The 144,179-nt window shown below is 40.8% G+C and overlaps 1 protein-coding gene across 3 annotated transcripts; it reads right to left on the bottom strand.

Moving 5' to 3' along the window:
- Nucleotides 1-1,061: 1,061 nt before the first annotated feature.
- Nucleotides 1,062-78,583, bottom strand: ACVR2A (activin A receptor type 2A). Of its 3 annotated transcripts, none has more exons than XM_089520065.1 (12): nt 76,962-78,583; nt 44,254-44,461; nt 43,316-43,425; nt 33,898-34,052; nt 21,258-21,281; nt 17,827-17,970; nt 16,821-16,964; nt 16,023-16,168; nt 14,271-14,385; nt 7,564-7,702; nt 6,315-6,445; nt 1,062-5,088 (listed from the first exon to the last, which is right to left on the bottom strand). In XM_089520065.1, the coding sequence occupies exons 1-12, from the start codon at nt 77,014-77,016 to the stop codon at nt 4,894-4,896; spliced, it is 1,566 nt and encodes a 521-aa protein (XP_089376191.1). In that variant the 5' UTR covers nt 77,017-78,583; the 3' UTR covers nt 1,062-4,893. The 3 variants fall into 3 exon arrangements, with proteins under 3 accessions (XP_089376191.1, XP_089376193.1, XP_089376192.1); XM_089520067.1 differs by lacking the exon at nt 76,962-78,583 and adding an exon at nt 75,735-75,754; XM_089520066.1 differs by lacking the exon at nt 21,258-21,281.
- Nucleotides 78,584-144,179: the final 65,596 nt, after the last annotated feature.

A 144,179-nucleotide genomic window follows, 5' to 3' on the forward strand; every position in this document is an offset into this window, starting at 1 on the left:
GCAAGTTTCTTCAGAGGGGGGTTTGCCATTGCTATTCTCTGAGGCTAAGAATGTGACTTGCCCAAGGTGACCCAGTGGCTTTACATGGCTGAGCCAGGATTTGAACCGTGGTCTCCAGAGTCCAACACTCAAACCATTACATCACATAACTAGAGCAACTACACATTTGTAACTGCTGAATAAAATTCTGGCCAATATTTTGTACACTTTCTCAGACTTTAAACCATAGACGACTTGCTATAAATTTAGTCTGCTTTTAAAGGATGATGCCCTCCATACCATCCACATTAGACAAAACATTTATCAATTTAGTCGACTGCAATGCTGCTGAACTAGTTTTGAATTAGATCTGAAAGACAAAATAAGAGAGGAATACAGTTGCCCCTTATCCTTGGGACAGTACCCTTGAGCCATGGCTACCATCACCAGTGCTCCTTCATCACCTTTTCCTTGGGCGAGGGAAGCAGTGCTTCCTTCTTGGTAGGGCTTGACAAGCTCCCCACGCACCCTTCTTCTTCTTTGCCAGCCCTGGGCATTCACATTTGCAGGAGGTGCAGGGGGCACAAGGCCTCATTGTGGCAGTGCTCACACAAGGCACTCTGGGCTGCCCCACCAACTGCCTCTGCCCCCCTTCTCTGCAGTTTTGGGCTGTCTCAGCAGAGAAGCACAACCTGAAAAGATAGAGGCGTTCACAGGGAGCTCATCAAGCGCTGCCAGGAAGGAGGGAAGGGCAGTGGCGGCTTCCCTCCATCACTCGAGGAAAAGGTGAGGAAGGATCATGGCTGCCAGACAGCCATAGCCCTGGCTGTTCACTGTGTGGCTCTTCAGTCTCCAGCTGGCTCAGGCGGTTGAGGGGAACAAGTGGTGCCCCAACGTGTGAGTCTTCCCTTTCATTCTTCTTCTTTCCGCAGAGCAGCAGGTGAACAGACATTTTGACTCCAAGGAGAAGAATATAGGGATCACATATCCATGCAAAGTCCTGGAAAGTATCCCTCATGGATACAGGGAGTTGTACTGTTTCATTCAGCACCAACAGGAAAATAAAGAATATGCAAGTCATATAGTAGTCACTTAATTTTTTATTCATCTTTCTGTGGGAATAGGGAAAGAGAAAGCATACATTTATACAATATTTCACAATCACTTTTATCCAGGATGGGGTTATTTTATTTTAAATACTTGCCAAAAAAAATAGCAAGAGCAATTTGACAGTAGTACAACAACCTGTGCCCAGAACACTGACATGTACAGAGTAAAGCTAAAATAATTGCTCACCAATCTCTTGAGAGGTAACATCTTATATGGACTGAGTGTGCATTAAAAAAAAAGTACTGCTGGTTGAGTATCTTGAGGTAAATGGTGTTCCAACAAGGATACTATTTTATCATTTGCTTATAATCCTGTACATAGCTTTCTGCATCTTATACCAAATATTTCTAATAAAAATGCATTAAAAAGGTTAAAAAGAGAACTGGAAAAAGGTCAACCAATCAGTCACCTCACTTTGTTAAACTACAATCAGCAATTTATTTTGTAGAACTGTAGTGTGAACAATATTTATTACTACTACATCTGAGATTACACCTTAGTTATGGCAAGAGCTACTCCACATGGATTTTGCTATCAAAGAAGGTATAAACTTGTGTATTTTAATCCAGACTCATTTTCAGAATACCACCATGAATGAGAACGCTAGGTCAAGGAACTCCAACAATTACGAGGCACAACCTGTTCTGAAATGCTAAGTTATATTTAGCAACTGTACAAAGAGTAGTCATGCATTATGTGATATAAAGTTCTTAGCATCTAACACAAACTGAAAAGGTATTGCAGGGTTTATACTTTTAAATTGATCACAAAACTGGCTAATTTCTTAATTCTTGTGGTAATTATATGGCAGCCAACTAAGTAGACATAGGCAAACCCAAGACAAATGAAAGCTTGAGCCAGGGCCCTAGCATTTCTTCACAAGTCAAAGATACAAGGTAAACCACCAGAGCCAGCCAGATCCACACAAGCTGTATGATACAAATACAAAAAGCTACAATGGTCACAATATCTGTCCGAAAGCAGAAATCTTCTCTAGCTCAGACCATTTTTTTTTAAAGTTGCCTTTCATTTATGGGTCTTGGCTTAAGCACTCTTTTAAAACCTGTCCACTTTCTTTATAAACTGGAAACAAAGAGTTTGAAATTCCCTGCAAGATGTCATCTTAGAAATGGACAAAACCAGTTTGAATTTTAGCAATTCCACAATCCTACCAAAAATGAGCTTTGTAAAAGTATTTTCTGACATGCGGTATTATTCTTTGTACAAACATTAAACAAGTTAGTTGTGGGATTTCAAGAGAGATTTTTTTAAAAAATATACATATGAAGCGGCATTACACTGATTGTCAGTTTTGATGATTTTCCCTATATGACCTGAAATGAGAAATGTATTAGCAAAAATACATGAGAAAAATGTTCCCACCTGGTTTGGGTCATACTGGTGTAAATTTGTGTTTAACAGAAAGCTGCTCTATGAAAATTTGGGGGTAGACTTCCCAAAGCAAACATTTCATCGAAGTCTGCAACAGAAATGTTTGTTGTATTTACATGTTTTTGGATGACCACCGATAAAAGTTTCTGTGTATTTCTAGTATAAATATTTCCACTTTTAGGTGGAACCAAACATTTTGAGGAGGAACCAAAAATACCATTCAGGTATTTTTAGGCACAGCTCCTCGAGTTGGAATTGATTTATCAATGCCTAAAATTAGAAACAAGCAAATAATTCCTCTTTATTCAAAAACACAACTGATGAAACAGTCCTCCTATGTTTGTCAACCAACTGAACTAACAACTTGTGCCAAAGAGTAACTGTAGCCCAAGTATGTCATAGTGTTCTTATGGCTACCACAAAATCACGACACAAAATAGTAATCTCTGGCTCGTATGAAAGTTAAAGACAAACTCCTCTGCTGTTACCATTCCCTGTTATAGAATTTGGAGACAGAAATCTTGCTTATAAATAAATTCCTCTTTGTTCCCAGAGATCAATATGTAAGAAAACACTATGGTTAATAAATAACTGTTTAGAAGAAAACATTCACAGTGAACTCCTGATTGTGACAAAAAGAACCCTTTCTAATATAATCCATGATTACTATTCTTTTACAAAAACGACCTGACCAGAATCTGGTAATACTTAGTGGCTACTGTTGGTTCAGTACTTTAGTTTTAGAGTTAACTTGCTTTGGCCTGCAAATAACTGTAGTGTATTACCTCTCAAAAGTACTTTGGCACCTGGCTACTTCCTGCCCATTTTTCTAGTTTTCATGGTAAGGCTCTTAAACGCCTGTGACTCTTAAATACAGTAGCTTTAAATTTAAAATGTTAGGGTGTTGTTGTTTTTGCTAGACTGTGCTACATTGTCATCTCTACAGAAATAATTGCATATCTGATGGTAAGAATGTTTTAAAAAAGTATTATGTAGCTATAATTTTAATTTTTTTGAGTGAACATAAGGAAAAATTATGAATCACAGACAATATAACTCTGACAAGTCAGGACCAAAACTCAAGCACTGTGAAGCTGCAAAAGGCAATGCACAAGGAATAAGGAGTACAGAGTTCTGGGTAATGAAGTTTCCTGAGGTGATCTTGAAACAGTAACATAGTGAAAAGAAGTTGAATTCAAATTCTGGCAAATGCAACAGTGCTGGCAAAAGTGACTTCCTCACTATGGTTGCCCTCCAAAAATGCTACACAGAGGGTGACCAAGTCTGTGTAGTGCTCCTGGGAAGTTGGAGAAGGTGAGGAAGTTGCTTCTGTCAGCCTCACTGCACACGCTTCAGTCTGCATCCAACCTACTGTATCCTGTTTAGTAAATCAGAAAATACACTAGGCAGAACATTAACATACATAAAAATGAAGGGGGAGAGGGAAGCTTCTTTCAAAAGAGTAAGTTTTCCAGTGCCATAGCTCACATATATTTTGTTTTAAAAAAAGAAGCATGCTTAAATTTTCAAATTACCATCAGACACAGCAAACCTAAATATTTTGTAAAATAAATGTATGCAATATTTTGGGAACTGGAGGTAAAAATAAAGCTTTAAACTAAAAATTGGAGAATTTTGCCATTTAACACACAATACATTTTTATACACAAGATAGAACAGGGAAAGGCTAACACACAATTTTAGGAATGGCCACTGACTGTTGGCATGAAGCATAGCTTACCATCTTTTAAAAAACAACAACATTGTGAATCTGTAATATAACATATATAAAATCTGGATCAATTTATTATCTTGGTTTTGTTAGTGTTGTCAATTCAACAATTAAGCATAGGTGGAACTGAGGTATACCTTGTTGAGGGAGGTTAAGTAATGCTTGGAAGCCTTTTTGCTAGATCCCACTTTGATTACACAGAACAGCAGCACACTAAACATTCACAAGCTGTGTCATATTGGCATTACAATAGTCATTTATATAAACACAACAGCAAATGCAATAAAAACAAGTTACCCTTTTTTCTTAAATCGGAAATGAAATGTTTGATTTAAAAAAAATAGCAGTAGTTCATTTTAAGGAATTAGTCTGACATGTTAAGAAATACAATGTCAGGTTTTAAAATGTTTGACTAGCCAGGATAGGTCCATGTTCTTCAAATACATTTGTTAACATTATTTTGCCCATTTTTTCAGTTCCATGTCCTTCAGTTGTATTCAAGGAATGCAGTAAGTCTCCCGGATCCATGTCTGGAGTAGGGCAGGGAGGCATCTTCCCGTCTCCAAAGCCAGACTTACCATTCCATGTCACACAGAAAACAGTTGACCAGAAAGAGGCCCATTAGCTTAGCAGCTCCAGTGCAGAGTCTTATCGGTCAAGATGTGTGACCAGTACAACTATCATAGACTGGATTCTTTGGGAGGAAAGTCCACATTTGTCACCATAGTGACCACAGTCACAATGTCTTCTGTTGTTATAATGTTTGTTAGTCTTTGCATCTGAATAATACGTTCCTCTACACAGCCTGCTGATAATCGAGCTTCTGCATCATGATCCCAGCACTCTTCTATTGTTTCACAGAGCATTGCCATTCCCTAAAGAGAAAAATATAAAATCTCAAATTACACTGAATACAAAAATAGCCCCAAACTAACTGGAATGACAGAATATTTGTCAGAAATTTCCCAGTATCTGACCTAAATTGGCCAAAAAAGATGTCACACTCTACATAGGACTGCCAATGGAATACAGTATAAATCTGCACCTTACCCTTTGGGTGAAGGCAGGTTGCCTTCATATTACACCTAATCTTGCTTCTGTTCACTGGCTACTCAACAACCAAAATGCCCAACTAGGTTGCCAGTTGTTACATTTAACAATGTAACGCTTCACTACGGTCAACAAGAAGATCCCTGTTCAGATTATTTTCTTTTCAGAAGCTACAATGCATGGAAATCAGAACGTAGTTTTTTCAGTGACTCAGCCTTATGCAATTTTTTTCCAGGAACTTTGCCACTAGCTACATTTTTGTATTCATTTCACAGCTCTATCAAAAATAATTATTTTAAGGCAGGGGTAGGCAACCTGCGGCCCGCGTGCCGGATGCGGCCCGGCAAGGCCTTAGGACCGGCCCCAGCCCAGTCCTGCCGCCGATTGCCGCCGGGGCCTTTGGGGGACAATTGTCTATAGAAGCCTCAGAAACATGCATTTATCTTAACATTTTTAAAAAAATCAGCAAATTTTTTCACGTCTCCTCCATTTTTTATTTAAAAAGGGCCCTCCATTTGAAAATTCTGTCCTACATTTGTCCCGGTTTATTTATTTATTTACTTTTTAAAAATTATTTAATTATTTTATTTTTGGCTTCGGCCCCCCAGTTGTCTGAGGGACAGCTACCCGGCCCCCGGCTCAAAAGGGTTGGCTACCCCTGTTTTAAGGGCTCTTCTTATGTCTGAGGCTCTTCAGCAGCTTTAATCATTTAATCATTTTAACTCTAGATGTATTCCACAAAATGCTTCACTCTAATTGGATAATTCGTTTTGTTTGTTCCCATTATTTTTTATGAACTCTCCCAAAACAGGATAGACACATTGGACAACTGAACTATAATCAAACACACAAAACTTTATTAAACTGCAATTGAAGTTAAACTTTATTAAATTCTCTACCATTAATGAAAGCTACAAGATGAAAGGATTCAACTATTATGAAATTTTAACTTCACCAATGGATTTTAAAATATTTCTATAGGTTAAAAAAAACAGGTAAAATGTAATTTAGATTTCAAATATTACTTTTAAAGTCTGGTCATACTACTTACAGCATGTTTCTGCCAACACTCTCTCAAGACAGGCCTCTTCTTTTTATGTACTACAACTTCCTGCATATCTTCCAGAGAAGGATGCTGGCCCACTTCTTCCTCAAAAGGCAACATATACTCATCCACTGGCCCTATATAATAAATAAATAAACAAATGACTAAATAAATAATTAAATAAAGACAATAGTAATGACCAGAATCCTGAGTAGCACTACACTGAATCCTGGCCAAACCTCCCCAATCCCTACATACAGCAAAGCAGATGCTGCAATCAACCAAGGCCCATTCCTGTCACTCAGCCAGCAGCTGACAGATATTTCCAGAAGCAGGATCCTTGTCACAATCCCCCCCCCCCCTGTACTGGAGACCACTCATGTGAGGGGATCAGCTAGGTGCTTCCAGATCAATAGGGGAACAGTTCCCTGTTGGCTCCTGGTACGTGGAGAATGAAGGACTTCCATGATCCCTACATAGCTCTAAAAGCAGAGGCTACATAAGGACTATCCAAGACAAAACCATCACAAGTGCCATAATTCTAGGTTAAGCATTCGTAACTGTCTCGCAGGATTCTGGCCACTAGTGGTAGTTATGTAGGTCACATTTACCTCTTACCCTTCCTCTATACTGCTGTGGAGCTCATTTGACATTCCCCCTAGGCTAATGAATTTCTGAATCTCTCCACTGAAATCTAGTAGAATAAGGATGGACAAATGGCTTGAAAAAGTGCTTCTAGTTTAAACAAGGCACATCTTGTTTGGAAGCCAACTGGAATTTGGTAAGGCTTTAAGTGCTATAAATACAAACTTGTTTTACATGTAGAAACACCATTTCTATGCAAAAAACCCACACATATTTCTAAGCAGATAAATACTTCCTAAAGTGCAAAGACCCTTGCAGTAGTCTTGTGAGTGCTTGTATTTTTCTCACTTCCTAATATTTGGGGAAACTCTCACAGATGAAAAGCAAATAACAAATCTTTGTCCTATCTTGGTAACCACTGTCCAGTGAAGTTTAGAACTTGAATAGATTTTATGTCTGCACTTGGGTATATATCAAAATTACTGCCTTTAAATTTTTAAAGTCATGGCTACTGATAAGATGATGTTTAAAAGACACAACCAGTATAAACATATTACAATTTCTTTGATTACATATTCTATAAGAAGTGCAGGTGTATTTTAATTAATCACGCAGAAAAGTCCAAGCATGAAATATTTCTACCGCATATTTCAAAAACATTTTTACTTACCATCTGATGCAGTACATCGTGATGCCAGTTCCCACAAGACTAATCCCATGGCATACATATCTATTCTCAAAAATGCATCCCTTTGGAAGTTGATAGCACCTTCTAACACTTCTGGAGCCATGTATCTTCGGGTGCCAACCTTTGGGGAGAAAATTAGCCAGTAGATGTTACGCTCATGAAGAGTAATTTATTTTAAAACTATACATGTACAGTATAGCTTTTAAAGAAATGTTAAGGAACTTCTTTTAGCACTCATTGTAATGAGTTATACTTTTCTCTGGGATAGTTTACCATCCAAACAAAAAATGCATTCAACTTGCTTACAAATGTAAGCTGTCTTTAGAATATTATGCATGAAAAAGACATGCAATGTCTTTTGAAGCTAACACTTAATGTGACAGTCATTATTCCTTTCAGCATACCATGGAAGAACAATGCAAGGGGCTGAGGTAAGCCACTCCCCACCCCCCAACATGGAGATGTACGGTTCGGGTCACAATTACATAAGGCAGAATTCAATAGCAAAGGTCCAATCCAAGTGACTAGAGATGGACAGGCTGCATAACTGCAACTGCAGTTCTTTTGAGTGGTGAACTGTGAACAAAACCAAAATGAGTTATCATGTGCCTGCCCAGTGTATCTTTCAGAAACTTCTAGAGCATTACACAAACATTTTGGCAGCAGCCCCACCCACCTCCAGCAACTCTATATGAAACTATCAGTTCCATGGATGCCAATGCAGCCATCGAAAGGAGAGGCAGGACTGGATGAGGGAAGGATGGGAGGGATTGCGTGAGTTCACAGATGACCACCTGAAGAACTACACTTACGGATATGCAACCTATCCTTGTTAATGGCCTCTGTGACTCACAGAAATGGGAGACTAGCACCTACAAAAACAGCAAGTAGGAGTGTCACTGCAAACTAATCAGGACTTTGTTGTTGTTAGCTGCCGCTGAGTCAACCTTGACTCTTAGAAATCATGTGGATGAGACATCTTCAAGACCACCTTGTCCCTCCACTGCTCTGCTTAGGTCTTGCAAATTCAGGCCCGTGACCTCCCTTATTGAATCTATCCATCATTTGAAACAAATCAGGAGTTTACTAAACACCTATCAATAAAATACATCAAACATGAGCATAACCCCCTAACCATATATGGTAATGTCATTCCGTAAGAAATTTCCAAATACAGAGTCAATATGAAATGTCAATACACAAACTGTCCTGAAACGTCAATAATGTAGTCAAGATATGGCAGTACAGATCTTCTGAAGGCATTATCAGTTTGAAACCATGAGTCCCTGTAATAAGTTATAAAAATCATTGGCTGCGACCAGGTAGCTGCCCAAGAAATATCCTCAAGGGATACATTGGCCAAGCAAAAGATGCAGCAACAGCCTGTATGGAATTGGTTTAAATTTGAGCTGGAGAGTCTTCTCAAGTCAATTTGCAAGCAAGAAGGATAGTCAGCACTACTCATTTCAAGAAGCACTGCAATGAAACAGGCAGACTTTTCTTCACCAAAAAGGAGCACACAAAGAGTCTTTGTGGAATCCAAAAAGTGGCAGTCCTGTCAACATAAAAGGCCAAAGCCCTCCACACATCTAGAAAGTGCAACTTCCTCTCAAATACAGAAGTGGAATTCTCAATGAAAGCTGGCAGAACAATGTCCTAGTTTGAATGAATGAATGAAAATTTATTTCTAGACCGCTATTCCTTGCAGATCACAGCGGTTTACAAAAACACCATCAAAACCAATACATAGCCCAACAATACAAAAACCCACCCATACCATTTAAAAACAATACAAGGGAGGGCTTGTCTTCTTCAGGCAGGCAGTTGGAGCCAGCCTGCCTCTCTCTCCCCAAGATGGTGGATGAAGGGAGGGCTTTTCTTCTTTAGGCAGGCAGTTGAGCCAGCCTGCCTCTCTCTCCCTCATGTATGTTTACATAGAAAACAAACACCACCTTAGCCATGAAGGTAATGTTGGGTCTCAAGACGGCTAGATTGTGGTGGAAGTTCAGGAACGGATGGTCCATACAGAGAGCACAGAGTTTGCCAGCCCATTTTGCTGATCACAATTGCAATCAGGAAGGCAGTCTTCCAAGAAAGCAACCAGAGACTACAGGTAGTGATTGGCTGAAAAGGCTTCCCAGAAAGATGGACCAAGATGAGCTCCAAGCACCATCATGGCATCAGACCCAACACTGGAGGATTAAGGTTCTTATAACCTTTCGAGAACTTCTTCACAAGAATATAGAGGAAGCAGGAAGACTTCCCGAGCAACTGAAAGTTTGCAGATTCTGCAGTGAGATAACACTAGACAGGTGATAGACACAAGCTCCTCGATGACATGAGCAGAAAATCCAGAACATGTCAGGTTGGACTGGATGGTCCTTGTGATCTCTTCCAAGTCTATGTTTCTAGGACTTCAGAAGAGGAATGTGAACAGGGGCCAAGAAGTCTTGAAACTTCCACCACTTCTAGGCATACAAATGTGTGGTGGAAGGTTGACTGACAGCAAATTATGTCTCTTGACAGCAAAGAGCAAGGAACCTAGTAGACAATCCTCCACCTTGAGGTTGAGGGTGTTGATATCTGCATGTCTGGCCTTACCTCATTCTGCATGGAAGTTAAACATAGACCCCTTGAGACAGGTGGATAATAAGGGTGAATCACTGTTGCCAGCATTACCACAATGTGATCAGGATACAAGTCACTCTGTCCTGGCAGAAAATAGCTATTACCCTCATGAGCAAAGGAAAGGGAAGAAAAACATATACTGTGATGCCTCTCCAATGGGAAAAAAAAGTGTCTATGTGACCTCCTTAAATGACCCCTTTGCACTGAGCATTTGTCTTGGAAGCAAAGATGTCCAGTACTGGTGTGCCTCAGTGCTGGAAGATCAGTACCAGAATGTTGAAATGAAGCATCTAATCATGACCCAAATCCTGTGTCCTGCTGAGTGTGTCCTCCAGGAAGCTGTCCTCTCAAGGAAAATGGGCCACTACTGTTGTGATATTTCCGGAGATGCACCAATCCCAGAGACATAGTAGGAGGCAAAGGAGAGTCTTTGCCTGTTGAAGTAGTATAGGACTGTGGTGTTGTCAGTCAGTACCTGCACTCCTTTGCCTTGAAGGAGAGTTGTGAAGGAGTGGAATACCTTCTGCACCACTAACAGCTCAACAGTGTTGACATGGAGGGGTTTTTCGTCTAGCAATTACAAATCTTGTATAAAGAAGCTGTCGAGGTGCACTTTTCATCCATCATTGAGGCATCCATTGTGACATGTGCTTGAGGCTGAGGAGAGGACAACTCTGGACATGAGCTATTTCCAACCAACACCAAAGAGACCATTCAACAATCTTCAGAATGGTAAGCCATTTCTTCTGGGGGGGAGTTTCGAAGCAGACTGAACTGAGATGAACCAGCCACATTCAAAGCCTGGCATGATGTGTAACTGATGTGGTGGACGCTGTGTAGCACAATGTTATTTGCACCTGCTCTGACCCTTCTGTAGTGAAGATAGTAGAGGACCAACCAATAAAGCCAATCATTTGAGAGGAAGGTGGCCTGGGCCTTCCAGATCAGGATAACCCCAATGAACTGTAACCTTTGAGTGGGAGCCAAACAATATTTCTCTCAAAAAAACAACTAGGGATAGCCATATTGGCCATATAGCAAATCCAATAACTTCCAAACAATACCTTTATTGGGCCAACCAAAATGCACAATTACATGCTGCAAGCTTCCTAAGTCACACTGGCTTCTTCATCAGGGTAAACAAGAGAAAAAATTAAAGGTGTTAGTCATAGGCCTACATTTTCTGTCTCTGGTTTTAGTTCAGATGGTAAGGAGGGCTATCTGCAGGCTGGCTCCTCCCCCTTTGGCCATGCAGTCACTGGTAGATTTTTGAAGTCAAGGAAGTTTAATGTCCATTTGCAATTCAAAGATGTTTCCTTGGAATCCAGCATGTCTCTTTCCTATGTGAAGCCACAGGCTCCTATGTAGGTAGAGAACACTGAATTTCTCAAGAAGTCTTCATGTTTTGCATCAGGAAAACTTTAGGTTGTGTAGAGGTAAAGCATGCCAATCACTCCCAATATTAGATAAAATTGCTTTATCTTTGTTGGAGGCAGAAGCCTCAGATGGCATGGTCGCAGTATACTGGTTCTCTATGGGAGTTCTTGACAAGTCAAGAAATGAAGATTTATTGTTTGCCTGTTTAAGAAGCCAGTGTGACTTCGAAAGATTGCAACATGTAACTTTGCATTTTGGTTGTCCCAATAAAGGTTTCAATATCAAGTAGTAGGATCATGTGGTCTTTGATGGGACAGAGACCAACCCTGCCAACAAACACTTGACCAGCAGATGAACAGAAGAACCAGAAGCTGAGATTGATGTCAAGGTGGTCGGTGAAGAAGCTGCCTCTGCTGATTCCATACTGACCAATTTTGAAGGCCAAAAAGACAGCAATTGAGGCCTAAAGGCCTGTTCATAAGAGTGCCTTCAAACACAACTCTCTATTCTGTCTGGCTTGAGGCATAACAGTGGTACAGTAGACACAAGAGGCAAATGCATGAGCTTTGCCAAGGCAAAGAAGATCCTTCAGGTGTCCACCCCTTTCTGAGAACTTGGCACCACAGAAGATACAGTTCTTGAATGGTGCCAGCAGAGGAACAGGCCAAAGGATGAACACAGCCTCAACTGCCCGCATCACAACAACCACCGAAGAACCAGGTACACTCCTGGGACTGAACACGCCAAAGGCCTATGAAAACTGATGAAACCAAAGTTGAATTTAAATAACAATGTTCTTATTGATATTGCTGCAGTGGCAGATGAAAAGAAATTTATATTATGCTCTAGTCTACAAGATTCTGACTGATGCACTGCACAGGCATCATTTGTGTGAGTCACAGAGACCACAAAGAAGAAACAGAGGTTTCAGTGGGAAGCCTTTTATATAGGGGAACTACAGGTGAGTGGGGCTACCACCAAAACATTTATGTAATGCTTTAGAAAGTTCCAAAAGATGCACTGTGCAGGGATAGGATAACCCATTTTTGTGAGGCCTAGAGACCAGGACGAAGAAAAGCATTTTTCCCTGGGTTTTTCGAAATATTGATCAATACAATACTAGTACCTTTTACAGAATGAAATTCACTTTGTTACTTTAAAAACATAAAATACTTTGTATATAACCTGGATTGTAATAAAATTAACATGTTTTTAAAAATATAGTTTATTCAGAATATAATTACAAACTTAAGTTTTTGTTTGTTTTTGTTATGAACTGAGCTATTAGGTGCTGAACTATAAGCAACACCTAAACTATGTGGAACCCCCAGTCTTTGGTCTTTCTCAGTAAAGACAAAAACACCTCAATAAAAAAAGGAAACCACCCACATCACTAAAGCAGCAAAAATTATTTTGTCTTAACTATAGTTCTCCATAGGAGACATAATATACTCATTTTCATAAAAAGAAATGAGAAAAAGAAATAAAGACCAGCAATTGTAATGATCTGATACCATATATATAGTCTTACATAAAAGTCTTCCTCCTACACACTTTTTAGAAATGCTTTCATAACAGTAAATACGTGAACATCTTGCCTTAAACATTTAATTCATCATTCTGAAAGAAACTACTCCATAAATTCTGGTTTCAACTATCTAGGGGGAATAAGACCTCAAATTAAAAAAAAAGAAGGGGGGGTATTTTTTCCTGCATTTTTTCCTAATTTTTTTTGGCCAGGTCTTCACATCTCTCCAAGTGACATAAAATCTCTTGTTTAATTTGTATACATTGCTTGGAAGAAAGGTACACTACCATTTGAAACTGGACAAGAAATAGAAAATGAGACTACTAAAATCAAACTGCTTTTCTAGAAAGGCACAGTGTGACAACAGCTCAAATAGTGAGTAAAATAAAGTTTACCACATATATATATAAAATAATATTGGAGGGATGGAAAAGGTGCAAAAAAGGGTAGCCAATATCATCAAGAGATTAAAGCAACTCTCTACTGAGGAAAAGTTTGAGGCTGTTAGCTTAGAAAAATTCAATTAACATCCCAAGTAAGGGGTGACATGATAAACATGTATAAAATTACACATAGTGTGTAGAAAGTTGATAGTGGAGAGCTTTTCTTATTTCATCATAACAACAGATCCTGTGTGGTGCAAAATTCAGGACAGGAAATACTTCTTCACACAGCACATACAGGCCTTTCCAGGCTAGAACATCCTTGCTGACCCGCCTCCCCCTTCCTTTTTCTCCCATTATCCCCCATCTTTATCTTTATTCTACCAAGACCCCGCTTGAAACTCTTATTTCATTTTAATCGTTATTGTATATTAATGTTTTAACTTCTTTTCTTGGTTTAATCTCCTTTTAGCATGTAATTATGTTTTTATCACTGGAAGAGGGATGGGAATCTTTGAATTTTTAATGTATTCTCTTTTAACTGTATTTTGCTTTACTGTTGTAATCCACTTGGATTCCTAGAGATTAAGTGGATGATGATGATGATGATGATGATTATTATTATTGAAGCAAGGCACTAATTGGTATTTGCAATAACAAGGAAAACTAATCCAAATTAGAGGTAACCAACCTTTATCAGTTCAAATTTTTTTCTAGTAGAAAAGGTACAATAGATGGTACTAATTGCAAATCAACTGGATGTTTAAACTTACCTGACCATGTGTATCACCCGCTGACTTCCCAGCCTCAAATTTTAAAGCAAGGCCAAAGTCAGCAATACAAGCCGTAAGATTATTTTTCAGCAACACATTCTTGCTTTTAATGTCCCTTGAAAAAAATTAAAAACAAAGATCAATAACTCTTACATACAAAGTTTAGGAAGTCTTACAGGGCACATAGCATATAGGCACTTCAATTTGGATTTGTCCATTAGTATTGTGAGGGTTAACCATTTCCAGCTTAGTGGTCACCTCTCATTCACTGAGTTCTGTAGTATGCACACAGAACTCGGGAAATAAAAGGATAGTTGGTAGCTTTTATACAGGTTTCATTTTTCCAGTTGCCTCCTGCAAAATCCCAATGGGGTTCCCTCCATGGAGATTGGGGTGGAGCTAGAAAGGAAAAGTGGCTTATATTTTGTGATTTGGATTTAAGCAGCACACTGCAGCAGAAAATAAAAAATAAAAAATGCCAACTTCTTATGGTTGGAAGCAGAAGCAGGGAAAGCACTGATAATTATTCTACGTACAATGGGGGAAAAGAGCAACTATATCACCTTCCCCACAAGTGCCAATTTTGTTTAAAGTAGCATTCATTGCTGGTAAATGAATGTACATAGCTCTACAGAACAACTTAAATCACTTGGGTGCAACCAATGATTGATAAATAAGCCATATGAGCTGGATGGGAATCCACTAGCAATTTCATGTGACACCCTCTACCTTTTCACAGGGAAATCCAGGTATAAGCACAAAATACCAATCAACCTTGATTTAATGTTCATGTGAACAGGAACATACAAAATAAATAAATAAAAAAAATCACTGCCACCAGTACCCAAGATCCCATTCAATGTAGGCAGAGCATAAAGCTCCATCAGGGTACTTCTATGTTTGAGGTCTAGAGGAGGTCCCTGTTCTCCAGCTGTTGAACAGCTGCTGTGCAGCACCAAGGTACAGTCAATCCATGGTTGGGGAGGAGTTATCACCCGCCTGGACCTGATGAAGGTACAAATTTTCTCCTTTGCCATTAGTTATGGGGTTGCACGGGTGGGAAAAGGGATACCTCCTTGTGTAATGCACCCCCCCCCCCAAATACCCATGCTGGCATAACTCTCAGTTACACTAGGGTAAGCCACCAAGAGGATTTTGGCCAGTATCTTCATGAGTAACATTCTGAATACCAAGCCACCAAAATAGTACTGTATAAGCTTCTAATAAACTTGCATTGTTCCTATAACAAAAACTGAAGAATTATATAATTGTAACCAACATGCTATCAATGAAATTGTAACTGGCATGCTGTCAGTAAAGTTCTCAACAATTACAAGTTTAAAAAAACAACAATTCTGAACACTGGGCTGGATCCAAAGTCATACTGGATCAGCTGAGGTGATTTTCATTGTTTGTCCCATTAGCTCCTTAAAAAGCTGTTTTGAAGGGTTAGAAACCTACATGGAAGGTGGCAATGGGTGATGAAGGGAAAATAAAGTATTAGTGACAATCCCCTTTTCACTCCATCCTCCTTTACAGAAGAGACTTTCCTTAGGCTCTGTCAACAGAAAGAATTCTTTTGTTTTTATAATAGGAGCAAGGTTAGATTCAGCTCATTATTTTTTTTTCTTCCAACTATGTTGATGTAGAAAACAATTAAATAGTATAATTCTAAAATCTTGTATAAGTCACATCCTCGCTATATTTAAGATGCAGTAACAGCTGCTTAGGTAATATATGGAAATAATATACCTATGAGATATAGCTGGTTTATGTCCATCTTTCAGACCAGGGATATCTTCATGAAGGTAAGCCAAACCTTTAGCCATAGTTTCAGCAATGTGACACAATTCATTCCATGAGACTACGTTAGCCTTCAGAAAGTCAGTAAGTGACCCCTAAAAATGGAAATTTCAAAATCTGTATTTTATTTCCCATTTAAAATGTTAGGCATACTTCTTCATTCCAAATAAAATTCTGTAAGATGTAACATAACGGTGTTCCAACAAAAACACATGAAACGTATATCTCTGCATTTAAATATTTTACATTGCACGGGCTCCTTTTCCTTACAAATTTGTGTCTATATTCTGAGTGAAGCTGTTCTGATAAATGTGTGATTTGTGGTGCCATTACTAGCTGTGGTGTGGTAAATTATCTTGAACTCTCAGAGGAATTCCATTAAGATGTACTTCATCAAGAACAAAGTTACACAAGAGTATGCTTATGTAGTCACTGATAACCTAGCCATGGCTTTAGAAATGAAAGTGCATAGAAACTTCCATGAAAGCACATGCATCAGTTGAATATCAATGTACTACTACAGTTCTAAAAGGAAAGATACCCAAGATATAGCAATGTTTCTGTGAACTTTCAGACCAGAGAATAGAAAATTCAAAAAAGGGACAGGCTTCCAAGATGCTTGTAAACTCAATAAAAATTAAAAGCCATAAGATTCTGATTCATTAAATCACATATTCTATCATGTGCATCGAAAGGGTTTAACAGAGGTATGAAAAAGAGCATTATAAGTGAAAAATAAACAAGTACCTTTTCATGAAATGCTGTTATTAGCCACAAATCAACATCAATGTTGGTTCCTCGTTTTTCAGCGCCAATAAACTGTAGTATATTTTCATGCTTCATTCCAGGCAAGCTATATATTTCATATTCATTTTGCCATGACTGTTTGTCCTAAAACAAAAACAAGCAAATTAATATATTGATAATATTCATAATACTCTGTTTACTATTAAAGCCCTGAACACCCAGCACTGTAATTATGTACCCAGAAAGATCTTCTGAACTTGAGCGACAGCAAGACACTGAACTGCAACTATTCTGCACCATTAGCTATGCACTTAGATACTCTCAAAATGTTATGGTACTAAGAAATGACCCAACATGATGCAGTATCTTGAATGTTGTACTAGGACTCCAAGTGACCAGAGTTCAAATCCCCACTTGACCACTGAAATCTACTGTATGACCTAGGGAAAGTAACACACTCTCATCCTCAGAGGAAAGATCCACCTCCTTTGAACAGGAATATCTTACTCCACAGTCACTTTTTGATATGTTGTTTTTAATTGCTAATTCTTTATGTATTTTGGTGTTGTGCCTGTATTTGTATTTTTATATTAGGTTGTAATCCCGCCTCGATTCACCCAGGAGAGGTGGGAAAATATAAAATTTTTATTTTATTTAATATTTTATTTAAAGACATAATAAATCCCTTCTGAACAAATCTTGCAAGGAAACCCCATTACAGGGTTGCCTTAGGGCCTCCAGAAGTCGGCAATGACTTGAAGGCAGACAACAGCAATAACTATTACTGCTACTACTACATTTATCCTATCAATATACATAGCATGTACACTAATATTTTCTCTCTGAACAGTGCTCAATAAACAGAAACATCTTCCAGTCCAATGCTGTTGTTCTTTTAAAAATGGCACTTTTAAAAATTTATATTTTGAAAAGGAGTTGAAATATAAATCTTCAGATGTATTTTAATTCATGCTTTAATTTTAAATCAGGACAGGTGGTTAAATACCTGGATTGGGAATATTTTCACAGCCACATACTCATTTAACAACTGAGCTTTCCAGACACAGCCAAATCTTCCCCTGGCTTTGATCTCTAGTAACTGTAGTGGTTTGAGACCAATCAGGGGTGATGGAGGTGGTGGTCCAGGATCCTAAAACAAGGCAAAGGAACTTATTAAAATTCAATTTTTCATCATATTCACCCAACATGTTGCAATGGGAAGAGGACATCCATGGAGACAACACTAATGGATTTTTTTTTTGGGGGGGGGGGCAAACTCACATTTTAATAGAGCAATTTCAAACCATAAAAATGTATTAATAATGTTCATAGGCTTGCCATCAAAAACCAAATATTAATGGCAATGATTATTTCAGTGAAACGTTCTGACAGACAACAATACTATTCAATAAAGGATGGGGAAAATGCAGCATATAAATTGCATGCAGATCTCAAGAGTTTAGTTCTTGCTCCATGTTCTCTCTTTCTCCTTAAAATTCTCAAAAACCACTGTAGAACAGAAATAAAACACCCACACATCCCAAACAGTTGAACAATGACAAACTATCTTTGCTGGAGTGGGTGTTAGCCTTCATACTCATTCCAACTCACTCAACCAGCCACACTCACAAGGATAGCTTTATCCAAAACTCCAAGCTGCCACTGAAAGGTAATTCCAGTTGTAATTTTAGTTTTAAATAAATCCACTACAGTGCCAAAAATTGGTCCCCAGACCAACAACTGTTGCCTGCTTCTATTCTAGATATATATGTGTATGTGCCTTCAAGTTGCCTGTTGTCTTATAGAGACCTCATGAATTTCGTTGGGTTTTCTTAGGGAAGGAATATTCAAGGGGTAGTTTTGCCAATTCTGTCTTCTGAGATATAGCCTGCAGTAGGCGGCATTTATTTATGGTCTCTCATGAAGTACTAACCACAGCTGACTCTGCTTAGCTTCCAAGATCAGATGGGATAGATACATTAGATATACAGGGGAGGAAATCAGTGTAGAGCTCTGGTTCAAATGCTAGATTAGGAATCCAAGAGTCCAGAGTTTGAATCCTTGGTCAGCCAAGGAAAAACTCTGGGGGTCTCTGGGCAAAGTGCATTCCCTCAGCTTTAGAAGAAAGCAATTACAAGCCTATTAATAAATCTTGCCAAGAAATTTTTATCATATGCTTGTTGTAAGGTGAAGTTGTCTTGAAGACTCAGAACAAAAGTATCTAACGATCACCAATATCAAGGCAACTTAAGTACAGTGAAATATGCCTGAATTGTTTGCCAAGGTCCTTAATATCCACTGATTGATGGCAGAAAAGATAGCTACTGCAGCACCCCAAGTATGTATCTGCTTGTAAAAAGACTTTGAAAAGGCACTGGATGAAGCAGCCATAAACCAGCCAGAAAGCATTTCCTGACCTAGATTATTACCCAGAGAGACCTACTTGATGAACTGAATGTGGTCATTTATTTTCTGTTCCTGTTGGGTGTATGTGCCAGCCAGTGTGAATACATGCCTAGTGCAGCTAGCATCATACTAGCAGTTTCACATTTCCCAAGATCATGCAGTAGTGACAAATGGAGCAGATGTCCATTTGTTTTAATTGTTGCCTGCTTTTTTAACTAATTCAATTTTATATTACTGCCTATTGTTTTTATATGTATTTTGTAGATTGTACGACATTGGCAGGTTTTATATTTTTATTGATTTGATTATTTGTATGTAAAGTGCTGTGTACATTTACAGCGCTATAGAAATAAATCATCATCATCATCATCATCATCATCATCATCATCTCCCTCTGAGCAGCCTCTTCTTGCTCCAGTGTTGTAATTTTTTTATGACAGTTGCACCCATGGCCTTTTTTCCTCCTGCCATCACTTTCTATGCTGGTGTACTTAAGCCAGCATCATACATTAACAGGACTGTAGCCTATCATTCCTGCCACTGGTAAATCACAGAGCAAGACGGTGGTGGTATTTCCCTACCCCAGTTTTAGGAAAGTAGAGTTCCACTTAACACTGAAAAAAGCTTTACATTTCCTCCTCATTTACACATTTTATAATTCAAGCATGGACAAAGTTGGCCTGTGGGCCACATGCAGCCCTTGAGACTCTTATGTGCAGCCCTTCCTACAGAAGCCTCCCAGACCCACAAAAATAATAATTAAAAAACCCCTAGGAGACCAACAAATGGTTTTTGCCCTCAATCTAGCCCAAACTGCCAAATAATGCAGTAGTTCACTTCTCCTAACCCTGAAAAGCCCCCAAACCATCCAAGCATCAAAAAAGAGGGAAAGAATGTGCCAATAGGTGGATAAAATGCCTGCCGGAAATTATGCTGTGTCCCTTTGGGCATGCTGAAACTCTCTGGTGTGGCCAAACCAGGCAGGAGCAGGGACAAAAAAATGGTCCACCCCTGTTCTACCTAGAGGCAGGCAGAGAATTATAAGAGGAAATTTTATATAACGATTATTTCTTGACAGTCAAAATATACATTACTTTACAACAGGTTTAGCTCCATGTAATGGGGAAGGGGGACCATCAAGGGCCTCACAGGACCCATAGAGGTGGGATGCATTGGCAATTTTTAAAATTATGGAATGGAGTTGGCTGATTTCCCCCCCCCCCCTTTTTTTTTTTAATAGCAATACTGAGGGCATATATCTTGTTTTAAAACAGAATTGTGGTTGTTGGGACACAGTAATACTTTAACATGAGGGGCCTTTTACTGCAGCTTGTGGTGCAACAACTATGGGGCTGTTGCCTCTCCGATTTTACACAGAGTCTTCAAATAGTCCAAGAGTCAGTATGATGCAGTGGTATGAGTGTAGGATTACATCCCCGCTCTGCCATGTAAACTCACTTGGTGATCTGGGGTGAGTCACACATTTTCAGCCCCCCAAAACCCCATGACAGATTCGCCTTAGGATCACCATAAGTTGGAAATGATTTAAGACACACAACAACCATTTCAACTCCTGAGGTTCTTCAGTTATTGCTACCACAGGCCCAGCCAAATGCTTAACTGACAATGAAATTATACATAGCCAGTAGAACTTCTAATAAGGAAGAAAATCTGTACTTTGGAACATCATATGAGGCATATTAAATATATTATCTAAGTATTAGCCCAATGAGGGCCAGTATGATGTAGTGGTTTGAGCACTGGACTAGGACACTGGGAGACCAGGGTTCAAATCCTGGCTCGGACATGGAAACCCACTGGGTGACATTGGGCAAGTCACACTCTCTCAGCCTCCGAGGGTGGCAAGGGTAAACACTCTATGAAGAAACTTTCCAAGAAAACCCTATGATAGGAGCGCCTTAGGGGCACCATAAGTCAGAAACAACTTAAAGGCACACAACAACAATTAGCCCAATATCACTTACATAGTGATATAACCCCACAAATATATGATTAATCAACGCATCTTACCTCTATCATTATATGAAAGGCGTGCTTGTAAAGAAAAACACACAGGCAAAAGGAAATTACTTCGTACAATGCAAATCAGATATAAGAATAGCAGCAAAGTCACAGGAGAGAACAGTGAGACGTTAGAAGGTAAAGTATGGATGTCTTTTAAAAATAATGAAACATTGTAGAGTCTTTACTTGAAAGTAAAAGGCATAATTGTTTTAGTCTGATACAAATATAGGTGACATCTTTATTTAAACAGTAAATACATTTGAAACTGTTTAAATTAGGATTTAGTTCTATAAACAACTGATGAGAGATTAATCCAAATATACTGTATCTGCTCAAATGTAAAAATACATGAATACTTCAAATGTAGTAATTCAACCTGAGTATTACATACACATAATGGAGTTTATAGTTCTATAAATTACACCAGAGGGCAGTATTGTATCATCTAAAGTCAATCTACAGAACTTTCACACCTGTGAAGCAAAATACTGTGGATGTGCACATTCAACACACCTCAGTAACTAACCACCTTGCTAAATAAAATGAGCTTCTATTTGATATTAATACATTCACTTGGACAGATCAGTCTGCACCAATATTATGAGTACTATTCTTTTATCTCGGTATTACAAGTATGTAGATTTGCTACAACTTCTTATTATTATATTTTCTTCTATCTCGCCTTTCTCCCAATACAGGGACTCAAGGCGGTGAACAAGTATAAAACAATACAATTTAAAAACAATACAAAATATTAAACTACATAAATATAAAAATTTAAAAAACAATTAAACATTTTAAGGATTAAAACAGTTATAAATTAAAATATAACATATTAAAATACAAACCATTAAAATTTGTATAGCCCAGCATTAAAAACCCAGTCCTTCTCAACTTAATAGGCCTGACTGCACCGGAACATCTTTACCTGGCGTTGCAAGGATAGTAAGGATTACACTATCCTGGCCTCTCTTGGTAGGGAGTTCCAAAGCTTGGGAGCAGCTGCTGAGAAGGCCTTCTCTCTCTTGTTCCCACCAAACGCGGTGGAACAGAGAGAAGAGCCTCTCCAGATGATCTCAGTACTTTGGTGGGCTCATACAGGGAGATACAGTCTTTCAAATAGCGTGGGCCCAAGCCGTATAGGGCTTTATAGGTCAAAACCAGCACCTTGAATTGTGCCCAGCAATGGAATGGTAGCCAATGGAGCTGTTGCAACAAGGGAGCTGCAGCTCTTTGGACCAGCTGAAGTTTCTGAGCACTTTTCAAAGGCAGCCCCACATAGAGAGCATCACAGTAATCCAGATAGGATGTAACCAAGGCATGTACCACTGTGGCAAATCTGACTTCTCCAGTAACGGGCACAGCTGGTGCACAAGTTTTAGCTGTGTGAAAACATTCCTGGTCACCACCGATACCTGGCATTCCAGGCTCAGTGCTGAATCCAAAAGTACCCCCAAACTATGAACCTGAGTTTTCAGTGGGAGTGTAACACCATCTAACACAGGCTGAATCCCTATTCCCAGATCTGTCTTTTGACTGACCAGGAACACCTCTGTCTTGTCTGGATTAAGGTTCAGTTTGTTTGCCCTCATCCAGTCCATTACAGCAGCCAGACACTGGTTTAGAACAACTCCTTTAGGAAAGACATTTCACCCCAATTTAAGTTTCATGTTGGCAAAGAGCCTTGACAAGCTTAAAATACTGTACAAGGATTCTGAATGAAGTCCAAAAGATTTTTCTGATACACACCAAGCACTGCATAACATTTAAAGTATGTTAGAACTCTTTACTGATTTTGAAAATTTGTATTTAGTTAACGTTTATTCTACTACTCTCCCATTTTTCCACCATTTTAAAAACAGCCAGCTTGCTTTTAAAAACAAGGTAAACAATTGAACTGTCTACAGTATGCAACCCTAATGTTAACCCCACAGTACAGCAAATTAGTTAAAACATTCTGACATTACAGGTTCTCCAAAGCCCAACAGTATTTCTGGAAAAGCAAAATTTTACAATTCTGCAAAGGTTTAGATCCAGACAGCCTTCTGAAAATATACAAGTGAAGGGAAAAGCAGCCTCTCCCCACTACCTATATATAAATGTATGGGTAGATGATGAGAAGTGTAAAAAAAATCCTAACACTAGCCAGCATCCAATGGAGTCATTTCAGTGACAGGATTGCTTCTACCAATAGCACTGGGAAGTGCAACCTCTAAACCTGCTCCAGGCGGCTGGGAAAGACTCTGCTTATGGTTATTGGGTGATTGTTTTATTGCTGGTTATCCACTTGCTATGAGGTGGTGTGGATAGCTGTGGGCAGGAGGGTGGGGAGGAGATCCCCATCAAATGGGTGGTCTTCTGCTACCATGATGTTAGTTGTAGGCTAAGGTATTCACTGGAAATAAAGTAGCTACAAACAGGATGGCCAAGACAAAGTCCACAGAAGGAGTAAGGAAATAAAAGGGAACACACAGCATAGGACATAAAAAACACAAACCCAGTAAGAATCACATCCAGAATTTAAAAACCTTGACAGTGTCCCAAAAGCAAATTTTTTACACATCAAGGAATAACATGCAAGACAATCCACTGTTCAACAACACTTCTGAAACAATGCAAATACACTCATCACCAGTGCTTTGACATCTAATTTAACAGGCAATTCTCGGAAGAGTTTGCACTGATTTGTACACAGCTGCAAATGATGAACACAAAAAATTAAATCCTATCTGTTCCAAATAGAAACAGGACATATTTTGCAATGATATGATTATGACACTGATGATTTGATACATAATGTTTTCAATGCATACTCTTTAGAGAATGGGTCAACATAAAATCACAATTCACTGGCATGCAGCACAGTTGCTATAAAGGATGATGGAGTCAGGGGCTTTTCCCCTTAAAAACTGAAAATATCTTAAGAAAATGTTGACTTTCTTGTGTTATTTAGTTAGACAACTGGACTGAGCTACACATCCCAAACTTTTTACATGCAATTAAACTATTGCAATAAATATTATTCATAAAATATAACATGAAATATGAAAGAACTTTTCACAATGCCAAAAAGTGCCTCGGATTTAAAAACAACAATGCATTAAAAAAGAAGCAAATATAGTAAGAGAAATAGAAGCTACTTATTCTCGATTTTGGGCCTTGTTTAACAGAAAAATCTGAATGCTACTTCCATTTTTCATTAAATATTTGTGCTACAGTAAAATAAAAGTAATTGTAACATATTAAATGCTTGGTTTATTTAATAAATTGTTTATTTATAAACCACTTTTCCCAGGATCAATGCGGTGTACAGTATTTCCGAATAAGGTATTCTTAACTTCATAAGTAGCAGTTAATTATCCATTTATGATTACAATATAAAACCACTGGCTTTTCAAAGTACTTTTTTAAGTAAGATTAAGAGACACACAGAATTTTGCATTATAAGAAAAAACACTATTATAAATGTTTGTGTAACATTACAAGTACATCTGTGTGAGATGGCTTCTGAATGTACCAATATTTCTCCCAGCTCCCCATTTTTTTGGAATTGTCATGATAAAGTCTGGGAATTCACGGTACTTAAAAAACAATGGCTTTGCACAGGGAAGGTAATGCAATCAGGAAAATTTGTGTTACTGGCTGAAGAATTTCTTCAAACAAGTCAAAGAAAGAGGTGATGGTAAAAGATAGACAAAGCATGTATAAAAGATTGCTTCAGCTGTTGATACATAATGGGGATGGGTGGTGGTAATAAAAAAAACAGGACATGTCCCTGCTGAAAGCATACATTCACTGCCATAAAACCAGCATGTAGGGAAGATCTTCCCAAATGACTGATTATGGCAACAAAAGGCAGCACACAGTAAGAACTAGTCTTAATAACACTTCAACCTTCTGTTAACAGTTAGTACCCCATGAAAAACAAATATGGTGATGGACAAAGGTTTCTTTACATTGTAGCTTATTTTGAAAAAATTCAACATTCCTATTTTTACCTATTTTAATTATTACTGTTTACATCAGTAGTAAGGGCAGGCTCGATTTACAAACAGATTAGGGAAATAACCAGTCACGTTTAGAAAACTGTTCAGAACTACCCAGAAAAATCTGCCTCTAGCCCAGACTTGGCAGTAGGTGGGGGCCAAAATTAAAATAGGCTAAATTTCTTCAGGCCACAGGTAGGTTTTAATGAATTAGTATTATTTATTTAATAACAATAATTTAATTTAATTATTTTATTTAACTATTAATATTAATTCTGTCCTCCTCTTCCTCTGCCCAGCCCTCTCCTCAGGAGAAAGCCAAGTGGTGGAGGAGCCTTGCCTGTCCTCTTCCTCTGCCTGGACTTCTCCCCAAAAGAAGGCTAAATGATGTAGAAGCCTTGAGGGCTTCTTTGCCCCTCTTCCTCTTCCACCTCTTGGCCTTCTCAGGAGAAAGCCAGGCAGAGGAAGAGCCTTGCTGAGCATTTGCCCCTTCTCCTCCTCTTCCTCCACCTGGCAATCTCCTCAGGAGAAAGCCAAGCAGAGGAGGAGCCTGGCAGGGCAAGTGTTTGCCTGTCCTCCTCTTCCACCGCCGGCACCTGGCCCTCTCCTCAGGAGAATGCCAGGCAGTGGAGAAGCCTTATGGGGTGACCATTCACCATTCCTCCCCTCTCAAGTGGCAGAAGTGCCGTGAAGTCATTCCACATCCTTGTGGGCCACCCAACATTCTTTGGTGGGCCTCATGTGGCCCCCAGGCTATATGTTGTTAAGGCCTGCTCTAAGGGGCTGACAGGTGAGGGCTTAAAAGCAGAATTTCTATGCTAGGCATAGTCAGGTGTTTCTATCTTCTAGCAGTTCACTTGGTTTCTTATGACTGCTTTAGAAAAATGACAACATATTCCATGCTTAAATGCAAAACTGAAATATACTCTGTCTTGATCAACTTGATTTGCCAAATTAATTTTGCATATAACCAGGTTTTATCTTCAAATAGCATCTTTAGAACCCTTCCACACACTTTTAGTTTACAGAAAATCACTTAACAAAATGTCTATCAGATCATGTACTAGAGAAAATAAAAAGCTTGCTTTGCCATTTTAATTATATATTGGAACTGGTAAAAAAAAAACCCAACACCACCTGATCAGCTAATTTTCAATCTGTGTATAACACAATTTTATAAATAAATGGTGGGAGGGGAAACAAGAACTGTGTCTGGACAGGTTTTGGTCAAGTAAAGAGCTTACTCAAACGTAGGGCTGCTCATTAAACATTTCAACATCCAGGATTCTCGTGTGCTGGTACATTGAAATAAGTATGCTCACTTATGTGCTCAGTGGAGTGGGTGTACCTGCAGAGCAACTGCACAGCTGAAGTGGCTTTCAAAGTTATGGTATCATTTTGGCACAGTAGATAGTTGCAATGATTTAGTCCTCATCAGATTATATATAAACTGTCCCTAATTGTGACATCTTCCAAGGCCATATTGAGTGTTCTACAAGAAAGAAATGAGTAATTGGTGAAGGTACTGAACAGGATGGTTCTGATGACAGGACATCTGTGGAACTCCCTTCCAAAGGGGTTTACTGTGGCCCTTTCTCTTTTGGCTGTAGTCAATCAGTTAAGACATTTTTTATTAAAGGAATATGATTTTCCATTTTACCTAGCTCTTTTAAAATCTGTTTGGTTTTTTACTTTGTATTCCCTTTTTAATTGTATTCATTTCTTTTGTTGTAAATCACCTCAGAGGCTCTTTTATTTTAAGGGCTTAAAGATAATACAGAAATGCTTTATCAATAAAATAAAATGATTCTGAATTGGTCAGCTGAGAGAAAACAAAGGTAGTGCTCTCTTAAAAAGGGAAATGGCTAAACCACAGCAGTTAATATACTAAAGGATCAGCCCACCGTGCAAAATTTCACGCAGTCAAAAATATGCCTACAAGCTGGTGCAAATTTGACAAGAACGTGCCTTGGCAAGACTTGCATGTGTCAAGAATTGCATGTATCCAGAACATGCCTTTATTCTCTATTTTTCATTCACAGGTTTACACTGAGCCATACTTCTACAATGCATGTAAAAGCCAGCATTATCAATACATAATTCTTGATGTAACACACAGTCCTATGAAATCAGTACTAATGGAAAGCCATTTCAAAATTAATTTTCTGATTTACTTACAGCCACAGGCATCTCTAGTGGAGTGCGGGGCATGCAATCCATGCCAAGTGACACCATAAGCAGGGGTGACACCACTGGTCCCCAAACACATGCCCTTTTGATAGAAACAGGCGGTGGCATTCATCTGTGTCCCTCTTTAAAACACTGAAGGGATAGTGTGAGCGGGGCATGGCTCAGTGGGAGGAAAGGAAGGAGACCAGGGTTTTTTAAATTAAAATTTAATAAAAAAAAATTAAAGATATTTTAAAACGTTTTTTAAAAAAATCACATCTTACCAACAGTTTACTTTAACTACATGAAACTATGTCCATGTAAATACATGTACTGTGAGTATGATGTTGTAATTTAAAGGTATAATTTTAATTGCTAGTTGTTTATGTCACAACTATTACCATTGCATTAAGTGAAATATGGGAATTATGAATTATGAGTACCATTAGAACAAAAACATTACTAGGAATTCTGTATGGTGTGATATGGAAGGAAGATAATGGGGGCAGGCGTGACACTATAAATTAGCAGACCAGGTGACCCCCAACCCTTGTGACACTACTGTTTATGTCACAGCTTTAAACTAATGAGTATTTGATGCAATTCAAGGAAACAAAAATAATCCTCATTTGTAATATGAAAAAACAGGTGTACATATCATATATCAGCATATCTACAGAACAAGAATTCTTTGAAGTCTTGAGCAAATGTAATACTTTATCTGTGTTAAGCATCTGCATAAAATAGGCATTTTAAAATGAATTTTGTGTTTAATTGTATCAGCATTCACCCAGTGCATCACTACTATGACATCACTTTTTAAATACTGATCTCATCAAGTTCCCATTTGCTGTTCTACAGGGCTCTGACTTTATTCAAAGGATCACAAAATTGCTAGTGCAAGGAAAACATAAACGTATATATGTTCTATCCATTTATCCAGAAATGCAAACGCCAAACACCTTTGGGAGTGGAAGGGCAATGGTGAGATGGTAAAAGTCATATAACTACACACCTGTTTACTGACTGTTGGCTGGATCACCACCCACAAGATGGTAATAGAGAAAGGTTAAGCAGTAAATATCAAATGTGATTGCGCCAAGATGTACACATGGTCTCTAATATTTGTCCTTTAACTGAAATATATTTTAGCCCTCTTGTAAAACAATCCATATGAAGTTTTTTGTATTACAATGGAATATATTCACACTTGACTATCCTGAATTTTGCCTCTATTCTTCCATTCACAGAGGGATCTGGGATCGAGTGAAAGCGATCCCTTGGCAAAAAAGGTACTTTGGTAATTTTCATGTATCATCCTCTGCCCTGAAAGCTCCCTAGTCCCTGTGCTATTTCAGAGAATCCTCAAATATCTAGCACAGGTTTTTAGGGGGCAGAGAAAGAAAGCATAGGGAAAAAATTCCATCCCAGCTCAAAAAATTCTGCTGAGCACAAATCTATGTTTATCCCGATGTATGGCTGACCATATGGTACACACACAAAACAACACTCACACAGGATTTAAGATCAGCGAAGAATTCTACTGTCAACATGTCAATTCACATTTACTATTTATCATTTTAAAGAGGGCTGCTTTAAAAATGGAATATAAGGAAGAAAGTTATGCAAATCTGTAAGAAAGAAACGTATGTTTCCCAATGCCAGAAGGCCCTGAGCCAAAATTGGAGAAATGTAGTGCATAGTTTCAAGTGAAAACATAGTTAAAAGAACGTAACATAAATCTAATAGAATGGAAAGAATCTGTGGGGTATGGTTGTCTCTGTTCATACAGAGAAGGGTATCCTTTATATTGAAAAGGACATGCCCTTTGATAAACCTGAAACCTTTAAATGGGCTGACTAGTTCAGAGAATCACCTCAGATAACAACAGGAGGCATAAAAAGTAACCTAGGCTGGAGACATGGTTAAGATAATTTTGAGATTTAAAACTAAGCATGGGAGGTATTCAAAACAGATAACGTTATAATAATGGGTAGTTTAAACTACCATCATACTGACTGTTCAAGATGCCTCAAAAGACTGCAACTGGGTGCCATCTCCACCTATTCATAATGAAGTAAAGGGGTGGAAAGAAAGTAAAAAAAAAAAAAGACATAGCAGGAAAGTGTTGTTGTTTTTAAAGGAAAAGAAAGCTTAAGGCAGTAAAGAGAACAAGATAGTAAACTTTTAAGAAGAAAGAGTAAAGCAATAAATAGACCATTAGAAGTAAAGGAGGGAGATACCTGAGCAAGCTGCAATAGGCAAGTTAGGAAAGAAAAACTGAGGAGGGAGAGAGAGCAGTCAGGCTGAAATAAAGACTGTGGCCTCTGAACTATTGGAATGAATACAACTCATGTGGTTGTGGATTCTGTAGCATCCCCTGTAGTACTTCTAGGGGATGAAAGTACGGTCGGCCCTTCTTATACATGGATTTTTATACACAGTTTGAAAATGTTCAAAAAAAGTATAAATTTCAAATATCAAACATTGATTTTCCATTTTTTATAAGGGACACCATTTTTCTATGTCATTATATTTAATGGGATTTGAGCATACACGGATTTTGGTATACACGGGGGATCTTGGAACCAAACCTCAGCGTATAACAAGGGTCCACTGTATAGTTTTACTAACTAGAAACAGTGATCACAATTGGGGTTTTTTGGTGGGTTTTTTGGGCTATGTGGCCATGTTCTAGAAGAGTTTGTTCCTGACTTTTCGCCAGCATCTCTAGCTGGCATCTTCAGTGAATGCTGGCATGGAAGTGAGTGGAATATATATATACTGTGTGACCCTGGGCTGGGAGGAGTGATTTCCATGTTAATCTGTGTACTGCTCTATTGCTGAATGGCTAGGCCTCAGGGTGGGACAACAATGTCTTTAAATGCAATTTATTTAGGGAAAATGGCAGGTAACTCACATTTAACTTTAATGAAGAACTGGTACAAGGGGGAAGCTCAAAGGGAAAATCAAGAGTAAAAAATGTTTCCAAAATGCTTGGGAATCATTCAAAAATCACAATACTAAATGGTCAAATGGTCAACCAGACTGTATATCATAGGTCAATAAAGACAGCAAAATGTCATGAAGTCCTCCCTCAACATGGTTAGTACACAGCTTGGAAGAAGAGATCAGAGAGAGATGGGGTGGTGGTGATAGGGTAGGTATGTATCCTTTAAAAACAGAATCTCTTGCTCAAATAAACTTGTATAGAGTAAACTAAAAAAGACAATTGTTGTTGTGTGCCTTCAAATTGTTTCTGACTTATGGAGACCCTAAGGGAAACCTACCATGGCGTTTTTTAAGTCTGAGAATGTGTGACTTGCCCAAGGTCACCCAGTGGGTTTCCACAGCTGAGTGGGGATTCGGACCCTGGTCTCCAGACTCATAGTCCAATCCTCAAACCACTACACCACATTGGCTCATTAAAGACAACTAGGGATACAAAAAAGGGATTATGAGAAACTTACAACTAACAGCACCAAGAACAACAATAAATAATTATTTGGATACTTCTAAAGCAAGACACCAGCTAAGAAAGAAGCTGGATTTCTTTTAATTATAAGGTGCACAGAAGATCTTTGCAGAGAAAGGATTCATTTCCTGTCTTTTGACTATTAAAGATATAGGACAGATGTCCATGTCTGATCTGAAGTTTCTAAAATTGAGAAATTGGGACAGATCAGGATTTAGAAAGAGGAAGTTGTAAACCATGTTGTCAAATTAAACACATGGAGACAAACAGAGACGCTCATAGAAGATCAAAGTCAACTAAAATAGCAAAATTACTGAAAATCAAACTCTTTCAGCCTCAGAGGATGGCAACAGTAAGTCCCTTCTGATGAAATTTGCCAAGAAAAACCCACAATAGATTGGTCTTAGGGTCACAGTAAGTTGGAAACAACTTGAAGGCAGACAATGGGCCCATTTCCACTAACCTGTAGATTCGATTCCTGAATCAAATCCTGAAAGTGGTTCATCAAACAAAGTGGTTTCTTCTATGTTTGTGCCAGTTTCAGGATTCCTTTCAGGAATAAAAATGCCTGTTTTGACAGGCTTCTTTTGACATGGCAGGAGAGGCTTCCCCAGCCTCTCCTGCCATGCCTCCCTCCATGCGTCTTCCAACGACGTCAAGGATGGAGGCACGTCCATGGAGCCCTGGGCACCGCCAATGCCACCTCCATCCTACATGCTGCCAGGGCTCCTTGGATGTGACTCCATCCTGGACATCGTTGAAGGATGGAAGCATGTCCAAGGAGCCCCGGCCGGCAGCCTTCTCCACCACCACTGCCACCGCCGAAAGGACAGATGCAAGCGGCGGAGAAGGAACCTGCCCCCGTCCTCCAAGCCTGCTACCTCTCTCCTTCCACCCTGGCCTCCTTCTTACTGGGGCTGAGAAGGAGAGGGAGGCCAGACAGCGAGGAGGAGGAGGAGGAGAGGGCCAATGGCAAGCCCTGACAGCCCCCGCTGCCACCACTGGGACCCCCAGGCAGAAGGTAAGGAGGGAAAGAGGGAAGGAGGAGAAGGAGGAGGGGAGGGAGGGAGGGAGGGAGGAAAGAGAGATGGAGAGGAAGGAGGGAAAGAAGGGAGAAAGGAGGGAGGGAAGGAAGGGAGGAAAGAGCGAGGCATTGCTGGGGTGGAGAGGGGCTGTCCTGAGTTTTCACTGGGCTGAATTAATTTATTGTCAAATAAACCTATTCAGCCCAAAAAGGAGCGGGAAAACCCAACTCCTTTTAGACTCAGGTTAAATGGGGGAAAACTATGCCCCCACCCTTAGGAATCGATTCCAAATTGATTCCCAAGTGGGAACCATAGTGGTTTAAACCAGATCGTGATTCCACACAATCCGATTTAAACAATAATGGGAATGGGCCCAACAGTAACAAATATTATTGTTTAATATAACCTTAACACACATTCAGCAATGTAAGTTTCAATGTTAGTATTTAGCACTGCATTATCATACTGTGTCTTCTTTTAATTACTATGGTGTTTCTTTTTTTTAAAAAAAAACAACATGAGATATGATTTAAATTAAAAATTGTTTTTAAAAAGTTACCACTCTGGTCTCTTCAAATCTAAGCATAGGTATGGTTTGAACACTGGACTACCCTTCTGGAGACCACTGTTTGAATCCCCACTCAGCCATGGAAACCCACTGGGTGACTTTGGGTAAGTCACACTCTCTCTCAGACTTTGAGGAAGGAAAAAGGAAACCCGCTCTGAACAAATCTTTCCAAGAAAACCAGTAAGTCAGAAATGACTTGAAGACACACAACAACAACCACCAAAACAATAACAATGGGTGAATGGTGAAGTGGCTAATGTTTTGGCAATATAAGAATGCTTTAAGGTGGTTAGAACCTCTTCTGAGGTATCTGACAGCCAGAAACACATGGCTTCTACTTCTCCTGTTCTTAACTAGACTACTGTTTCCAGATTACTTCACTATTTATTCTTCTTCCATGTACACAAATTTTTGAACATAATCTGCTGAATACTTTTTCAGGAGTTAAAGTAAACTAGTAATCCCTCATATCTGTAATTACAACATTATAAAATTAGTAACTACTGAAGGAATCATGTATAAAGAATCTTGCCTAACTGAGCTGAGGCATTTAGATATAAATTATCCAATACCATAATGGTGTGGCAGGACTTTGCCCTAAGTACTAACAAGTCTCAATCTCCCATTTCATACTATAGTAAACTTAAAACTTGAGTGAAATAAAACTTTTAATCCACTAAGTCTTTGTCTAGGATTTGCCCTATGTGTTTCCAATGCCCCACAGTAAAAAACAAAACAATTAAACCCTGTCACCTATACTTTAAGCAAGAATGTCCAACAAGTATTCATATATCCCATTTTGTAATCATTGGCATTGCTAGGTGTATTTGATCATGTACTTCTCAGCATGTAATCTCAGGGTAGGTTTTAACAAAACAGAATGAAAATATTTTTAAAATCTCTTAGAAATGCTCATGTTACTGATAAACACTACATCCAAAACCATGTCTGACAGCAACATTCTTGGAATTTTAAACAATATATAGAACTCAATGTAAAAGCCAAATATTATAAGAAACAACAATTTAACAAATGGAAATCAAGGCCTTCAAGTTTAAGAGTACTATTTCATACTGGTTTGATAATGTTTAATTCTAGAAACACTAACTTCTATTCACAATGTTCACCTGTACAGCTTCAAAACTTTATTATCTAATAATGTATGTGCCTGGGTAGTAATTTAAGAGATAGCTAGTTTCTGAAGTTTAAATTCTAAGACTATAGACTACAATCTGCTTCGATATATGTAACCTTTTAGAAGTAAGATACTGACATCTCCTCGGTGAATAGAAAATATTTCCATCAATGCAAACAGAAAGGAAAAGCAGTGACTTTTAAACTTAAACCAAAAGAACATTCAGGGCATTACAGGAAATGAATAATCATCGCCCAAATCTAATCCAGACCAAAATAATCAACTTACCTGGGTTGGTACAAGTACTGGAGGATATGCCAATTTATGGTGTCGGTACATCCAAAATGAAAACAGTATGATAATTGCAATTCCCATTATAGGCACAAGAGAATAAAGCAAGGTACTGAACAAGGGCGGTTTAGGTGGGACAGGATTGGAAGTAGCTGTAAGAAAAAGTAACAATTAGTCTTGTGACAATCTACTACTAATGCAAAGGACAATGAAGCAATTCTTAAAAGTTGGCGAAACTGAAGTATTATACAAAATATAACATATCAGTTGTTTAAAAAAGGTTGAACATTTAAAAGACATCAACTGGAATATCAACTTGCATTTAAAATGCTTTCATGAAGTGCATAATACTTGACATATTATAAGACTTGAAAGCTTGCAATGTATTTCATCAGCAGAATTTGGCCTAGTAAGGAGCATTATTTTCTCTCTTACACATCAGCCTCTAAACCAAGAAAAGCTGACCACAAACAATTTAAATGTACAATTGCAATTTAAAAACCCTTTAACACTACTTATAATAGTTCCATTAGTTTTGAATCTGAGTATTATGATAAAGCTTTATTTAAAGGAGCTTTATCAACAAGAATTTTAAGAATACTTGATTAAACCACGACACAGCAAATGAGAAGAGTGCAGTTATACCTCTTATATTAAATATTAGAGGAAAGAAGTTAGTGTTGCACATTGAACTACTAGTTTGCATTAATGTCATGATGTAGCTGCTTGTGTTTGTCATTTCTATTTTCAGAATTTCATTCCATGCAAGGCCTGGCTCGTTTCAATAAACTGTAATTTAATCAGCTTCTTCGTAAAGATATAAAAAATGGAAGCTGACACTTCCCACTTCCACCTCATAGCTATACCAGAGAAAGGAAAAGGGAAGAATGCTAGACTGAAGTTAACTAAGCCACTCTTGTTGATGCGCTCAACCACACTATTCTCCTTTTGACTGTGATTCAGTGACCAGGCTAGGCAGGTTAAAAGATCTTTATGTAGTGAAGATGGATTAAAAGGGACCTGTTAAATCATAGAGTTGTAAGAGACCACAAGGGCCATCCAGCCCAACCCCCTGCCATGCAGGAAATCCAAATCAAAGCATCCCTGACAGATGGCCATCCAGCCTCCGTTTGAAGACCTCCAAGGAGGGAGACTCCACTACACTCCGAGGAAGTGTGTTCCACTGTCGAACAGCCCTTACTGTCAGGAAGTTCCTCCTAATGTTGAGGCGGAATCTCTTTTCCTGCAGCTTGCATCCATTGCTCCGGGTCCTAGTCTCTGGAGCAGCAGAAAACAAGCTTGCTCCCTCCTCAATATGACATCCTTTCAAATATTTAAACAGAGCTATCATATCACCTCTTAACCTTCTTTTCTCCAGGCTAAACATCCCCAGCTCCCTAAGGCGTTCCTCATAGGGCAAGGTTTCCAGACCCTTCACCATTTTAGTCGCCCTCCTTTGGACACGCTCCAGTTTCTCAATGTCCTTTTTGAATTGTGGCGCCCAGAACTGGACACAATATTCCAGGTGGGGCCTGACCAGAGCAGAATATAGTGGCACTATTACTTCCCTTTATCTAGACACTATACTTCTATTGATGCAGCCTAAAATTGCATTGGCCTTTTTAGCTGCCGCATCGCATTGTTGACTCATGTTCAACTTGTGGTCTACTTGGACTCCTAGATCCCTTTCACATGTTGTCTCCTTAAGCCAGGTGTCCCCCATCCTACATCTGTGCATTTCATTTTTTCGCTCTAAGTGCAGTACCTTACATTTCTCCCTGTTGAAGTTCATTTTGTTAGCTGTGGCCCAGCTTTCTAGTCTATTCAGGTCATTTTGAATTTTCATCCTGTCCTCTGGAGTATTAGCTATTCCTCCTAATTTGGTGTCATCTGCAAATTTGATAAGTATTCCCCCAATTTTTTCCTCCAAGTCATTGATAAAGATGTTGAAAGTACTGGGCCCAGGACAGAGCCCTGTGGGACCCCACTGCTCACTTCTCTCCAGGATGAAAAGGTGCCATTGTTGAGCACCCTTTGGGTTCGGCCGGTCAACCAATTACAAATCCACGTAACAGTTGCCTTGTCTAGCCCACATTTTACAAGCTTGTTTGCAAGAATGTCATGGGGAACCCTGTCAAAGGCCTTACTGAAATCAAGATATACTATATCCACAGCATTCCCTTCATCTACCAAGCTAGTAATTTTATCAAAGAAAGAGATCAGATTTGTCTGGCATGATTTGTTTCTCTGAAACCCATGTTGACTTTTTGTGATTATGGCAGACTCTCTGTTTAATTATCTGCTCTAGAATCTTTCCTGGTATTGATGTCAGACTAACTGGCCGATAATTGTTTGGATCCTCTTTCTTCCCTTTTTTGAAGATGCGGACAACGTTTGCCCTCCTCCAGTCTGCTGGGATTTCTCCTGTTCTCCAGGAGTTTTCAAAGATTATTGCCAATGGCTCCGATATTACATTTACCAGTTCTTTTAATACCCTTGGATGTAGTTCATCTGGTCCTGGCGATTTAAATTCATTTAGATTAACAAGGAATTCCTGTACTATCTCTTTATTTATTTTGTGCTGAAATTCCCCTATTCTGTCCTCTGTTCCTTTATCCTCAGGTTGAGCACCCTTTGCCTTTTCTGAGAAGACCGAGGCAAGGAAAGTGTTGAGTAATTCTGCCTTTTCTCTGTTAGCATTTTGCCATCTTCTCCACGCAGTGGTCTTACCGTTTCCTTCTTCTTCCTTTTGCTGTGGACATATCCATAAAAGCCCTTTTTGTTGTTCTTAACCTCTCTAGCAAGCCTGAGTTCATTCTGTGCTTTAGCTTTTCTGACCTTATCTCTACACTTGCTAGCTATTTGTTTGAATTCCTCTTTGGTGATTTCCCCATTTTTCCATTTCTTATACATGTTCCGTTTAAAATTTAGCTGAGCTGAAAGTTCCTTGGTCATCCATCCTGGGTTCTTGCGACACCTCCCATTTTTCTTTCTCACTGGAACTGTTTTAATTTGTGCCTTCCGTATCTCCCTTTTGAGAAACTCCCATCCATCTTGAACTCCCTTCTCTTTTAGTATTCCTGACCATGGGATCACCTGAACATGGGATCATGTTATCTACAGGCATATGGATATCAATTTTAAGCTATTTTCATTTGTTTTAATTATGTTTTAAAATCTGAACAAACCTTTTTTAAATTGACAAATTAGTACCAACAGAAGTTAACTGTAATGGTAGAACAACTTTCCAAAGGTGGAAAATGGACAGCTTGCATACCTGTAATGGTATTTCTTCGAGTGGTCATCTGCGAATACATACAAATGGGTTATATTGCGCCTGCGCAGTGCTGCTCAGACAACTTCTGGAATCACTGGGCAAAGTTAACTTTGCAACTTTTTGGTGTTAGCTCCGCCCACCCTTTATAAGTCCCCTGCGTTCCCGCTCTTTCCCCAGTTCTGAAATTTACGCTGCTTAAGCGACATGAGAATGAGGCAATGTAGAGTAGAAAACTGAGGGGAGGACAAGTGGGATTTGTATGTATTTGCAGATGACCACTCGAAGAAATATCGTTACAGGTATGCAACCTGTCCTCCTTCTTCGTGGTCTCTGTGAATCATACAAATGGGTTAGACTGACAAGATTAGGTGAGTGGCGGAGGGAGTGTCATGACACCAAGTAAGGTTCAAATAGTGCTGTGTTTATTAACCATAATAAAACATTGAACCAAAAACTGTGTCAGTTGTATTCAGTACTTCAATAAACAGTACTTCAACATGTTCAAATCAAAAGGCACAAGGTCATGCATGACCTGTCTGTAAACCTAAGAATGCTGTAAACCAAGCCAATTCTGGCAAAAAGACATTCCCTTTCAATAACATGACAACAAATGAAATGCAGTGCAATCAGTGTAAACCTGAAACCAACACTGCCCTCCCAAAGGCTGCATCCTGTTTGGCCCTGGTGTCCAGCCAATAATGTTTGATGAAAGTCAAGGGCTGGGACCAAACAGCAGCTTTGCAGACATCCTCCAAGGAGACCCCAGTCAAAAAAGCGGAGAATGTCGCTACCGCCCTAGTTGCATGGGACCAAACCCTGGCCGGGAGAGGTCTGCCCAACAGTTCGTAGCAGAAGTGGATGGTACCAGCCACCCATTTGGAAAGCCTCTGCGCAGTCACAGGCAGTCCCTTCTTTGGTTCCGAGTAGCATTGGAAAAGTCTCTCAGAATGTCTCGAACCTGTAGTTCTGTCCAAATAGAAGGCCAAAGCCCTCTGAATGTCCAAGGTGTGCAAGCGGCATTCAGTGTCAGTGGTCGGGTTCGAGGCCAGGGTCAGTAAAACAATGTCCTGACACATGTGGAAGGCAGACACCACCTTATCCAAAAAGGTAATGTCAGTACGGAGGACCACCTTGTCCTCATGGAACCTAAGGAAAGGCTGTTCCCTCCGTAAGGCACAGAGTTCACCCGCACGGCGGGCAGAGGTGATGGCCACAAGAAAGGCTGTCTTCCAAGTCAACAGCTGCAAGTCAGTTGTGGCCATGGGTTCAAAGGGCTTGGATTGCAGAGCAGACAGCACAGCGTCCAAACTCCAAGCAGGTGCCGGTACTGAGACCGGAGGATGAAGGCTGGTGCAACCTTTCAGGAAACTTTTCACAAGAGGGTCCCTGAAAAAAGATTTGCCATCAAACTGGAAATGGGAACAGATGGCAGAAAGGTAGCACTTAATGGAAGTGAGGCATAGCCCCGAATCCAAAAGTGTCATCAGGAACTCCAGCACAACCGGTGTCATCACTCGGGATGAAGAAAGGCCTCTTGCAGAGAGGAAATTCAGGAACTTTTCCCATTTGAAAGTGTGGGATCTTTTGGTGGCAGGCTTTTGGACAGCCAAAATCACCGTCTGTACCAAGGGAGGTAGCGAGTCTAGGGACGGAGCCTCCACGCCACCATTGGCAGGTTCTCAATGTCTGGGTGATGGACTCTACCATCCTGGAGAGTGAGGAGGTCCGGATGGAGCTCAAGACGGAGAAAGTCTCTTCTGGAGAGGTGGGGCAGGGACGGAAACCATGGCTGCCTTGGCCACCAGGGAGTGATGAGGATGGCATCCGAGCGGTCCCTTGTCATCTTGGACACCACTCTGGTGATCAGCGGGAATGGAAGGAAGGCATACAGCATCTCTCCTGACCAAACGAAGGCGAACACGTCTCCAAGGGAGTTCTCATTGCGCACTCGGGAACACAACTGGGGACAGTGGCTGTTGACAGCGGTCGCAAAGAGGTCAATCCGGGGAGTTCCCCACCAACTGAAGAGGTCGTTGACTGTCTTGGGATGGAGCCTCTACTCATGGCAGACGGTGGAAGACTTGCTGAGCTGGTCGGCCAAGTCGTTCTCCTCTCCTGGCAAGTGAATTGCTTGGAGCAGAATCCCTCTCGGGATGCACCAGTCCCAGATGCAAAGAGTGATGTTGAGCAGGGTCCGTGACTTGGTGCTCCCTTGCTTGTTGAGGTCGTACATGACGGTGGTGTTGTCCGTCAGCAGAAGCACTACCTTGTTGGCAAGATTCATCTCGAAAGCTCTTAAGGCCTTTTCCACAGCCAGCATCTCCAAGGCATTGATGTGGAGAGACTGTTCTGTGAGAGACCACCTGTCCTTGATGAAGAGGCTTGACATGTGGGCGCCTCAACCTTCCATGGAAGCATCTGTGGTCAGGGTGACCTGAGGCTGTGTAGGAGAAAAAGGCATGCCGACGCAGACATTATAGGAGTTGAGTCACCAACGAAGGGAGCGGGCGATGGGTCTCAGGACGGTAAGCCACTTGGACGGAGGGTCCGCCAGTGCATTGAAGGCCGACAGGAACCATTACTGAAGGAGCCAAAACTGCAGTCTTGCCCACGGGGTCACAAATGTTGTCGAGGCCATGTGTCCTAGGGCTATTTGGACATCGCTGGCCTTCACGCACCTGTGGGCGAGGCAAGTCCTGACCGAAGAGCAGAGCGTGGAAAAGGTCTTGAGGGAGATAGGCGGCGCAGTCTTCAAAATCGAGGACGGTGCCTATGAACTTGATCTTTCTGGATGGTGAAAGATGAGGCTTTTCCAAGTTCACCACTAGCCCAAGGGATGTGAGGAGGGACAGGGCGAAGCCAGCATCTCTTTGCAGTGCGTCCATGGAAGGGGGCGGCAAAGAGCCAGTCATCCAAGTATGGGAAGACTCTGGAGCCTCTTTGGTGGAGGTAGGCAATGATTGCAGCCATGCACTGGTGAAGACTCTCGGAGCTGTGGAGAGGCTGAAGGGAAGGACATCGTAGTGGTACATGTCGGGACCGACGGCAAATGACAGGAACCTCTGGTGACTCTCTCGAATCTCCATGTGGAAGTAGGCATCCTTCAAGTCAATCGTCGTGAACCACAGGCCCTGGTGCAACAAGGGCAGAATAGAGGCAAGAGTTACCATACGGAATTGACAGTAGACCAAATAGTTGAGGGACCTCAAGTCTAGAATTGGCCTAATGTCTCCATCGGGTTTGGGACTGTGAAGTATCTAGAGAAAAACATGTAGGAGCTTGAGAGGGGTCAACAGGTGAGATTGCGCCCTTAGTCAAAACAGTGTATACTTCGTCGAGAAGGGTGTCTGAGGGTGTGTGTGTGTGGAAACAACAGTTCCAATTGGAGGGAGCTCTTCGAAGTCGAGGGTGTATCCCCTGCAGACGATGTCAAGGACCCAAGAGTCAGAAGTCACAGAGGCCCAGGTGTTAAAGAAAGGCCTCAAAATGTCACAAAAGGAGTTGGAGGCGATGGAGCACGCAGGAACCCTTCAGGATCTCTTCTTTCCCTGGTCGGTATCCTGTCTGCGGTTCTTGTGATACCGAGCAGGGGGCTGGCAGTGGCCAGAAGAGGACTGGGATGGGTAGCACTGCCTTTGGTGTTCCTGCTGTTGGTATGGGTGATCTTGTTGGAAAGGCTGCTGGCCCTGGCCATGCCACTGCCACTGGCGTTTTCGAAATGGGGTCTGGGATGGTGTAGACATACCATGTTTCTTGGCGGCCACCTTCATACAGTATTTGAAGTTGAGGCACTCATCAGTCTCCTTGTTGAACAGGTCTGCATCGTCGAAGGGCATGTCCTTGATGGTAGCTTTTGCACTCGGGTTCAGATCTGACAAGCAGAGCCAAGCGTGTCTCCTGAGAGCAATAGCAGCCGCCATAGACTTGGCTGAACAGTCAGTGGAGTGCTGAGCCAAACTGATCAGCCAGCTCCCGATGGAGTGGGCCTCGTTGGCAGTCATCTGGGATGTCTGGGATGATGGAAGAGATCTTCTCCATCAAGCACTGTATTTAAGCTCCCATACAGGTGTTGTAATTGGCGACCTTCAGTCCCAGGACGGAGGAGGAGTAGGCCTGCTTTGCTAGGCCGTCAACCTTCTTGGCCTCTCGGTCCACAGGAGACGGAGACATCTTAGGCATAAAGGACTGCTGAAATCCCCTCGACAATCACTGAATTCTGCTTGGGGTGAGCCAACAACCAAGAAGACTGGGAAGGCGCAATCCTGTACAGGGATTGTCTTCCTGGTCGTGGATGTCAGCGAGGCAGGTACATCCCAAGAGCGCTTGGCTATCCTCTCCAGCGACAGCAGCAGTGGAATGGAAGGCAGCATCGGAAACTTGCCGTGAACCCGTCTCTCAACAGGGTCAGCGGCATCATCCTCAGTGTGCGTAATCTGGAGGTCCAGCGTGTTCACCATTTTAATGATGTGTTCCACAAAGGTACTCACGTCGCTGGTGGGAGACGAGGCACCCCGTTGGAACAACTCCTGTGGAGATTGAGGGGCAACCTCGTCCGAGGAGCTCAAATCTATCTGAGACGCACGGGAGTCCCCTTGATGTGAACTGTCATTATCTGATTCAGAGGCGTGAGCATCCAGCACCACATGAGAAGAGGAATGTCGTATCTGAGTGGCAGAAGCAACGATGGAACGCGGTTGGGGAACTGACACGGGCAACGGTACCGGAACTGTTGGTGGAGTGGACTTCGACATTGGTGGCAAAGTAAACTTTGTCGTTGATGGCAAAGTGGGCTTTGACATTGGAGGCACAGTGGATTTAGGGCCTAGTTGACTGTGGACAACTTCACGACTGACTGAGACAAAGTATCTGTCCGTCTCGCTGTCGTAGTAATAGTCTGAGTCCTCCTGGTGATGAACTTCTGCCTCGTGAACTTGAACCCAAGGAACTGGCATTAGTGGCCGGCAACAAGGTGACCGAGAGGTGGTGTCGACCTCCTCCTCGGAGAGCTGGTGGAAGGTCAACATGGCAGGCAGAGAGGCGACTGAGGCCGAAGCTGGTGTCGGATGGGTCAGAGGAGAGCTAGCTTCTAACGGTACCGATGCGTCCTGTGTGGGTACCGAAGGAGTTGTGTGGTGTTTGGAAGAAGACCAGGCGCCTTCAGGAGTCTTGGTACGGGCATTCTTGTGGGAAGAGCCGTGAGCAGAGGCATCTCCTGAATCCAGAGCTGCCTTCTTCTTTGAGGAGCCCTGAGGAGAACCATCTCCTGAATCCAAGGGCCTGTGCCTCTTTTTGGAGGAGGATTTTGAGCTTGAATCCGCTAGGGAGCTTGTATCCTTCCCATTGGCCGAATCCTTCTTGGAGCTTGAGTCCTTAGACTTAGTCTTGTCCTTTTTGGAGGACTTAGACTTGGACTCTGACTGGTGTGCTCCTTCGGTCCCATCACCCTTTCCAGGGGTCACAGTGGTGGCACTTGGCTCAGTGGTGGAGCTCTGGGCCACAGAACCAGCAGTAGCTGGTATCAACTCCGAGGCAGCAGGTGCCAGAGCGGGAAGCAGGCGGAGGCTTCAGGACCTGTTTGTACAGGGCAGCCAACAAGCGGGAGTCGCGATTCTTCCGGGCCTGAGGAGTTAGTGACTTGCAAAGGGCACAAGCGTTGGTATTGTGGGCTTTGCTGAGGCAAGAAGAGTGAGGATCCTATCTGGGGATCTTACCCCCACAGACATCACACTTCTTGAACGGCGCGCCGGAGACATCGTGAGCTGAATCAAAGTCCTTAGGCAAGGTTGTAAAGACGCGCAGAATAGTCAACAATACACGGGGGTGGGTGGGGTGTCAGATCAAGAATGGTCAAGGTGGTCCGAGGTCAATTTTCAGTGAATTAAGCAGAAGCGAAGTTCCTCAAGCAGCTAACACGGTGGAAAAATGGAACTGGGGAAAGAGTGGGAACGCAGGGGACTTATAAAGGTTGGGCGGAGCTACCGCCAAAAAGTTGCAAAGTTAACTTTGCCCAGTGATTCCAGAATTTTTTTATGCAGCAGTGCGCAGGCACAGTACAACCCATTTGTATGATTCACAGAGACCACGAAGAAGAAATATTACTTATAGCTTATAAATGCTTGAGATAAACTGAAAACTTACGTTGTGTGACCTCCATTTCTGGAAAATAGAAGAAATGTTCATTGCACATGTTGCCTTCACAGCAGCAGAAAAACACTTCAGGACTGTCTTTCCTTTCTATGCATTCAGCTCTGAAAGGGTATAAAACCAATTTTACAATGATAGAACTCTGCCTCAGCACAACCATCAGTCAGACTCTGCTCATTAAATTGTTAAAAACCCCTCTGAAAGGTGTCCCTTGGAGTAGGAGTCTGCATTAAAATCGTTTGCAAGTACTAATTCAGTATCCCTTGGTTCAGGCAGGCCATCTGCCCATTTCCTCAAAAGGTGAGAGGATCGTGATAGTCACATCTATAGCCCACTGAGCAGAGCAGCTATATCCTGTATTCCAGAACTCATTCTTATTTTTGCAAAGTACTGAATTGAGCAAAGAGAGAAATGGATTCATCTTAATGAAAAATGATGACTGCACTTTCTAGAGCATAATGACTTCTTTTTGAATGTACATGTGACAGCACCTTGTCAAAAATTGATTACAATTCTGCCACGCTGAAGAATTAATGTAGTTTGACATCGCTTTAACTGTCATGGTCCCATCCTATGGAGTCCTGGGATTTGTAGCTTTTTGTGGCACTAGAGTTCCCTGACAGAGAAGACTAAATATCTCACAAAATGACAAAGTGTCAAACTACATTAATTCTGTTGTATAGATGCAGCCAAAGCTCTAAGACTCGGATCTCAATTCCTTTATAGTTCTCTGTGGGATCAAGACACTATGAACATGTGACAGAAAGAAAACCTCCTTATGGCCAACTGAAACATAAATTTTGCAGAACTCTGAATTATAGTCTTCACCAAACATTTTTTAAACATATGCATGCATGTAGACATGCGCACACAAACACTGTAGAAGTTTATTTATAAAACAGAGAATGTAACAGTAGGAGTAGTTTGCTTGCCTGTCATAGCAGTTAATATCATCCAGCCAGCAACCTTTTTTCACAATTTCAATAGATCCAGAAATATTCTTCCATGTTGCAAAGCAGTGTCGTCTTTTATCTTTCTCACCATAACACGACTCAATGCCACTGCGATTTGTTCTATCATTTTCCCAATTTGCATTGTAGAAGATGCACTCCTGTGTTTCTGATCTGCCTAGTATGGCACCTACAAAGGATTAAATGTTATTAAAAACTAAGCCATTAGATAAGGTTACCAAACATTTCAAGCACTCAGAAAAAAAGCTGTATTCTAAAATTCACATATTACTGCATCCCTCCACCCCCATACTTATGTTTGTACCTCAAGTCAGCATTCATTTCAAAAACATTCTAAATGGTGGAATACTGTTTTTACCTATTGATTTTTGTTTGATATCTGTACAATCTCTGTCTGTACAATCTTTCAGATTTGCAGCAGAAACATTATTTATTCAATAGTAATACTTAATCGAAAAAAACACCAGTATCAGTCTATTGCTAAAATTCTGTTGTTGTCCTCCTCGGTCTAATAAAGCCCATATACAGTGCGCCCGCGCTACAGGTGGGCACCCCATACATGGCTTCCAGCTTATGTGGAAGCCGCGCAACGGGAGAATGAATGGTGCACGCGCCTGTGGCGTGCACACTCTCCTGTGCCGCGAGCATGAGCCCCAATTGAATGGGACTTGAGCTTATGCACTATTCAGCTTATACGGGGAGGGGGGGGGGGGTCCGGAATGGATCCCCTGCGTAAGCCAAGAGTGCACTGTATATTCTTTTGGTTTAATAGGTAGTACAGTATTATGGACTGCATCATTGTTTTAATGATAAATAATTTGATTAGTTCAGGTGTTCCTTGGTTTCATAAAAGTGAGGATTCAGGGAGTAAATAAATTTGTGGAAGAACCATCCTTCCCTTTTCCTCCCTTTGATTTATACCAAGGATTCCCAACCAGTGCGCCAAGGAGCCCTTAGGTCTCCGTGTGCACTTTCCAGGTGCCCCACAGCTGCTCCAGGAAAATGAAAGAAACTGCAATAGCTATAGCAAGTACATTTCTATATCGCTTATCAGTGCACTTAAGCATTCCCTAAGCGGTTTACAAAGTGTAAGCTAACTGCCCCCAACAAGCTGGTACCCATTTTAGCAACCCCAGAAGGATGCCAGGCTGAGCCCCTGGCTGGTACTGACCTCACAACCTTGTGGCTGTGAAATGCTACAGTACAGGTATATAACCACTGTGCCACCAGTGCTCCTTAGATATAAAAATTGAATGAAATTGAAGAATAAGAATATATTCTTATATATACTCCTAAACACCATTAACTTGTAAGACAAGGATAGGCCTCTTAGAGGCTCTGCCATAGAAATAAGGGCTTCACGAGTCAAAAAGGTTGGGAACCCTGGATTTATGCATACGTAAAGTCAGACAATCTCAGAATGGCCACAGTTTTCCATTAGCAAGTGTAAATACAATGTAGCGGGAGGGGGGTAATTTGGCAGTAATTTACCAATTTTCTTAGGGGAATGAAATATAAAGTCAGTACTGTTTCCAGAGACAAATAATAATAATAGGATTTATTTATATACCGCCCAATCACTGGGAATCCGAGCGGTTTACAACAGAGGGGATACTAGATGGTTCCCTGCCCGCAGGCTTACAATCTAAAAGACACAACACAAAAGGAGAAGGGAATTGTGAGGGAGGGAGGAAATCAGGTCCAGCAGTTCTTCTCTCCCTCTGAGGTCTGGACCAAGGCAGATGGACTGGAGGGAGGGATCTGCTTCTTCCAGGCAGGTCGGTTAACCTAGCCTGCCTCTCTCTCCCTCAAGACTGAGGATGAAGTGAGGGCTTGTCTTCTTCCAGGCAGGCCTGTTGGAGCTAGCCTGCCTCTCTCTCTCTCCCTCAAGATGGTGGCTGAAGGGAGGGAAATGAGGTGCTGATGGAAGTTTATACTACAGTGGGCCCTTGGAATCTGCTGTAGTTTGGATCTGGGGTCCCCTGTGAATAGCAAAATTTGTGGATTCTCAAATTCCATTAAATACAATGGAATAGTAAAACAGTGTTCCCTGATATTTTTTAAAATATATTTTCAAGCTATGGATGGCTGAATTCTGGATAAAGAATCCATGGATATGGAAGGCCAACTGTACAAGGAATCTTTCTTTATGATGCAGAAAGTTCTCTAATCATGACATTTCACATTTAAAGAGAAACAAAATGGGAAGATTTCTTTTCTGTCTAAATAAAATCATCCAAATAATGGAACACACAAATAATTTATCAGCTCTTGTATGGAGTTGTTTATTGTGTACTCCTTCTTTATTAGCTTGGGAAAATGAAATAAATCAATGAAGAAATCCAGAAGCTGACCATAGCTGTGACAGGGCACCATGTATATCCCCACCCTGTTCTTGGGATTTATTTTACATGAAAAGTTTCCTGGGCAGTTATAAAACATTTGCAGGAAAACATCTCTATGGAAGTCAGAGTAATTCATGTCACTGAATGCTAAATCTGGCAGGGAAGAAGTCTGTGGGGTAACTTTAATTATCACATTTTCTGCAGTCGTAGAAATTGTTTAAATGGGGAATTTCTGGTTGGAATGAAGACCCCCTAACATGCAACATGGTGATAATGAACTTCCTTTTCACTGAAATTTACATTAGTAAGTCCACTGAATTGACTGAACACTCAGAAAATTGTTTTTATAGCACAGAATAAGATTAAACTCAAGGAAAGAACACACATTCTTGTCTCTACTACTGGCTTGGGGACGAATAATTTTGGCAATCTCTCACAGCAATGAAATTCAGTATTTCTGTATTATTTACTTTGGACAGATCTCACATCTGTCCCTGGGAAGATGTAAACACAGCTTTCAATGAAAAACCCAAAATTTCCTGTTCAAACAATTAGACAAGTAATTCTAATCTTCCTGTGTGTGAATTAAACCATTAATTCATCATACATCCTCTCCATCTTTTGGCTGCCCTGCACTCCATGCTCTATATCCAGCTTCAACACAAATATCCTTTTCATTGCCCCCCTGTAGACCTCTGCAACTCCAGTAGTCAGCCATGGAAGGCTCCCCACTCCATTCCAGCATTGTTCTGAGGTGTTGAAATTCAGAAAATTATCTCTTAACATCCCTGCCGTAATGCTACCACATCTGATAACATTTAACATAAATGTTTTACATAATCTTCAGCTAAAACTGTTTTGCCCCAGACCACCATTTCTAACTTACATGTGATGGCAGCAAGCAGATTCAATGTACAATACTATATTGTGCTGTGGAGACTCAACTTCTTATCTTTCTACAAGTAGTATTCACTCTATCCATCAGTGGATTTTATGCCAGTCACCATTTAACTGTCTTAATTGTAGTCCCATCCTCTCACAGACATAGCAAATGCCTGATTTATTTAACAGAAGTTCCTGATTTCATCCTGGCTCATTTCTACAACATGATCATTACAAGCTTCTAGAAAACCTGTGTTTCTGCTCTGGTAACTCTTGATCATTCGTATATATTTATTAAACATTGTATTGTGTCTTTTATACTCACTTTACAAAGCTGTTAAACTCATTTTCTAAGTATCAAAATAATTGCTGTGTCTAGTTTCTCTTTTTGGCTTTAATATTTTATTGTAGTGTTCAGACTTAAAAATATCTAGATATCCCTTAAGAGATTCTGATTTTTTAAAAAGATAGCTGTATTATTTTTGTGGCATTTCGACTAAACTGATTACACACAAGAATCAACCATTTTACAAGATCATGACTGAAAAAAGAAGACTAGAAGATAAGATGGAAAGAAGCACAGGGAACGAATGGCATTATTAGATTTTTGAGATAAAAATGACAGCAAAGAGAAAAAAATTATCAGGCCAAGAATATGAATGGGAAGCTCCCAATTATCTGAATGCTCATTCAAAATAAACAATATGTTAATACAAAGTAAAATGTTGTTAAGACATGTTCGAGGGATTTTTGCCCATCAAAACACCCATAGTTACACATTTGTGATTATTTATCCAGGATTTAGGATTTCTGGATGTGAAGAGACCACATTTTAGCTTCAACAGGGCAATCCTGAACAGGGTGCCAATGGACTGGGACTTTATGATTTTAGAGTTCTACAACTAACAAAGGTAAAATAATATTTTTTAAAAATTGGGACTTCATTGGCATGTTTTACCTTAACAACATCTAAAAGTTTTCCTGATACAAAAGCATGGAGGCTTCCTGAGAAATCCAGTGTGCTGTATGTCTAAAAAAGGGGCTTGTAGCATCATAAAGGATTAGAGGCAAATTAGATCTGAAAGGCAGCAGCTATTTGTCTTGCTAAAGGAATTTAAAGTTTATTCCTGGACTTTAAGAATCTCCCAGTACCTACAGGGAGCTACCTGCATGAATACCCCTCCACACGATCTGACCTGAGGACAACAGCCATAACATCTTGACAAAATGCAGACCTAGCATTGTCATTCCCCCCTTTCTCCTGTATGGATTTTAACAACTTTGCCTGATGGAAGAAGCCAGTGGAGCTTTGAAAGCTTGCAGCATGTATATTCTGCATTTTGCAATCACTATTTTGTGGATTTTTGATGTTTTTGTGATTACTTTAACGTAAAAATGAATTGATATACTGTGCATGTATACCGTGTGCCTTTGCTTTCTACTTATGACGGCCTTAAGGCCATATCATAGTGTTTTCTTGGCAAGATCTGTTCAGAGGAGATTTGCCAATGCCTCCCCCTGAGGCTAAGAGATGTAATTTGCCCAAAGTTTCATTGCTGAGCATGAATCAAACCCTGATTTCCAGAGCCATAATCCAATGTTCAAACCACTATGTCATGCTGCCCTTTTAACGTAAAACAAACTGCTATACTATAATGAAACGTAATGCTGTAAAGCCAATACTGGGCTCTCAGTTGCACTTTCCTGTAATATCACCAGACTCTTAACAATTGTGTCTACATATAAACCACAAAAGTTCAACACTTTTAGAAAAAGAGAATATGATAAAATGTGATACAATTAATGTTAACAGATGATTACAATTATAGAAAAATCAGATCCTCTATTGTGATAATGTCAGTCTTTAAAATCTAACTTCTGTAAAGCACATCACATTTTGTCAACAGTGCTTAACTTCTAATTTCTACATCCTTCTAAGCCACATTTGGGCAAAGTGTGGCATGTCAATATAGTGGGGTACTTGTAGCCCCCAAGACCATTTCTGTGGCACACAGGGCTGTTTTTGTGTTACCCTAGAGGTTAAAAAAAAAAGTCTCAAAATTCCCTCCCAAGCCCTTTAGCACATGTGAAATTTCACCACAACTGGAGGCTCCAGGAGTCAAATACATTAAAAAAAAACCAGAAAGGAGATTGGCCCCCAAATACCTGAGGGGTGTGTGTGTGTGTGTGTGTGTCCCCACTAAGCTTTGCATGCAATCTGAGCTAATTTAGGCCCCAAGAGAAAAATAAAATAAGAAGTGAACAAATATGTTAATTGTTTTTGGATTATTTTTCAGATAATTTAGTAAAATTTTCAAAGGTTCAGTAGAAAGCTTACAGTCAGTTATTTGCCCATTATTTTTTTAAAGGCCTGAAAACAATAAACTGCGCTTTAATCTCATGGCATTTCAAAAATAAAAGCAACTGGTGAAAAATTAATCACACTGACAATACTTAATGTGTTCTAATCCACAAATTATCTAACAGATATTAGAGCCGTTACTAATATTCCATTCATAAGACATCTAGCACCAGAAACACAATACATGTCCATGTGGTTTAATTTAGGACAAATGGCAACTACCATACATATGCAACTATAACCTGACCTCATATAGAAGTTCAGAAACTGTTTAAATTGAGAGGAAGATTTTTTTCAGGTGATAAAGAATACTGTGCTTTAGAAATTCATAGCTATTTCAGATGGGTGGAACTACAATTGTGAAATATAAACATTTCTTTATATGCCTGTATTTCCCTCTTCCAACATATTTGTCAAAGTCTTGGCAATATTATTGATCTTTTTCTCCCATATAATCTTGTATGTATCCCAGAACACCACGGTTTAAAATCTGGTGCAGTCCTGCTAAAAATGTATACTACTATGTTTCATTTTATCTGCTACAATTTATTCAGTAAATATAATTTATCACCCTATTTTGTCTGTTTTGATTTATCCAATTTCAAATACATAATTAGTGAAAGTACAGTGAAAGATTTTGAGTCCCAACAGGTTGTATCCAGCTATGTCTGTTCATAAGCAAAGCAGATACCACTATCAAAAGCAGATTCTACTTACTACACCTGTGTACCCTCCGCTTCTACTATAATGCTGATATTTGACCTCTGCTTTAAATAATCATGAAATTATAAGAAAGCATTAATATAAAAGGTAAAAGTAGTCCCTGGACATGAATATCTAGTCATAACTGACTAGGGGACAGGGGTCATCTCTGTTTCTAAGCTGAAGAGCCAGCGAGCTACTGCATCCCTAAAAAAGGTAACAAATATCAAAATTAGCCATCAAAACTGTTTTTCACAGCCTTATTGCATTGATGCATTAATGCATTTCCCAAACATATCTGTACATGTTTTGCACATGCTTTTCATTTTTTAAGCCTGGAGAAGTGGGATGTGGTGAATACTATGTCTGACTTGTGCCAAACCACTTCAGTTAAAATACATGTTGAAGAGGTTATTTTGAACTAAGAGCATTTAAATCCTACCCTTCTGCCCCAAATGGGACTAATAAAGGCAGTGAATAGCCCTAAGGGTTAAATGACTGTGAAGCAATTTAAGAAAAAATCAGGTAAGGACAGGTTGCATACTTGTAACTATAGATCTTTTGAGTGGTCATCTGTGAACTCATGCAACTGGGTATTCTGTGCCTGTGCATCTTTGGAACCTTTTAAAATAGTTATATAAGTTGGCCCTCTACATCCATGGATTTAAGCATCTACGGCTTGAAAAATATTCCAAAACAAACCTTGTATTTTGCCATTTTTAAAATAAGGGACACCATCTTACTACGCCACTGTATTTAATGGGACTTGAGCATCCACAGATTTTGGTATCTAAGGCAGGGGGAGGGAGCGACCAAACCCCAAAGGATAACTATGGCGCGTTACAGACCGCCCCTTTGGGGCGGCCTGTAGGCGCTCCTTTCCCCGCCGGATTGGGGCCTCAGCTGCCACAGCGGCAGCCTCTGACGCCCCGATCTGCCGCTTTTCAGGCCGTGGGGAAGCGGCAAAAGGCCGCTTCCCCGTGGCCTGGAAAGGGGTGTCCATGGGGCTTCATGCCCCAAGGACACTCGACGGTGGCAGGGATGTGGAGAAAGGGGCCGCTTGGCCCCTTTCTCATTTGCGTTGCTGGTGCAGCCGTGTAGAGGCTGTGCCAGCGACACAAATTGTGGAAGGAGCTCCAAAACGGAGCTCCTTCCGGGGCCGCGGAAAGGGTGCCCCAGGCGCCCTCGCACAGCCCCACTACATCACTTCTGCGCCGCCCCATTTGGAGGTGGCACAGTTGTGACGTAGTCATGGCGGCCCCCGTGTGGAATGGGCGCCGCCATTTTGTACGTCCTGGGGACATACTAGAGTTAGGTGCGTGCGTAAGGCACGCACTTTCCCTAACCCTAGGATGTCCCCAGGATGTACTTTACGTCCGTTGTAACGGGCCTAAGGCTCATTGTAGGTTGCTATACTTCAAACTGGAAAACAAAACTGCCCTTCCAGTTGAGCATCCGATTGGTAGTGTGATAGAAAGTCAGTTGTTGTGATCACACAGCAGCCCTGCATACATCATCTAATTATATGCTACTCAGGAAGGCTGAGGAAGCAGCTATTGCTCTGATGGAATGAGCTTGAATTCAAAGAGAAGATTCTTTTTAGCCAGATCGTAAGCAAGGTGAATCACTGAAACCACCAACTTCGAGAAATGCTGTGCCAATGCTGTCTGACCTAGTTTTGAGTCCGAATAACACAAACAACCTGGCATTTATTTATTTTTTTTGAATTTGACATTCAGTCAACATAGAATGCAAGCTTTCTATAAACATCAAGTGTAGAACACATTGGCAGGATCAAGCCAACATTCCAGAGACCAGTGAACATACCTCAGCATTGTGAGATTCATGTAAGGTGAATCCTGTAAGGGATCGAAGAGATGTAGGAACCAAGACTGTAGTGATGGAAATCAAAAATGAGCCAATGGGGTGACCGCAGTGAAAGACGCCATACTACTGAGCAATACCTAAATATATTTGGCAGGAAGTCTCCAGGTGTGCCGACATCTCACAATGGTCTGGATCAAGTTATGAAAACTCACTTCCAAGAGGCAAGCAGGAACTGAGGTCAAACTGAGGCTACCTCCAATGAATTTTACTATCTGAGAAGGGGTGAGGCAGGATTTCTCCAGGTTGACAACCAGACCCAGGGAATCAAGTCATTCCAGAGTATACAGTCAATGTACAGTGTTAATGGATGTCTCATTCATGTGACAAGAAGCCACTCATCAATATATAGGAAAATTACAATACCTCTCTGTCTCAACCAGGCAACAACTATGGCTATATACCCTGTAAACACCCTGAGTGTCTTGGAGAGTCTGAAAGGAAGGACACAGAATTGAAACACTCTTCTTCCCACAATGAACAGCAGAAAGCATTGGTGCAATGGTCAAATCTCAATATGAAAGTAGGCATCCTTGTGATTAAGTGTAATGAACCAGTAACAGGGGAAGGATGAACAATAGAGTAACCATCCAGAAGAGCTTGGGTGAAATGCAGGAACAGGCATCTCTGAGGTCCAAGATGAGTCGAGGACCTTCGTCCTTATTGCTGATGATGAAATATCAAGAGAATAAACAACTGGATCAATGTTACAGGGATGGCAGGGCTTGATGGCACTTTGTTGAACAAGGTCAAGAGAGTTGGAAGAGGGCCAACATGCATTACCCCAGTTGGAGGGCACTCCTCAACTCAATGGCAGGCCCTTTCCTGATGATGTTGAGAACTCAAATGTCAGTGGTAATTGCCACCCAGGCATGGTGGAAGCAGTAATCTGTCACCAAATGTTGCAGAGGTATGAAGAAGAATGAGAGAGGAGTCAAAGGCATCTGTTTCCCAAGTCATGATCTTTTTCTTGAAGGTGGGTTTCTCTTTTGGTGAATATTGTTGCTTGCTATAAGATGATGAAGGCTGTGATGGAGGCTGATAGCATCTGGATGAGATGGACTGTAAGATCATTATACCTTAGTATTAAGTATTGGTATTTTGCTGTTTAGGGTAGTTCCTATGTGACTACAGTAACTATCATTTCTCTCACTGTCATCATTATACCCTTAGTATTATTTGTCATTCAAGTCTTTCATGAACATGTTGGTGTTCTAAGGTGTTTCTTGCCCCCAGACAAATCATTCAAAATCATGTTATCTTTGGGTTCAAAGAAGCAGTATTTGCCTATGTTAAAAACAAATCTGATAAAATTTCTTTCCTTTTTCATCTCTTGAATATGATGAGCTGTATTTATGAAATAAATACTAGCAATGCTTCAGTATTTGTGAGAAACATTGCAAGACTTTCCCATTTCTTTGACGGAGCACTTGTTGGACAATGTCAGAGAACTAGATTGTTTATATTAGAGTATATTTGAACGTCTGCTGTGAATTTATTTTAAAGCAGAAATAGGATGTATGCACTCGATTTATTTATCAGATTTTTATCCCCCCTTCCCATATTAAAGTTTGGTTCTAGTAAGCAATACCATTTCACTTCTAAGAACCACTGAAAATAGGTCAGGTTGAGAAAATGCAATGGCCAACTCATTCTGACCCTATAAATTAGTGGTCCCCAAACTATGCCCTTTAAAAGATTTTGGACTTCAGCTCCCAGAAGCCTCAGCCATGTTGGCCAACGGTCTGGGATTCTGGGAGCTGGAGTCCAAAATCTTTTAAAGGGCACCGTTCGGGGACCACAGCTCTAAATGGTACAGATTAGTGCACAATCTTCCACCTTCTTAGGAGATGGGGGAAAGCATTTCATTTCTGGATTAGCATGTTCCTGTAACATGCTCTGTGAAGGGTAAGTTGAAAAGGACTTGGAAAATTTAGTGTGAAGAACTGTAGCATTTTTTTTAATTATCACTTTATTTTGATCAAAATACTCTTGATGCTTTACCATCTTCTTTAACCCTGGTGTTTCTGATCCCCACTGCAAATGTTGTTTATCTTTTTAAAGCACCAAAGAACCATTTCTGTCTCTTTGAAATTCCCTAAAAACCTGCATCCATTGGATAGGGGATTTTTTAGAAATTACGCCTAAGCTTTGAAATCTTGAACGGAAGGCTGATTTGTCCTAATATTTGTTTATATAATAGCACCAGGTTAAGGTACTGTTTTGATCTGGGCAAGGACTTAATGTTTCTGATTGTACATATTCTTATGTCGTTGTCTTTATGGTCTCTGTGACTCATACAATTTGGTATTCTATGCTTTAGACCCTTCTAGAATAGTTATACAGTATAAGTTTTTTGGAAGTAGGTCCACCCACCCTCAGCTCTATCCCTCATTGATCCCACTCAACTGATTCGGATGGGTTACGGCTACTTCCCAGAATGACCTTCAGCTTGGTTCTCTCCCAGTCTACCTGTGACTGACTCGACCTGTTTATCATTTTCAATTTTGCCTGTCATTAAAATGGCATTATCATCTTCTTCTAAAGGGTATGCTGATGGTGAGGCTAAATTACCTGGTTGCAACAGTCATTTTGCATTGCCTTCTTTGCTTAGGAGAGGGACATAATGTGACTAGGTGCTCTCACTGTAAGGCATTTATGCCTCAGGCTCCCAAAAATCAAGAATCCACTTTAAAGCCCTCCTGTATGAGCAGGCCTTGAAATCGCATGAACCACCAGTGACAATGGTTTCTTGAGGACCTCCTCTGACTGTGCTATAAGCCACTCTGTGAAAGAGCCCCGCAACACTGACATACCATCTAAGGCAGCAAAACAAAAGAAACTTGCCCTGGTATCAACCATTGGTTCTAAGCTATTGAGCTGGAGAACTACCCCCCGCCAACCATACAATACTGTTGTGGTAAGATGTCCCTCCAACACTGGTATGCTCTTTGGTAATTGAGTCTTCTATTATGAAGTCTTCAAGGGAGAAGAAGCATTCAGAGGCCATGAATGAACGTTCTTCTCTTCAAAACAGTTTTGTCCAAGATTCAGCATAGGCAGCACCCTCAGTCTCCACCTGAATCCTTGCAAATAGTGCAAGTCTAAGTAGATTCACCCTCTGGAAAGGAAATTCTGGATTCCATTTGCTCACTCTTCAGTTTGGATGTCAAGAAGGCTGTCACCATACTATGTGCCCTGCAGGGTCAGCATGTCAATCTGTATTCAGTTTCCTCTTCCCACAGGTTTCCATCCCCTGGGTAGCATCACCTGTCCGTTTTCAGATGTTCATCTAGGCATGGACCTGGGGATAAAAGGCAGTATACAGAAGATTCCAGCAATGATCAGCACTGCCTGGATCATTCAATGCACAACCAGTATTTTTCTCTATACCAGAAGTTCTCCTTCCTGACAAGCCTAGTACAAATCCTGTCACAGTTGATTTGTCCTGAATAGAGGCCAAATCTATGAGGTTCCCTAAAGCCACGGATTTACTGAACATTTGCCAACCAGATCAATCATTCAGTGGCTCCATAGAAGAAACAGCACGTTTGCTCCAATTCACACCATCAAAGGCACACTGAGGCACTTCGACGTCACAAGACACGGTGTTCAATCCCATCCAGGAATCCCAGGAAGAAATTGTTGAAAGAACAACAGTTGCCAGATACACCTCAACCATTTCCATCATGCACATCCTTGGGAACCACATATGACATCATGTCTTTGAACATGCCACCATGTCATTCACCAGCTCAACATTTTGTGGAATATGAATCTGATCACACATGAACCTTCTTGGAACAGATTCCCCACATGGCAAATACTATAGACCTCTAGGTGAAGCACCAAGAACTGGAGCCTATGGGTCCAGTGTATTGATGGGTTCAATCTAAGGCTCCCACACCAGCTTCTATTATGTTCCTAACATCTTTGTTGGAGATTTCAAGATGTTCTTGGGCAATTCTTGTGTGACTCTCTTGAACATCCCTTCAACGTCAAAGAAAATTGGTAATATTTTTCTGATGGCAAAGCAGTTTCAGACTGCTGATTGCTGGAGCATCCAAAGCCTAATTCTATTGTGGTTAAGTCTTTCCAATCCATGTTGATTAAGCCAAAGCTCAAGTTAATGCTGAAGAACTCCAGTTTTGCAATCAGCCATCTAATTGTCAAATACACTACTGAAATCAACAAAATCAACAGGAGAGGATTCTGCAGCTTTTTTACCAGCTCCCCAAGAGAAATATTTCACAAATAATAATAATAATAATTTTATTTCTATTTCCCGCCTCTCCCTGCAGATCGAGGCGGGATCACAACAGTATCAGCAATAGAAATTACAAAGTGCACAATGCCATACAAGCAAAGGCACATTCCTTGGCAGGCCAACAAGTTAACTCAGTTTGCCATGTTGCATGGTGTTTGGCAAAAGTGACTGTAAGAGCTATTGCACTTTGCCACTATGCATGGCCTCTCCACTCAAGCTAAAGCCGCAATCAAAGATCTTCCCTTCAGGTAATCTGATCTATTTAACAAAGGCACAGAAGAAAAGCTTGAATTCACACACAAAAAACATATGATCAACAACTTGAGAGTATATCATGCCTTCACAGGTCCAGGGTGTCAGTCAGCAGACCACAATTTGGCTGGCAGAACATTTTCATAAATGAATAGAATTGGAAGACACAACCAGTGTGCTAGTAGCATGTAGCTACAGTATTTAAATACAGCTATACGTGTATTTTATACTTTGTTAGGATCGTCCAGGCCACTGTATTTCCCATCACCATGTTATGGATGTGAGAGTTGGACAGAGAAGCTGATAGAAAGAAAATCAACCCATTTGAGATGTGGTACTGGAGAAGAGGGCCGAGGATACCATGGATAGTCAAAAAGAAAACTGGGTCCCAGAACAGATCAAACCTGAACTCTCCCCAGAAGCTAAGATGATTAAATTGAGGCTGTTGTACTTTGGCCATATAATGAGAAGGCATGATTCACTAGGAAAGACAATAATGCTAGGAAAGCTGGAAGGCAGTAGAAATACCAGATGGACAGACTCAATAAATTAGATCAGGGTCTGAGCCTGCAGGACTTGAGCACAATGGCTGAGGAAAGGAGGTTTGAGAGGTGTCTCATTTATGGGGTCGAGGGAAGCTAACAACAACCTAAGTGTACTAATAATATATATTAACAGCAAATAAATAAAGTATGCCAAATAAAAAAGAAGTATCCAAGTGGCCAAGTGCAGAAACAAACATTTAGGGTTGAATAATGCCCTTAGTAGGTCACAGACCAATCTACAGTCATAGAATCATAGAGTTGGAAGAGACCACAAGGGCCATCCACTCCAACCTCCTGCCATGCTATGACTTCCTGCAATGCTTCAGCATAATAAAGTCCTCCCAAAACTCTTCATGAGACACATTTGTGACCTAAGGTTTGAGAGAAGGTCCCATCACAACAATGTTACAAAAGTTAGGGGATGGAAGAGAAACAAAGCTCTGGCCTACTAGACTGGTAATTATAGAATCATAGAGTTAGAAAAGACATATGTCTGAAGCTGAATTGGCCAGATGTTGGTTTGGACAAGAAAGGCTGAATTCAAAGAAGATCTAGATGAGTGACAAAGAAAGGTGTTAACAGAACTGTTTACAATTTTGCTCTTTTTTGTATATAAAAAAATTGGCTGCAACCTCTAGTAATCTTTTTATTATTACTATTCATGTATCATTCAGCTACCTTTTATTGAGGACATCAGCATCTCTAGAACCAAGCAAAAGCAAAACTTTTCACTATTATGTCAAGTACATCCAAAAGAAAAACTCTTAAGAGAAAGATAAGCTACTCAGTTTATACAGACCCCATGAACACACAAACCTGACTGACGCAAACCCAATGAGATCTGTAAACAAACTTTTAAATACGAGCATAAACTATTACTGATAATTCATCTGCCCCTTCTGTGTGCAGATTCTTTCTTTTGGGTACTGTGGAAGTTGATATTCTTATCTTTTCTGTGTAGTGCTGAAAGCCCCATTTCTTACCTACTTCAAAGCCCAGAAACAGCCTCATAATGGCATTCCATGATTCAAGGTCCCATCACAAGAATCAGAAAAGCATCTGGCAATCCTCTCCTTCAAGACAGATGCACAATGTGAAGTTCATGGCTGGCATCCATAATTTTTTTCTGGGTTTTTCAGACTATGTGGACATGTTCTAGAAGAGTTTATTCCTGACTTTTCACCAGCATCTGTGGCTGGCATCTTCAGAGAATGCCACAGAGATGCACAATGATTTCAGAAACACAGACATCAGAAAGACCCCCACAAATCTCAGCAAACGTCAGCACTGGTGTCATTGTTGTGCATCGAACTATGTGAGGGTAACCAAACCTTTTTCAATCCTGCCTGCTCACGTTAAAGTACAAACTGCCTGTGTTAGATGGCTTCAGTGCTTTAAAGTAGGTTGGGAAGAGTAGTGAAAGGTCTGCATGTATATGTTTATGCTATGCTGAAGTGATGTTGAACTGAGGCCACTGTTTTTAATGCAAGCCAATTGCCAGTTGCCTTTCTCAAAGAAACTCCAATGTGTAATGTTATTTACACATGATTATAGCTCCATGTTAGAAGTATTTTGCATGTATATCCCAAACACAACTGAGTTTGTAGCATAACCTATTAACATTCAAACCTTTTAAAAAGGTATACATCTGCAAACCTTTCAAAGAGTATATATCTGCATCTCACTATTACCATTAGCCTAATTCCTAAATTTTTCTTTATTTACTAGCTGAGGTCATATGACATGTTACAGAATGAGCAGCAGTTATGAGCAGCAAGAGCAGCTAAACAAACCCCAGAGATTTACTCTGTGGTTAGTTTTGTGTGTCATGCTCACATGAGCACTTTGTTTCCTGGTTTGTTTCGCTCCCAACAAAACAGGCAAACATGCCAAAAGCAAACCACTATATAGGACAAATGAAATAGATATAACGGCAGTAAACTTGTGGGTTCTTCATACTGTGATTTAATTGCAAGTACATTTCCTTAGAGCAGAGTATAAAGGTGCTTTTTTGAAAAGTCGACTGCTCAAATGACATTAAGAATGGGATAAAGACTAAAAAAATCTGTGAAGAAAGAAATTTGGGAGAGGGAAGTATGTGAAGACTAATGTAACAACTGACAATACAATCATATGCCAGCAAGTGTGTTGAGCAAGAGGTTGTTTTATAGAAATCAAGTCCAAAATATAATGTTAGAAACATTTGTAGCTGGACTTCCTAGCTTTTCCAATCAAGCCAGCTTGTTTTTAAGTACAACCACAGGCAAAAAGGAATTCAGTGCATGCAAACAAATGCATCTGTGGAAGGAAGACAAAGTATTTTCCTTATTTCCCACAAGGAACAAAACAAAATGGAGAGGCTATTTTAAGAGGAGTGGATATCTCTCTCTCTCTCTCTCTTATATCACTCTATAGCAGAACAGCAAATAAACAAATGCAATCTAGTAATTTCTATAGTAAACTTCAACATAAGAGAGGATTACCCACTGCACTAAAGAAAGAAAAAAGATGAAGACTGTTAAAAAGATCTTAGGAAAAAATTAGATATTGCAATAATTCTCAAATTGCTTCTAGACTTATTTACTTCTTTTGGAAGTGTGTTGATTCAACACATAAAGAGGAGAACATACAGTATCTGCCCCCCAACCATCTACACACTTTGACTGCTTTTCTCATTTAGAGAATGATACACCCCATCCTAACAACAGAGCTCCTGGTACAACCTCTGCACAATCACGCTTCAAAAATAAAATAAGGTTCCAAAACAAGTGAACAAGGATCTGAACCCCATTTAAAGCACCAAATCATTAAATGAAAATTAATGTGAAATTCAGTGTAACAGAGTTGCTCCCTCAAGTGAAAACCAATATGCTCTTGTCTATGCGTTGAAATGGACAATTGAGATCTTAGTCTGATTAACAGAAAACCCTAGAAAGACCTTCCAATGAATACTTTACCATGGGGAAAGGCCAGTGGCATCACTAGAGCTGTGGTCACTCCACTGCAGAACTCATGCCGTCACCCCCTCCGCCATCCAGGCTGTATCTGCTGTGATTGGGGTGAGCTGCTGCCACTGCCATAGCCGTTTTTTGCCACGCTTGCAGGGCAAGTGGGAAAGGAAGGTGACTTGGCAGAGGAGCAGATGTGGTAGTAGAAGCTGCGCAGTCATATGGGTCCCTGCCCAAGCCCCAACCAGCCCCCTCCTCAAAGGTGGCAATGATGTGTCTTTGATGAGGGCCACTGCTCCATCCCTGCTCCCAGCCACTGAGGCCACCACTCAGCCGGGACCTTTTTTGAAGGGATACGTCAAATCTGGCTGCCACTGTCCCCTGTCCCAGAGCTTCGCTTCTGTCCTCTGCCCCTTCTTCTGCCTCCTGTGCACAAGTAGCACCAGCTCCAGATAGAAGCATCTCCATGAATCTGATGGCCTGGGGCTAGGGCTCCACCATTACCACCTCATCCTTGTCCTACACCCACTCCACTCAGGCTGTGCTGCTGCTCCTGCTCTGGTGGGGAGAACTAAGCATGCTCCCTGAAGCCACCACCTCTCGCAGCCAAGGAGGACATAGCCTAGCACACCACCTTAGCTGCACAACCAGATTCTAGGCCCGGCTCAAGATGGCCACCTCTGGTGCATCTGGCCTGCCTGTGTCTCTCTCTGAGTGCTGAGGGAAAATGTAGGCAGCTACTGGGGAGGGAGAAAGGTCAGGAAGAGAAGAGCACTTGGAGGAAAATTTGGGCAGGTTGATTTGCCCTCCAACAGCTCTTCTGTTCCCTGCATTCCAGTTTCCCTCTGAGAATTCTTCTACCCCTGACAGGCCTGGTGGCCTGGGTTTCCTTTCAATCACTTTTCTTCTCCCCCCGCCCTGCTTCTCCCTTTCCCCTCCAAGTGTTCTTCTTCCCCTGGCCTTCCTTTGGTTTCCCTCAGTTTCCTTCCAAGCACTCTACCACCACCCCCTTCCCCCAGTTTCCCTCCAAGTGCTCTTCTCCCCCTCACCTTCCTCCGGCTTCTCTCAGGCAGGGTCCCTCAGCCACTCAGGAAGGCAAGGCTTCAGGAAGGAGGGGAAGGCAGAGCAGTGTGAGGGAAGGGAAGGTGGGGCAGTCCACTGCTACTGCCACCACCACCCAGGAGTCTTTTCTGGGTCTGGCTGGGTGAGGCAGTGCAAGGGAAAAGAGGGCAAGCCAATGCTCTGCAATGACAGCATCCCTTCCTCTTCTATGCTACTACCTCCCTCTGTAGCACCCTGGGAGGTGGCTGGGAAGGATAACCAGCAACTGCCCAAACCGGTGTTCACCACCCTCTGAGCTGGTACAGTCCACGCTCACCTAGTGACACCCCTGGGAAAGACTTATACAGGAAGGAGGCAATCTGAATTTGTCTTGGAATCAAATAGGCAGACCATGCAACTCTTTTAAGAACTGGTATGGTATAATCTTTTCTGGCTGTGCCAGTTACATTCACCATATTCTGGATTCTCTGAAACCTCTTAGAGAAGAGGGTAGAATAAAGCACTACCTTTTAAGCACTTGTCTGTTGGCAAAGTATACTCACTTGCACATTAACATAATCCTTCAAGACAATGTATTTTAATGTATCAATACATGTTGAATATACAAATTATAAACCAAGAGTAAAGCATGTGCATTTTGGTTCTAATACAATATATTCCTCCTTACTGTACATTATGACTTTTATTACTACAAAGGGAAACAAATCCCTCTCATGTTTTATATTACTGGTTCTTCAAAAAATCAAGAAGTCAGTCCAAGCAATAATGGCAATCTTCCTGCTATTCCAATACAATTTATTTTTCCTTGCCAAAGCTTCCCTTCTAAACATATCATTTCATATAAAATCTTTCAAGGGCAGTCTCATACAGAATGCACTACACTAATGACACCTTGTTGTTGTGTGGCTTCAAGTCAATGTTCAAATCACAACACCACGCTGGCTCTCTGACACCTAGATAACCAGTATTCCTTTTTATTGAGATTAGGCTATTTTTTCTCTAAATATAGGCGAAGATACAGAACCAGACAAACCTGTCAAAAAGCAGCCCTGGCAATCAGTAGCATCTTTGCATCCACAGACACTGCAACACCCAGGAGCATGCCCAGATTGCATATCTGGTCTTGCAGAGGAAGCAGCAACTCAGCCAGAGTAGATCTTAATCTATATCTACATTGGTAGATTTGTGAATCCACAGTACCTGCATCTTATCTACATGAGGTGTAAATTCAGCAGCCCTTACTCTGTTTCATCCATAGCTACCAGTCCTAGCACCTCTCTGGGTTAGATAGCAGAAAAATAAACAGAACTTCATGTCATCTCCATATCTGTAATCCCTCAGCCCAAACTTCTGAATGAGTTTTGCCACCAGTTTAATGTAGATGTCGAAAAAAGCATGGAGATGAGATGTATGTTCAGGTACCCAAATGTCAACCAAATTTCTCTCTTGGTTCTCAATTAAAGTACTATAATAATACTAAATCTCATCGCAAATATAACAAGTAAACATTGCAGTCTCATAAAAATAAATTGGTGGTGTCGTCACATACATACTGTGTTCCCTACAATCAAATACAGACATTCAATTAAGTTTTCATCTATTGAAAATGGGTCTGGACTCTCCAATGCTGAACAGTAATAGCCAAGTCTTGCTTTATGTTTGGAACTTTCAGTTTGTTTCTCAGCAGACTAACATTATATGAAAACTTATGTACGCAGAAAAAAACTCAAGCTAAACGAGACTGTGTTCACTAACATCACATGAAAACGTATGAATACACACACACGCAACAACCAAGCTAAATGAGACTGTGCATCTAGGTGGAACTAAGCCAAATAAGGCAGAAGAGTTAGAGATGCTAAATGACAGGATAGAAGGATCTACACATTTTTGCCACTGAAAAATACTTTTATGATATCCTTCTAGAAGTTGCAAACTGCTTCACTGAGTTTAAATTAACATATTATAAAAATCCTATTTGCACCATTCTTCAAACAAACCCATCAGGGGGAAATTTATGTGACTCAGTGATTTAAATCACCTTGAAAAACCAATTATCCTTCTTCCTATCTAACCCTTAACCCCCCAAAAACGAATGAATATGGTGTTGTAATAACAACACTTCACCACTAAGTCCCATTACAGGCAAACAGACAGATACTATGGCCAATGGTAGTGAAAGCAATTAAAATGTCCAAGAGAACCTGTATGGTCACATTGTCTTCCAATATACACCCAGCATACATAATCCTCCAGAGCTACAAAAGGATACTGAAAGACCAGAACTGGAAGATTTCACTAGTCAGGAGAAACAAGATTTGAAACAGCCTCAGCTCTCCAAGCAGCCTAGCAATATCTTCATGCTGAATAAGCTTGCTTAAATAAATAAATAAATAAATAAATAAATAAATGACTGTAACAACAAGGCCACACTGTGCCCTGTATGTACACCCCCAATTCTATTTTTTTTAAAAGGCAGTCAAGTCACAGTGGAAATGAAGTATTTTATTTACAAAATGTGTTGGACTATGACTCTGGAGACCAAGGTTCGATTCCCCACTCTGCCATGAAACCCACTAAGTGACCCCGGGCAAGTCACATGCTCTCAGCTACAGGGGATGGCAAACTTCCTCTGAACAAATCTTGCCAAGAAAACCGTAAGTCAAAAATGTCTTGAAGGTGCAAAAAACAACAACAACGAAGTGCAAACTGACCACAGCAAGCTCTGGAGTGTTCCAACTGCTGACCCATTGGGCCTGTACCAAGCAGATCTCTAAACCACTGAAGACAGTGCAGCTGGCAATAACTGTACAGAAGCAACATGGTGGGGAAATAAATCTCTGATTATCAGTATCACAGATGGTCCCTTTTACATTAAGTTAGATCATTTATCTCTATAAATGTGATCAGTTGATGTTACATGTGTCCAGCTGATGCTGCATTTTACAGCTGAATAATTTTTGATCTGTCATCTTAGAAAAATGTGCTTCATATTTTATGCCAGCTTTTAAAATCTGCAATCCTCACATCTAACTTTAACGTAAAACACGTGGGACATTACTGTTTCTCTCCATGAGATGTAAGATGAGCTAAACATTTTGATAAGTCATAATGCTTGAGATCTATATTCTATGCTTAGTTTTTGAGTTCTGGATGGTTTTAACTTTTCTTTTATTGCTCAATTTACACTGTTTGCTGCTGTGGATACTCTTTACAGAGACTTCCAAATAAAAACTAAAATATAACTGGGGTAGGATAAAATGTGTTTTTAAAAAGTGGATTAAAATACATTTTGAAAAATGAATGTTTTAAGGAAACAAAAATTTATCTTCAACAAGGAATTCCACTTGGTGGATGGTAGCATACTGAGGCATCTGCTTTGGTATGTTTTGAATGGTTTTATATTTTTAACTTGTCCACTATAGCCTACTTCCATGCACTTCCCAAAGCTGTAAGGCTGGGAGGTCCTCCATACTCAGTTTTCAGGTAGTATGTAAGGATGAAGTGAAATAAGACTGTTCTGTTGCAACCATCAGTGCAACGTTGGATTCAGCCCTTCATTAAATCACAAGAATATGTGTTTTAAACCAATACCTAACCTCTTAAAAGAGAACCACACCATGAGTTAGAAGCTCTTTTCCCATCAAAACTCTTCAAAATATTTTCAGGTCTACTTGCCATGGGAAATAAAAGGAGCCCCAATCCCCCCTCCTGCTTAAAACTCCAAGGAGACCAATATATCTTCCTTGGCCGCACTGACCTTTGAAGGCTTCTGAAATTCAAGACAACCATTCTCACTCCAATCTAGAAGAAATCTACTTCGAACAAACAAAAGATAATTAACCATGGGCCCATTCTCTCTTACTGAAAAATCCATTTCCTGAACCGATTCCTAAAACCAGTTCAGAAAAAAACGTGGTTCCCACAATGTTTGCGCCGGTTTCAGGAATCGGTTCAGGAATCGGCAAGTGGCGAGGGACAGCTTGTTGGCCCAGCCCATCCTGGTCCCAAAATTCCCAGCTGAGCCTCCTTACCAGCTTCTTTGGCTGCTGACCAGCTTCCCTGCGCCTTTAAGCCAGGGGAACGCCAGGAAGGAGGTTGCAAGGCTTCCAGCTTCTCTCGACCTCCTTCCGGCTTCCCCGGCCATGGGAAATTTTTTTAAAAGCCCAGGGAAGCCGGTCAGCAGCCAAAGAAGCCGGCAAGGAGGCTGGGATGGGGATTTAAGGGCCAGGAGTGGCCAGGTAATGCCAGCTGCCCCCTGGGCCAGACTGCTAGTAGGAACCAGGGCATATTCGATTCCAATTCGAATCCGATTCTAATCTGCCTGGTTCCCACTTGGGCTGAATCGATTTATTTCTAAATAAACCGATCCAGCCCAAAAAATAACCCATTTTTCCAGCGTCTTTTTGACATGGGTTAAATGGGTAAAAATGGGCAAAAAGCATGCCCCCCCTTTCTGAACCGATGTCTAAAATCGGATTCAGTGGGAATCATGCCCATTTAACCCAGATAGCAATCCAGATTTAAACGTAGTGGGAACGTGGCTCATGGTTTGGCACTGATTTCTGCACTCAACATTTGGTTCAAATTCTGCTTTTCTGATGTAAAATGTAACAATGAAAGTTCAAAATACTCCTTTTGAGAGCAAGCTTTTATAGAGAGAGCAGGACACTGAGCATTATGATTGTGCAAATATTGAATATTTTGACAGTCAGTCACACTACACTAACATTTATTTTCTATGTCATAGAAAAAAACACTTATCTTTTGATTCTGTAAGGCTTCTGAGAAGTTTGTAAATAATCTGGTTTAGTATTTTCACGATTACATAAAGCATAATTTAAAAGATATGCAAACTGCCATGACCAGAGATTTTATATTATGTTGCTAAGGAATAACTGCAATATTTTTAGTTGGTTACATATATTTTTATTGATACAGCCAATTATTAGCATGCAAGAACATTAAATATGTATATATATATATATATATATTAGAACCTCATGTTTCTTCCTTAATACCAGTGGTTCACAATGCCTTGATTTAATGCAATCCACTTAAACAATTTAAACCTTTCAAAGGTTCACAATATTACTAGCAAATGTTTGCAAATCTACAGCATTCGCTTAAGTGTATGACAGGATAAGGCTGACTTTGCTTTACATTTCTGAGACTCTATTCTTGCATGGTATCTACATTCCTGAAAAGTATCTGTTCTAAGCATTGGAGAAAAGATACAACGCTAAAAGTACTGTTTGAGTAATCACACATTTTAGGCAAACTGCACTTTATTCAGTTACATAGAAATCCAGATCTGACCTTTTTGTATATCATAAGCAGTCACCAATACAACTTAAAGGTCTCTTGGAAGATTTCAGTACAAAATATGACAAACCATTCCCAAACATGTATTTTGTGTAACAAAATAAACAACAAGTTACTAGTACGGTAAAATAAAAGAACCAGAAACATTCATATTACCAGATTTCCTAGATGCCAAGAACTTCAAAAAATAAAGAACTAGATCCAGATTACATGAACTGAACACAGGTGTCATAATCAATGGGAGAAGTTCCACTGAAATCAAAGGGGGTTTATTCAACTAACTTACAGTAGTCTGGACCCAAACCATAGATTGAATAAAAGCAATTGTGGGTTGGGTTTCTCAGCAAGCAATTCTAAAGATAGGTGCTAAAGCATTTCTTCATCTAACACAGTTCTCCAGTGAAGCTCTGCATCAGCACTGAGACAGATCTGCATCAGCAGCACATTAATGATATGTCAGATCAGATACTTGTACAATTTCACTCAGTAACTTCATGTAGATTAGGTCTGGGAATCATACAGCCCTTCAGCTGCTAGACTGGCACTATTCCCATTGGTCAAGCACTGGTTATGCTGGTTAGACCAGAAGCAATTTGCAGTTCAACAACATATGGAAGACTGCATGTTTCCACCACAATGCAATGTTTGATAGCATAGGAAATAAGAAGAAACCCTATATTAACCCGTGAGACAAAGGTCTTTGAGAGTAGGGCAACATCTTCCAGGACTTGCTTACCTTTCAGGAATGAAAATATGACATACTATTGCTGGATTACAGAAAAGCATCCCATACTAGAGTAAATTATTTCAAATGCAACTAGGAACCCCCTAACAATCCAGCCAGACAAAGCTGGAAATATTTTGGCTTTCTATTTTTTTAGACTACAATTCCCACAGCACTTTACTCTTTGGCTGATAGGAACTGATCACAGGATCATAGAATAACAGAGTTGTAAGAGACCACAAGGGCCATCCAGTCCAACCCCCTGCCATGCAGGAACCCCCTGCCAAGCACCTCCTCCCCCCACCATTCCCTTCTCCTTTTCTGTCTTTTTAGATTGTAAGCCTGAGGGCAGGGAACCATCTATTATCCCCTCTGTTGTAAGTTGCCTGGATTCCCAGTGATTGGGCGGCATATAAATAAATCCTATTATTATTATTATTATTATTATTATCATCATCATCATCATCATCTCCGACAGATGGCCATCCAGCCTCTGTTTAAAGACCTCTAAGGAAGGAGACTCCACCATACTCTGAGAAAGGAGTGTGTTCCACTGTCGAACAGCCCTTACTGTCAGGAAGTTCCTCCTAATGTTGAGGTGGAATCTCTTTTCCTGTAGCTTGCATCCATTGCTCCGGGTCCTGTTCTTTGAAGCAGCAGAAAACAAGCTTGCTCCCTCCTCAATATGACATCCTTTCAAATATTTCAACAGGGCTATCATATCGCCTCTTAGCCCTCTCTTTTCCAGGCTAAACACCCCCAGCTCCCTAAGTCGTTCCTCATAGGACATGGTTTCCAGATCCTTCACCATTTTGGTTGCCCTCCTTTGGACACGCTCCAGTTTCTCCACATCCTTTTTAAATGGCGGAGCCGAGAGCTGGACTTAAATCACAGCATGTTTATCCTGTTAGGACATGGAAAGATGTGCTGTGTCCACCACGACCACCTACAGACTTGAACCACGTCGACAGGACGCCAGGGAGAAGGAATCTGAAGAGATGTCTGCAAAGGTATTCAGGCCAAGAAGGAAAATATTCCTTCACCACTGCAAACGGCCTTAAGCTCCCGGCTTGAGACGACAAGAGCACTTCAAGCCTTCTTCACTCTACATGAGAGCTTTAATAAATAAGTTACTTTAATAAATAAATTACTTTGCCAACCAAACAACCATAACAACAAAAACAGAGAGGCAGTTACTCTTACACCAACTGTCATAACTGACACACTCTCTCAGAAGGACTGACAACATCAACATTCCATAATAAAAGTGTCAACTGTCAACTGCTACTGGAACTGTAATAGGTTCTGCTACAGCTCTATCTTGTGGACACATAAATGTCATTTCCTAACATATCCATCATCTAGTCCAGAACTATGTTCAAATTAAGATAAATTAAGATAATGTCAAGGAATCTGAATTTATTGAAAATCAAAGTGCTATGCAGCCTTAACACACTGTTGATATAACAGTCCAAATTAATGAATCACTTAACAGCTCCATATAGAAGCTAAAGAGGACTGCAAAATAAATTATATCTTTGTGCTACTAGGCAGGGCAACAAGAATAGATCTGGTAAGCAAAAATGAAACTACAGTAGTTGAGCAATATGAGCGAAAGCTGTATACTGCACACCAAGGCCAGTGTTCTAAGAATAATACTAGTATACAGGCATACCCTGGTTAACCAGCCACCTTGGACCCCATTTTGGGAGAAAGGTGGGATATAAGTGTAATAAAGAAATAAAGCCTCTCACAAAGAAGCTCCTTTTTACACAATCTTTCTATGTCTGTCCAGCCCCCTTTTCCTTCTCATCCTCTTGTCTAACTGGAAGTACTTTAATTTTTTACCTACACTGCCATTGGGTGAAGGAGAGTGGAGAAGCACATACTTTCAGGTTGCAGCAGCATGTCTGCAGCAAACAATGCAATAAAGCTTGAGCTAGGAAAGAATGGGATTCAATTCTAGCTGATCCTCCTTTAGCTGTGTGTGCCGCCATGCAACAGGCAAGGCATACAGGCAAGGCAGTTGCCTCCAGAATCTCTTACTGAGCATGCATTAACAGCCAAAGAGAAAAGGAGACACCAAATAAGCCTGCCTTACCAACTACGCCCAGCACAATTTAAAGAGCATACACTTATACACTTAGACACAAAAATGAAAATCATAAAGAAATTAGAGGCTGAAAAAAAAGAATAATTCCTGAAAGCATTTTGAAAAAGCTTAGAAGATCTAAAGGAAGCCAGCATGGCATAGTGGTTAGTTTGGATAACCCTGGAGACCAGGCTTCCATTCCCAGTTTGGCCATGGAAACCCACTGGGTAACCTTGGGCAAGTCACATGCTCTCAGCCTCAGGGGAAGACAATGGCAAATCTGAACAAATCTTGCCAAGAAAATACCAATGATAGGTTTTGCTGACTTACTCAAGGCTTACCTGACCTTTCACATATGCATTTTTAATTACTTCTGTTTGTTTTTAACAAATTGTTTACTTAAAAATTAACTCCTCTTCTTTTTCATGGTATAGAAACCTATACCTATTCTTCCATGTTATTTCTACCTCTGGTACCAAATTTTTTGTTAAAGCAATGCCAGGAACAACTTGCATAACCAAGACTAGCTATAGAGGAGTCCTGAATGGTAGAGTTTAGAAATGAATACCTCTAAGTATCTGGACTGTATGGAATATTTGAATGAAAATGCTTCAGTAAATCCAGACAAGGAGTAAACTGAAGTATTTTCTGAAATCAATAAATTTAAAGAATAAAGAATTTATCTGACTACTGAACTGCCAAAGCTCAAGTAGAAGTTATATTTAACAATAAACACTACTGACATTATAGGATGAAATAGACCGTCCCAAAGGGGCTGCTTTAAGCCACCCCTTCTGAAGGTAAACTGGGGCCGCAGCAACTACACTCCGCGGCCCCAATCAATCTTGAAGTCGCCTGAAAAAGGAGCAACAAAGAGTCACTTCTTTTTCAGACAGTAAAAAGCCAGCTTACTGCCTGTGCTGCCGGCAGAAGCCAGCTGTAAGGTGCTCCATGGGCATGCAGCATATACACACCACATGTGCTACATGTGGGTAGCAAGGTGGACTGAAACTGGTTTCCAGGTGTTTTGGGGGTGTGCATCGTCTGTACACCATGCCCCCAAGCTGGCTTGAAACTGGCTTTTTATGCTGGTCTGTTCCGGCCCTAAATTTCTTTCAATGAATTCTTCATTATCTTGAAGCCAAAATGAAAGTGCCCAACCACACACACTTTCACAGCTTTCAGTAACATCATCACGCATCACTCACTGACTAGATGCAATAAATGGTGCAGTGATTGGAGTGTTGGACTACTCTCTGCTCTGCTTGGCCATGGAAACCTGCTGAGGAACCTCGGGCAAATTACACACGTTCTGAGCCCCAGAAAACCCTATTATAGAGTCACCATAAGTCAGAAATGGTTGAAGGCCCAAACAAGAAATAAATCCAAAACACAAACTAGTATCACTTAAGTACCTTAATGATCTAGTAACTGAAGATCATAAGGAGCAGTAATAGAACAGGAATAAAATTCTGTGTGCAAAGGCATGTGAGGGAAATGCATGTTTAACACTCAGTCGTGATTATACATTCTGACCAAGTAGCCTGATATTCATAGCAAATGTTTAAGAATTTCCTTTAACACTGAGGCTGGACTCACAGCTAATTAACTCATTTCTTTGTTCACTACTTTATTTGGAGCAACTAAATCAGTACAGTGGATCCTTCCCATCCGCAAGGGTTTGGTTCCAGCCCCCCCCCCCATTGATGGGGGAAAATGAAGATATTCCCACCCCATATTCAGTTCGCAGTTTGGGGGTGCTTCTTGACTCCTTGCTTCACCTGACTCCTCAGGTGGATGCGACAGTTAGAAGCACCTGTTATCAGCTTCGGCTGATACGCCATCTGCGTCCCTACCTGGACCGGGGGGACCTTGAAACAGTGGTACACGCACTGGTAACCTCTCGACTCGATTTCTGTAATGCGCTCTACATGGGGCAACCCTTGTACCAAACTCGGAAGCTGCAGTTGGTTCAAAATATGGCCGCCAGGCTGGACACTGGTAGCTCCAGGGCCAGCCACATAACACCTATATTGGAAGCTCTGCACTGGCTGCCAATTCGCTTCCGGGCACAATACAAGGTGTTGGTTGTTACCTATAAAGCCCTAAATGGCTTGGGCCCAGAGTACTTGGAGGACCGCCTCTCCCCATACAATCCGCCCCGCACTCTCAGGTCAGGTGGGAAAAAACTTCTGAGTGTTCTCAAGACAAGATACGCAATGACTGCGCAAAGGGCTTTTTCTGTTGTGGCCCCGCAGTTTTGGAACGCTCTCCCTGAGGAGCTCCGCTTAGCCCCCTCCCTGGAGTCATTTAAGAAAAACCTTAAGACTCATTTATTTCATCAAGCCTTCCCCCACATGTCCTGACTGTTTTGCTCCTGTATACTATGTATTGTATTTTTTAGACTGTTTTATTATCTCGACTGGTCTTAATGACGGATTTTAATGATGTATAGTAGTGTATGGTTTTATATGAGGGATTTTTGCTGTTAATTTTGATTTTTAATCTGTGATCTGTATTGTATTATATCTGTAATCTGTAATGTATCGTATTTTCATTTTGTTTTGTAAACCGCCGTGATCATAGGAACGGCGGTATATAAATAAAATTTCAATCAATCAATCAATCAATCATATTTAATGGCATACACCACCAGTGAATAATATGGGGGTTAGTGAACCATGGATGCTGCAATCACTAGCCTGCCAATGTTGCAGGCCAACCATACTATACCAACAAGCTTTGTCACACTGAACATCAATAAGACAGCACACCTTATGCATTCACTCAGAAGTCCCACCAGGCTTAAATGCAGGGAAATTGTTGTTGTTCACTGCTCTGCATCCTAATAAAAATAACAAACAAGTTTGTTCCCACAAGTTTGACTAGAACAAAACAAACCTAGCAGTTGCTTTGAGAGAAAGAATGCACAACCAAAGGGATATACCTCTTGAACGATGAAGATGAAAATAGGACAAATCTGGTAAATTTTATGTCTTTAGTGGAACGAAAAGACAGTGAACTGTCAGGTGACCTTGTGCTTTGTTGAAGAACTACTGATGCTCTGTTGAGTGATTCTTCATACTGATAAATGTTTCTCTAGAACCATGATAGCTAGGCATGATTAAAGTGTGAGGTGGATTTTATGCAGACATAGCCGTTATTTCCTTTTATTGAGAAAGGCTTCACTCTGGAAAAAGAATTTTCTGGAAACAGTTTGGGATCAAATGTGTGTGTGTGTAAATAAAAGAAAACTCTTTTCAGGGAAGATCAGAATCCTTTAAGCTAGTATTATGAACAGGGGCAATTGTTTCTCATGCCATGGCAATTTTCCTTGCACTACAGTGTCATGTTTTACCTCATATGAACTGCCACCCCCATTCAATATGTTTATTGACAGACAGGGAAGCATAAATGACATTCCTTATACTCTCATTTTGACAATTCAGTGGAAACTATACTTTAGTAATCAAACCAGCATCCTTCTATCAATGCAACAACAAAAGTGGTTTCTAAATACAGATTCAATACAGAACTGCACTAGACAATAAATTGTTATTGCATCTCAGAATTACCAAACATTACAAATCCTCTGGCTATTTTTTACATCCACGGAATATCAAAAACAAACAAACAAACAGGTCAAGTACAGTCCAACACTATTACTCTTCCTTGATATATGTAAAAACAATCCCACTTACAAGATATACATTAGACAGTACTTGGGCTCATCAACTATAAATCATTAGGAAATTCAGCTAGAAATATACTAGGATTTCTTTTGGATACAGATTTGTGACAAACCACAACGAAATAATATATGCTCTAGGGATGGTGACAGAAATCACAATGGTAGTTAACAAAAATTAAACTAAAGGCACCAGGTCCTGTCTGATCTTGGAAGCTAAGCAAAGTCAGCCTTGGTTAGTACTTGGAAGGGAGACCAACAATGAATAACAGGTGCTGTAGACTGTATTTCAGAGGAAGGAACTGGCAAAACATCTGAGTATTCCTTGCCTAAAGAAACCCTTTGAAATTTGTGAGGGTCACCATAAGTCATCAGGCAACCATAAGTCAAAGGCACATGGAAATACATACATACACACACAGAGCAAGATTTCCTGTTTTTGTATATGCAAATAAAATATCATGTCTGCCTTATTTTCTTTCACTTTTTCTTAATTTCAATCTAAATATATGGTAATTTATTCTAAGAGTTACTTAATTTTTAAAAGCTTCTCCATTTACAGCTATTCATACTATTTCAACCTGAGATAAGACCATCACCCATACCATTACTAAGATTACCCCCCCCCCCCCGGCCGCATAAGGGAAGGTACCACTGTATTAGTTAAAATGCTGTTATCACTCTTGATGACATCCTCTCAACATTAATTTTTACATATGATCCCTTAAAGGAGCCATATATCTGCCATTAAACTTCCTACACTCTTTCACCACTTTCCCAGTATGTGTATGTTTTAAATCAGATTTAACCTCCATGCAAAGTATTCCACAGAATATTGTAGGAAGACTTCTGTTATGCTTACTGAATAATTAGTTTGAATCCCATCCTCTTCCATTCTGAATTATATGTATTCAGAAGGAGATGATAGTCTGTTCTATGGAACTGACTTTCTAGGAGTACATTAACCAGAAGTTGGCTAGGGGATCTTAGGATCATAAAGCAGTGGTCCCCAAACTGTGCCCTTTAAGAGGTTTTGGACTTAAGCTCCCAGAAGCCTCAGCCATGTTGGCCAATAGTCTGGGATGCTGGGAGCTGAAATCCAAAATCCCTTAAAGAGCACAGTTTGGGACCACTGTCCTAAAGTAATTTAGCTATGTTTCCAACTACAATTTTATAACTGGGAGTATAGGAGAACAGAGAAGACAAATCTCTTTTCTCTATATTCACAGAAAAGGAGTGATGTTTCTACCGGATTGCACTGTATCTGGATGGAAAAGTGGAGTGGAGAACCAATGAGAAACTCGGGACATAATATAGATCTTTCCAAAGATCTTATCTGAAAGGTGTTTTCTATACTAAATACAACTTTATAATTTGTATTCTGTAAGAGCTTAAAAACTCATCAATAAAGGACAAAAAATTTTGACCTGCATCTGAGAAGAAAAAGAGATGTGGAGCACAGTAGGCCATCCATCAGGGTTATTGTTACAGTGGGCCCTTGTGATACGCTGGGGTCTGGTTCCAAGATCCCCATGGATAACAAAATCCGTGGATGCTCAAGTCCCATTAAATATAATGACATAGCAAAATGGTGTCCCTTATAAAAATGGAAAATCAAGGTTTGATATTTGAAATTTAGACTTTTTTGGAACATTTTCAAACTGTGGGTGCTTGAATCCGTGTATAAAAAATCTGTGTATAAGAAGGGCCGACTGTATTTAAATAGTCATTTGTTTCCATGATTTTACAGTTTAAAAAGATAGGTTTAAATTCAACTGTTAGCTCCAATCAGCACAAACCGACTGACATTAAGTATTGGCTTACCAAGTTTCCTTTGATTTAATGCACCTATTCCACCTAGAACTAACAAGTGAGCTTTGGCTGTTGTGCTTTAATTGTGCTTAATTCCGTCAAAAAGAAGCCTAACTTAACAAAGGTAACAGGAAAAACATATGTAGCCTACTCTAGTATGAATCTAAGTTTTTAAGTATCTTAAGTGTTTTCACCAGTTACTTCCTTTCCAAAAAATGTTGCATCCACAGCAGTGGCAATTATAAAAGCAATGCATTCATGTGAGCTGCTATGCATATTTCTAACCATCCATTCTCCTTTCCTACACATGCCTTATATAGCAGTTAACATGCAGAAAACTTACAGTACTACAGACAAGAACATGAACTTCACATAACAGATTGCCTCCTGAATCAAAGAATCCTTCTGACTAAATCAAAAGCATAAGTACACATAAGCTGGGCATAGCCAAGTAGTAAACTTCTCTGAAATGCAAAAGGAATCTAATTTCAAGTAAACATATTTGGGACGAAGTTGAAAGTTTGACATTGATTATATATGCACTATGCTTACTTGTTTTTACTGACAGGAACAGTGTTAAACCATTAGTAAGATACATCTCTGAAAAGGAAAACTTGATTAGAATTTACAAAATGAAATAAAGAGGAGGAGACATAAGATTCTTCTACATTTAAGAAAACTTTTTAAAAAGCATATAATACAAGCATATAAGCAACTTTCATTGGGAAATTAAGGTGGCTGCACAGTATGACTACATACACAGTTTATTGTAGCTTCATTTGATGGGCTACTATGATTAGTTCAGTTATATTTCCCCTTTAAGTAGTCTCTGTTCAGTCTCTAGCAGTGATCGCCATTTCAGAGCACAGTCAACCCACACGGAATAATAGATCAATAACATTACAGACACAAGACTAGACTGCATCCATTTAATAACCACAAGAGAGTGTACCATTCAGCAAGATCCTACACATATTAGACAACTGCTGCAGAGCAGAATTTATCTAATGATGGGAATAAAAGTGAAATCATGACAGATGTATCTACCAATTCAGATTCAATATCCACGCTACTCTTTAACTAACACCAGACATCCCACACAGTGCAAAAATAAAGCCTAACTCTTAGTTAGAAACCAAGAGCAGTGGCCATCTGACTCATTACTAGATGGCCCCAGCGCAGAGCACACCTTACAGAGTCTCTCTCTCATCACCAGTTGCTGCTGCCCAGAAGGGCATTTCTCCACCACCAAAAGCTGCTCACCATTTTATTCCAGCAGACACTCTTCATTAGATGAAGAACGGAGAGGGTCACTGGGCCAATGAAGAGACATGCCCTGGAATAAAGCTGCAGGGACAACATTTCAAAGCATGTACCTTTCACCCAAGGCCACTTGATGTTACCACTGAGCCTTTCCCTAAAAACACAGCACCATGTTTTCCTAAAAGCCTGCTCACATCTACATGGGAACATTGCAGCTGACTTCCTGGCAGATTATTTTAAACCCCCAAAACCTTTCATTCAAGTTGCTCCTAATTATTAGCTTCCACACCAGCACTTGGCAAAACTTGTTCAGGATGCTGGTTTGTAGCATTCAAGCTAATCTGTCGTCAAGAAAAGGAAAACCAGTATGTGTCATCATTGCTGTTGGCAAAAGGTATTGGTGAAGAAGAGATTTCTCTTTATTCAAATGTGAAAAGGCTAATTTGCTTTCCTAAGCGACACTATAAAGGCAAGGTTGAAGAAAGACTAAATTGTGGGAAGGGAAAGATACTTTACCTGAAGAGCAAGAGATAAGAAAAACAGCAAACACCAACTTAGTAGCAGCTCCCATTTTCCAAACGGTTAAAATCAATACGAAGAAATTCTATATCTCTATCTCCAGCGTCCTGGGTCTCCCAAATAGGAAAAACCCTCCTTTCAGAGTTCTATGGGAAAGCAAGAGGAGTAAAACCCAAGCGCCTGCTAGAGACTCAGTCCTCCTTCTGCCAAGCCAGGAGCGATGGATGGGTGAGAGTTTGGGGAGACACTCGGAGGGAGGCCTCTCTCTCTACGGAAAAGAGTCTCAGAGTTAGCAGGCAAGGGGCCGTCTTCCTGGCCTCCTCCCTCCCTCCGGGGCCTGAAGCGGGCAAGAGGCCGCCGAGGTGCTACTACTATTAGTAAACAACACTTTCGTCTCCATCACACGCACGCCTCCTTCCGAGGCATGGGCCAGGGAGAGTCCCCTCTCTTTTGTCAACACAAGAGAGGAAGGAGCGAGAGTCAACTACTCCGCTGGTTGTGATAGGGGCGGATAATCATGATGATCTTGCAAGGAAGGGATCTGGAAACACGGCCGCTTCCTATTAATGACAATCGTCGAAATCAACCCTGGAGAAGCAGGCAAGAGAGAAGGCGCCGAACCCGGAGGGAAGCCAGGGCTTCTTCAGCCAGGGAGCAACGAAGGAGGCATATTCCTTGTCCCCGGGTCCTTCTTTGTCCCTCTCGCCGCCTTCCTTCTCGGAGGAAAACTTTCGAGGGCTGAGAGGACCCTTTGAATTTAACAATGATGACGATACTCAAGAGACCCCCCCGCGAGGGACAACGGAGCGGGCCTATTCCCCTTCCCCTTCCTCAGCCTAGCAGCCCCCCTTCCTTGAAGGCGCGGAGGCGGAGGAGGAGGAGGAGGAGTGTGTCCAAACGGGGCGATGCTGGGCGACCATGGCAAGGCTGGGGCGACGCAGACCCCGGACACACTCGGGGGGATTGTTATTGTTGTTGTTATGCTCCTTCCGACTCTCCGGGGGCCTCCGATCTTGCTTGCCTTCTTCTTCTTCTCCTTCTTCTCCTTCTCGCTCTCCTGCTCCTCCGCTGCTCCTGAGAGAGAGAGCGTGAAGGAGGCAGCCGGGCACGAAGCCTCCCTCCCTCCCTCTCCTCCTTAGCGCTTCCTCCCCGCTTTCCAAGGACCTGCTGCTGCTGCTGCTGCTACTATTCCCGCCTGGTCCAGCCCTCTGCTCTCCCTTCGGCTGCCCACCAAGAAGGCGACGCTGCTGCTGCTGAGGCTGCTGAGGCTGAGCCTAACTTTGCGCCCTCGGAGCCCAAGTTGACGAGGAGCAGAGGAGCTGGAGGCGGCGTCGTCGGCGTCGGCAGAAGGGCCGAGGCGAGGCTTCCCCTGCGGGCGGCGTCGGCAGCGTCGGGAGGCGAAGAGGGGCGGCGAGGGGAGGGAGGGGGCGTGGGCGCTTCCTTCACGGCCCCCCAGCCCCGGCTGAGCGGCCCTCCTCCTCCCTGCCCCGCTGCGCCCCTGTGGTACTTTCATAGCTACCCATTCACTCGCGTTGGGGCTGCTGGCGGCGGGGAGAGCCAGACCCAAGATGGCGGCGCCCGGGCGATTGTTTTTGTTTCCTCTCTCCGCCTCGCTCCGATTTTCCCCTTCCTTTCAAACTCCCTCCCTCCCTCCCTCCCTCGAACGGCACCAGACCCGCCCCGCGCGCCTGCGCACTCTTGCCCTCCTTTCCTTCTCTCTCTCTCTCTCTCTAGGTCAGGACAGTTGGTGGGCGCGCGCAACGGCCGCCTATCTACCCGCCCCTTCTTTCTCTCGCGCGCGCAAAGTGGGAGGAGCAATGTGAAGTGGGCGTGGCTTCCTCCCTTTCCTTTGCTCTCTCTTGATTGGCAGCTCTCTCTGACCACTCGCAGCCCAGCGGGCGGGAATAGAGGCTCTCTCTCAGCCTCAGTCGGATGGGTTTTTTTCCTGCCCCCCCCAGTCTGAGGCTCCGCCCCCTGTTCTCTGCCTCAGGCGGAGCAATATGAAGTGGGCGTGGTTTTTTCCGCCCCCTTCTTTTTTCCTTTCTTTTGATTGGCAGCTCTCTCTGACCACTCGGGATCTCGGTTGGATGGGGGAGGGTTCCGCTCCCTGTCGCCCCGCCCCTCCCCTCCCCTCCGCTCTGAGGCTCCGCCCCTGTTGGGCGGGGCTTGGGCCTTGCGTTCCAATGCTTATCCCTCCACCTCCTTCAGGGAGGAGTGTGTATGTTGCATAGATGGAGCCAAATCCTGTCAGTCCTGCTTGAGGGCAGGAGGAGGGAGGCTTTGCCCTGGAGTCGGACTAGGCTGGGCCAGAGGGCCTCTGACCGCAGGGAGGACAAAATGGAGGACCAACAAAAGCTAAATACATGTAATGCTACTTAGAGATGGATCTTTGAGACTCACTGAAAGGAAGGAGTTGGCAGCAGGAGCTTACCTAGACTTCAGTCTACTTCCTCAGATGCATTTGGATATGCTGTGTAATAATCGCTCGCGAAGAAAAGCCAGAGGGATAGTAATAATTGTGAAGAGAGCTTGCAGACCCTTTGAGACTCGCTGAAAGAAAGAAGTTGGCAGCATAAGCTTTAGTAGACTTCAGTCTGCTTCCACAGATATGCATCTGGATGTACATAACAACAACAACAATCGTGGAGGGATCTTGTAGCCCCTTTGAGACTCACTGCAAGAAAGGAGTTGGCAGCATGACTTCTGTCTGCTTCCTCAGATCCATTTGGTGGAGTGGAAGCCAGGCACAGACATATACAGCCTGCCCTTCTTATACACTGATTTTTTATGCACAGATTCAAGCATACATGGTTTAAAAATGTTGAAAAAAGGTATAAATTTCAAATATCAACCTTGATTTTAATTTTTTTATAAGGGACACCATTTTGCTCTGTCATTATATTTAATGGGACTTGAGCATCCACGGATTTTGTTATCCACGGGGATCTTGGAACCAGACCCCAGCGTATCACAAGGGCCCACTGTATGTGCCATTGGTATGTGAAGATGTCAATTCAAATTACAAATCCTTTGTGTATGGAAATGGAGCTGCAGGTCCAGTCTTAACAATGGTCATTAGTCCACATTAAAACTGGACCCGCCACTTCATTTCTATACACAAAGGATTTGTAATTTGAATTGACATCCAATGGCACAGATAGGTCTGTGCCTGGCTTCCTCCACACCACCAAATGCATTTGTGTATTCACTGCCTATAGATTACAGGAGGGTTTTCTTCCAGGAAAGGGATCCCTTCAGAGCCACCTGGGCTTTTTTAGCTCTTCTATGAGAGCGTCCTGTTTTCACAGGAAGCCTTTCCAAAACCATCTGAGGAAGCCGGCTGAAGTCTAGGAAGGCTCATGCCGCCAACTCCCCCCCCCCCCCCCAGTTAGTCTCAAAGGGGCTACAAGGTCTCTCTGCAGACTGATTCTACAGGGCCATGTCTTTGAATTCTTCCGCCATGCAATACTACTATACATGTACTGTAAATCAAATGAACAAAACAGAAGGCTAAAAACACACATGCAGACGTAAATCCATGCTCACAATGGAGGACGTTGTGGAATTCTTCCTGGACAGGAGGTTGAAACGGAGGACAGGTGCCGGGAAAGAAGGACCAAGTCTGGTCATTCTGTCTGGGAGGAAGCCCATGCCTAAATATATAGTGAGGCTGTGTCTATGTTTTCCTTGGGGGTAGCAATGGGAGCCAGTGGTTTGAGCCACTATAGAGGCCAGGGTTCAAATCCTTGCTCAGACATGGAGACCCACTGAGTGACTTTGAGCAAGCCGTACTCAGCCTCAGGGGAAGGCAATGGTAAACTCCCTCTGGAAAAAACTTGCCAAGAAAACCCCATGATGATAGGTTCACCTTAAGGGCCACCACAAGTCGGACTTGAGGGCACACAGCAACAAGCAGCAGCAGGGCTTACCCTGACATGATCCTTTGTATAAATCTTTTAAGGCGGCGTTCATTATATTTCCATTGAACTCGCTTCTCTGCATTTGTGTGTGTTGTGTGCCTTCAAGTCATTTCCAACTTCGGGCGAGCCTATTATGGGGTTTTCTTTGCTCAGAGAAGGTTTGCCATTGCCATCCTTTGAAGCTGAGAGAGTGTGACTTTCCAAGGTCACCCAGTGGGTTTCCATGGCTGAGCTGGGATTTGAACCCTTGTCTCCAGAGTCATAATCCAACACTGACACCACTACGCCACACTTGCTAACAATGTGGGATCATTGGATGGGGTTGAATCATGCATATATATACATACATACACATATACAGTCGCGCCTCCACATACGCGGACTTTTTATAGGCGGCTTTGAGCATACGCGCTCAAAGCTGCGGGCGCGCATGGGGCAGAAGGGGCGGCGTGTCCCATTCAATTGAATGGGTGCACGCACCCGTTGCGCCCTGCGTGCCACCGCGCCGCCGTGCATGAGCCCCATTGGAAACAATGGGGCTCGAGCATAGGCGGAATTTGCTATACACGGAGGGATCCCTCCGTGTATAGCAAGGTTCCACTGTATATTTAGCAAAGAGTCATTGGTTGCAACTGCCATAGGCAGTATGCAAAGTAGCACTTTTGAAAGAAAGAAGCTGGAAGCATGAGCTTTCCTAGACCTGAGGCTGCTTCCTCAGATGCGTGTTTGAAGAGGAGAATCCAGAGACAGATCTATGTAAACCAGTTGTGTGTGAAAATGTCAGTTCAAATTAGGTTTGTCCCAGGACTCTCTACTCCAAATGTGCATCTGAGGAAACAGGCTCAAGTCTGCAAAAGCTCATGCTACCAACTTCTTTCTTTCAGTCTCAAAGGTGCTGCAAGATCCCTTTGCATACTGATTTTCCAGACTAACATGGCTGCTTCTTTGAATCACTGTAAGCAGTTCCCTCAGAGTTAGCCCCGTTTGCATCCAATATAAATTTTATACTCATGAATAGATAAGCAGAGGGTAGCTCTTCTTCTTTGTGGCAGTTTAAACTGGGAATTTATGGATTTCCTAACTAATCATGGGGCCCTGTCCTGCCACTTAATCATTAAAAAGTACAATGACAGCCAAAATCCATAAACAGGTGATACCTTTATGGGGACAACCAAAGTGCACAAAATACACGTTGCAAGCTTTAAAAGCTCCACTGGCTTCTTCATGAGGCAAAAATGTTTTTAAAAATCATATGGGAGAAACAAGCCCACATTTTGTCAAAATGTAGGTGTTCTCAGTTCAGGTAGTATTGGAGGGGCATTCATGAAGGTCAGCCCCTCTTCCTTCTGGCCAGGTGGCTACTCCAGGAGATAATATTTTTAAGTCCCATTAGACAAAGAGATGCTCCTCTCGAGATCCAAGTTGCCTCCATCCTTTGTTAGGTGCAGCTGCCTCAGAGTTAGCCTTGTTTGCATCTAATGTAAATTTTTATACTTCTGAGTAGATAGGTATCGGATAGCATTTCTCCTTCTGTGTGGCCAGTTAAACTGACACTGTATGGCTCTGTTAACTAATCATGAGTCCCTCTTCTGCCATTTTATTTAATTATTATTAAATAGGTTTTCTTAAAAATATACCAGTAGAATCTGCCTCTCCATAGCCTTTGAAACTGAAGGTGGGGCTTGTTAATGTTTACTGACACAACTCATATTTTTTCAAAGAGAAGAAGAACAAATCCATAACTTATGAACTTCTGGCAAGCATAGTCATAGTGAGCCTAAATACCCTGAAGACACCAGCTCCTGTCTGATCTTGGACACTAAGCAGGTTTAGCTTGGGTTAGTACTTGCATAGATGACCACCAATTAACACCAGGTGCTGTAGGCTATATTTCAGGTAAAAGCACCAGTTGAATATTCCTTGCCCAAGAAAACACTATGAAATTTATGGGGTTGCCATAAGTTGACAGGCAAGTTGAAGGCATACGCAGACACAGAGATATAGGGCTGTGATCCCAGAGAGCTTGTCCTTTATTTGTACTCTGGCAGTATTTCCTTACTGCTGGCTTCAAAGGGAAAGCTTCCGATTCAGTTTCGAGAACTTCTTGTGAAACTTACAGCACTGTCAAGTGGCTTTCTACATTAATGTCAAGGTAGATGGTCAGAAGATAGGATGGATGCCTCTTCATTTTAGGTGGTGCAGAACTACCAAGATCAAAAGTGTCAAAAGTTGTGGTTGCTGAGAAAGGTACTGGTACAGCTTTTCTCAGGAAAACCCAAGCTTTTGAAAGTTAACTACATTTTCCTCCAGGCAAAATAAAATTGTTTTGAGTTGTATTTCCCATTTTGTGTGTATTTACTTGGGAGCAGTTGTTACCATTGAACTCATGGAGTTTGACTTTCAAATAAACATCCATAGGGCTGTTTTTCTTGGAGGTGAGTCCATTGATTTTTGAAAGCAGAAATAATCATCTTCATCTGAATAGTCATGGTTTCAATTTGACTGTAACTGAGAAACATCAATAAGAACCAAAGATACTTAGGTGCTTTAAGGCAGAGAGTTATGCAATAAGAAGCAGTCATCTTTGCACTTAACCTGCAATCATTTAGAAGTAGAACTCATTCAGCAAAGCAGAACGTAACTCTGGGGTACATTTGCATAGCATAGGAGCCTCAGTGCATCAAAAAAAATTGGCTTATGTAACTTGTAACTAGGGGTCTGTACAGACAGGCCAAAATAAAGCTGCTTTGGGTCACTGGAGCGTGGCTTTGGCATGGCTTTCAGCCTCTTAGGATGCATGCATCATTTAAATGGCATATCTCCAAAGAGGCCGGAAGCCATGCCAAAGCCATGCTCCAGTCCTAAGGACTGAAGTGTGCTTTGGTGCAGCTTCTGGTCTCTTAAGATGCATGTATCATTTAAACAGCATACCTCCAAAGTGACCCAAAGCAGCTTTATTTTGGCCTGTCTGTATGGGCCCTAGATTACTCCTCTACCTCTGAAAATAGTCTTTTGCCTGAGTACTCCAAACCTATACTGATGATCTGAGACGAAGTATCAAGAGGCTTATCTTTGCTAGGAGTACAAGCTATGAGGCCTCTCATAGCTATAAGTACTAAATCTACCGTAGTTTTTGTCTTCCTTCTGGATACATAAATGCCTTCTTCTGACAAATTACCGAATATGATTAATTCAGTAGTTATTAAGCTATTATTTCTTGAAAAGGACGAGGAGATAGTGGGGAAAAATTGCTGCTGAACACAGTGGTGTCACTAGGGTTGGAGTCACCCCTCCCTTCACTGACCTCTTCCTATCCCACACCATACAGAATACTTAGTAATGTTTTTGTACTAATGCTACTCATAAATCGTAAATCGTGTATATCACTGAATGTTGTGGCAATACTTGTGACATAAACAACTAGCAAAATTAAAACCATACCTTTAAATCACAATATCATACACACAGCCTCAGTGCAATTACATATACTGGTACATAGCTTCATGTGGTTAAAGTAAAAATTTGGTAAAATCTGACTTTTTAAAAAAATGTAAAAATGATACAAAATATTTATTATTTAAAAATATTAAATTAAAAAAAAACCTCTTGGATTTCTCCTTTCTCCTTCCACTGAGCCTCACCCCATCTCTTCAGCATTTTAATGGGACACAGGCAAATGCCACAGCCCATTTCTGTCAAAAAGCAGATGTTTGAAGAGCAGTGGTCTCACCCCTCTTAGGGCGTCACCTGGTGCAATTTGTACTGCCCAAACACCTCTGGTGGCTAAACAGAACAACAGAAAAGGTTCCCTTCTGCAAAAAGTTACCACTCTGCACCTTAAGGGCAAAGAAAGTCATGCACTCCCTTTGTAGACATGCTCCCATTCCATCATGGGATGCTAGAATCAGGTTAAAGCTTTTTTGAAGGAGTCTCCTTGGGCACATGGCCATGGAAAGTATTTCCCACTATGCCATTGCTCTAAACCATATGAATAGATTTATACAGTGTTTAGATCCTTCCATCCCGGTCTACTCTTGGGAGAGGGACAGAGAATGGGATCTAGAAATAGAAAAATGGAGAAGGGGACACCTAGGATTTGTAGTGTAGTGCTGACCCCACACCAGCATACCCAGCCCCAAAACAAAAGATAGCAGCCGAAACAGGAGCTGCTGTTTTTTTGGTATTGAATGTGCACCTGGAAGACAATGGGATACAATAGGGTGAATTCCTTTCGTGTTTTCTTATGTTCTCATCCTCCAATTAGGAGTTTATCACACTGGGTTTATCCCGTGTAGAAATGGGATTTAAAATGAGAAAATCCCACAAAAGCGGCATGGTTTTCACATGACGTCAGGCATTAACGCACACAGAAAGTAGACAAATCCCGCAAAAGTGGGATTGTTTTCACACAACGGCAGGGGCATTGAACATTAATCCGACATTAACCCGCACAGAAAGTGGACAAAATCGGTCACTTTTTACTTTCAGGATTCTCCCGAAAGTAAAAAGCGGCCGATTTTGTCCAGTATCTATGTAGGTTATTTTTGCTTTAATCTTCAATGCCCCCGATGAGTCTGAAAATGATCCCACCTTTGTGAGGTTTTTCCAGGATTTCCTGTTTTCTGCACAGGATTTAGGCACTTAGCCTCCCATGTGATAAACTCCATGTGATAGACTCATCGCAAGCTCATGGGTCCTTTTAATAATATTTATTTATAATTATTTGTAACACCCTTTCCACCAAAGGATGGAACACCAGACATATATAATCAAGAGCAAAACAATAAAACACAACACTATAATATGGTAAAATAATATACTCGTATACCAAAATCAAAATCCATTCTCATGTTGCTTTAAAATGTTTCTTTTAATTTCCAAGCAGCTTTCCAGATATCCCAAGGAAGCCATGTACTGCACATGTAGACGCCATCTGAAATCACTGTTGGAAATAATGGTTACAGCTGTAGTGAATATTTAGGAAGCATGTGTGTTCCCTACCTTAAATTTTAGTCAGGATTTAATTCTTACAGTAAGGAAACTGGAACAGGCATTGAGACTTCCCCAGGTGTTGCAGATTATTCTTGTAGTGAATGAAGCTCACAAATAATATCTACCAAATAGAGCAGCCATTTCATTCTAGTCTTTTGGTTTTTCCACCTGAAAGTTATAAAATAAGCATTAGGCTTGACAATTGAGTGATGCCTTAACTGGGAAAGACCTAATGCAACTACTATTACCTTTCCCGAAATACTACAAATTAGAACACTTAATATAGGTTTAGTTTAGGCATTGGCAGGTGGTATGGCTATTTTTTTCCCTAGATACTATTTTTTATTTATAATTTGGAATTTAAATATGTTTCATTTTCAGGTTTAATTGGACTGTGTATGTGTGTGTTAATGTTTACATGAAAAAGCAGATTACAAATTTAGAAATAAATATCACAAGTGAAATCTGCAGCAAAATGTTGCAGTGTGCATTGCCCCAGGTTCAGAGTAACAATAAGCCAGTATGGCTTTTCCCTAGATGTTTCATCCCCTGTCCCCTGAGTTTTCCATCTTTATTTTCCCCCAACAACCCCAACAACTCCATAGCTACTGAAAATACCTAGCCATCATTTCACTGTTTGCCCTATCACTGTCATAAGCATGCTTGGTAAGGACATGCCAGAGGGCCTTCTTGGTGGCTGCTCTTAGACTGTGGAACTCCATCTCACTGGAAAATAGGCTGGCTCTTTTCCTGGCAGGCAAAGATCCTTTAGTTTAGACAGGCTTTTGGCTATTAACTGGTTCCTGCGGAAGGATCTTCTAATGGGGATGCTGGACTTTTATCCTAATAGCTATGTTTTAAATGCTTTTAACCTTTTTTTATCAGACCTGTTTTTAGTAGGATAATTTATTTGATCATTTTAAAAATGTAGATTTTAAAAACTGTTTTTACTGTAAGAGTGGGTTTTTTGATCAATGTTTTCTTTTAATCTGTGTTGTGAGCTGCCTTGCGTTTATATTGGGCGAAAGGCAGGATATTGATTTAATTAAAATAACTACTAAATTCGGTGCAGCTGATACCATGTGAGATAAAGCCATTGGAATAAAACTGCAGATTTTGTAAGATGGCATTTAAAAAAAATTACGAATAGGATCTTGTTAGGAAGTAACATCATTGTAAATCAACATAAAGTTGATTTGCGGTGTTATGCAGTGTACTCTCAGGACAGGAGCAGAACCATAGCTATCCATAGGAACCATTGCACAAGTGGAGCCAACAGTGGAGCCATTGCACAACATGTTCCCCCATTGCACAACAGAGGGTCTTGCATGATTCCCCACTGCACATCATTTCAATTACTTAGTATGGTTGAATATCATGTCAGTGACGTAACACCATCATTATAAAGTTACTCACAATATCTTCTGATGCAGCACCTATGATTCTTAGATGAGGTGCCTAATACTTCCAGTAGAGTGGATACTGGGACTTTGGTTTGTTATTATCATATAGCTTATAAGACTTGAGATGGAAATTGATCAAATTGACATTTCCTTGCTTTGAGAGCATTTAAACTGTATGTCATCTTTTTTAAAATTGTATTTGTGGGGCTATGGTGGTATCAGAAAGCCCAAAAATTATTCTCTGTTTCATAGCTTGCTTAATGGTGCTACTTCTGTATCATTTGGGATGGGGAAAATTTTTCTCTCAAAGGCCACATCAACCCAGAAAAAGATTGCCAGCATACGCAGTGGTTTTAGTGTTGGACTGGGACTCTGGAGGACGAGGGTTTAAGCCCCTGCTCAGCCATGGAACCTCACTAGGTGACCTTGGGGAAGTCACATCCTCTCAGCCTCAGAGGAGGGCAAGGGCAAAGGCAAATTCCCTCTGAACAATCTTCGCCATTTATCAGAAATGATTTGAAGGCACACATAACAATCTGTTGAGGGCCAGGGTCCACTTCTTTCTTGCTTCCTCTCTGCCACTTCTGTTGTTGTTGTTGTTGTTGTTTTCTTTCCTCTCCCTGTCCCCACACCACCCATTTTTCTCCCTCTTTCCCTCACCTGGAAAGCTGTCACTCTTGTAGAGGCTCAAACGGATTGCTTGTTGGGTGCTTTTCAAATTAGACTGCAGACCACAGCCAGTTTGGACAAGGGTTGCATGCTTGCTCACTCCAGGATACTGTGCACTGGATCTAAAAGTAAGAAGGCTAGACAAGCAGTTTGTGGCCTTCAATGTCAACACTTCATTGAATCAAGTTCCAGAATGTGCCAACAGGGCTTCATGGATTTTCTGTCTTTGATTAAGTTGTTTAACCATTTCACAAGGACTGGTGTGAAATAATAGCGTACATTTTAATCCAAGAAACTACCAGTGTAGTGTAGTGGTTTGAGCATTGAACTGCAACTCTGGAGACCAAGGTTAGAATACCAGCTTGGCCATGTAAACTCACTGGGTGACCTTGGGCGAGTCATACTCTCTCATCCTCAGAGGATGGTGATCACACACATACACACACCCCTGAAGAAACTTGCCAAGAAAATCCCATGATAGGTTTGCCTTAGAGTCGCCATAAGTTGGAAACGACTTCAAGGCATACAACAACAACAAAACAGATTTGAATAAGACAAATGAGACTTTGGGTATTGCTTCTATGCCAGGAAGTGTACAGTAGATCACAAAGTGATTCTGCAATTGAGAAAGTTTATGAGGTCTTTTCCTCCCTCAAAGCATGAGTCCAGCCGTCCCTAGAACAGTTTGCTTTATGTGTGGCTGTGTAGCTCTGGAAATAACAATATACACTGGAACATCTTAGTTGCTCTCATTTCTGCTAGTGAACTTGGAATGAATTATAAATATTAATTAAATCTTACAACACCCTGTTTAACCTGTAGGTTTTATATTCTTCTGCCCCAGCACTGAAACTGAACTTGTTCTACAGGTTTATGATACAGCCCCATCAAGTTTAGCAGCTTCTGAATGATCATCACCTTGACGTTTGAGGTGAAAATTAAAGGCACAGATTTATCGCAGTTGCCATTGATCTTATCTCTGCACCTTTTCATTTTAACTTCTTTTGGCTCTTTGTACATAAATTAAGTGAAAAGGGAGGATTTCAAAAATATATTTGAAAATATTGCCTATAAATTGTAGTGGAAGTAGACTGATCAAACCCTCTTTGTACTCATTATGGGGACTGACAGATAATTAATTTATTGATAAATATGTTAAATCTGGTTACAGTATTCCCAGTGAGGAAGCCATCTGTCAATACAGTGAACAACAGAAAAGGCAATATAAGATGGCTGGGGGTGACTGGTAAGATGGCTGGAATTTGTTTGCTTTTCTTGCCAATTAATAAAAATAATAATGATAATATCTATTTGTATCCTGCCTCTCCCTGTATTGGATCGAGGTGGGTAACAGCAAACAAGAACAATAAAATCAAACATGAATATCAATAGATAAAAGCATAACAGGACATATAAGATCCTAGTTCCCCTATCTCCCTCCCACCCTAAAATGCCATTAAAAAACAATCCCCAATAAAATGGTTAATAAAATAAATTGAGATCAAAGTCCAGTGGGTACAGTTAAACAAATGGAGAGTGAAAATTCTGAGGAGATCAGTTTGGAACAATTAGAATGGATATTTTGGATACTTACAAGGCAGTTGATGGAGTCAGGTGTTGTTTTAAGTTTGCTATTTTGTTTTAAGTTTAAGTTGTTTTAAGTTTGCTATTATGGGCATATTTAGGACATATAGGAAGTAAAAAAATGCATTGGCTAATCCCTGTTGAACAAAATGGGAAGGTGTGAAGAGGACACACAGGACTGCACTGAACATTAGATAAACCTGGGTCCTGTTGCAATCAGTAGAACAAGGTATGGGTTAAAACTATTGGATTCAATGAGAACTAAGTGGCTCAACAGACTGCCCTGAAAGGATAGGCTGGAGCCACTCGTTTTTACTCCTGATGGAGGCTGCACCAACCAAACACTGCGGCCTCTGTCAGGACTAAAAAGAACCGACTGAAAGCCGGTTTAGTCTTTTTAGTCTGCGCAGCGGGCACTATGAGTGTGCCAATGTTGCACTCACGTGCAATGATAACGCACATGCAGCACCACAACATTTAGATGCCGCGCTTGCGTCATCATTGCGGCCCCCATGTGGACAGGGCTGCGTGATGATGGTGCTGCTGCCACCGCGTGGTAGGGCTCAGGAGCATGCGGTCGCTCCACAATCCCAAGCCCTAAAATTGGCCCTAGACCATTGCTTTCCAGCAGTCTATACTTGGCCCAAGTTCAGCTAACTTTGTCTGGATTCAGTCTCAGATCTGCTTAACTGAAAGTTAATTACATTTTAATACAGTTAACATGTTGTCTTAAAACTACATTGGTATCTCACAGTTATTGCTGTTTCGAGATTTAAAATAGAGCTAATCTGCTCACTATCCAGGAATAAGACCTCTTGAATAAAATGGGACTTACTTCTCAGTAGGTATGTACTGGGTTGCATTTTAATTATGAATAAATGATCATGGTAGCAATGTACAACTGATAATTCAAGTGATTACTTGCAATTCGCATATTATGTGCCTGCAAGTAAACTCCAACATATAGCAACCATATAGGGGTTTCTTAGCAAGATTTATTCAGAGGCAGTTTGGCATTGCCTTCCTCTAAGACTGAAAGAGTGTGATTTGCGCAAGGTCACTTAGTGGGTGTCCACTGCTGAATCTGAACTCTGATCTCCCAAGTTTTAGTCCAACATCTACACCACACTACCTCCTGTACAGGATTCACATGTGCAAGATAATTAAATATTGGCCTCCTCTCTGTGTCCATTGACTGTTACAGGAGCCATTTCTTTCCTGTTTTATCAATTATGTTTCCCATATGAAAATCCTGGTTATATTTCATTTTCCAAGCAGTATTTATTTGAAAGATTAGTTTTGGAAACTGAGAACACTGTGTGGTGTTTGTATACATAAATAAGAGAAAGAGAATATACGTATTTTACCTATTTTGTTCCCATTTAAACTCAGAAAAAGCCCCAATTTACTATTGGGACTCAATTGAGTGTTAATCTTAAGGAAAAGTGGAAAGAATTAAATTATTAACATTTTTCGGAAAGACACAGATAGAATTGTTGCATTTGTGTCTTTAGCCAAGTGGTGTCTTTCATTCTTCTGATTACTCACGCGAAACCAAAATCCAAAATGCAGCATTTCATTTTGAATGCATGTAGTTCTAAGGCAAATTTCTTTGGAATGTATCTGTTGCCTATGTCAATATTGATTGCTTCTGCATGTTAGCTGTCAGGTCTTGTCAAATATTGATTACTACTGTGTACCATTTGCCATGATAATGACCACTTGTGCACGTCATCTGGCAGATCTTGACACCTATTGCATGTTACCTGTCAAATACCACCTAATTCTGACTCCTGTGAGTATGCTTTTTAATCAATGTCTATAACTGCCAGGACTTGACTAATCTCTGCAGGACATACCAATAGGTTTTAATGTGGACTGCTGGAACATTTTACTCATTATTGTATCTCTGCCTTTTGTGGATCTATTTTCCATGTCTCTGAATCGGAGCTTGGAAAACTACTTTTTAAATCTTTATCTTTCCAAGAGTTCAGCCAGCCAGCATAGCAGCTGTGTTGGTTGGGGATTTGGGAGTTGCATTTTCAAAACTACAAGCAAGGATGTGCACACACACATATATGGTAGGAGCCTAGAGAGCTCTAACTGCGCTTCAAGAATACTCACTGGTTATAAGATTCAATGACATTTTCTGCAGAAAAGCTGCAATTGGGGTGGGGGGGTGATCCATCTGATCTCATACTTAATTAATACCTAATAGTAGCAGCCACAATAATTAATTTAATTATTTAAAGGAGCTGGAATTTTAATTTCTGAAGGATATGAAAGTTCATCCACAGAGATCTCACCCACTCTCTCTCTCACACTTTTCATAAAATTAGGTTTACATTTGATTCTTAAAGTAGTTTTTATTTCACTTTTTCCTATTTTCACCTGGCTGTTTTTATGTGGTTGGGGCATAGAATCATAGAATAACAGAGTTGGAAGAGACTCCAAGGGCCATCCAGTCCAACCCCCTGCCATTCAGGAACTATCAATCAAAGCATCCCCGATGGCCATCCAGCCTCTGTTTAAAGACCTCCAAGGAAGGAGACTCTACTACACTCCGAGGAAGGAGTGTGTCCCACTGTTGAACAGCCCTTACTGTCAGGAAATTCCTCCTAATGTTGAGGCAGAATCTCTTTTCCTTTAGCTTGCATCCACTACTCTGGGTCCTAGTCTCTGGATCTGGTGTCATGATGCTTTCTGACTATCAGTATGTGTTTTAATTGTTATTTCATTCTAGCATTTGGCTGTTTGGCCAATGTCCCAGTCATTTGATAAAATGACTTCAGCTATGACCTATTCAAAAGATAGGCAGAGTGGTGTAGTGGTTTGAGCTTTGGACTATGACTCTGGAGATAAAAGGTTCTGTTCCTGCTCTGCCATAGAAACCCAATCTTGGGTGAGTCACACACTCTCAGCTCCACAAATGATAGAGTTGCCATAAGTTGGAAACAACTTACTGACATACAACAACAACATTTTTTCCCTATAAAGTATATGCTATGAACATATCCTAAACTAAAACATTGCATTAATTCCATGTCTGCAAAAAGGATGGTCCAAAATTACTTTACTCCTATATGTTTTGAAGGTGTTCACTTTTGGGAAAGCTCCAGAAAACTGTTACACAGTTTATATTGGTTATGTTAGCGGAGGTTTCAGGGAATCACAGCCCAATAACACAATTCCCTCTCCTGTTTTACATGTTGCACCAGCACTGAGATTCAAATAGCTGGTCTCAGTCATCATTTGTCACAGTTAACAATTGCACCAACCATGACTGCTGTGTTGGAAGGACAGCATGGTTTCAAGCAACATAACACAGCAGTCCTACTGATCAGTTTCTGGATGGCAGATGCCTCTTTGGAAGAAGCACAAAGCATCTGTAAGATTCTTTCCACCCATTGCTTTCCTAATCTTTATTTACAAAATTTTCTATCATTGTATGAGAGAAGATAACTGCAATTCAGAAATGTGCTGGAGTGCGTCGAAGGTATCTCACCATTGCCTGCCCAATTTGACCACTGGAGCTTCTTCCAGCTCTTATCTATTAGAGCTGCCAGAATTTCCTGTTCTCACGTCGCTCTGGATCCAACCCAATGTGTTCAAAGATGGGTGCTTTCGTAGACAATCATAGATATGATCCTTTGGGGGAAAGAGTAAGACTGAATTATGTCCCAGCAAACAATTTTAAATTAAGAGACATAGGTCCAAAACACACTGCAGAAATAATCCAATTTGAGACTGCTTTAACTGCCCTGGCTCAGTGACAGGGAAAGCGCCAGAGCTCTTTGATAGAGAGGCTAAGTGTCTCACAAAACTACAGTCCCCAGAATTCCCTAGCATTGAGCCAAGGCAGTTAAAGCAGTCTCAAACCAGATTATTTTTGCAGTGTTTTTCAGACCATAGTCATGTTAGTCTGTAATGTCTGTATGCAAATGGATCTTGTTAGGCACAAGGGTGCTACAAGATCTCTTTGCAAGTTTAAATTAAGTCTACTGGAGAAGTTGTTTAGTAATTGAATAGAAAGCCTTTAAACTCCCTTGAACGATTACCATTTTAACTACTTAGTTTTTTTTAAAGAGTATAGGATTTCAAAAAAAGTGTATACTGTATAACTTTATCATTCATTTATTTATTGCTGTTTCCCAAGAAAGTGAAAGAAGAAGAAAGAATAGATGTCATAATAAAGTTAGGAGTGGTTTCCAAGTGAAATTTTCAAAGGGGAAAATGCTGAATTGCCAACTGAAAATTACATCTTTATTTGTAGGTGCTATGGCATGTGTGGGACTAAATCCAGTTTACTTTAATCACACTAATAATCCCATTAACTTCAGGTGAATGGGATTTAGGTGGTATCATGGAGTGTTAAATAGGGTTGTCAGGTTGCAACTCACAGATGTTTTATCTGCCTTCAATACTAATTTGTTGCATTACTCCTTTATTGATCATTTCAACTGCTTTTCTTCCTGACCTGCTGTGAACAACCTGGTTTACTACAAGCAGTGAGAGATAGCATGAGAACTGATGGAGGAAAGTGACTAAAATGCTACAGCTTCCTAGTCTCCTGCTGCGGCTTTAGGCAAATTAGCACCCTTGGTTTTCAAACTGGCAAGTTTGATATTAAGCCACCATAGAAATCCATATCGTGAGAAGTTGGTGTGCTTGTGTTAAGAATAACTTCCAAACTGTAAGGTTAAAATTTCTGGTAATTTTTCTAACCAGGTGGTTTTTTTTTAGGCAATTGATTCTTTGTTTCTCAGAACAGGTGTATGTATCTTTCTGGACTGAAAGAGTGGGAAACCATTTAAAATGAAGAAAATGCCTCTTCTTAATAGTATTCCAGATATCTGAAGAGCTCTTCAGTGCTACTCAGTTCTGTCCCTCTGGTAATATTTTTTCTTATAATGCCAGAATAGATATTAACATTGAAGATTTACTTACTGCTTTCAGATGCTGTGTTGTATTTAAATGTTTTATCATTTTGTAATTTTTTTCCAATACTGTAAAAGCTGAATGAACATACAATTACAGTACTAATAACACACTAATAAACCCATAATTTTAATGATATTGGTTGGGACATATATGCCACAATGCTGTTTCTTTATCAGAGATGGACAACATGCAATCTGTGGGTCATATTCTCCTTGTTAGTTTTCCAGCTTTTCCAGTTTAAAAAACAACAACCCACAAATGTGTTCTGTTTTAGAGAGGAATCATGCTCAATAGAAGCTTTTGATGAGCTCTGTTCCCGTATTTTGTTTTAGGGTGAAGATGTGGCTTCTGAGAACTCGATGTCCCCCCCCCTTTCTTTTTCCATCACAATCAAGTTTTGATGGTGTGTAGTGATAACAACAGGGGATGCAGCCTGTTGTGTGTGAAGTTGGCCCCTAGACATGTTATCTATTCATGCTCTAGTTAGATAGGGGTGGATCCAGAGATGAGCAAGATGTAAAAATTGAGGTAGATGCACTTCTTGTTTAACTGCTGTGCAAGGTCTAGTAGAAAACATTGGGACTTGTTTAAAATAGGCCCACTGAAATCTGTAAAAGAAACTTGGTTTGACTGAAGCTAAATTCAGGCCACATATGTGGTTGGTAGAAATTGTGAAAAGCAGACAGATGACCTCTATCATGAGGCATATTGGCTAGTCATTTGCACATATTATGACTGAGGTGTCATAGGGAAGGGTATGCAAGCGTGAGGCTTTATGTTTTATTTCCACAACAATGTGTATCACACCTTCTTTACTGAGGAAGCATAATCTTTGCATACTTGTTTCAAAACAATATAATGGGTAAAAAGCACAGTTCCCGCCAGGTAGAAATCCAGGATCCTGGATCACAGTGACACATTCGGAGTGCTCCCAACCCAGAAAGGAAGAGGAATGTCTCTGACAAGACATCAGGTTCTAGAAAGAGAAGCACTGTGCCAGCAGCCAAAGCTGTGACCCTAAACTGTTTTAACAGAAATTATTTCCCCCAGAAGTGAAAATGGCAGCAACCTGAACCAACCAGACACCATCTTTACAAGAGAATATCTTGTAAAAACAAAGCAAACAAAAAGTGGAGGAAGAGGTACGTCTTGCCCCTAAGCCTAACCCCCATTCTAGTAGCTCTCTTATTGGAAAGATTAAATTGTTGCACTGGGTCTTCTTTCTGTTTACATCCCCCAACCTGAATTGTTAATTACCTTGCAGAAGGGGTTAAATGTAATAAGGAGAAGGAAACATGGTAGGATAACATGGATAAATGCTATTTTTAAAATGGCATAATAAGCCTTAGGGGCAAATAAGTGACTCATGCAAGTGAGTGAAACATATATGATAATCTTCCATCACAAACTGAGATGATCTAGCATGTGAATAATGCATGTCTGTCTACAATATCTGAATGAATAGAATGAAATATTGATCATGCAAAAGACTGGAAAGTACAAAGACTTTTACTTCAGTGCTGGAATGTAATCAAAATGTGAATTTATGATGAAGCTGAAACAGTAAAGGACAAATAATACCTTGGCTATATCTTAGAATTAAAAAAAAACTTGTTGAAGGTTACATTTGACATGAAGGAATCTGGATTAGATTATTACAATTCATACCTTAATCATAGATGTTTGGTTCGTTTTCCATAGCATATTCTCAATATCAAGTGATATATGAGGCTTTCCATTGGTCACTTAGAATCAGTTCACATAAGTAAAGAGTCTTGGTGCTTTTATTTTTTTTTATTTGTAGGTACCACATCAAGATTCACAGGTGGTTCACAGATTCTAGCATTGTTCGCTGTATATTATTTCTTGTTAGCAATTGAGTAGAGTCTGGAAAAAATTAACTGATAACTTTCAAAATTTTGCATCCAGTATTGTTCATGCTGGCTGGGAGAGTCTGGGAAATGGAATCTATAAAAGTAATCTTTACCAGTTCTGAATTTCATTTTCAATAAAACAATGTGGGGAAGTTTTTAAGACTTTTTTTTAATCCTCTTTTAAGTTACAGTAGTCAAATATACCTAGTTGAAAGTAGCTACTTCCAAACTGCCCAGAAGCAAATTATATAACCCTGAAGGTGCTTTGTTTTTAACCTGAGATAACTGCATACTGCTAGAGTCTGAAGCTGTGACTTAGCTTTGAAAAAAATCAATTATTTACAGGTGTTGGCCCATATGTTTTGCTCAGAATTAAGGTCCAGATGCATAGCGAACTTGGTTGGGGAAGAAGGGGCAAGTCTCCTGGGCTGGCAGCTTATCAGGACATTGGACATCACCTCCCATGCCCTGCAAGGAGAAAGAAGGGAGAATGAGGAACACACTGAAGTCTGCATTCTGAAACAGAAACGTGCTTTGCCTCTCTTTCAATGGCATGCAAGTATCATTAGAACTGCTGCCATTTCCCCCTTCTCCTTCCCAGGCAGGATGGCTGCAGTGGTGCGTAAACACCTGAGTGTGCATGCATTTATGGGAGGGGCACCAGCATTGAAAGAAAGTGCATGCAAGCCTTTGAGGGGATGACGTTAACATGGGGGTTGCAGAGGAGATCAATTTCACTTTCTATGGTCACTGGGCTACTGATCCTTGAACTATGCCCCCAGAACACTGGCATGATCTGTAGTCTAGCTCAGAAACATGAGCTAAGGAAAAGGCTGGTTCTAAGCAAGTCCCTTTGGATTTAAGACTTTAGCAGATTTTAGTGCATCAGACTGAAGTTATACCACTTCCTCTGGCCTTGTCTAGTCAGTGACAGTAGTCTAGTCAGTGATAGGGAGATGGAAGGATGAAACCTGATGATCAAAATATCATGGGTTGGGCCCCTCCGAGACAGATAGAAAAGTTCTTCAGGGACACATTTTGGATTGTGGTCTCATTCAGAGGAGCAAGGGCAGTGTCTTTTCCCTCTTAGGAATGGGGACAAACTCCTTGTCTCCACTGACCAAATGACTAGTGAGTTACATCAGGATCAGTGATTTGGGTCTACTATTGTAGTCAAACAGTAGAGCTTTCTTACAGAATATCTTCTTTATATCTGATAGAGTGAGCATTACATTATAGATTTCTTTGGCCTGTTACAGACTGCCAAAATAAAGCTGCTTTGGGTCTCTTTGGAGGTATGCTGTTTAAATGATGCATGGGTCCTAAGAATCCGGAAGCTGCACCAAAGCTACACTCCAGTGCTTAGGAATGGAGTGTGGCTTTGGCGCGACCTCCAGACTCTTAGGACCCATGCATCATTTAAACAGCATACCTCCAAAGAGACCCGAAGCAGCTTTATTTTGGCAGTCTGTAACAGGCCTTTGTCTGTTCTATTCTGCAGATTTATTCCTTCCTTTTGTTCATATACGTCTTTAATGAATAAATCTCCAGACCATTTAAAAAAATACAAGATAAAAAGAAAAAAAACATACATAGTTAAAACTTATATAAAAAGAAATCTCTATTTTTAAAAAAAAACATACAAAGTTAAAACTTACACAAAAAGAAATCTCTATATAATTTAAAATATATGGCTCCGATTACACTGTTTTTGTAATTTACACAACAATCTATCTTCCTTTTGATAGAATGAGCTTCAGGGTTGCTTACCGAGATTGCAACACGGCTGGCCAACTGTTAGGCAGAAGAGGCAGCCACCTTAGGTGGCAGATGATGGAGCACAGAAACAGCAGCCCTTGGGCTGTTCTGATCCTTCTGATAATTCCGGTTTGGTAGAGGACACAACTGTATGTTCCCAGTTACTCCAAACTGCCCTGCAGTCCTCCATTATGATAGAGTGTACTATTCCATTGCTTGTAACACCAGAAGCTCACAGCCTGCACAAGGCAAGTGCCGATCCCCACCGTCTTGAACTACAGTATAGGTCAACCTCTGGCTAATATTCAACTAGTAGCCCCATCAGTTTCTGTAAAATGAAGTACTTTGGCTGAGGCAGCAAAATCTCTAGATTAACATAAACTCTGGATTAAAATAATACAAAACAAAACCCTACACACACACTCCAATACAGTAGTGTAGTTCCATTATTTGGTTATAATAAAGAAAACTTGTCCATAGTTTCCTGTAACTTGCACACTATTTCTTTTCCTGGATAAGGAGAACAAGCACTCTTGCTAGAGTAAACATGGCATTGTTTTGTCCCAACAAGACCATTTCCCCCTCAAAGCTAGAGAGAGATACTGACATGCATCAAGATGTTCCTTCAATCCAAATGGAGAAACAAAGCTTCAGTTGCACAATGTTTTACAAAGCATGATGAGATTTCTCTTAAGAGAGCAGAAGCACTCAGCCATTTAAAACAACTATTTGTCTTATTTGGCAATCAGAAGGAGGGTGCCAGAATGTCTAGTGTTTCAATATCAAGGTGGATTAACAAGTATTAGGGAAGCTTAGGCAGCTCTCAGGAGGCAGATTCCCATAGTCTGAAGAGTTCATTCCATCCAAGCAGTTGCTCGCTTGGCAATTTGGGCTGATCAAATAGGGTGACCCTGCTAAATATGTACATGGTGGCCATTTGCACCATGTACCTTGTCCACGCTTTGATCAAGATAGGCAAGCATTGATCTATGCTTTATTTGCCAGAAATACTCTGTGATGTTTTCACAGATGGTATCTTTCGTGACACAAAGCAGTGAGGGGAAAAGGACTACTTTATTTTATTCATATTTTATTTATACCATATTTATACTAACTGAGGTGTTCCCAATGGTGTAACTTGTTTTTCAAGTCTTAGCAAAATGTATTGACTTGGTTGAATTTTTTATTTGTTTGCATTTATATTATACTTTTTTCTCCAACGTGGGAACCAATCTATCCCTCACTACATAGATTATAACAAAGGAGTACATTGAGATAACAAAGATTATAACAAGTAAAGATGGTTTACAGTAACTTTATTTTTTTAAAAAAGATTTAATATTCTATTCAACACAAATTTAAAATAGTTTGAAAGCATTTAAAATACAACGTGACTAAAAGTACAGTAGCTCACGTTAAAAGACCCTTTATTTTTCTGACTGACAGCCAGGGTGTTGTTGTGGTTTGAGTGTTGGAGACTAGAGCTGCATCCGCACTGCAGAAATAATCAGGTTCTGGTGCCAGAACAAACTACAATTTCCAGAATTCCATAGAATTGATCCATGGCAGTTAAAGTGGTGTCAAACCAGGTTATTTCTGCAGTGCAGATCCAGTCCAGGTTTCTGGAAGACCTGGGCTTGAATGCCCACTCAGACATGGAAAGCTACTGGGTAAGTCTCTCCCTCTTTCTCAGGCAAACTTCCTCTGAATAAATACTCCCAAGTAAACTCTAGGATAGGTTTGCCATATATCAGTGCTGCCTTGAAGGCACATAACAAAAACAGTTCTTCTGGGTACAAGAAATACATTGAATAGACTGCTCACTGAAAGAAGTTCAATGAAGTTCCCCATTAAAAGATCCTTCTGCAACAACCAGTTAACCACCAAAAGCCTGTTTAAATAAAATGTTCTGTGCCTGCCAAGTAGCAATAGCGATTTAATTTCTCCCTTTAAGAAGTAGTCTAGCATTTAGGTAAACGATTTTAGCACTCTTCCCCATGCTAGTCATCCCATTCAGCAAAATACACAGACACCTAAATCTATTAGGCCAATGAAAAAAGCACAGTATATGGACACATTTAGATATTTTTTTGGCTGATCTAGTAAAGTTATGATTATAATACAGATTTTGGATATTGTTTCATTGCCAACATGATTGTTTTTTTCTTTTTTCTATGATACATGCATCTTTTGGGCTCAGCATGTTGGGGAGGGGGCAATTATTTAAAATAAAGGGGGTAAAAATAGTTAACCCTCCTTTCTAGCATCATGATATTAGCTCTAATTCCTTATTCTTTACTGGCTTTACCCCCAGTTTTTAAACAGGTATTTTAACATCAAAGTTCCCCATGACATTCTTGCAAACAAGCTAGTGAAATGTGGGCTAGACAAAGTAATTGGATTTGTAATTGGTTGACTGGCTGAACCCAAATGGTGCTCAACAATGGCTCCTTTTCATCCTGGAGAGAAGTGACCAGTAGGGTCCCACAGGGCTCTGTCCTGGGCCCAGTGCTAGTCAACATCTTTATCAATGACTTGGAGGACAGAACTGGGGACATACTAGATAAATTTGTAGATGACACCAAACTAGGAGGAGTAGCAAATACCCCAGAGGACAGGATCAAGATTCAAAATGACCTGAATGGATTAGAAAGTTGGGCTAAAGCTAACAAAATGAAATTAAGCTTGGAGAAATGTAAGGTACTGCACTTAGGGTGGAAAAATGAAAAGAACTGATATAGGATGGGGAACACCTGGGTGAGCGAGACTACATGTGAAAGAATCTGGGAGTTCAAGTAGACCACAAGTTGAACATGAGTCAACAGTGCAATGCAGCAGCTAACAAGGCCAATGCGATTTTAAGCTGCATCAGTAGTGTCTAGGCCAGTGATGGTTTACCTTTTTGAGGCTGAGTGCCCAAACTGCAACCCAAAACCCACTTATTTATTGCAAAGTGCCATGTCTCTCTGGCTTTCTAGTAACAAACTCTGGCAAACACTGTGCTGGGGTGACAGCACATGTGCCCACAGAGAGGGCTCTGATGGCCAACTCTGGCATGCATGCCATAGGTTCGCCATCACTGGTCTAGGTCAAGGGAAGTAATAGTGCCACTCTATTCTGCTTTGGTCAGGCCCCTCCTGGAATATTGTGTCAATTTCTGGGCACCACAATTCAAAAAGGACATTGAGAAACTGGAATGTGTCCAAAGGAGGGTGACCAAAATGGTGAATGGTCTGGAAACCATGTCCTATTAGGAACAACTTAGGGAGCTGGGTATATTTAGCCTGGAAAAAAGAAGGTTAAGAGGTGAAATGACAGCCCTGTTTAAATATTAGAAGGGATGTCATATTGAGGAGGGAGCAAGCTTGTTTTCTGCTGCTCCAGAGACTAGGACCTGGAGCAATGGATGCAAGCTAAAGGAAGAGAGATTCCACCTCAACATTAGGAGGAACTTCCTGACAGTAAGGGCTGTTCAACAGTGGAACACACTGTGAGGTATAGATTTTTCTAAGTACCAAAGTGCAAATCAAATTAATCAGGACAAAACAAGTGAAACAGCAATTTCCAATTTATTAATTACAATCTTGCAAGAAGGGGTGTCTCAGGCAAGGAGGCATGCCTGTCTCAGGTTTTATACAGTATTTATAAGACATTTTCTGTTACAATATTTTATCTCAGTTTTCATTGGCCGGATCTAGACATGTGATCAATTTTAAGACCACCTTTTCATGTATGTAAAAACTCCACCCATAACGTATCTCATCATACATCTCATGACCATTTAAATTAGTCTTATACATTCATGGGTGTGTTTACTAATATTCATCCAATTTATTAGACATGCTCAGTTAGATTTTGGTGTGAACTTTAAATCATCCTAGTTAAAAAAAACTGTGTTCTTGGTAACTAGTGAGAATGAAACTCCCTTATTGTTATCTTAACCCCCCTTTGTCCTTGAATCCCAGGTGCAGATAAAAAATATCTCTTTAAAGATTCTTTGTCTATTTTTTTAATCTAGCCAGAAAAAGATACTATTTATTCAGTTCATGTTTTATAAAATAATTAAACCCAGCATATCTTATAAATGAATATAAAGTTACTTATGATTAAAACTATAAAAACAACCCCGTTATTCTTAACATTGCTCAAATGTTTTATATACTTAGAAACTTATAGCCCAGTATGCTTTTTATAAAGTGAACATGATATAAAAAGCTTATCTAAAAACTCTTTCTTTTACTAACTTATATATAAAATTCTCTTTCAGTTAAAGGGCCTCAGCCTTTGACCTTAAGATTAATCCTTTAAGTGTTTTTAAAGTTAAATGGAAAAAAAAACTTTTAAGGTTACACAGTTTAGCCTTTTGTTCTATTAGATATATATTTTGATTATAACACTATATATGAATATATGTGGTTCCTTACTATCTATCTATCTATATATAATCTAATTATAGCATATAATTATATAGTTTTACATGAGATCTGCTCTATTCATGTGTTTCTAACTCTTTTATTAACTCTTATGTGTTTGATTCAAACCTATTTCTCTCACATACTCCCTCGCAGTGTAGTGGAGTCTCCTTCTTTGGAGGTCTTTAAACAGGGGCTGGATGGCCATCTGTCGGGGATGCTTTGATTGAGATTTCCTGCATGACAGAATGGGGTTGGACTGGATGGCCCTTCTGGTCTCTTTCAACTTTATGATTCTATGATTGTCCTCCCTATCTGAATAACTTTCTTTCTTAATGAATCCTTGGTGCAGCATTGTTTCTTCAAAGTAAATTCATCCTGAAGTAACTGAATCACGGTGTAGTGTTTGAATCCTACATTTGGGTGTGTGGTAAATGCCCTTAATGGGTCATATCGTATATTCTGTTAAATTCCTTATTTGAGACATACCAGATTTTGGTTATTAAATAAATCAGATTAGTTCTGTTAAAGTGTATCAATTACAGTTTGCTTTAGATTCCTGCTATGGCAGTTTGTCTGGTACTAAGTCTGAGTGGTGTTCTAAGTTGTTTTTAAGAAGAAAAAATAAAGATGATGCTTTGGAATAAACTGCCAGATTGGAAAATCAGAGACCCCTAATGCTGCATCTGCACTTCAGAAACAATCCAGTTTGACACCACTTTAACTGCCAGGGCTCAATGTTATGTTGCAGGATTCTAGGAATTCTGACAGAGAAGGCTAAATATCTCATGAAACTACAATTCCCAGAATCCCATAGCATTGTGCCATGGCAGTTAAAGCAGTGCCAAATTGCATTATTTCTGCAGTATAGATGCAGCCTCCGAGGTCTCTGGTTTATGGCAGGGAACCTCTGGATTGAACCCATAATCTTGACTATGCTGGGTTGGCCCTACCATTAGGAAAAGTGAGGTGACTGCCCCAGACAACAATATTGGGGTGTCATGAAAAGATGGGCAAGTATTTAAAGTGTTATTATTGTTACCATGTGGGAGTAGGTGAAGTATTTGCATAGGATCTCCCAGAATCACTTGGCTGGCTTTTGATACTTTGTGTGTATGTGGGAGGTGACATTTGCTGCTCCATTGCAATTTGCAATATATCTAGGACTGACCCATGGATAAAAGGCTGAACTGCCTACAAGTTACTTTGATTTAGTAATCCAATGCTTAAACACACTTACTAGAGGGTAAACTGAACACAGCAGGACTTCTGAATAAATATTACATAGGAGTGTGCTACACATAATCTCTGAATGGAAATAGATGCTACACTGATGAACCTATATCCAAAATGGTTACCAGACCCATATATTTTTCTGTTCACTCCTCATTTTATGTTAATATCTAACACAACTTACCCAACTCCGATAAAATACCATTGTGCCTTCCGTTCCACATCTGGATGTTTCTGGTTGAATGCATGGGAAAGTCCTGATTACTTTTAAGTTATTATTGACTGAAATATACATCCACCAAAGAGGCATTCAAGGACTTAGCCAGTCACTTAAGAAACCCTTTACAAAATGTATTTTATACTTCCTTTTTTCTTGTCTAGAGAAATTACCAATTATTTAGTATATTCTGTAAAATGGCATTACTTATATTCCGGTTTATACTATGGTATGGTTTGTTTTTTTCTGCCAAGACAATAATTTGTCAGGAAATAAGGGAGTTGGTGTTACTCAAAAAGAAAGAAGCAACAGCAAACACTTTTGGAATGACTTTTATATGGTCAACTAGCCTAATAAATGTGCAAACAGGCATTGCTGTATGAAAAGAATAATTTTTCAGGAAATTATGTGCGAAGATACACAAAGACTGCTTTTGTTTCAGTTTATACAATAGGAATTATATAGAAGTAATAAGATGTCTTTGCTACCAGCCTTAAGCATTTTCGTATGCTTTGTAAGATATGGGTTTCTTCATTCAGAGTGTTTCCCAAGGTCTTGAGAAATTGCCTTCTCATTTATTGGAACTGCTTATTCTTTGAAATCCATTGGAGAGACCCTCCAGGTTAGGGCCAGATGCATCTCAGGATTACCTCATAGTTGTCAGACCAAGATATTTAATGTGGTGACATGAACATTATGAAATACTACCCCCCCCCTCCATATTAGACACATTCCAACAATGTAGATGCATGTCGAAGACAATTTTGGAGGCTAGCAGAGGGATTTTGAAATTAAAAAACAAAAACAAAACCCAGCAGCTTCACCACTGCAGCAGTACTACATTTGTCAGCAGCAAATGGAGACAACAAGGCCCACAAAACCAACTTATCTCTGTGGTCGCTGCTCATAAATGAGTGATTTCCCACCATTCCTGTCAGTTCCCTTTTCAGCTACCACTAACACAGCTTTGTGATATGGAGGGACGCAGTCAAACAAATGGCCTTTCATGTTCATGGATATGTTGTGTAGCCCCCCATAAGGGGGAAAAGGAGTCCTTTTCTGCAACTTTGAGACTAGTTAAATCTATGCAAGTTCTTTACAGACTATGAGTGGTAGGATCACAGACACTTCCATGAAGTGGGGAGTAGGAGGGAAAAAAGGGTGATGGTACAGACTATTGATTTTCATCAAGTCTCTCTCTCAAACATCAGCTGTAGTGCTTAATTGAAAAGAGATAAACAAGTGTTTTTCTCATACCTTATGGGCCAGGTTCTTTGGAACGTTGACTGAAGAATCAGAAATTAAGGATTAGGAAGTAACTTTTGTTCTTGCCTAGTTTTGGCTAAAGTTGATTCCACCCCCACCCCACCCCACCCCAAATATTTCAAACTTTAAAAACATTACCTTGTTCTTTTAGGTTCACATCTTCCCGAAAAACAAGCAAAAGAACAGTAACAAAAAACAACACCTCCCTTACATATCCTTCAACATCACTTCAGATCCCCACTCCAGTTTTAAAGCACTTTTTTTTTAAAAAAAGAAGGAGCTAAAAACCCTTGCATTGCAAATTGTATTATTGATGTTACCAGAAGGCAGTGAGGAAAGATTAGCTGAAGAGGTGTAGCATCACAACCCTTTCAATGGCTTAGTTAGTAATTAGTATTCAGGTGATGCCCAGAAGCAATACATGAAATTAAATGCTAATGCACCTTCATTGCTATCTTATGAACATTATTATGATTTATTGTGTAGTCCATCATTGGAATGACTGTCCCTATACGACATGTTGCTGTATCTGTGCTGTATGATTATATACTTTCTTCCATATTAACTTTGCCATATACTCTTGCTTCACAGTAAGGTTGAAGGTCATGAAAAATGGAAAGGGGAATGAAGTGATATATTGAACAACTAGCCCAATCTCCTCTCATGGACAATTGTGTCTGGAATGTCTTCTCTGGTTTCTCTTGCTCTTTCAGGGGATTTGAAACTCTAATTGCCATTATTGCACAGTTGCTCACATCAATCCAGGACTAACACTTGTTAAATAACCACAAATATCTAAAGTCTGTGTTTCTGATTTCCACATTTACTTATTTACTAATTTACAGTACTTCTACTCTGCTCTGCATTTGGAAAACCACTTACTTAAGAAAAGAAAAGTCTTTCCCTGTCTTCAGGCTCACAATCTCAATAGACATCATAAAAAAATAAAAAGAGGATGCAGAGTGGAAAGGAAAAGAAGAAAACACAAGCAACACTGAATTCTACAGAATCATACTTTTATTTCAAATTAATTTTTCTTAGCAAAAATGTATAGACTAGTCTATAATCATCATCATCATCATCATCATCATCATCATCATCATCATCATCATCATCATCATCATCATCATCTATCACATGAATATCCAAATGCTTGCTCCATTGGCCAAGATTAGACTGGCAATGGTTTCCAGGAGGACTTTTTTGTCTGCTGCCCCTAGACCATGGAATGACCTGCTGGAGGAAATGTGACAGCTAAAAATGCTGACTGCTTTTAAGGCAGCATTAAAGACATGTCTCTTCTGGCAGGCCTACCCAGTCAATTTTAAATCATGACTTTTTAATTGTATATGCACTCTGTGAGTGAATTTTAATGATTTTATAGTGTTGTATTTTAGCTCTGGGCTTATATGTTTTTAATTGTGTTTTGTATTTTAATATGTTGTACCCTGCCTTGAGGAGAGGTGGGAAAGAAATAAAATGTATTATTATTATTATTATTATTATTATTATTATTAACAACCAAACTATGCAACAGGCTTCCCTGTAGAGCTTGCCCTACTCTGTAAAAATCAACATGTTGCAATAATCTTCACAAGTTGTTCTTCAAATGTAGGGGCAAACTGGTGAAGGTGGAGGAGGAGTGGCCCTGAGATTGACATAAGACGCTTTGCTGAGCTCAATCTCAACACTTGCAGAGCAGAGCAGCTGCAACCAAGAAAGTGAAAGCTCTATGCCCTTTGTAGTGAAAATGCAGGGTAATGTGATTAAACTAAAGGGCAGATAGAAGTAGCCCCACAAAGTTGTATTGCTGTTGACAGGTGGGGGAGATGTTAGACAGGTGGCCCTCCTAATGTTAATTGGCCTGCAAGACTAGCCCTAGTCATCATAGCCAATGGTGCAGGATCATGGCAGTTACAGTTCAACATCCAGAGAAGCACATGTTCCCTGTTCCAGGGTTAAGAGCACCCATTACAAATAGAGGCAGTAAGGCCAACATCCTATGTCCAGCACATCTAGGTTGCCAGCAGCTATCAATTGGCTTGGTGTAGGTTCCAGCTGCCCCCATGTACCCACCATCAAAACAAATCTCCTGCTGAACACATGGTTCTCCACTGCTCTGGGGACTACTCACTGGTAGTAATTTATTCTTGCTCACCATACAGCTGGGTAAACACAATGCACACAGGGAAGATCTTGGGAATAAGGGTGTTAGTTGCCAGTGGAAAGAAGCAAGGGTAGGGCTGCTGATTGAGGAAAAATGTTTAAGGTATGGAGATTTTAAAAAGAGGATCTAAGAGGAAGTGGGAAATGAGAGTGTTGTTCTTTTTAGCATTTGATAGTAATAGGATACACAGCATTCAAAACACTTTAGAATTGGACTGATGGTTAAATCTACGAATACTTTAAAAAGAGTCTTTTGTGTTAAATTTGCTCAAGTTAATGTGTTGAGCTTTTTAAGTTAGTTAGACATCTCTTTTTTGGAGAAAATTACTATAATAGTTACTTTTGCTAAAATGCAATTACTGTCACTGTAACAATCAATCATATTTTCCTTGTGGAAAGAACTTTACCTACTCATGAGCACATTAAAGAGCTTGAGATCAAGTGGCTGAGTACCAATTTTAGAGGTGGAAATCATATACTTTATACTAAAAGTGAGTGAAAATAGTATATAAGCTGTTGACCTTCAGGTTATTTGAATTCATTTTAGAACACTCCTTTGAAGTTCGGCAACAGTATCTTCCAAAGAAATGAATTAACAGTAGAGAGTAGAGCTCTGAAAGTTCTTCTTCTTAATTTTTCTATTGAGATGCAAAGCAATCACACAAAGAAGGGGGGGGGGAAAGAAATATAATATCATTATATAGAAAAATGTTGTACAAACAGATTCTGTGATTCACCCAAAGTGTATCGATCATAGTTAATTCATATGCAAGGTGACTGAGCCAATAGGCCTCTACTCATTCCAGTAATTAACGAGAAGATCCCATCATTCATAAAAGAATTGATTCAAATTTGATTGGCCATTTCATAACAACTCAAAGACAGTAATTTTCAAGAGTGTAGGCACAGGGATGTGAGCCAAATAAAAGCATTGCTTCCTGAAAAGAATTCTGCAACCCCAATGAAATTTTCCTTCGTTCCTAAAATCTTTATTGTTGCAGTAAGTTAAAATTTGTTGAGTGTCCAGAAACCCAGTATAGATATCCAGAGAAAAGGGCCAAGCAAAGTAACTAAGGGAATGTGAACACCGCAAATGTAAAAGGTCTAGATGTGGATGATTTTCAGTGTCTCAATCCCTGCAACAATAGAAATTTGGGGAATAAAGGAACATTTTATTGGTGTGTTTGAAGAATTCTTATTATTGGGCAACACCCTCACCCTCCTATTGCTGCATCCCTTTATGAGCATATCCTCCCATAAAGTTTTCCTCTGTTTATTAATATTAGGGATAGAGTGTATTGAGTGTCATGCTTTTGCTGATAGCACACTTGAAGCATTAAACATGTAGGATACCATTATTTTTATAAATGTGTATTTTATTTGAAACATTGCCTAACAATATAGTGAATTAATATGTAGAGAGATCTTGTAGCACCTTTGAGACTAGCTGAATGAAAGAAGTTGGCAGCATGAGCATATGTAGACTTCAGTCTACTTTCTCAGATGCATTTAGTGGAGTAGAAACCAGGGATAGACATATATATGCCATTGGTATGTAAGAATCTGAATTCAAATTCAAAATTCCTTTGTGTATGGAAATGAAGTAGCAAGTCCAGTTTTAACATTTTGTATGTTTTAGTTTTAACTCACTAAATGAGGTCAGGAAGGTGGAGTCTCATCCCTAACACTAGCCAGTTCTGAGGCTGGGGCAGAATCAAGGACTCAGTCCTGTCAAAATTCCCACTCCTGGTCTATCCGCTTACTGGAGAGGGGACTGAGAAGTGACATGGGGCCGAGACAGATGGCCCAAAAGCGGTGTGGCTGCTGCAATTTTATGGTTAGGGACTGCACACCAACCGCATGGTCCCTAACCCTAGAACGTGCTGGTGGCGGCATTATGGTCTGGCAGTAGCGCAGAAGGGAGCTTCGGAAGGGAGCTCCTTTTTGGCACACGCATTGTTGGCACGGCAACCAAATAGCCATGCCAATGATGCAGAGGCGAAAGAGGCCACACCTTTCTCCTCTGTACCACTAGCCCCGCTGGGTTGCACTGGGCGCCTAAGGCGCCAGGGCACTCCTTTTCCAGGCCAAAGAGAAGTGGCATTTTACCACTTCTCTTTGGCCTGGAAAAATGCTGGATTGGGGCCGCAGGAGCTGCCAGTGAGGTTGCCCTGGCGCCAATCCCATGCGAACAGGGACGGCTGCAGGCTGCCCCTTTGGGGCGGTCTATACCACACTGTGGTAGTCATCTATAAATACCTTAAGGAATGTCATGTGGTAGATGGATTCAAACTCAGTGGATTCAAATCACAAGAAAAGAATTTCTACTTAAATATTAGGAAGAACTTATTTACTGGAAGAACTATTTGAGGGTGGAAGAAACTGCTTCGGAGGGTCTTTAAACAAAGGTTGGATGAGCACCTTTCAAGAGTGCAATTGTGTATTCCTGAATGTCAGGGGACTGAATTAAATGGTCCTTGGGGACCCTTCCAGCTTTAAGAGTCTATGATCCAAAACACACTGCAGAAATAAAACAATTTAAGACTGCTTTAACAGCCCTGGCTCAGTGCTAGGGAATTCTGGGAACTGTAGTTTTGTGAGTCATTGAACCTTCTCTGTCAGAGAGCTCTGCTGCCTCAATAAACTACAATTCCCAGGATTCCCTAGCACTGAACCAGGCTGGTTAAAGCAGTCTCAAACGGGATTATTTCATCAGTCTATGGCGGGTTACAGACTGCCATTAAAGTATGTGCGGAGCACGTACTAGAGTTAGGACGGGGCGGTGCTTCCGCACCCCTCTAACCCTAGTACGCGCTCTGCGCGCACAAAATGGCGATGGCCGTGCCACACAGCCGCCACCATCAATACTTCATGGCCATGCCACCTCCAAACGAGGCAGCATGGTTGTGACGTATTGAGGCTGCGCTGCAGCGCATAGTGTGCGCTTTGCGCGACCCCGGAAGGAGCTCCGTTTCGGAGCTCCTTCCTGCTTTGTGTCACTGGGCGCAGCCTTTAGACGGCTGTGCCCAGCGACGCAAGGGAGAAAGGGGCAAGCGGCCCCTTTCTCCTCCTACCCACCGCTGCGGGGTGTCCTTGGGGCTTGAAGCCCCAAGGACACCCCTTTCCAGGCTGCGGGGAAGTGGCCTTTTGCTGCTTCCCCGCAGCCTGCAAAGCGGCGGATCGGGGCCTCGGAGGCTGCCGGTCTGGCAGCTGAGGCCCCGATACACCGGGGAAAGGGGCGGGTGCAGGCTGCCCCAAAGGGGCGGTCTGTAACCCACCAATGTTTCTAAGACCCAATAAACTCAATAGGAATTTTGGATTGCATTTAAATATGCACACAAGACCCTTTGGATTCTGGCTATTGAAGCCACTGAATCTTTTTATTATAGGTAGTGCATGCTTTGTTGTGAAGGAGGGTCTCAGTCTTGATTTCTGTTTGCCAGTATCACAAGCAGGTTTTGATAATGCACTAAATAAATAAATAAAAATTAAACAAATATTTCAGAATAGTCTCTTCAGGAATACAAAAGTAGAATAATGTGCTTTCACAGAATAATATCACTTAATCTCAAAATGGGTAAAATCCTGGTTTTGTTAAAAGTCAATAACAAACCTCAGCTTTTGCAGTAAGATCAGGATTCAGTTCCCCCTTTTTTATTTACTACTGTTGATTAAAGATTGAAATCTATTTGCCCTTGACAGTTGTTTATGTGAAATCAAAGTTCTTCAAGCTTTTATTCTGATTTGTTTCTATTGACCTGAAATGTGCTAATGTGACAGTTTTGCAGACCTATGGGTCATGAGGATAGTGATACTGCACACTATGGATTGGAAAACTACCCAGTAAAGATGTGAGCGGCCTTTACTTTTCAAGTGATCACCTTTAAAGTCTATTCCTTTCTTACACTGCGTGTTGCTATAGCTGTTCAAGTTGCGGTTGTGTGCCTTCAAGTTGTTTCTGCTTTTTTAGTGACCCTAGGGCGAACCTATCATGAGGTTTTCTGGGGCTGAGAATGTGTGAGTCACCCACAGTCACCGAGTGGGTTTCCATGGCTGAGCAGGGAATCAAACCTTGATCTCCAGAGTCATAGTCCAATTCTCAAACCACTGTGCCATGCTGGCTTCCTGCTGTTCACATACATGTGTATAATTGTACACTAACTTCAGCTTTCCCTATCCAGTGTCCTCTCCTTCTTTCAGTGTCATTGCTTATCAGCAGTGTCCAAAAATGTAGTAAGGAACATTTATCAAGTGTCCCCAAAAATATACCAGTTAGTCATTTTTAGTTGGAATCATATATAACCATTTCCCCTTTAGTTACTTATTATTCATCAGCAGCTTTTTTAACAAATAATTTTTGGACTGTCTCTTATAATTGTGCTCTGAAAAACCCTGTGTTAATATGTTTCTACAGCTCTTTAATGATTATAATTTTTAATTGTTACCATTGTGAAATATATGCTGAAAGAAGTTAATTATCTGGCTGGTGCAGAAAGGAAAATAATCACATTCCAGGCTTATTAGAAAAATGGAAGCCTAATAACAATGACATTGTTCTAATTAGAATTTCGAATATCCATTGAGAAACTGTTGATTTGCTGGCTCTCAATCTAATCTCATTATGTTCTTTTTAACTATGAAAAGAATGGATTTATAGATCTCCAGCAGTGTGCATGAGATGATAAATTTGTAAAGTTTAAAGGGACAGAAAAATATGGGTCCTTTAAATCTTTGCATAGGGGAAAATCTGCCACCTATTTACAAAGTAAGTTGTACAGTAATCAGTATTTGTGAAATCACCTCAAACCTTTATTTATTTAATATAATTAATGCATAAATAAGAGCACATCCAAGACTACGGTGAGCATGAAAGTCAACAACCTGGCCTTGAATCCCATCAGTTTGTATTGCTACAATTTAGGTGGGAGCTTCAACTCTTGTGTGTACATTTGTGAGAGGAGTTTGCCCCAGCAAATGTGTGAAATGTGGACAACATAGATGACCTTAAACATCCATCTCAGCAAATATAGGAACTTATTTGGTCAAGATAACAGTATGTGTTGCAAAGCTATGTAAAGACCTGTAAATGACAAATAAAGGTTGAAAAAAACCTGTCTTTCCCCTGCCATCCCATAAACTGTCAGCAATTCATAGTCAAGAAGGGCAAATAGCTGAGAAATCACAGAGATGTAGGCAGAGACATACATAGGAGATTATCACACAGGAAAACAGGCACAGGTTCCTTGCAGTTTGTATCTATCTCCAGTGGATGCTACTGTACTGCCCAGTGCCTGGGCAGTAGGCAGTCTGTATGAAACCCAGGCTTCTCCGGCAGCTTTTTAATAATGGGATTTTCCCATTCTTGAAAAGCTGCCAGAGAAGCCCATGTTACGTACATACAGGCTGCCTATTGCCCAGGCACAGGCAGATGGATACAAACTGCATGTAACCCGTGTCTGTTTTCCTGTGTGATCATCTCCATAGAGAACGAAGTTGTGTTTATGTAATCACAATGGCAAGCTCTGATTCCTGATTCAGACTCAATGTTAAACTTTGGAATGAAGAGATGGTATTTAAAAGGGGGTGGGGTGGAGAACATGAGGCCCATGAAATGCTGAACTTCAGCTTCCATCATCCCTAGCCAGCATACCCAATGATAAAAGAAGATGGGGACCATAGTATGGAATCATTTTGAGGGCTGCAACAGCTCCATTCCTGTTTGAAGATACAAAGGATGATCCAGTCCTTCACTGAATCTATTTTCTATTAATCAAGATCTTTTTTTAAAAAAGAGTATAGGCTGAAACTGCCACTGCAATTAAGAAGATACTCATATTAAGACATACTACAAAAATCATTCATTTTGAAGCAGTTCAAAGTGTAAAGTTAGCCCCCTCTAGGAACAACTCAGCACAATATTCCAAACCTTTTGGGATTGCTTTAACACAGAATTCTCACAGGCATGCAAGCCATTTCAGGCATATGAACGTGTGTGCACAGGAACAAGATTTACAATCAGGTTTAAAGGCTACAGCAAGATTTTTTAAAAAAGAAACATAACAATTCAGTGTTACAATACATAGCAGTATTTTAAGAATAGTTGTTTCAGTTACTCTTCCTCCCTTTAAATTACAAAACAGCGATTGCAAAACCCTCAGAGAAAGGTGCTTCTGAGAAACATTCACATGTCATTTTAAAGAAGGGGTGGGAATTATGCCTTCCTCCAGATCTTGTTAGATTGCATCTCCCAGCATTTGTCATCACTGGCCATGCAGACTTCCTAGGGACGTTGCAATTTAATAACAAGAAGGCCACCCAATTCAGTTCTAAAGCTTAAATGGCATGGCTGTGTTATGGCAGATAAATGATGCACAGCGTTTTTATTTAACCAACAATGAATGTTTTGTGTTACCCACTTTGAATCCTATTGTGGGACAAAGATGGGATATAAACCCTTGAAATAAATAAATAAATGACATAAATTGTGTTAGGACCTGGGCTGTAAAACATAGCTTGGAATCAGTGAGATACCAGGCAAAACTCCCAAGACATTTGCTGATTACTGCCTGGGAAATGAAACATTACCCTGCTCATTCCCACAGCTATTCTAGGGCTGATCCTAAGCAGTTGACTGGAAACACTCTCCTGATTAGCTTACTTCTGTTATTTAGCATTCTGGGTCAGTTGCTCTCTGACGTGAGCAGCAAACTCTTACTGACCTGCTGTTCTTGCCCTGCATTATCTCACACCTTGCTTTGCTGCTTCCTTATGCTTTGCCCTGGCTTGCTCCTTGAATTGCTCTAGATAAAACCTTTCAGCTAGTAAACCCAGCTGACTACTTGACAGAGCTCTACGGCTAGGAGATTTTCATACTCCATTGCACGCCATTGATTTGATTCTCCATGCTCTTCATTCCAATACTTAGTCAAGGGTGCAAACATTGTAGACTTCAGTTTTATCATCTCCATTAAAGTAAAAGACCAATTTGTGCATGCTCAGGTTATAGAAAAGACCTAAGTAAAAATAGACATCAAAATAATCCATTCCTTAAATTACTATGCTGGAGAGTGAAATCAGCCCCAGCTTCCCTTGAAATTCACAATCTTTTAATGGTGGGTGGAATTAATGACAGTATTAAGTAATTAAGAAACATCTTATCTTAAGTCTTTTGTACTTCTAAATTAACCATTGTGAATAGTGAAGCAGTGGGATTTTTATGTATGTAAAGGTTAGCATAAGAGGTTTTCAGACACAAGCTGCCAGACTATGACTCTGGATAGTTTTACTTGCTTCCAGGATTCTATTCATATAAGAAAATCTTTAATACAAGTAAAGGAAAATTAGGATATTTTGATGTGTGTTATGTATGTGTGTTTGTATGCACGTACATTCATGCGCATGCACATGTATATCTGTGCATGTATATCTTCACATGCTTTACCATAAATTGCTTGGCTTACTCAAATACTTCTAGCGTACTAGCAATTATTTTGTTTCCCCTGTGCTGTAGGCACTGAATTTCCATTTCATTTATATTATAGGTTGAAGCTGCTCTGGCAGCAGGTCTTTCAGCACTATTTGTGAGATCCATTGGATCTGTTCTACACAAAAAGCTAGCTTGTTTCTTCTACTTAGCAGCAAGATTAAAAATACATGCAACTGAAAAGGTGCAATAAATTTATGCCTTTCTAATTCGGAAAAAAAGGCTCTGCTTTCTGGCCCTTTTGAAAAACTTTACTATGTATACTGCGTGCATGGAAAAAAAAGAGCAACCACATAAAAGAGCAACCACATAATTTATCAATTATTCTAATTATAATAGGAAACAGTATTGCCCACTTGTTTCACATAGTAATTTATGGATAGATTGCTTCTGAATGGTTAAATGCTGCAATTCATTTGAGAATGATATGGTCTATGTATTCATTGCTGTGTGTTTTTATGCATTTTACAATTCTTTACTTTTTTATTTTTAATTTTTTTTAAAAAAAATATATCACAGAGAGCACAGAACTGATGTTAATTCCCTTGTGTTTAGATATGATTGGGAATTACAATTATACAGTTTTAAAATCCCAGTATGTTAGCCAACAGGCTTCTAAGGTCATCTGAAGTAAGAAATTCCTCCCTCCCTTCTTCAACTGACAGTTTTTATGTAGACAAAATGGCATCATACAAAAAAAAAAGTCAGAAAACATCTTCCTAAACATTTGTAGAAGGTCTAAAAATTCTTAGGAAAAAATTGCTAGTGCCTGAGGCCCAGTTACTATGTAATGTGGACTGGCTGTTGGAGCAATAGGGTAGGGGTATCACAGAAAACCATTTCCCCCATTTTTATAATACAGTGGATCATAGCGGTAGGCTTTAATGTAGGCCATCACTGATAGATATGTGTCTAAAATAGGGAAGTCCTTTTCATAGGATCGACTAGCTACTCATTTTAACAGGCCACAGTGTGAGTTGGGAGACATCTAGATATTCACAAATGAAGTTGGCTGCATGGAAGATGCAATTTTTTAATGAGACAGTGAAGTGCTGAAGAAAAGAGAAAAGGAAGAAGACTTTTGATAGCAGCACCACAACACACTAGGAACTGTGTTGAAAAGCTTTTCTTTAGTTCTAGCACTTTAGGTTGCTTAGCTGTTTTTTTTACCAGAGACCTTTGGTACTCACTCTCTCAGAAGATTTTACAGCCTGTCTCAGAGCTATTCAAGGGCTTTCTGTTTTAGAGACATCACTTCAGACATTCCCAAAGGTGTAATAACTTGGGTTTGTCCATGACCTTCATATTCTATAAATCCTGTGTCTTTTCTAGAACCTACAGTGAGTAACCTAGCAACTTATCCAATGTGTTCAGACCTGACAACTTAATTTATGGTACTAACTAAACTTTCAAGGCTTTTTTAGATTCTCTTACCATGGATGCATGTGTGTGTGTATGTCATGTAAATAAATTTGATGCTCTATTTTTGTTTTTTGAACAAAGTGTAAGATTATCATGAGGAATACCAATGCGAATATATCTCTTGCTCTGAATGTTATGCTATTATATTGAACAAACAAAATACACAAATTCAACCTAGACAATGAGGAAACTGAAATAGTTAAAGAATTCCCATATCTAGGATCAAACACTGACCAGAATAGAGACTGCAATCAAGAAATAGGAAGTCTAGGAACTGGAAGGGCAGCTATGAATGAACTAGAAAAGATACTGAAGAGCAAAGACATACAACTGAGCACTAAAGTCAGAATCATTCAGGCCATTGTATGGCCTGATGTGAGAGCTGGACAGTGAAGGAAGCAGAGAAAAAGAAAATCAACTCATTTGAAATGTGGTGCTGGAGATGAGTTCTTAGGATACCATGGAAAGCCAAGAAGGCAAACAAATGGGTTCTTGAACAGATCAGGCCTGGGCTCTCCTTGGAAGCAAAGATGATCAAGCTGAGGCTATTATACTTTGGCCACATAACGAGAAGGCACAGATCACTATAAAAAACAATAATGCTAGGAAAGGTAGAGGGTAGAAAAGAGAGGAAGACCACAAACCAGATGTATAGACTCAGTCAAGGGAGTTGTGGACAAGGGCTTGCAGGATCTGGGCAGGCCAGTGGAGGATAGGCATTCTTGGAGATGTCTCATCCACCGGGTCGCCATGAGTTGGAACTGACTTGAGGGCACCTAACAACAACAACAGCAGCAGTGTTACACATATCTATTACAATCCACAGAAGTTCACATATATCAAAAAAGTATCAACAATAGCAAAGAAATATAAGCAGAAACCCTCCCCCACCTAGTAATGATATATGAGGTATGCTTACAATACAGGTTGAGTCTCCCTTATCCAAAATGCTTGGGACCAGAATTGTTTTGGATTTTGGAATATTTGCATATACATAATGAGATATCTTGGAGATGGGACTCAAGTCTAAACATGAAATTCATTTATTATTATTATTATTATTATTATTATTATTAACCTTTATTTATAAAGCGCTGTAAATTTACACATGTTTTGTATACATCTTATGCATATAGCCTGAAGGTAATTTTATACATAATATTTTTAATAATTGTGTTCAGGAAACAAAACTTTGTGTGCACCAAACCCTCAGAAAGCAAAGGTATCATTATCTCAGTCACCCATGTGCAACAATTTTTAAAAAAAGTTTATTGAATTAAAAAAAATCCATACAAGCTTGCTTACCTTTACAAAATAAAATATGTACATATGGATCTAATTTCCATAGATATTTTCTTATCTCATGCATACACCTTCCGTCCTATTCTATCTAATTTCTAATCCTAACATCCATTCTTCCTACTTCAGATTACTTCCTTCTCCTTTCTTTCTCTGTTTGTGCAGATTCAAGATAAGAGTAACTTTCTTTCTTCAAAATGGTTTTTTGTGACTTCACCCAAACATCTACAAATTGATTAAACTACGAGAAAGCTGATGAGACTAAATGAACATGATCTGTATCATTGATCCCAAAAATATATATTTATATCTACACACCTATACATATATCTTACATTTCTTTTAATGAGGACTATATAATACCATGTTATCCATCGGATTATCTACAAAGACATTCCCCTTCACTGTTATGTCGTTCACAGTTTGTACAATGTTATAATATATCAAGCATGGGTTAGAGTTCCAGATTTCTTAAGGTATCCCATCACAGGTTTCCACGTTTGGTCCACACTGTTCAGATCTTCTCCTTTTAACACCAAAGTTAATTTGTCCATCTCTATTGCCTCATAGAGTTTGATTAACCAGTCTTTTAGATCAGGCATCTTCGCATCTTTCCACTTCTGCTAATGTGATTGAATAAAACAAAATTTTACCGTATTTTTTCTCCATATCCTCATCAAACATATTCAACAAATACATTTCCGTTTTTTTCTGCATAGGAATATTCAATATTTCTGACAAGGTATCATTAATTCTATCCCAATGTGCAACAATTTTTGAATTTTGGAGTATTTCAGAATTTATGAGATTTTGATGTCTGTTTGATTGGTAACTGGTGGGAAGGAAGGTAGAATGAGAAAGGAAGAAAGTGTAAGAAGGTTAGAAAATGTGAAGTAGAAAGTAATGTGAAAGAGGGTAAGAAGTAAGGACAGTGTGAGAAAAGGAGAGATGGTAGAAGGGTTAAATGAAAGGTAGCAGAAGGGAAGGGAAGAGATAAGGGCAGAAACTGAGAAGAGAAATTAGTGGAAGGTTATAGAAGAGAAAGAAACTAGGGGAAGGAATAGAAGGAAAAGAAAAGATGGTAAGGATGGAGGGATGACTGATGTTTATTAATTATTAAAATAAAAATCTTATATGGTTCTAAGTCTGTTTGATTTAAAGAAATTTAATCTCCTCCTCCCCAGTTATATAAACATGCTTTCAATTTCATCTTCATGTGTGTTTGTAGCTTGAGAATATTGGTTCATAAGGCAGTTAAATTGGGATATAGTTCTCTATGTAATGTACAGTTTTTACGTCACACAGAAGAGGATAGCTGCTGTACCTGATAGCTTAGGACTGATTTTGATCTTCTTGTATTTTCCCCACTGCTTTTCCTCTTTGGTAGTTTACATTTAAAATATTTCTCTCTCCCATGTTATTCCATATATATATATATTTATAGCAAGTGCCGTTTCTGAATAACTATTACTGTGACTGCACTGTATTCGACATTCAACAGCCTGCTGCTTTTTCTACATAAACAGCTCACTGCATTGCTAATGCCCTGTTGATCTATAGTAAATGAACCCACACAAAAGGTGTTTTGTCTCTTCACCCTGCTTGGCAGCTGCATGCATGGGAAAGCACATCTATCTTTCCTTCACCAGAGGCAATTTCCCCCCTGAGATTCTATTTCTATATGTTCCCTTCTCTATTTTACATGTAGATGTTTTGAAATTAGAGATTCTGCTCAGTCTTTTTTTTCCTGGATATACATCACATTATCTTAACAATAGATTCATCTGAATGTTTGTTTGCTCTGGACTACCAGGGAGAACTGTAAATTTCATTGGCCACCTCCGCTTTCCTCTCAGAATATAAAAGAGTTGGATCTTCATATTTGATTATTTTACTATTAAAAAAATAAAAACAAAACTTTACAAGTAAGTAAGGAGATTATCACACACGCCTTATCCTGTCATTTTCCTGATGGGATACATGTGCCTTTATTTTCAAAGATGGGTCTTACTGCAGCCTGTATGCAACCCAGGGTTATCCTGTGACTTTTCAAGGACGAGAAGATCCTGTGTTGTTCATCTCATAGCTATTTTTATCAATGGCAAAGGACTGAGCTAGAATATTTCTCATGAGTGGTATGTCCTCCCTGTAGGATGGATGAGAAGCAAGGCAATTCAGTACTTCCACTCTGAAGTATTTAGGGTTATCAGGTCAGAAGCATTGCATGGCCTGAGGACTAAAACCTGGCCCCAGGTGTGGGATAGCTCTGTGATGTCACACGGGATGGGACTAGAACTAGGCCAAGCAACAGAAAATGGCATAAGGGAAAATCAGATAAAACCTATCTAAACCTATAATGGGGGCAAACCAGAACCTGGCACATCATTTCCTGCCTTGCCAACAGCCATGATGATCCTAATTTCACATACCTATCAGATTTCAATCTAGCAAGGATACAAAGATGAACTTTCTCTCCAGTGGTAAGTCAAAGTAATTGGCAAAATACCATAGTGGGAAATATATATGAGAAAGTGGTGTAGAATGCAAAAGGTAGATGTATACATTTGCCATTTCTGCTCCCCGCTTCTATGTAATGTGTGCAACTGCTTATATGGGTACCTATATGGAGACTATACACTTCACCATCAAACCAGAAGAGAAGATCTTCCCCACATGTCACATAAAAAAGCAGGCTGCCATTTGCAGGTGTGAACCAGAGCTTCTTTTCCACTTGGATGGCTGCCTTACTGAAAACCTGCATTATATTGAGATAATATTTATTAAATAACTTGATCTTTAATTATTCTTTATTTAAACAGATTACAAATTATTATTATTATTATTATTATTATTATTATTTTCATTTGTATGCTGCCTTTCTCCCAGGGGGGATGCAAGGTGGCTCACAGACAAAAGATGTGAAATCCTTTGGATGTAATTTTCATGGTATCCAACGGAACCTTCTTCCTAATATGTGTAGGACTCCCACCTTACTATGAACAAGCCCATAGGAACCTAAGTAATTATTCTGGGGTTTATTTTTTTAAACCAGACTCTCTTACAAGTTTGTGAACTATGAAGCCTCTTATGTTAGTGGACTATACCAAAAGATTCTCTCTCTCTGCTTGCTGTGTTTTCCCTGTCTTATCATGCATAATGTATTTTCTTTTAAAATCTTGACTCCTGAGAACCTACCTTCCTAGAAGAACCTGACAACCAAACTAAGATCTAAACTTGAGAGTCCAAGTTCCAAGGTGGATTCCTTTCATCAGTATGCCTGGTTGATTTTTCAAAACTGGTTTCTAGAAACACAGATTTCTGTATTGCACTACTTTGGTCTCTATGAACTTTTTTTAACAAGTCAGATTCAAAGGGTGTGTGTGTGTGTGTGTGTGTATGCGCATGCATACATTTTTGAGCATAAAAGAGAAAGAGGAAGAGAGAGGGAACTTTAGCTATAAAGACGTTCTTTCATAGCAAAGAGAATGTGCTGAAAGAAAGAGCAGAGGTATATGAATGCAATTCTGACCTTTGCATGTGACTATGCAAGCAAATACTGTGTTATTCCTTGGTCTTGTTAGATTCTCTTCTCCCTGCTTTAGTGTGTGGCGAGAGTATTGTGATGTCTCATAATGCTGTCAACATTCCTGTATTTCACAGCAGCATAATATAATGACTTCAAGCTTAGGTAGGCTTGTTTTGATTGAGCTTGCCAGGAGGGCAACTCTAGCGAAATACGCACTTAAACCAGACTCTTATGCCTGTTGCCAAAAATAACAAAACCAACAGGTGTTAGCAGGCAGGGCTGTGTAACCAAATATTTGACAGTCCATCTTTGTCTTTTTCAGTCGAGAGGAATGTTTTCATTCACATAGCCAATTTCAGTGTTGGAAGAAAACGATACTGTGAGTGACATTGTGTATTAGCATTCTGCTTTCTTAGCAGTTTGCTGATAGAGTTTTATAAACCTTATCTCTTATGATTAGTGATGCCATAAACACACACACACACACACACACACACACACACACACTCATAATTAGACATTCTCTAATCTAGTCTGCTTGTAATTCCTGTATGTATAATGAATCTTGAATCTGAAACACAGATACATGTTTGTAATGAAAACCTAGACTTATTATGAATTACTGCTGTTCTTTTCTTTTTTTGCATATGGACTGTTGGCACAGTTGGTACAACTAAGCAGCCAGACTCTAGTGGCATCTGCCATTTTTGCTTCCTTTAACCCTTTGGTTACACCATGTCTGTCAAGTGCCTAGTCAGTTTGCAAAACACAAAACAACAAAACAACTCACGTGTTGCAACAGGCTGGAGAATGATACACTGCGTAAGGGGAAATCAGCGTATGCTGGAGCCCCATTGGAAGTAATGGGGCTCGCGCCTGTGGTGCACAGTGGTGCACACACGCCATGGGCGCATGCCCCATTAGTTCTTCCGGGGCACGTGAGGGGCTCTTCCGGCGTGGCTTTCAGTGTAAGCACGCTGTATTCGTAAATCGTGCTTGATTCTAAATGTCTATTTGTCTATCACTACTTGTTATTGTAGAAAATTTTGGCCAGCTGGCAGTTACAGTCCAACAACATCTAGAACTCCACATTACTTCCACAGGGTGCTGCCACAGTGAAACTCTGTTAAATTCCTGGAGGAACTCCACCCATAATCTGAAGTCCTGTTTAATGCTCTTGGTAAAGTGGATATGGTGGTGCGCTGCCTCGAACCCCTAACACAGAATACCCTGCCAGGGGATACCACCCTGCAGGCAAAATTCAGGTGACTCAAGATGGTTTGGATTTCTTTCAGGATGACCTTATGAGCTAGGAGAGCAGCCTGTAGCAAAGCAAGGAGGGTGTGGAGCTTGTTGGTTAGCAGGTGAGAGACATCTACCACCAAATCCAGCTGGATTCCCATATAGGTGAGGGGAGTGGTGGGGCCCTCAGTCTTATCCACTGCCAGGGGGGCCCTGAGCTTGGCTGCCAGAGCTTGAAAAATACCCAAGGAATTGGTGCAATTCTGAGCCCCAGCTTCCCCGATGAACAGGAAGTCATCCAAATAATGGGTGACTAAGGATGATTTGGCTCAGCCTTTCACTTCTCAGTCCAGGAATGAACTGAAGGTTTCAATGATGCACAGCTAAAGGAACAGCCCATGGGTGTGTCCTTGTCGAAATATCACTGCCCTTTGAATTTAAAACTGAGGAGGCAAAAATCACCAGGGTGGACAGGGAGTAGTTGGAATGCCAACTGGATGTCACACTTGGCTGAAAGGGCTCCTGGCCCGCATGAATGGATGAGCTGGACAGCATGTTCAAAAGAAGCATAGTGCACCAAGCAAAGCTCAGGAGGGATGGCATCATTAACTAATGCTCTTGGGTTGGTGGTGGGGGGGTACAACAGGTGATGGATGAGGCAATATTCTCCCAGCGCTTTTTCGGCACCACACCAAGGGAGGAAATCTGCAAATTGGGCATGGCCGGAGAGGGGAAGGGGCCTGCCACCCAGCCTGCCTTGCACTCCTTGATTTTGGTCCTGAGAACCTGTGGCATGTCCTGAGCAGACTACAACAGGGATACGAAAACCTAGCATGACGTCCTCTGCCAAGAAGGTTGCCGCCTTCCTGTCAGAGTAGTTACGTAAGATAGGCAGCAAGGGAGAATGGCATACAGACATGAGGGTGAGGCGGAAACTGGGCTGGGCAGTCACAGCTAACTCACTTTGGAACCCCCCACCCCCTGATTCTGGAGCCTGGGGCACTTTCCTTCTTAACAGAGGCTGCTGGGCTGGGGCATCCAGGCCGAAAGGGCTGCTGGGTGCTGGCTGGGCCAGAGCACATGAGCTTAGCTCTGAGGATCCCAGCAGAGCTCACAGCAGTGCTCAAACTTGCAATGAGCACAGATGCATTTCCCCAGGTTGAACCTCAGCAAAAGAGCCTGCATGGGACCTTTTCCCCTGCCCATTTGGGGGGCCGTGAGGTGTGGCTCGGGAGTTCACGGAGACCATGACAAACATGGGCCTATCCCAATTGGTCGCTGGGCCCACACATTGTGCAGGTCATACACTCGATGCAGTCTTTAGTACGGAATAGGAAGATCTGTGGGCGGAGGTTACTAGTACCTCCGCATTGTCATGGATGGATCATTTCCTGGTCAAGATGGAACTTAGAGCCTGTATCTGCCCCACCGGGGGTGGTGGACCCATTAGAATGGTCTGCCCTCAAAGGCTAATGGAACCAATCCGATTCCAGAAAGCCTTAGAGGGTTTAATGGTTGGGAATGCCGGTGATCCCGTCGATGCTTTGGTTAATACTTGGAACACCGATTTTGCCAGGGCTATCGACACGATCGCTCCCAAGCATCCTTGCCATTCCGCTTCAAACCGTAAGCCATGGTATACACCAGAGCTTAGGAAGATGAAGCAGCTTGGACAACGACTAGAGCGCAAGTGGCGGAAGACTTGACTCTTATCCGACAGAACTCACCATAGCAACTTTCTTTGATCCTATCGGGAGGCAATATGTGCAGCAAAGAGATTCTTCTTCTCTGCACATATTGCGTCTGCAGAGTCCCGTCCAGCAGAGCTGTTTAGGGTGGTGAGGGAGCTGATGCAGGTGTCCCCTGCGCCAAATCCTTTACTTAACCCAACGACGGCCTGCTGTGATGTGTTTAATAACTTCTTTGTAGATAAAATCTCTCAGATAGGAGCCGACTTAGATGCCAATATTTCAACAGAAACCATAGACGAGGTGTCCAGTGACTCCGTCGATGAAATTATTCTGGATCAGCTGCAATCTGTGAGTACCGATGACGTGGACAAGCTCTTTGGTAGGGTAAGGAAAACAACTTGCCCTCTCGACCTTTGCCCATCATGGCTGGCCATCCGAGGGGGGATGCATTGAGGAAGTTCCTTATGGATATCATCAATGCGTCCTTCAGGGAAGGACATATTCCATCTTGTTCGAAGGAAGTGGCTGTTAGGCCGCTTCTGAAAAAACCTTCCCTTGACCCCCTGGATATGAATAATTACAGGCCAGTCTCTTTACTACCATTTTTGAGCCAGGTGATCAAGAGGGCGGTTGCTCTTCAAATCCAAGCTGTCTTGGATGAAACCGATTATCTAGCCCCATTTCAAACAGGCTTCAGGACAGGCTTTGGGGTTGAGACTGCCATGGTTGCCTTGACTGACGATCTGCATCTGAGCATCGACAGGGGTAGTGTGACCCTGTTGGTGCTCTTAGACCTCTCAGCAGCTTTCGATACGATAGATCATGGCATCTTCTTGGACTGCCTGAGGGTGTTAGGTATCGGAGGCACTACATTGCAGTGGTTCCAGTCCTTCCTCTCGGGTAGGTCCCAGAGGGTGCTGCTCGGGGACAGTTGCTCTGGTAAAAGGGAGCTCACCTATGGGGTTCCACAGGGTGCTATACTGTCCCCGATGTTATTTAATATCTATATGAAACCACTGGGTGAGATTATTCAGAGTTATGGAGCTGGGTGTTATCAGTACGCTGATGACACCCAGATCTATTTCTCCGTGTCTTGTTCGTCGGCCTCGAATTCAAATGGCATCTCCTCTCTCAATGAATGTCTCCGGGCAGTAATGGGCTGGATGAGGAAAAACAGACTGATTATTATTATTATTATTATTATTAAACTTTATTTCTATAGCGCTGTAATTATACACAGCGCTGTACAAAGTCGGTAAAATTAGGAGTAAATAAAAGCCTGCCCAAGGCGTACATTCTAAAATAATAACAGTTAAAAGAGGAATAGATAAAATTACCATATAGAAAGGAAAAAAACCAGATTAAAAACATCAAATATCAAACAAATCACATCACATCAAATATTGTCAGACAGCCAGATAACAATCACAAATTCCCTGAGAACGCTTCCCTAAACAATATGGTTTTCAGCTCAGCTTTAAAGCTGGTTAGGGAAGTGATGAGTCGTGCATGCAGAGGAAGAAGGTTCCAGGAATGAGGGGCAGCTAGAGAGAAGGGACGGATCCGGGACGGGGCAGAGAAGATCCTGGGTTGAGAGAGGAGATTTTGGCTACCAGAGCGGAGAGTGCGAGTAGGGATGTAGGGAGAGAGAAGATCAGTTAAATAAAGAGGGGCCAGCCCATGCAGGGCTTTAAAGGTGAGTAGCAAAAGTTTGTACCTGATGCGGAAAGGAAGAGGGAGCCAGTGAAGGGAAGACAACAGAGGGGAGACATGATCATAACGGCGAGCGAGTGAAATAATGCGTGCAGCTGAATGCTGAACAGAAATTAATGGGTGGAGGTGAGAGAGAGGAAGCTCTGCCAGGAGGAGGTTACAGTAGTCTAGTCATGAGACCACTAGGGCATGGACCAGTGTCTTTGCGGTAGAAGCTTAGAGATATGGACGGATTTTGGCAATATTATAGAGAAAAAATCTACAGACTTTGGCTGTAGTCTGGATCTGTGGGATAAATGACAAAGAGGAGTCAAAGATGAAACCGAGACTGCGGGCTTCCTGGACCGGCTGGATCGAGATGTTATTGACGGAAATAGAAAAGGAATAGTGAAGGGTGGGCTTAGGAGGGAAAACAAGAAGCTCAGTCTTGGACATATTGAGCTTCAGACGCCGATGGTGCATCCAGTGGGAGACAGCTGTTAAACAGGATGACACTTGCTGCTCTAGCTCCGGTGAAAGATTAGGGGTGGAAAGGTACAGCTGGGTATCATCGGCGTAAAGATGGTAGGAGAAACCAAAAGAACTGATAAGTTTGCCAAGGGAGAGTGTGTATAAAGAGAACAGAAGGGGACCCAAAACAGAGCCCTGAGGAACTCAACAGACAAGGGGACAGAAGACGAGGTCTGACCACCCGAGACCACTGAAAAAGATCGATCTGACAAGTAAGATGTGAACCAATCGAGAACAAGGCCCGAGAAACCAAGGTCAGAGAGTACATCTATTAGGAGACAGTGGTCCACGGTGTCGAAGGCCGCAGACAGATCGAGTAGGACAAGGATAGAATAAAGGCCATTCGCCTTGGCCCGCAAAAGATCATTTGAGATCTTAGTAAGGGCCGTCTCTGTGGAGTGCCTTGGGCGAAAACCAGACTGGAAGGGATCCAGAATGGAGTTGGTTTCAAGAAACTCAAGACAGCGTGAATAGACGACTCGTTCCAACACCTTGGAGAGAAAAGGAAGAAGAGAGATTGGACGATAGCTAGCCAAGGAAGAGGGGCTGAGAGAGGGTTTTTTCAGGATAGGGGAAACTAAGGCATGTTTGAAGACTGAGGGGAAGGAACCCGAAGAGAGAGAGAGATTAAAGATATAGAGGAGGGAGGGTAACAAAGAGGGGGCTATAGAGATTAGAAGACGAGAAGGAAGTGGGTCAAGAGAACAGGTGGTAGGTTTGGATGAGTTCAGCAGTGAAGAGAGTTCTTCCAAAGAAACAGGAGGAAACACAGAGAGTTTATTAGTAGGAGGGGCGAGGAGATTAGTGGTGGGAGCCAAATCAAGAAGAGTTAACTCAGAATGAATGGTAGTGATCTTTGTAATGAAGTAGTTGGCGAAGTCGGAGGGAGAAAATAGTGGAGAGACGGAGGGAGGAGAGGGTTTTAACAGTGTGTTGAAACAGGAGAACAAGTGCTGCGGGCGCCTCTCGTTGGCGCAGATCAATTATTTGAAGTAGTCTTGTTTTGCCATCGACAGGGCACGTGAAAAGGATAAAAGAACGAACTTAAAATGGATAAAGTCAGCCCACTCCCTGGACTTTCTCCAGAGACGTTCGGCTGCTCGGGAGCAGGACCGGAGAAATCTAACAGTGGGAGTGATCCAGGGCTGAGGCCTAGTCGTAGAGGAAGAGGAGGACACGGGTGTAGAAACTGGGGCAAAACTGTCAAGAGTTGAGGAGAGAGTAGAATTCAATAAAGACATAGCTGAGTCAGCAGAGTCCCCAAGATTGAGAGAAGCGAAGGATGAATCCAAGGACTGAGTGAGATGGTTAAGGTTAAGAGAATGAAGATCACGGAACTGGCGGAGGACGGTATGACGGGGAGGAGGAATGTAGGTAAGAGTAAAGGAAAGTAGGTGATGGTCAGATAGTGGGAAATCAGAAGCCAAGTAGTCAGACACGACACACTTGGAGGGGAGAACTAAGTCAAGACAGTGACCAAGGGAATGGGTTGGAGAGTTGGAATGGGGTTGGAGACCGAAGGAAGCTAAGAGAGAGCTGAAGCGAGAGGTTGAGGAATTCTGGGGATCGTCGAGGTGGATGTTAAAGTCACCTAAAATCAGGGAGGGGACAGTATCCAAAAGAAAAAATGTCAACCAAGATTCAAAATCTGTGAAAAACTGAGACGCTGAACTAGGAGGACGATAGATGATGGCAACCCGAAGTTGCAGAGGAAAAAAGAGTCTAATGGAGTGTAATTCAAATGAGGAGAAGGAATAGCTGGGGGAAGGAGAGAGAACCTGAAACTGGCAGGACTTTGATAATAAGATGCCAACCCCTCCTCCGCGACCCTCAGGGCGGCCAGTGTGGGTAAAAGAGAGACCGCCAAGAGAAAGGGCAGCAGAGGTAGCAGTATCGTGGGCCGGAAGCCAGGTTTCAGTGAGGGCAAGAAGATTAAATGATTGAGATAGAAAAAGATCATGGATTGCCGCTGCTTTTGGGGCAGTGGAGCGGCAATTCCAGAGAGCGCAAGAGAATGGGAGTTGGGAGATAGGGAGGGGGCGGATAGGGATGAGATAAGGAGAAGGAGAGGTGCGAGGAGCCATGGAGAAGAGAGATTTGGGTGACAAACAGATGGCAGGAGAAAATGTAGAAAAGAGAAAAGCAGAAAAATAAAGATACAGTCCAACAGTGCTGGAAGGGATGGGGTGAGGATCCCAAGACATGAGGGAGTTGATGGAGGAGAAGGGTAGCTATGGGAGCTTCCGGATGTCTGAGGGGTTATTGCCCCGCCTCTCTCTCTGCTGAGCTGGAGCTGTTGCTGCTACTTCCAAGGAGTCCCAGAACAGTGGGAAAAGGGAGGGAAGGTCAGCATTCAGCAGAGGTTCCTCTCAGGAGGCAGGCTGGCTGGTGTTCACAAGGGAGGAGAAGGCTGAGACAGTGCCCTTTTAAGGGGAAAGGCAGGCCCCACCTCTCTCTCTGCTGAGCTGGAGCTGTTGCTGCTACTTCCAAGGAGTCCCAGAACAGTGGGAAGATGGAGGGAAGGTCAGCATTCAGCAGAGGTTCCTCTCAGGAGGCAGGCTGGCTGGTGTTCACTGAAACTGAATCTGGACAAGATGGAGGTCCTCATGGTAGTGGCCCCGAAACCAAGAATTGGGTTGCAACCTCCGGTCCTGGATGGGGTCACACTCTCCTCTAGTGACTGTGTTCGCAGTCTGGGGGTGCTCCTTGACTTGTCACTCCTGATGACAAATCAGGTAAATGCGACAGTCAAGAGCGCCTGTTATCAGCTTCGGCTGATCCATCAACTGCACCCTTTTCTGGAAGTAAGTGATCTCGAGACTGTTGTACACGCGCTGGTAACCTCACGTCTAGATTTCTGTAATGCGCTCTACATAGGGCTACCCTTGTGCTTGATTCGGAAACTGCAATTAGTGCAGAACATGGTGGCCAGAGTAGTGTCAGGAACATCGAGGAGGGACCATATTACTCCGGTATTAAAGTCCCTCCACTGGCTGCCTATTAGTTTCCGGGCCCAGTAAAAGGTGTTGGTTATCACCTTTAACGCCCCAAATGGCTTGGGTCCAAACTATCTCAGGGACTGCCTCCTGCCATATAATCCTCCCCGCACACTCCGGTCCTCTGGGAGGAATTTGCTGCAGCCTCAAAGATCTAGGCTTTCGGCTACCTCCCAGAGGGCTTTTTCTGTTGTTGCCCCCAGATTATGGAACGACTTGCCAGACAAGATCCATCAATTGACAGCTTTAGACAGCTTTAAAAAGGCTGTGTCAAGACAGATCTCTTCCGGCAGGCCTTTCCTGGATAGATAACCCCGGCCTCAGGAACCCTTTTCTCTTGAGAGTCTCCAAGGTCCTCCCTTTCAAATTTAAGTAGAATGCTACCGTAGTTTACTGTTTTGCTCTGTTTTGTTCTGTTTTGTAATAATGTGTATGTGTTGATGTTGTTTTAATTTGTTGGTTTTAATTATAATTGATTTAATAATTTTTAAGGGGGGGAGGGAAGTAGATTTTTGATTTATAATGTATTGTATTTTATTGCTGTTAGCTGCCCTGGTTGACCTCAAAGGGGAAGGATATAAATAAATAAATAAATAAATAAATAATAATAATTATTATTATTATCTCCCCTCCCTTCAATATGACGGCCCACCTCAACCAGCTAGAGCTTGTCATTGATAGGATCCCACCGGGCCTTGCTGCTCTGGGTAGCCCGCACGTGGAAAATGGAATTGTATGAAATGGATGTTGCCTCCCCAGCAGTTGCCCGAGCCTTAAGGACATTGGCCATGTGATTGGAAAGGTGCCAACCATGCTCAGGATATGCCACTTGGACCCACCCCATAAAAACTGAATAATTCACCAGCCAGTTGGAGAAGGATAGCTCAACTAGGTCTGCCCTCCCGCTTACCCATCCTGCTGGACTTAAGGGTGCATCCCTCTTCCCCCTCAGGTTTAAGCAAAGTAAACACATCTACCTAATATCCCTTGAGGATACGGCTCCTGGTCTTTTTAGACAGGGTGAATATCGGGGGGGGGGGGTTCACCATCTGATAAGGTGGAGTAGGCTGGGGCCTTGGGATCCTCCCCCACACCTTCCAGTCCCAGCTGCTTGGTTCTGCGCCCAGGATGGCAAGCCAGATACCAAGGCTCCCCCCAACCAATAGTCATCCCTCCCGGATGCATGATCAGAGGACTCACCATCCCCATCCCATAACTGTTTTAAATAATTGCCTCAACATATCTTATTTGTGACCTGGGCCCCTAGAAGTCATTTTGGCACATAAAACCATTTTTTTAAAAAAAAAAATCACAAAATTTCATTTTGAGTCCTGGCTGGGCAAGTGGGTTTGAAACAAATGGAAATACCCTCTACACTCCCTACACACACTCCCTTTGTGTATGTGATATTTGGAGCAATTTATTTTATGCTTGGGGAGCCCAGGAGGTTACAGAAATGGCCCAGGGGCCACATGAAACAACCTGAAGCCAAAATAACAACAAAAACAATAACATTGGTAGGTCAGGCCATTTTATTCCCTGCTACAAAAAATGCCTCCAAACTGGAAAGGGAACTCCTTGTTTTGATTTTTTTTAAAAAAAATAAATAAATTAAAAAAAATTAAATAGTACAGGAGGAGCTTCAGCCTGTTTGGAAAGTGCATTGCCACTCCTGGAGAGAATGTTCAGCTTTTTAAAAATTGGTCAGAAAACAGGCCAGTCTGGGGAATGTGAAGGTATCAATCGACTAAAAAAAATGTTGGAGGAGAGGGCAATGGCACATGTAGCACTGATGTAAATGAGTGTTCAAAAAAGCTACACATGTTCTTTGAAAGACCATATCTTTCTATATGAACCCACTTGAATCTTATCCCACCACCATTACAAGACCACTGGGTGAGGACATGGGAGGCAACCTTCTTGGTAGCTGCCACCTCCCCCCCCCCCCCCCCCCACACATACTGTGTCAATTCTTCCCATGGGAGGCTAGCCTGCTTCATTCTCTTTTTCACCATCAAAGAAAGACCTTTCTGTTTTAAGCAGGTGTTTGGTGGTTAAGTGGTTATGGGGATTTTTTAAAAATGGGGTGCATCTGCTGCATTTTTGTCTTTGATGAGAGGTTTTAAAAATGATTTTATATCATTTAAAATTAATGATGTTTTAATATGACAACAAGCTTAATCCTGTTTGATCTTTTTTATCCTGTATTAGCCAATTTTTTTTTACCTTGTTGTAAGCTGGTATGGTAGAGAATAGGAGGGAGTGGAGAAATAAAACACGAATTCTCCACTCCCTCCTATTCTCTACCATACCAGCTTACATACTAATTCTGTGCTTCTCAACTGAAGTAACACAAGGGGCTATCTAAAGGGTGAGGGTATAAAACAGTTAGGTCCCAATAGTATCACCCTACATGTTACTCAAAATGCCAAGGTCCCAGAGGGCACTCACAACCAGTATTTAATAGGCAGAATTTTATTGGCCTAAGTGAAGTTGCTGAGTGGGCTTTAGGCAACTAAAAGCTGGGGTCCAGCCTGTGTATTCTAGTTCTGAGAAACAGAATTTCAAAATGCGAGGTCTAAATATAGGTTTATTTATAACAGCAAAAAAGAAAACAATTTTCACACAAAAACACATACTCACACACACATACAAGAACTAGCAATATAAAAGGTGATATCCTATAGTGATTTTTAGGATTGCAAAGGGTGATACTGTACCTTGTTCCAGAAGCAGAGATTCCAATTGGGGGCTTCTGTGAGAGGAAAGTGGCTCAGCATGCTCTCTGTGGACCACAGTTGGCCAGCAGTTGCTGAGGAATCAGGCGAGATACTCTGTCTGTCTGAACTCAAGACAAGACCAAATTGGTAGTGACTGAGCTGGTATACTTATAAGCCAAAATGTATCTTGGTGCAGTTCCAGAATTAAGGTGAAGTTTCCAGGAGGGAAGAATGGAACTGGAAGTCTGTAAATGGCTGCACAGTCAGCATCAATGTCCCTTAACAAAGGAGACTTGATCCCAGAGGGAGGTAATCTTGTATTTCTGTTCATGTGTAAGCCCAAAGTCTATCACTTACTATCACTCCTTATCAGTGAAGGGATTATGAAGATTCAGATCTTAATTGATCTATACTGGTTAAGTGCCCTGGCTTCCCCCATGTTGAGCCAGGAGACTCTCCAAATATAGTCCTTACATGGCATGGCTACTTTTCTGCACTGATGGTGCCCTTTCGGCTACCTGCCTAAAACATCCCTTTAATAGCAAACTGATATCAAAAAGAGAGGAGGTGTGGAGGGAGGTTATACCTTCAGGTAACACACACATATTACTGCCTGAGGCAGAGCAGAAAATGACAACTCTCTTCCCTGTTCTCAGATCAAGGAGCATAGCACCCAAAGCCAACTATTTTGGCATGTGAATTGAAAAACCCCACAGGCAAGACACTCCATCCCTGGCAGTACAATAAAAATTAAACAAAATTAAATAACTCTACCATGCCATGCCCAAATCTGCCTGCTGAGATGACCTACTCTCTCTTCCTAAAGAAAGGACCTGTCCTGCATCCAAAGTCTAAATTATGTAGCTGTACCTGCATGGGGTGCAGATACTTCGCAACCAGCTGGATGCTAAGCCCTAAATCCCATTGGTAGTTGCAACCAGAAGAGGCACAGTGAATCAAGGGAACTTGCATTCTTTAAGTGCTGACTTGCCAAGTTCTCATTGATTCCATGTGTCTACTTTAACTGGGAGTAACAAATGGATTTTGGCCTGAGCAGCATCCAGGCGTGATCAGCCACACCTTTAGAACTAACCTTCTTTGTATAAATATTTGACATAGACTCCCTTTAAGATACAATATTTGGAATGTGCCCAGCATCAGAAACCTGAACTGTGGGTCCTGGCTGAGCCTTGTCACTTGTTCCCTGTGATATAATTTCACTTCAAAAGCAGGGTGGCCATTTATAAAAGAAGCACATTCCTTTCTAGACAGCGAGCCAATCATGTGAGCATAGCTGTGGCCAAAATAGTCCTCATGCTCCCTTTTCCTCTACTACAGTATCTGTCTCGAAATGAAGCATGAGATCATAGCACCAATTTGGGGGATTGATTCAGTTTCCCATTTCTTCCTAGATCTTTTTAAAGCTCATACTGTCCTTATAGAAATGACCTCTTTGGATACAGTATAGATAATCATGTGACTAGTTGTTTACTGCATTTTTGCCGCTGTCCTAATTTGAATCCCTTAACCTAAGAAGACATTTTATGCTGTGTAGTTTTGGAGAGTTGTGTAGTTTTGTCACCACTATATCCTCCTAGATGGAATGTATGAATAGCAATAGGCAGACCATCATCTGAGCATCATTATGTGTAACAGGAAAAGTGGCACCCAATTATTGTGAGGGTGCATATGCAGAACCCTAGCAAAATTTCAGTGGGAGACAGAGAGATCTGACACAGTTCTGGTGCAAAATCTTTTATGTCTGCAATCGTTAAGGAAAGGATGATTGCTGTAATATTATTTTTCAAGTAGAAAATTGTATCCACTATTCACCTGTGTTGCAAAGCAATAAAATTATTACTATTATTATTATTATTATTAAAAAAACCCAGATGTTTTGGTTTCTTCTAGATCTCTGGATCTCCTATACAACTGCCAATATGCAAGTCTCAATCAAATGGAAGAAAGAACTTTAAAAATGATACCTACAATACTACTGAAAATTGTTCAGGCCAACTCATAGTCTTAGTCCCTTCAACAAGGCTACCAAAAAGAAATACGTTCTGCATTTTTAGTATAGTGCTCTGTTTAAATTGGAAGCCAGCTTGATTAGTCTCATAATTTCATTGGCTATTTTGATATATATTTGCTATTCATCCCTCATGCTTTTTGCAACCATTCTCCAGATCAAGATCTTCCTTGGAAGTCTGCATGGTAGTTTTGTGTACGTGAGTTCACGCAGTCTCCCCTCTGCCCTGTGCTTTTGAGCTGCTAGTTTCCTTCAGATGACCTGAAGAGCAGCAGATTTGTCATGAATTTTAAAAATAATATAGCATACTGCTCTGATGACAAATTTTCCTCTGGGAAGCTATATTTGTATACAACCCCCAATAGGAACAAGAAAAGACTGCTCCATGAGTTATTTTTAAGTGGCTGGAAATAGTATCTCCATTATTTCAGGACATTAATGAATGCAATCTTTTGTAAGCAAACATTGGCCCTTTGTTGACTGCAATATGTTTTTCTGTTTTTCTTATTATCTTAGGTTTTCGAAAAGGGTCAGACCTGGGAGACAATAAAATAAAATAAAATAAAAAATAAAAATAGGTTGCCACCTGCTCCAAATAGGAAATCTTGGTGCCAGGTTCATGTGGTGGTTTGGACTGAAAATAATAAAGAAGAGAATTTACCAGATCACACTGTTTGCTCATATAGCTCTGTATGATCTACATTGAATGGCAGGGTCTGGAAAAGTTAGTTTTCTTACATTATCCAGAATACACCTCTCTGAGTCAGCATGACCAGTGGCCATGTTCTTTGGGAGATTCTGGGGATTGTTATCAAGAAAAGTAACTATTCCAAACTCTACTAGCAGTAGCTATCGGCTAAAGATGGAAACTTGCACCTTCTGCATGCAAGCCTTGTGCTCTGCTACTAAGGTATAGTCGCTTGTATAGAGACCATGCAGACTTTTAATGATCTCAGTCTTTGATTCATAATATGAAAAGGCATTAAGACAGAGGACTGTATGTTGATTACAATAACTGATTAGATGCCCCCTCAAAGGAACAATTATAAAGAGTTATTCAGCACCTTCAAGACTAACCATTTTATTACACCATGAGTTTTTGTAGAATTTTTTGTTACATGTTACATTTGTTACAACTTATAGCGATCTTGTAATTGTTGTTGTGTGCCTTCAAGCCATTTCCAATTTATGACAAACCTATCATGTAGTTTGCTTGGCAAGTTTCTTCAGAGGAGGTTTACCATTGCCTTCTACTGAGGCTGAGGGCGTGTAACTTACCCAAGGTCACCCAGTGGGTTTTGTGGCCAAGCTGGGAGTTGAACCCTGGTCCTCTAGGGTTGTAGTTCAACACTCAAACTACGATGTCACTCTGGCTTTCTTGATGATTGTACCATGGGGTTTTACTGGCAAGATTTATTCCGAGCTTTGCCATTGTCTTCATCTGAGGCTGAGAGAGTGTGACTTGCCAAAGCTTAACATGTCTGAGCAGGAATTTGAACCCTAGCCTCCTGAAATCCTGGTCCAGCATTCAGACCACTAAACTACACTGGATCATTTGTGGTATACAGGAATGTCATTTAGATGAATGGAGTGTTATCCAGAATTTCAGACATATTTAGAGAGGAAGAGAGAGAAAAAAAGAGAGAAAGGGAGAAAGAGAGAATATAAAGTTGGGAGTGAGATTCCAGACAGTGGTATCAGAAGGAAATTAAATGTAGATGATACTAGTAGTTCATCCTCAGAGGACAAATGCCATTAAGCAGAAGGTCTTGTTTTTATGGGTAAAGAGTGGACAAGTGGAACCATGTTCCAATATGTTCAGAACACAAAGTGTTTGTTCGTATATTTACAATGCAATGTGATTAATCCAACTCTATGTGCATGGGAGCTAATCATACTATATTTCCTCATATCATGGGGAAAAGAATAATGCAATTTAGGCCAACATACTTACTGGCACCTGTGGAATGTACCACAAACTGCACTGTGAGAATAGTGGAGGGCACTTTTCCTTTTATTCTGTGACATTTACTCTGCTTTTAATTAGCTTAACAACAACAACAACAACAACAACAAATCTTATCAACAAAGGATATTTAGTAGAATATTGAATTTACAATACATATGTTGTGTGACAAACAACCTTTTAATACCAGAGAAACAGATCTCAATCCACACTGTAAGGGATGGGATGCCAATCCAACTGATTTGCACATATGCAGACACACTGAAACAAATGCAGATGGATTCTGCATTTCTTGGATGAGAATTTGGTTAGAACCATTAAAGCCTGTTTTGTTGCTTTTCTAACAATTAGGAGACAATTAACAGAATGGCATGCAGCAATAATACAGAATGGATGACTCTTCAGAGTGTGGGTTTTTATTTACAGGAAGACTATGGTTTTATTATAATAAATGACTATTAAGAAATAGACAGTGCTTTTGCCTAAATTGTTTAGGCTGCATATACACTGCAGAATTAATGTAGTATGACATCAATTGAAACACCATGACACAATGCTATGGAATCCTGGGATTTGTAATTTTGTGAGATATTTATCTTCTCTCTCAGAGAGCTCTGGTGCCACAATAAACTATAAACCCAGGATTCCATAGGACAGAACCATGACAGTTAAAATGTTGTCAAGGTGCATTAATTCTGCAGTGTGGCAGCAGCCTTAGTAATCTAAATGTCAAAGATGAGACTGTTACGTGTATAAGCCATAAAGCCATCACAACAATACATATCTATCTCTTCCAATGGTTTTTATTTTTCAAGGAGAGTATTTTCTATTTTTGTTCTTAGTTGTATGCTATTGGACACCATTCCAGGAACCATCCTGATCAGGAGAATTTAGTGCATTGTTCTCAGAAATGTAGGCTATTACTTGGAAGTGAAATAGTAACTTGGAGGCCTTTGCAGGTGGCAAGAGTTAAGATAATCTAAAACCAAAAGATGGAGGACCGATCCACTCATTTTGAACCTAGGTATGTCTACCTTACTTTTCCAAACTGGGTACACAGTTTGCATTGGCAGATACACACATAGGGCTTCATACAAATAGGACCGCCAACATGTGGAGATCAAGCACAGAAAGGTTTGGTCTCACTGAGTTATCCTTTATAGATCTGTACACACTTTGTGTTTGTCCACAGAAGGCGAAAGTGACTCCCACAATGAGATAAACTTCATGTTCCACATGTTGACCATAAGATACATAAACCTATCTCATTTTCCCTTGTGCTTTTTGTCAATAGTTAAAGGATTATAGATCCAAATTAGAGGGTAACAGAACTTTTGTACAGGATTGTGGGAATCGTCTAATAGACTTGAGTGGGTAAGTGCACCCAAGGGTTCCTATACTCAAATATAATAATGTTCAAATGTCAATGCACTGTGTGCTTTGAAATATGACATGCCTGGCTTTAATTTCTTTAAAAAGTACAAGGTATTATACACACAGTAATGAACCCAGTTATGCTGAGTTTGGCATTTTAATAGATATTTTCCATATTAACTTTTTTTTTTTTAAAAAAAAATTAAAGATAGAATATGCAGTTGTCTTTTAGACTATTGTGAGTAACATAGGTTTAATGCTGAATGCCCATTTTTGAACTATAGTCTCCCAGCCCTGGCAGACTTCAGTACAAATGTCACCAACCATTTAAAAAACCCTACCAAATTAATTTCCTCTGTGTTATATAGACATGTTTAATTAATTGTGTGGCCACTAGTGGCATCTGGTTGTGGAATGACGCTGTGTCTGAAAACTTGGAGAAGAGAAACAATGTTGACCTGTGTGTGCAAAAATCCCAGCCTTCAAAGCAACAAGTTGTACTGCTAACTCTCAGCATTTTTTGTTGTTACCAAACTGTAGCACAGCAAATCCTTACAAAGCAATGCCATACATTCAATACATGCCCCATAATTCTTTCTGGAGACAGTGCACAGCTGTTCTAGTTTAGTATTAGCTGCTTCTTATGGCCTGGTATCTCCTTTCAATAATAATAATAATAATAATAATAATAATAATAATAACAACAACAACAACACAACACAGATGGCAGGGTATCTTTTACACCAAGATGGTAAATATGAGCTTGGATCAGGTGAAGGGGTGATGTAAGTACATGCAATTCTCCTTGGGGGAAAAAACACACACACCCTCTAACAAGTGAAAATATAATATTTAAAATATGTCCTCAAGTAGCCAACATTCTTTCATTCAGAATATTGATATCTGAAACAAAGGGGAAATATTTTGATAATGAACAAATGCTGTAACTGTGTGACTAAAAAAGTGTCTACACCAGTGGGAAACACCATACTAATCACATAGCTACAGCACAGTTTCACATCCAGTAATGACTCCCAATAACATCACACAAACCATGACAAGACTGGAGCAACCCAGAAGAAAAGGACAGTCCTATGACAACCACATGGCCTACAGTGTACAGTATTTCTGGTTATACAGCCTTGTCCTCACTACCAATCTGGATTTTCTAGGCCAATGTGGGGTAAGAGGAAGTTCTTTTTTCTCTGGATTATTGGAGAAAAGCCCTGCATTGCCAGCGAATCCTGAGGAATGCTGTATGCTCAGGCTGCAGCTGCTATTGGGCGAGTATGGGGTTTCTTGCCAGTATAGACAAGCCCTGATCAACTGTAGCTGAAAATTAATCAACAGCGCAGTGCGCTCTCTCTCTCTCTCTCTCTCTCACACACACACACACACACAAGCATGCTTGCACGCACACACATACACACACAAGAGTTGCTGAGCTCAACAGGACATATGCCCCATGTTTGGTTTTGCAAGACACACAGGTTGTAGTAACCTATGCTTGAGGAAGGGCTGCCTCTTTAATGGTACTGGCAACTTACTCTAAATTTGTAAGTTTAGAGTAAACTAAAGCACTGGTGCCAAAGGAAGCCCAAAGCAGAAACTGTGAATGCAACAATGGAAAGAGGCACTACTAATCCGTGTAAAACAGCAAAATAACAACAACTCACAAATAAAGGCAATCTTTATATGTTTAACTGATTTATTACATATTATTACTAAAGTAAAATTTTGTTGAGGGCGGGTACTACACAGCCATTGTTTCTCAACCCTGACCTATTGTAGTTATCAGTGTGACACCAGGACCATATTCGTTTTTTTAAATTGAGAAACTGGGCAGAATACTTCTGCCTATATAATTTTCCTGCTATGCAGGTCTTGACTTAGAGTGCAGAAGGTGAGAGTCCACCTTTGCCCCTCCTGTGTGCTGTTCATGTCAGATGCTCTTTTCAGAAGGATTCTGAAGGGCATGATTTGACTCCCATAGCTCAGTTTGGGGACCTTTCTGCCTGGATCTTTTCAACTTTGCCATGCCCTTCCACACTATCCTACTGGATGAGTAAGGCAGATTGATCTGCAGCTCTGTATTTTAAAAATTTACTCTAGCTATCTATCCATTCCAGTCCTGGTGGCGCAGTGGATAAATACTTGTACTGCAGCTACTCACAAACCGTAAGGTTGCGAGTTCAATAGCAGCCAAGGGTTCAAGTTTGACTCAGGCTTGCATCCTTCTGAGGTCGTTAAAATGAATACCCAATTGTTGGGGACAATTAGCTTACACATTGCAAACTGCTTGGGAAGTGATTAAGAGCACTGATAAGTGGTATACAAATGTACTTGCTATTGCTATATCCCATATTTCTTCCAAGATGGGATCCATGAACCTAATCTTTTTTGCCTTTTCCTCATGCGCCTGACTTTGGTAACTTCCAATTTCCTTGGAGATTGGCATGACAATCCTAATCATATTTATTTTCTTAGAATTGATTACCATTATATCAGAAATTGGAAAAATTTCTTATTCGGGCTAGAATGAGAATTCGCAGGGCTGTGCTTACTCAGAGACTTTAGAAGCGGTAGTTCAAAGAAGTAACCTTTCCAACCTTGGCACTGTTTTCAGTAGGGACAACTCCTAGCTAATCATGCAAAGTACAGTAACCTAGGTCAGTGTGGGAACATTTATGACAAGATAATCCAATATGTCAAATGAAGTGGGAGAGAGTGAGAGTTCAAGAAAATCCAGGAGTGCTCACCAGGGCATTACAAAAAATTCCCTATTTCATCCAAGATATACTAGAAATATGTTTTAGGAATCCAGACAAATGCAGGACCAATGCTGTTATCACTAACATTGCTAACTTCACATTTGGACATAACAGTAATTTGCTGCAATGCAATAATGGGCTGTAACTACATGATGTTAAAACTATTTCAAAAGTATTTTAGCCATTATTCTAACAGTGAAAGCTTGACACAAAGAAAAAGAATGTGTTTCTGATCTTTCCCCCACCCCCTGGCCCATTTTTCTGAGTCTTTTTTATCTCTAGCTCCAATTGGAGTCTGCCATGGCACCAATTAAATATCTTTCAGGAGTTGGCAACTATGTGACAGAATCATCAGGTCTCACCTTGTGTTACAATCAGAAACAATTTTAGGAGTTTTTGGCTTTGGAATCCTGCTAATTTGGTAAACGTCTCTGCAACAGGAAAAAGAATGCTTAAGGCTAGTCTCCTTGTTCATTGAGGGAGGGAGGGAGGGAAAGAGAGAAAGAGAGAAAGAGAGAGAGACCATCTGCTGTGTGTTATAGTGATTTGTCCCCAATATTTCAGATGAGGTTTCTTCCTTAGGGGGTGCTATTGTGGATGTGATCCCTTCTCATGAGTATAGTGCAAACTAACAGGAAGAGATTATTATGGTAGAACATGTATCTGAGGAAGTAGGCTGAAGTCTACAAAAGCTCACACTACCAGTTCCTTTTGTTCGGTTAGTCTGAAAGGTGCTACAAGATCCCTTTGCATACTGATTATTGCTGGTAGGGACTCCTGTTTTTATATCGTTAAAAATCCCCTTTTGTTGTTTAGTTTTGTTGTTTGTCTTTTCCAGGTGGGACAAATGTTTCAGGTGGCTGTGGTATTTGTCACTGTAATTCTCATTTTGAAAAATAAATGACTATTCAAACAGTATGTCTGTTGTGGAGTTGAAGGCTTTCATGGCCGGCATCCATAGTTTTTTGTGGGATTTTCGGGCTATGTGGCCATGTTCTAGAAGAGTTTCTTCCTGACGTTTTACCAGCATCTCTGGCTGACATCTTTAGAGAATGCTTGCCTGGAAAGGAGTTGGGTATGTGTATTGTTCTGTTGCTAATGGCAGGCCTCAGGGTGGGAGGGTATGCGAGGGCGTTTAGTTGCTGCACCAGCGATGCATGCGCTGAAAAGGAGCTCCATTGTGGAGTTCTTGTCCACGCCACCACCAGGCCGCCATAAGCGGCTTGGAGCAGTGCGGAGTTATCACGCCTGTGGCATGCCATTTGGATGCGGTGTGTGCGTGATGTCATCATGGTGGCGCCTGTGTGGATGGGACGCCACCATGATGCCACCGCCAGCATGTTCTAGAGTTAGGGACTGTGTGGTTGGCGCACAGTCCCTAACCACAAAATCTCTGTGGCCACGCCGCTTTTGGGCCATCTGTCTCGGCCCAATAATTCAGAGGAAGGAACTGGCAAAACCACCTCTGAGTATTCCTTGCCTGAGAAAACCTTATAAAGTTCATGGGATAGCCATAAGTTGACAGATGACTTGAAGGCACATACACACGGAGACAGTTATAGTGCATCTGTGCATCAGCTTATTAGTGTATCAGTGAAATGGCACTTTTGCATTATAATATGGCAGATATAAGTTAAAAAAATAAAAGTAAAAAAGAATAGGCAAGCAGGAAAAAATTTGGCCTTCAGACCAGAGGATCACCTTGGCAAGCTACTCTCACAGTTTTAAAAAATCATTTGGAAGAGTCTTACTCCAGATCTGAGAATTTTTTACAAACAGGCTCTCCAAACCATGGAACAACTGGACATGGACAAAAACAAGCAAAGGCAAATGATCCATATCACAAGAATGTATGCTTCTTCAGAGAAACCTAGTAGAGCCTTGGACTTAGTATTACAGTGCCATTTGGTGAAGAACCAGTGGAAGAGATATAGTTAGTGGAAGCCATCTCTATAGTTAGAGATTTCATGCACTTCCTTTGTCTATATATTCCTTCTTTTTCTTTTCAACAATCAAAGCAGAATGAGGGAGTGGACTATGTGAAAGGCTGTGATTAGATTTCCCAATGTTTTTTTCTTTATTTCAAGCAGCAGCAGGGAACCGCTAATTTGATTAGGGACAGGGCTGGGGGAAGAGAACATAAGGCTACTAGCCCCTTGGTGCTATCTTCCTGGTCTAAATCACCCTCAGTGATTGGGTGCAATACTGATTTGAACCAATAGTAGCTTTGGGATTTAGATTGGAGAAGTGGAATAAAGGAGAAGGAAGCAACCTCACCCAGTGTTGCTTTGCTGATCTAAGCAGCAACCTCCCACAGATCTTTGAAAGTTAGGGCAATATGCTGTGAGAGGATGCAGGACAGGGCCTTCTCTGGTGTTGTACTTCCCCTTTGGAGCCAACCTGGCTGATTGAAACCAAGCCACTGTCATTCTAGTGCCAAGTAAAAACATAGTTGTTCACTAAGGTATTTACACAAATATATATATAATTTTAAATTGCCTTAAACTATTTTTATTGATTTTTTAAACTATTTTAATCAATTTAATTGGGTTTTTTTTGTATGCCACCTTGAGATCACTAGATAGAAAGCTGGATATAAATATTTAAACAAGTGTTCACTACTCCTTACTGTAATAATGAATCTTCCACACTATGCCAAATTTTAAGAAACAGTGTTTTTTGCTTGATCTGATCAAATTTCACAAGGTTGAAAAAAGTAACTTTGGATCACCCAAATCATAGTTAGCATCTTTTATGAACCACCAACACATCGGATACAGTAATTATTCAGTAAATTCACTGGCTAAGATCAACTTTAGCTGTGTCTCATAAAAGCTCTTGTGGGTTACTGTGCATCACTTCCTGGGATGAGCATCTGTGAAATGTGATTGTTGCAATAGCATCTTGCGAAACTAGGAGTTACAAAACTCATATGAAAACAAGGATTGCTAATTTCTGTAGAATGGCCAAAATAACATCTTGATTTTAGACATATTGAGATTGAAATAAATACCATCAATAGTAATGACATTTAGTGCTTAGAGTTGGAGCTTAGGTCATTTGAATGCATTTTCCACTGAAGTTAGTCTGTCTTGTTTTTATTCAGGGAAGGGCTGTTAGTTGTTCAATAGTAGAGCAGAGTTGTAGGTGCATAAGTTCAGTCTCTAGTATTTGCAGTTAGAAGAATTGGTTAGTTGTGCTGGCTAGGGGATACTGGGATTTGTAATCTGAAGAGTAGTTTTTGCAAGCTTGGCTCTCAACTCATTCTTTTCCATGAAAGAGATCTGTGAACAATGCATCTAAACCCATATGTTGCAAACATGAGGACAATACTTGATGTCTCTCCTTGTCAGAAATCATAGAAATTTAATGAGCGAGTTTCCATCTTTCTTTGTTTCCTCTTTGAATGGAATTTATTCACCTGATGAGAAATATTGCAAAGCCAAGCTATTCAAACAGAACCTCAGGAATGGAAAATCCATTTGAAACTCAGCATATCCTGAAAAGGCCTCCATCAGGATACTAGCTTGGGCATCATTTTTTTTTCCTGGGCAGCATCTTTCTTAATGCACCTTTTAACTTTCACTGAGTGATTATGATAGATTCAAATTCAAGATGAGCTAAGACCAGTATACACTCATCCCTCCACATTTACGGCTTTGACTTTTGCAGATTTGATTATTCATTGATTTTATTAATATGTTATCTCTAGGAACATCTAGGTCCTCCAGCACAACTCTATGGTCAACTTTAACCAAAAGTTGCACTGAATGAATTTTAGAGACTCCTAGAAAGAACACTCCATTAGGCATTTGTAGCTCCTCCAGGGCAATTCTATGATCAATGTCTGGCAGATGTTGATCACAGAGCTGCACAGGAGGACCTAGAGATTCCTAGAGAGGTATTATCTCAGGTAAAACATAGTGTTTTGGTTGTTTGCGGTTTTCCCACATTCATGGGGTGGTGGTGGTCCTATGTCCCTAACCCCAGTGAATGTGGAAGGACGTGTGTATTATAGATAACATGCACCCCCTTTTA

The sequence above is a fragment of the Sceloporus occidentalis genome, unplaced genomic scaffold, assembly GCF_023333645.1.
Source record: "Sceloporus occidentalis isolate IW3139 unplaced genomic scaffold, rSceOcc1.0.p SCAF_4, whole genome shotgun sequence".
NCBI classification, from domain to species: domain Eukaryota; kingdom Metazoa; phylum Chordata; class Lepidosauria; order Squamata; family Phrynosomatidae; genus Sceloporus; species Sceloporus occidentalis.

Excerpts from the sequence above, each read along its gene's own strand:
- ACVR2A (XM_089520065.1), bottom strand. The coding sequence starts at position 77,016 with ATGGGAGCTGCTACTAAGTTGGTGTTTGCTGTTTTTCTTATCTCTTGC. Across the intron at positions 16,169-16,820 it reads TAACAGCATTTCATGAAAAG|GGGTCACTTACTGACTTTCT; the intron begins GTACTTGTTTAT and ends TTCCATTTTTAG. Across the intron at positions 14,386-16,022 it reads AAACCAGCTATATCTCATAG|GGACATTAAAAGCAAGAATG; the intron begins GTATATTATTTC and ends ATTTTTTTCAAG.